This window comes from Ceratotherium simum, chromosome 20 (assembly GCF_057802395.1).
Source record: "Ceratotherium simum simum isolate JZ-2026a chromosome 20, ASM5780239v1, whole genome shotgun sequence".
Classification (NCBI taxonomy): domain Eukaryota; kingdom Metazoa; phylum Chordata; class Mammalia; order Perissodactyla; family Rhinocerotidae; genus Ceratotherium; species Ceratotherium simum.
Genome location: NC_141919.1, coordinates 6,848,721 through 6,992,899, shown reverse-complemented (window position 1 = coordinate 6,992,899; position 144,179 = coordinate 6,848,721). Strand labels below are relative to the sequence as shown.

General features: G+C 41.4%; 1 protein-coding gene and 1 pseudogene across 1 annotated transcript; one reads left to right on the top strand and one right to left on the bottom strand.

Annotated features, from left to right (window-relative positions):
* Positions 1–32,891: 32,891 nt before the first annotated feature.
* Positions 32,892–128,045, bottom strand: LOC101398395 (solute carrier family 28 member 3-like). The gene is made up of 18 exons (XM_087444848.1): positions 128,022–128,045; positions 74,314–74,412; positions 71,785–71,867; positions 55,658–55,749; positions 54,053–54,242; positions 52,853–52,997; positions 51,492–51,605; positions 50,373–50,450; positions 48,230–48,310; positions 46,784–46,864; positions 44,715–44,840; positions 42,951–43,081; positions 40,071–40,239; positions 39,477–39,674; positions 35,158–35,239; positions 34,334–34,432; positions 33,982–34,102; positions 32,892–33,102 (listed from the first exon to the last, which is right to left on the bottom strand). The coding sequence occupies exons 1-18, from the start codon at positions 128,043–128,045 to the stop codon at positions 32,982–32,984; spliced, it is 2,034 nt and encodes a 677-aa protein (XP_087300974.1). The 3' UTR covers positions 32,892–32,981.
* A 179-nt stretch (positions 128,046–128,224) lies between these two features.
* On the top strand, positions 128,225–129,388 carry LOC101398643 (A-kinase anchor protein 17A pseudogene; annotated as a pseudogene).
* The last annotated feature ends 14,791 nt before the right edge of the window (positions 129,389–144,179 follow it).

Sequence of the window (144,179 nt, the reverse complement as noted above, 5' to 3'; positions counted from 1 at the left end):
CTGGGGCAGCATGGCATACAGTGAGTTCTAGATACATATTTGTTGAATGATTAAATGAATGAGTGAGTGAATTAATTTCTGGTAATATTCCTATTTTTCCAACATATCCAACTGGATCAACAATTTAAAAAAAAAATTAACGGGCCAGCCCTGGGGGCCTACTGGTTAAGTTTGGCATGCTCTGCTTCAGTGGCCCAGGTTTGGTTCCTGGGTGTGGACCTACACCACTCGTCAGTGTCCATGCTGTGGTGGCGGTCCACATACAAAATAGAGGAAGATTGGTGACAGATGTTAGCTCAGGGTGAAGCTTCCTCAGCAATAAATAAATAAATAAATAAAAATTAACGATGATGGGTTGAGATATCAGAGGAAATGTTCTCCAATCTCATTTTCTTTGTTCAGATATGGCTTTGTTATTTGGACTCCTTTGGATATTGTAATTTGGATTTGAAGGACAGAGATTTCAAGGGTCCTGGTATTTAAAATACACAGACCCTGCAAAAGGAGGTCACTTAGATGCCTTGACCATGCCCTTTCCCCATGGCTGTGGTCCAGGATTGAACTAAGATTTGGTCGTATTTCTAAGAGCCTAAGTAGTATGGCAGCTCACTTAGTTTGGGCTGATAATTTGGATACCCCATTGATTTAAATACCATGAATAAATTTTTGGCTACTTGCCCTGAATCTCAGAATTTAAATTATTATAATGGGCTGTAGGAGAAGCTGGTTCTAGTAGTGAAAGGGCTGGTATTTCTGTTAGGTGCCAACCTTTCCATGTGATAATATGAGACAAGAGGTAAAGTGTAAGGAACTCCAAAAGATGTTCATATTGGCTTCATTTATACCAAAGACTAATTTACTGTTTCCAGAGCATTTCTTGGCAGCTGATTTTGTTGGAAGAGAAGGTAGACAGATGTGAAGGCATTGGATGTCCGCAGGAGGAAAGGAAGGATGAGAGTCGAAGGCATGAGGGGAAGAGGGTTGCTGGAAAGGATGAAAGAAACTAAGGCTGAGGGACTCTGGACATAAACTTGATGAAGTTTACTTCAACATTTTGCTTATGTAGCTGTTGTGCAATTGGTGGAATTTAGCTTTGGGTCCAGTTTGGTGGAGGATAAATCTGGAAGAGAATTTAGAGCGACATAGCTCTAAATTAGAGCTTCACCAACATAGCTGGAGATCTGCATTCCCAAAAGGATTCAGATCTGAATCTTAATAAAATGACAATTAATCATGAGGGGAAATTTCTACAATCTGATGAGAGTGGCTTATGTGTGTAGACGTGACTCCCTACCCAGAGGATTTACAGCCTTTCATTAAAGCCTGTTGATATGGAACTACATCAATTCAGTCATCCATCTTCTTTAGCACTGTCTCATGTGTGACAGCTGTGCTAATACGTGAACTAGGGACATCGTGCTCTTAACAGGAGAGAACGCTGCTAATCAGAGCTTCTCAACAATACCCAGTCCAGGAAGCCTCCTCTGCCCACTACAGCTGAAAGTGATGTTTCTTCTCTGACCTGTGGTAGGATTCTTGCCATTCATTTGGTCTTTAATATTTTCTTGTTTTATAACACGTGAGGATACAACCCTCTGTCAGACTGTAAATACTTGAAGGCAAAATCATGGTATCATTTATTGCATTTTCCATGCAATTATTTATAGAACTTGTACATGGAAAGGGCACAATAAATTTTGGTGAAGATAATGGATTTGACACATACTTTCAAATAGAAAATACAGAAAAAATGCCAAAGCATTTTATGTGTGGATTGGTCCAAGGAGCTGTAGGATGCCTGGAACATTTTAGACATTTATTTAGCATTCAACCTACTCCTTAATTTTGTACTATGTACGAAGATTGAGTGTGCTTTAAATGTGAAAGGGATTTTAGACACTGTCTTGTCTGTGCTAGCTTTTACAAACAAGGAGAGACTTAAAGAGGCAAAGTGACTGATTTGAAATAGATATACTTAGTTTAAACAAGAAATACAGAGAAAGGGGCCGGCCAGGTGGCACAGCAGGTAAGTTCACGCGCTCCGCTTCAGCAGCCCAGGGTTTGCAGGTTTGGGTTCTGGATGTGGATCAATGCACCGTTTATCAAGCCATGCAGTGGTGGCAGCCCATATAAAGTAGAGGAAATTGGCACAGATATTAGCCCAGGGCCAATCTTCCTCAGCAAACAGACGAGGATTGGCAACAGATGTTAGCTCAATGCTAATGTTCCTCACAAAAAAGAAAGAAAGAAAGAAATACAAAGAAATAATTTTAATTTATACAAAGAAATGTATCTCCCATTTCCTACAAATGCATGGTAGTATCAATTTGTTCATTTTTCTAGGTTTTATTACAAGTAAGTATAAAGATAAATAATTCTCCTCCACCAGAAAGACCATATAAGTATGATGACCATGGTAACCGACAGCCTCAGGATCAGCGAGACAACAGGGGATGTTAGGGACTGTGGACAAATGGAGAGCAGCCTCTTCTGGTCTCCAGGCAAGCATTTGGGGAAATTAGGCCCAGTGTTACTGGATCTTCCAAGTTTTCCAGAGAAACAAAAAACCCAGGGTTTTATTTGAAAATTTCCAATTTGTAAATTTGGTTCAAATGTTAAAAGTATTGTGTAGTTCAAATAAAATATGAATCTGTCCCACGTGAGGTCAAAGTGGGGGACAGGTCTATGAAGGGATGCTGGAGGGGAGTCAGGGGTCAAACCACAGAGGCCTTTGAGGTCACGGAATATAATCCAACGACAGAAGACACTGTTAGAGTTCTTAACATGGGACAGAAATGGTCATACTTGTGTTTTGAGATGATTACTTTGTCCCCACAGGGCTCTGACAACTTCTAACCGGCATAGCTCAGGGCTGAGGAGACCCTGCCACAGCCTCTATCAAGATATTTCTCTCAAAGACTGAATGTGTCTGCCTTAATTTCCTAGCTTTTCACTTTCGCCTCAACCAGTCTTAGCTTTACTGTCTGCCTCGTGTCTGCATCATGTTTGCATGCCCTTTCTTTCTCCTTCTCTGGAAAGACATCTCTTAGCTTCTCTCTCACCTCCTCAGGGGCAGCCAGTCTGTGTCCACAATAATGTGAACTTGTGTCCTGACAACAGGCAGAAACTTCAAGGTTGTACACACTCTCTAATGAACAGCTGTCTGATCTCAACTCCTCATCCCCAGAGAGGAAGCTTCTGAGTCAACCAAATAATGTTCATTGGGAGAACAGGTTTGAAACAAGGAAGAATGAGTGAGCGCCCAGACTCTCTCACCTCCTCCACAGGAGGTGCAGTTGGAGGGCTCATTTCCTTGGCATTCATGGCAGGTGTAGTGGCATGGATGGCATTGGTTCTTAAATTCAAATCGGCCTGAGCAACAGTTCAAAATGCAGTGTCCATCTTCAAAAATCCTAGAGGAAAAGCAGACTTTTCAAGTTTGTAAGGGTGTCTTTCTGGAATGGTGTACAGTTTTAGAACATGTGGTGTTTGTGTTTGATGCTCAGGCTTGGTTTCATTGTTCCAGAAACAAGGGGGATCCCTGGGACTGATGATCCTGGAACGTGTATTATATAAGTCATGTCCCCATCCTTGGTCCAAGGTTTGGACCCAACAGCAGGCATGCCAGAACTGGCTGGGGCTGCAATCCTGATTCTGGTTCCAAACAAGCTAACTGGTGCCTGCAGGGATTAAACCCATATTGTAGGCTGCAGCCACACCCAGCCAACAGTGAAGGTCTTCGACCTTTCAAGACACTAAATGTACTTTTGAATCCAGGGGACTTGTAGAAAATATCCTTCCTTTAGTTCTCAGCATGCCTGCAATTTGCAGGGGAAGTGTCAACTCCAATGGCTCTTCAGGGCAAAAAGAGGCACTGTCCTGTTGTTTAGATGCTACATATAAGCCTGGCCTGTGCATATGACAAGTAATCAATGAACTCAGATTTTCAGTGCCATTTTTGTAAGTGTTCCCTGATGTATAAGGTACCACAGTCTCTATTTTCTGACAATGTTTGCAGTCACCTACAAGGGCACTGCAGATAAGTTAGCATGTGGGCTTCTAAAACCTTTGGTTTTATACACATACAATATATATCATAATGTCATTGTTAATATTTTCATAGATTTGCTTCTTTATTTCCCTTGCAAAGTAATCCCAAGAGCAAATTCGATTAAGTAAATTGTATCCAAGAATTTTTCTCAGAAAAATACAATTTACCAAGTGCAAGAGTCAGATAGGTAACGTGAATAGATGAAGTGAGCTGAGGGGCTGCACCCCCAGAGTTCGTAATTCAGTAGGTCTTTTAGGGAGACAGCTGGGAATTTGTATTTTTGACAAGTTCCTGGGTAATGATCCTGCTGCCAGTCTAGAGAACACGCTTGCAGAACCACTGCTCCACCTTCTGGTCACTGACAGTCTCGATTACTACGGAATTCGTTAAATGATTCCTAAGTAATACAGGGGGTGCCAAATTGGTGTCTCATAGAGCTTTCTTAGAGTAATAGTTATTGTATCAGTTGTGCGGTTAACTGAGCACATAGCACACATACGGCCCTAAGGGCATAATGTTAGCATCTGGGCCTGGGAGAGCTGAGGGCCTGCAAACAAAGGTAGAGTTTCCTTCTCTCTCTACCACCTCTCTCCAGTCAGGCTGGACATCACACAGAAGGCCAGGTGTAGGCTTTGAGCAACTTGGTCCTGGGTGGCACTGGCTTATCCTAATCTTACTGTTTCCATAGCTAGAGCCAGTCCTAAACTGCGGAGAGGCAGGTATGGAGGAAACTGGGGTGTGGACATGGCCTCCTGAATAGTGTGTTGCTTGCAGTCTTCCATCTCCTTCTCACCTTGAAAGTCTGTGTCATTTGCATCTGCTTGGAAACAGAGTGGGATTAAAGCCAGCAACATGAGGCAGAAGGTCACCCAGTTCTTGGATTCTCAGCCTGTCAGGTTCTGGTCACCATATCCAGCACGGCTAGAGTGAACAATCCTTTTGGCCCACTGCAGAGCATGGAGTTCCAGCCTTAAACAGATAATCATCTGGTTGTCCATGTCAAACCAGATCCCTGCACCATGGCGTATAATGAGAAGACTGTGCATCTAGCCCGGACTTCTAGTTGATGCCACTAATGCCAACTGGGAATATCCTGGCCCCACTCTAGCTTTGATCTGAGCTAGAAGACTTTTCAAGGAATAACTTGGATGTGGCTAATTAAAAAAATAAAACCAAAACAAAAACCCACCTTAAGAAAAACTGCGTAAGAGCTTTCTGAGGTTTTTAAACAAGGAAGCTACTCTGTGCTCTGGTGAAAAGGAGAATGGGGCATGTTTATTTGTGAGGGTTCATTTTCTTGCTACATTCAGTTGAAAAGGGGATGTAAAGTATGTCATCATTTTGTCCTTTAGCGAATGAGATGACAGATTGGTTTAGGGGGAGATGATTTCTCCTGAGAGAGGCGATCTACTACTCTCAAGGCTGGGAACCATTTAAAACCATCCAGAAACTTGGGGGTTGGGAGAGTGAAGCAGATGGTGTAATACCACCATGTTCATGTAGGGAAGGGACTGCCTTTCTTACTTAAGTGCTTAGTTTTAAGAAAGTACAAACACATAATTGTGCTTTAAACCACCTCCCTCCGCTGCTACCCTAAGGAAAGCAGAGGTGACATACCATGTTTTCATAAGAACATGATTCTTTCTAAAGACTGAAAAATAGAGATAAGAGTCCTGCTTTAGTGGAGGCACTGAATTACGTCATCCTCTGCACCTCCCATCCCCCTCAAGAAAAACTGCTAAGGAGCTTGTAGAAAAGTACCATTTCAAGTGGCACAGATTTCCACCGACACCAACAAATCTTCCCTAGTGGAGGAGAAGAGATACTTTGCTCTGGGCTCCATGGACTGATGGAAATTTTCTTTAAAGCCAATTCAAGCCATCTCTGGAACCACCAGTCATCCAATATGTGGATTTCTGAGTCACTCAGGCAAGCTAATCTCTACAGGGGAAGCACTTCTCTCCCCAAGTCACCCATGCTCTTGACCTTTTCATAAGCAGTGAGCCATCCTGGGTCCCATGGGGCTCATGAAAAGGAAGGCGGTGGCTAAGCCCAGTGCTAAAGAGCTGGGCAGAGGTGATGTTCCCAACATTGGCAGTGAATATTCCAGAAACCCCAGGGTGTGTGTGTGTGTGTGTGTGTGTGTGTGTGTGTGTGTTGTAAACTGGAACAGAAGAGAAGGCAAGTCAGTGTTAGCTGGTCCTCTGTGCTGATGGTTGGTTTGGCCTGCCTAAAGCCATCCCAAGGGCAGTTGATGTAATTTCTTAGTGCTTTAATGTTGTAACAGAATGAAATCTGCCAAAACATCTTTTTTTCCTGAATTACTTGAAACAGATCACATAAAACATTTGAAGATGGGTTAGAACAGACATAACTTTTAAATGCTTTTAATTAGCTCATTGACTCTAATTCCTTCAGGACTAGGTTGGGGAATTAGCTTGGGCACTGAGGACCATGGCATTGCAGAGCTATCCGTGTTCAATAGCCATGGAAAAGGGGCTACTTGCTTCCTCCAAGTTCAGTTGTCTTTAATTAGCTGAACCCAAGGGTTGATGGAAATGTAAAAAGATAGCTGAAAGATGAAGAGAGGGCTTTTTAAATTTTGATTTCCTGTAAAACAACTTCAGGGTTAAATTATAATTTTTTAAGTTTTAAATGGAAAAATTTAAATATACATAAAATAAATGTATATATAAGACATAGCAGTACCCCCACCCCCATATTCATCACTCAGCTTCAACAATTATCAACACATGGCCAATCTTATTTCATCCATACCCCCACTGATTTCCTTGACTCCCGTATTGTTTTGAGGCAAACTTGTAAGTTAATGTTAACATTCCTCTCACAGTAAAAACCCCTTTAGGGATAATCTTTATTCTACTGGTTGGAGATATTCAAAAGCTTAAGAGTAGGAAGAAACTCGGAGAGACCAACTATCCTGGTTATTCTGGCTGTCTCCCCTTACCCTCTACCCCGCCCCAGATCCATTTCTGCCATTCTCTGTCCTGATGGGTCCTGGAAGTGTGTCCACTAGGGACTGCCTCCCCGAGCTCACTTCCCTCACTTGTAAGTGGTGTTTCCCATTGGACTCTAGTTAGTTTCAGACAAGGAGAAACACAGCAGGGGATCTGAAGGTGGGAAGAGAGAGACTGGGTATGTACTCCTCCCGGAGCCACAACTCTGCTTCCTACTTCCGTGGTTCTGGAGGGCTGAGTCCCCTACAGCTCCAGTTTCTGTCAGGTGCCCCCTCTTCCGGTGTTGGGGCTCTTGCTCCAGGCCTAGGGTGTTAAAGCTGCCCCACTGTTGCTTGTCGCTGAGTGCCTCACCATCCCTTGACTCTGACCTCCTGAGTCACCTGTAAGAATTCCTGGACCTTGCACCTAACTCAGACTTGACATAAAGCAGGTGCTTAAGACTGTCTTGAATGGACCTGATTCCACTCAAGAAAATACTTAAGGAAAAGACTTTGTTGCCCTTTCAAGAACAAATAAGTCAACATCACCATCTTTCAAAGTAGTTCCTTTCTCCTCATCTTCTCAACCCCATTCCAGGAAAATGCAGATAAGAAAAGAAGTCAGTAGTTCTTTTGATACATAGCCATGATACAATGCCCTTTCTTGGACATATTTGCAATTAATCGACATCAAGGAAGAGAAATGGGGGAAAAATGGGAGATGAGAAGAAGTTGTCTAAAAGCCATGCAAAGAACTCCCTTTTAACTCAGAGCACACGGAGCACCACTGCAGTCTGATGTGGCCAAGTGGTCCCAGGAGTCCTGTCATGTCTTCTCTCTATGTGGTAGGGAAGGTGGGAAGACTTACTGGAGCTGCCCTAGGACTTTCACTGGAACTGGACTGTCTACACCTATAATGTTTACTTGATGCCAAATTCTGGCTGTGTGTTTGTGTGTGTGGCATGTGTGTGCATGTGCAGCCTCTGGGATATGTGGTCTTTATTTTCTCTTCCTCTCACATCCTGGGCCAATTTGCCTTATCCAGGTTAATTGCACATCTCTGTTATTATTCTGGAAATCAGGCCATCCTGGCAGTCTCAGACAGAGCCACCTCAGCTCTGAGTTATTGCTCAGGGGCACCGAGGCAAACATCTTCAGAGGCATCTTCCTTCTGAGACTTTCCAGTTGCACTTGCTTATAGGATTGACAAATTCAGGTTTTTCCTGCTGTCTTAAATACTGTGCCGCTGTCATCTTGACAAAGCAAAGAGTACAACATGTACTGTGCCTGGCCAACAAGACCACCAGATCACCTTTGGGTCCCTGTCCCTTGTTCCTGGTGGCACCAGGTGCCTGGTGGCTGCCTGATGATACATGTACCTGAGAGGGCCCCATCTGATGTCCCCTGTGTAGCAGTAATTCAGCAACCATAGCTCAACCAACAACCTCACTGCACAGGGTCCTTGTCACAAAGTCATTGGCCCCAGGATAGAGAGCAACACTAAAGTAGGGAGGTGGGGAGATGGGATCAAGGCTCCTGCTGTTGCCTGGTTGCTGTGACAATACTCAGCCCATGGGATTGCAGCTGAAGCAGTTATTTAGATCAGGTTCCTCTGGGGAGTATCAAATTCGGTTCTTGTTTCTGAGGAACTTTCACACGGAGCCTGCCATTGTCACTTTGACTAATGAGTGTTAAAAGGGAAATCAAAATCCCGGATCATCTCTTGTGAAGAGCTCTTCAGGAAAAGAAATTATCTGGCAACCAGAGCTGACTTTACCAGTTGTTTAGTCCTACCCAAGTCCCTGGGGCCTGCAAGTTTACGCCAAGCTTCATTAATGTCTACTGATTACTTTGGAAGGAGGAGATACCATGATTGCAGTAATCTTAGCTTCCCCTTCCACCTGTGAGCACCAAGCAAAAGTCTTGGCTTGGCTCCTCCCCTCTTACTTACTCTTCCCTGGCTCTTGCTCTCAAACTTGTCCACTCTGTTCTTCCCTGTTTACTTAAGGAATGGCTTGGGGATCAGGATATTGGCTACAAAGGTTTAGAGTTTGGAAAATAATTTGCCAAAGTCTCACCCCAAATGTTACTTTCTGGTTGGATGGATGAAGTCTCATCCCCCTAATCCAGTGGGCAATGGGAGGATCACTGATGGTGGGCAACCAAGTGTTACGTGTCCCCTGATGTGGTGCAGTGTGACTATACCACATCTCCTCTGATTTAGCCGGGAAAGGATTGAAGCTAATCCTGGATCTAATTTCCAGGATTCAAGGGATGTGGGGATGTGAGATCAAGCTGAAAGACAGATAACCTGAGAAAGCAACATGACAAATAAGTTCAGCGGATGAGACTTCAGCTAGACAGCTAGCCTTCTCTCTTCAAGGACTCAATGATGCGCAATAAGAGATGAGTTCTAGATTAAAACTTAGTGACCATAACAATTCAATATAGTGCATAGTCCTGGATTGGATGCTGGTATAGCTAAACTAGCAATAACACATCTTGGGCACAACAGGGGGATTCGAAAAGTATTAGATTAGGAGAAAATTTATTGACATGGAAAGATGACTGATTATGTATATATCAGTATATATACATATGATATATATATCTGCACAGAGGGAAAGTGTGGATGAATATACACATAGTTGATAATTGTGGTAGATTTGGGGGATAAGAATATGAGGTTTTAATTTTCCTTTTTTTCCTTATTGACATTTTCTAATTTTTTTCTAGCTTTATTGAGATATAATTAACACGTAACATTGTGTAAGTTTGAGTTGTACAATGTGATGATTTGATACACTTACAGATTTGCGATATGATCAATTTTTTTAACATTGAAGAGATATTGCTTTTGTAATCACAAAAGATTGCCAAAAAAACCCCCCAAGAAATACCTTTCCTGGCAGCAATGATGAAAAGGGACCTGGGGCCGGGTCAGTCCAGCTGCTCATGGGCTGACACGAAGGACATGCAAACACCTCCCCTCCCTGCCGGCCTGGGACTCATCAGGAAGACCCCAGTGGAGACCATACTCTACAGCCACTCTACAGCTATCCTGCAGTTAGGTACTCATCTCTCTATTTTACAATGTAAGTGCAGTATTTGCATTGTGAAAATTAGTGATGCTCAGGGTAAAAACCAACCAAACAAAAAACAACGTATCCTTCTTTTCTCAAAGCCAATATTGGGTTTTAGGGAGGCATACTTTAACAAGACCTAGCTATAAAGTATAAAGGGACCATGTTGGATGCAAAGCATGATCATCTGGTTTGGATAGTCCATATTCACCACTCATTTCCCACACACTGCTCTCACAAATCATTCCTTCTACAGGGTAAATCCAGAAAGAGACCCGGGGATGACCAGCAAGGCTTTGGAGGGCAAGATCTTGCTGAAATGCCATGGAATCAAAGGCGCAGGCATGAGGATCCCTCGGTGACCATCTCACTAGAGAGTCTGAAAACGTATCCCTGTGGCTCCAGGGTGCCTGCCTTGCTGCCCCCGCAAAGGAATGGTGTACTGGAAACCACTTTGGTTTCCTCCTTCAGATGTAAAGTGCTGATCGTTCACCACTTGGTATTCACAGTTGGCACACATGGCCTGTAAGTTACATATTTACATTTTTGTTCTCTGTGTTTTATGGGTAGATGAGTGCCTTACACAACTGAATTTTATTCATTGTCTGCCTGTATTGTATATTTGGAGATTTGTAGGGACTAGAAAATCCCGCATTGGAAAAATCACACATTGAATTTCTCCCCCAGTACACACACGTACACACAACACACACACACACAACACACACACACAATTTTTAATAGGTTTGAAATAACCTAAAAAATTTAAATTTAAATAACTTCACGGGTGTATTGAAGGAGAAAGCAAGTCATAAAAAGAAAGGTTGAATGGGGTATGTGTTTGTTTGTTTTGTTTATTGCAGTAACATTGGTTTATAACACTGTATAAATTTCGGGTGTACATCATTATACTTCTATTTCTGCATAGATTACATCATGTTCACCACCCAAGTACTAATTACAATCCATCACCACACACATGTGCAGAATTATACCTTTCCCCCTCCTCACTCCCCACTTCCCCTTTGGTAACCACTAATCCAATCTCTGTCTCTATGTGTTTGTGTGTTGTTGTTATTATCTACTACTTAATGAGGGAGATCATATGGTATTTGACCTTCTCCCTCTGACTTATTTCACTTTGCATAATACCCTCAATGTCCATCCATGTTGTCACAAATGGCTGGATTTCATCATTTCTTATGGCTGAGTAGTATTCCCTTGTGTATATATACCACATCGTCCTTATCCATTCGTCCCTTAATGGGCAGTTAGGTTGCTTACAAGTCTTGGCTATTGTGAATAACGCTGCAATGAACACAGGGGTGCATGTATCTTTACGCATTGGTGTTCTCAAGTTCTTTGGATAAATACCCAGCAGTGGAATAGCTGGATCATATGGTAGTTCTATCCTTAACTTTTTGAGGAATCTCCATACTGTTTTCCATAGTGCCTGCACAAGTTTGCACTCCCACCAGCAGTGTATGAGAGTTCTCTTTTCTCCACATCCTCTCCAACACTTGTTGTTTCCTGTCTTGTTAATTATAGCCATTCTGACGGGCGTGAGGTGATATCTCATTGTAGTTTTGATTTGCATTTCCCTGATAGTTAATGATGTTGAACTTCTTTTCATGTGCCTGTTGGCCATCTGTATATCTTCTTTGGAGAAATGTCTGTTCAGGTCTTTTGCCCATTATTTAATTGGGTTGTTAGTTTTTTTGTTGTTGAGATGCATGAGCTCTTTATATATTTTGGAGATTAACCCCTTATCAGACGTGTGGTTTGCAAATATCTTCTCCCAATTGTTAGGTTATCTTTTAGTTTTGTTGATGGTTTCCTTTGCTGTGCAGAAGCTTTTTAGTTTGATGTAGTCCCATTTCTTTATTTTTTCTGTTGTTTCTCTTGCCCGGTCAGACATGGTGCTTGAAAATATGTTGCTAAGACTGATGTCGAAGAGTGTACTGCCTATATTTTCTTCTAGAAGTTTCACAGTTTCAGGTCTTACATTCAAGTCTTTAATCCATTTTGAGTTAATTTTTGTGTATGGTGTAAGGTAAGGGTCTACTTTCCTTTTTTTGCATGTGACTTTCCAGTTTTCCCAACACCATTTGTTGAAGAGACTTTCTTTTCTCCATTGTAGGTTCTTGGCTCCTTTGTTGAAGATTAGCTGTCCATAGATGTGTGGGTTTATTTCTGGGCTTTTGATTCTATTCCATTGATCTGTGTGTCTGTTTTTGTGCCAGTACCATGCTGTTTGGGTTACTACAGCTTTGTAGTATATTTTGAAATCAGGGAGTGTGATACCTCCAGCTTTGTTCTTTTTTCTCAGGATTCCTTTAGCTATTCGGGGTCTTTTGTTGTTCCATATAAATTTTAGGATTCTTTGTTCTATTTCTGTGAAAAATGTTGTTGGAACTTTGATAGGGATTGCATTGAATATATAGATTGCCTTAGGAAGCATGGACATCTTAACTATGTTAATTCTTCCAATCCAAGAGCACGGAATATCTTTCCATTTCTTTGTGTCTTCTTCAATTTCTTTCAGCAATGTTTTATAGTTCTCGGTGTACAGATCTTTCACCACTTTGGCTAAGTTTATTCCTAGGTATTTTATTCTTTTTGCTGCAATTGTAAATGGGATTGTAGTCTTAATTTCTCTTTCTGCTACTTCGTCGTTAGTATATAGAAATGCAACTGATTTTTGTATGTTGATTTTGTATCCTGTAACTTTACCATATTCGTTTATTATTTCTAAAAGTTTTCTGGTGGATTCTTTAGGGTTCTCTCTATATAAAATCATGTCATCTGCAAATAGTGACAGTTTCACTTCTTCCTTTCCAATTTGGATCCCTTTTATTTCTTTCTCTTGCCTGATTGCTCTGGCTAGGACTTCCAGTATTATGTTAAATAGGAGTGGTGCGAGTGGGCATCCTTGTCTGGTTCCTGTTCTTAGAGGGATAGCTTTCAGTTTTTCACCATTGAGGATGATATTAGCTGTGAGTTTGTCATACATGGCTTTTATTATGTTGAGGTACTTTCCTTCTATACTGAATGGGGTATGTGAAAGGGGGGACTATGAATTCTGCCCATTTCTCATGGATGGTGTTGGTGCTAGTTGGAAACAACCTGGGTATGGGTTGAGTATATAACAACTAGCTAGTGTTTCTGAGGATGGGAAAGGGAGCAGTCCTTCTAGTGTACTTCAGCCATACGTTGCTTAATGATGGGGATATGTTCTGAGAAATGTGTCATTAGGTGATTTTGTGTGGTGCGAACATCATAGAGTGTACTTACACAAACCCAGATGGTATAGCCTACTACACACCTGGGCCATATGGTACCAATATTATGTGACCACCATCGTGTATGTGGTCTGTCATTGGCTGAAACGTTGTGCGGCGCATGACTGTAATTGTATGTGCTATATTTTTATACTACTGGCAGTGCAGTAAGTTTGTTTACACTAGCATCACCACAAACACGTGAGTAATGCATTGCACTATGATGTTATGATGGCTATGACGTCACTAGGCGATAGGACTTTTTCAGCTCCATTGTAATCTTATGGGACTACCATTTTATATGAGGCTTGTTGTTGACCTAAATGTCGTTATGCAGTGCACGACTGTGCATTAAACCAGTAGACGGGACAATTTCAAATTATGGACACTATGATTCTCCTGGCCTGTGTTAAAGAACATCATGAAACACATTGTTTCTATTGTAAGAAAGTTGTTGCAGTTGTTGTTAATTACATTACATGATGGCTGTCCTCTTTATGAAGACTCAGGATAAATTAATTTGTTCTTAGCATCAGGAAGAGTGGTGTTTCTCCTGGGCAATTAAACAAATAAGCCTTATGATACTGAGAATAGTGTCCTTAAAGTTTTTATTTTAGCATTAACCACTAGAAAACTTGAAGCTAAATTTGTAACTTATTCATAGCAAATATGTAAGACTTTATGGTATATATTTTTGTGTTAATTTTATTTCTGACTCTTTGTATGTTTCTATCTTTTTTTTCTCATTTACATTAGTAGTATGGATTAGGTTTGGCTATGAGGAGTGAAAAACCCAAAATACCAGTGGGTTAAACAAGATAGAGGCTTCATTTTCTCTCCAGTAAAATTCTTGGGTGGTCCAATTTGGAACGGCAACTTCATGATCATCAAGAACCCAGACTTCTGATGTGTTGCTTTGCCATCCTCAACACACAGCTTCCAGCTCATGGTGCAGGATGGCTGCTCCAGCTCTCACCATCACGTCTGCACCCAGTCGGCAGGAAGGAGAATAGGAGAGAAGAGGGACACAACCAAGCCTCCCTTTTAAAATTACTTCCTAGAAGTTGCGCACACAACTTCCATTTATATCCCATTGACTGTATCTTAGTCACATGACTACACCTAGCTATAAGGATGGCTCAGAAATGTGGATAGCTATGTATTTTAGCTAAAAATGAGGATTCTTAATACTGTAGAGGAAGGGAAGATGGGCCGTTAGGAAACAAGTGGCAGGCCATGGTACACCTATTTGTAATTTCGATTATTTTATGTATCTTTGTGAATTATTTTCAATTCTATCCATACTGGTGGATGGGTGATTATAAGTAAATGAAGGAATAAATAAGTTTATATTCCTTAGAAGGAGGATGGATCTTGTTATTGTTTCTGTTTGACATGAGTCAGAATCTCAGAATGGGCTCTTTGATGCCACAGAGTTCTTCAACAGTTTCCCACCTTGGGATGCTCAGAGGTGGTCCTCTGAGGTGAGCTTGGGCTATCTGAAAGCCTAATCAGCAATATACATTCACCTGAGCAGAGGCTGTAAAAGAAGATAAACTTTCCTTGATTTGAAGTGAATATTTTATCAACGTAATATCTTAACACTGTTTCTCTCTGCCAGTCAGGTTGGGGATTATATACATTTTGGATAAAAAGAGGAAATCAGTATTATTCAATAAATGCAATTTGCTTGGTAGACAAATATCTCTCAAAGAATGTGGCTCGAGGTACCATGAGGATAGAGGGATGTGACAAAAAGATCCAGAATAGTGAGAAGTTTGGGAGCTACTGGCTAGTATTGTCTTGTCATGAGATGTTATAGTTATCTAGCTACACTAGAGCAGTGTTTTTCAAACTTCAGTTTGCCTAGGACATTAGGGACATTGTTAAATGCAGTTACCTGGGCCCCACCCCCAGAGATTCTGATTCAACAGCTTGGGGAACAGCATTTTGACAAATACTGGACTAGAGGATGCTGATTGCCCAAAGATAAACATTTCCAAATGGAGTTAATTAAACTTTCTTTCAAAAAAGAACATGAGCAAGTCATTAAAAAAATACAGAGTTTGCTTTCAATACTTAATTTTCTATTTTCTGAAGGGTCCAGCAGTTCTCCTCCCTGTCACAATCTCTTTCGTGAAGCAGGACTCTCAGACTTATAGCACACAATTGAATTCCTGCCTACATGTTAATCATTTGATGAGGAGCTTTTAGCTCTCTCTGGCCCCTCCAGGCACCCGACATGCCAGGCACCAATGGGCATGGAGAAATCATCCTTAGGTCCCCCCTCACCACGGCAACCAGTGCACACTGGTCCCTGTCTGTCAGTTGCCAGGCTGGTGACTCTACAGGGTCACCCATGTCATAGCAAAAAGAGAAAGCTGCAGTTGACTCTGGCATTCTAGTGTCCTGGAAACAAGGATCCATCCCAGGCCCAAATTTCTTTCTGCCTGTTTTTCTCTGGGTGTGAAGCTCTTTGGACACTGGGAGTTGGGGCCTGAGAGAACAGAGTGAGGGGGGGATTCTGGGACATGAGTGATATTGGTGGCAAATGTGTGTAAATTGGACCTGTCAGCTGGACCAGCAGGAAATAAGAAGTGTGGATCTTAGGGGAGGGGAGTGAATCACTTTCATAAAGACAGCTTGAAATTTAGTCCAGGAGGTGAGTTATGAGTTCTCCACTCTACATGAAATATCAAGACACAGGAAAGTCAATCCTCCTCCGCCTTTGAGTCGTTATGGGGAGCTATGGTAAAATTAGGATTAGAAGCCGGGAAGGATGGTAGCCTTGAATTTTCCCCAACATTTTACTATAAAAAATTTTCAAACATACAACAAACTTGAAAGAAATATACTACTTAGATTCTACTATTAACATTTTATTTTGCCTACCTAATCACATACTGTCCATCTGTATAGCCCCCTGTCTCTCCACCAATACATCTTATTTTCTTTGCATAGCTTTGGTTTTAATATTCTGATTATTATTCCCCTCTTTCTTTCCTTCAAATTCTGGTGTTTATTACCCTCCTTTTATTTGTCCTCAGCCACCCAAAGCCATCATCTTTAATGATTACAACAAAAAACATGATGATGACAACAACAAAAATAGCTACCATTTAGAACATATATTACATGACATGTGAGGTGCTAACCACTATTCTGATGTTACTATCTCATTACTTGTCAGAGTGAGAAGGAGGTATAATTATCCCTCTTTTAATTATTAGGAAACAGAGGCTCAGAGATGAGTGGCTAAACTAGAATTCACATCTGTTCTTATCTGACATTTTGCCTTGGCAGGCCAGTTTCAGGGGAATAACAGCCCCAGAAATTCCCTTTCAAACTGGGTTAGTAAAAATTCTCTAAAATCATCTCAAACATATTATCAAAACAATCAATAATATCACTTTCTGCATGTAAAGAAGTCTTTAGTTCAGAGTATAATGGAAAGGCTAATCTCTCAACCGTCATTACCTGTGAACCCTCTGAGTATCTGCATTTCTTTGCGCAAGAGTGATATAGGCAATATTTTCCTTCTCTTCATCCTAATTGCTGAAATTTATGGGCCATACATTCCACATTCACTTAATTCTTAAGGCTAATTCTCTGGGGTAGGTATTATAATCTCCATTTTAGAGATTGTGGGGAGGCAAAGGATCTTTTTCTCTACCCTCTTAGGTTTGTGACTGGGACCCACGAATTAAACTGATAAGAGACAGATTAACAGGAGAAAAGGCTTATTTTGTATGTATATGGGAGCTTCACACGAAAGAAATGAAAACTCAAAGAAATGATTAGACCCAGGGGCTTATAAACCATGTTAACAAAGATTGATAATTTGTGATGAAACCAGACAAGCAAAGGGGGGTAAACTGTGGGAAGTAAATTGGCAGCAAATTGTGCTTCCAGGATCCCAGAGGCAGTAAATTGTGGGAAGGTAAATATATGGGGGAAACTATAGGAAGAGAATTATTTGGTAAGGTTTGTTACACAGACTCAAGTTGGTGCCTTCTCCACTGATGAGTCATCTGAAGTGATTAAGGGGGAGGGCAGAGAGCTAATTTCTTCCAGCTCAAAACAATCCTTACACCAAAGTGGCATCTTTCGGGGTAGCACATTCTGATCCCCTCAAGATCAAACAATTGATCCTCACTGGAGTAGATAGACAGATAATGGAACAGAACAGAAAGTCCACATACTACCCAATACATGAGGCTTTATTATGTGATAGAAGTGTCATCTCAAATAAATGGGGAAAATAGAAACTATCAGTATTCAATAAGTGATGTTGGGACAACTTTTGCATGGCAAAAAAGCACCACAAAAAGGTAAAAATACAAATGATAATATGGTGGAAATATTTTCAATTCATATCACAGACAGAGGGTTATGCTCCCCTACAGATAAATAGCACCTACAAATGTCTGAGAAAAAGACAACTTACCCAACTGAGAAATGAATGAAGGATAGGAACAGATTATTCCTAGAGGAAGAAATGCACATGGCTCTGAAACATACAAGAAGACCCTCAGCCTCATTAAACAAGAGAAATGTAAATTACAGCAACACTGATTGCATTTTGCAAATGCAATTCCCTTGCATTTGCAAAAATCCAAACGTTTAATAAAATAGTGCACTGTGTTTGGCTAATGAGAATATCAATCAGTCAAATCTCCATGGAGGACAATTTCTCAAGATCTTCTGAAATTGTAAATGTACATGCCCTAAGTTTCAGCAACTCCATTTCTAGAAATTTCTCCTACAAGTATATTCATACACGTTTGAAGTGACATAGGTAGAGGGTATTTACTGTAGCATTTTTTTTGTTTCTTTTGCAAAACATGGGATACAAGATAAATAGAAGGGTAATAATAAATAAATGATAGTAAATCCATATGATATGTATTAAGAATGAAGTCTTTACACAGTGATTTAGAAAGAGCCCTAGAACATATTAGTAAGAGAAACAGAGCTTAGGTACAGAACAGTGTACAGTATGCTGCCATTTGTGAACCATGAGTACAGGGAGTTGACCCCCTCTCCCCGCAAAAGAGAACCCATGGCTGCTCTCCTGGGCAACCTGAGGAGAAAGAATACACAATTCTGGATCCTGCTTTTGCTGGTGAAATTGCTGACCCTTCTTTGATTGGGTTAACAGATCCAGTTCCTGAGGGACCCATGCAGTGCTCCACTGCCCCCCCCCCCCCCCCCCCCCCCGTCATCAGCACGCCCTGTATTCAACTGTACTGGTGGGGACCAGACTTTTTGAAAATGTGTGGACTAGGACTTCTTTCTTCCTGGCCTAGTTCTAAGGATGGTCGGGAGTTAGCATTCAAACTTACTTTTGTTTTATTCATTCCCAGTGAATCTGCTTAGTATGAAAACCCACCAAAGAAATAGAAAAATCATTTTTAGTTGCAACTCTGGAACTAGAAAATTCATCTTTAATCAGATGAAGATAACCCTGTATGTCATTTCCCAAGGGTTTTTACAAAGTAGATGTCAGTGGTTATAGGAAATCCCACACAGCCAAGGCCTGCTGTCATGTTTCACCTACTTCTTGATGGCCGGCAGAATCTAGAATATTGATTATAGGTAGACTGGCTTTGTAGTGGAGAAATGTCCATTCAAAGATTGATCATTTGCTTTGCCCTGTGGCTTAGCATAAGACAGGAAACATTCTGTTGGGAGATAAATCTCCATGTGTCTCTAGAATTTTTGTATATTTTACAAGGAACTAATCATGAATTTGTGTAAAGATTTGGCTGCAAGAACGTTTATGGCAGAGATTTTAATAATCATGAAAAATGGGAAACATCCATAACAGCCAGCCATGGGAGACAGGTTGAATTATGGTACAGTCACACAACGGAACGCTCTGCAGCCACTTCAAAATGATGACATAGAAGAATATTGAACAACATGCAAACAAGTTCATGATATATTAAGGGGGGAAAAGCTGGCCTCAAAATAAATCGCAATAGTTATCTCATTTTAAAAGTATTGTACACACACACACATACACATTGAATGGCTGTACACCACAGATTGTTAGCACTCATTATATTTTTGTGAAAGGATATGGGTAAAGTTTTTATTTTCTTAAGATTACATATATTTTTTTACAACAAATATGATTATTACTTTTGCAGTAAAACATCTTATAAAAGCTGTTATGAAAAGGGGTAGAGACAAAAATCCTCTGAGGGCCTCTCCTGATCCAGTTGCAGTGGGCCAACATAGGGGCCACCCCCAGAACCTGAATCTCTGCCTTGTCCTCCCAGGCCCACACAGGCTCTGGCCAGTTGCTGGGGAAACTCTCTGGATCTCTGCCCTGTTCCTCGCTGTTGATGTCTGGACAGTGTCTGTGCTCTCCACCTGAGCAGAGGCACTTGTGAAAACCTGTAACCTCAATAAAATTCCCCTCAAGCATGTTATTGGTATGAAGGAGGAGAAAGCATTTAAGAAATTCACTTTATCTTCAGGTCATCTAGAAGACGATCCCTTGCCAATTTTAGATGGAATGTTGATTGAATTCTTTCTGGATACTTCAGTAGCTTTTAAGAAAGAATTTTCCTGTGAACACGCTGTGCTGGTTTGAGGACTTCGGAGTCTATTGTTACGAAAACAGCTCAGACTGTGAGAGGAGGACGTTTCCGGAATCTCCAAAACATATTGTTTTCTTCTGTTTGGTTCCACTTGGTTTAAGTAGACACAGCAACCCTCACTGTCTGGATAACCTGTTTTCCACAGCCAGACATTGATGAGCGGATGGTCAAAGAGAGCAAATAATTCTCAACTGTTTGAGATGTCCCTCTCAGACAGGGCAGGGTGAATTTTGATGGGTAAATTCTGATGAGTATTAGGGTCTTTACTATGCACAAGTGCTTTTAAGAATGGCCAACTTTCCCTATAAATGGGATTAAACTTACTATAGCTCCTAAGTAACAAAATTTTCAGCTGATGGATGCTTCTATACCTTGCAAATCTCTTAAGATCAGAGCTCACCATCTACGTGCATCCGGCTTTCCCACAATGCGTTCAAACTACGAAGTGTTTTTTTTTTACATTTCTTGTATTTTTTTATTCATGTTCCTGCTCTATAGCCCTATGAGTTCAAATGCTAATATAACACTTACTTTTGTTGGAGACTTAGAAAAGCCAAGTGATTTTTCTCAAAACGCAATACAGTGATAGTGCCGTTATGCAGCGTCTGGGAGCAGGTTAATCAACGTGCTATTCAACCAAGAGTGACCTCGTGGTGCTCCAGTTTAACTGTTATTCCTTTCTGAGGCTCAGTCATCACTAATTTTCCAGTCTGTGGCCTGAAGTCAATAATCTTGAAAATCCCTGTGAAGAACAACGTACAAGTAAAGAGACTCGGCAAGATGATAAGGGAGAGAAAGGGTGATAAGTAGCAACCTCCCATGAGCAAACCACTCCTTCTTCACCTTCCAATTTATATTTCTGAAGCTCAAAATATTCTGAAACAACTAAACAATATGTGGCAAATAGAAGTTTCTTTCAAAAACAGATATTCTGCAAAACCTGAAAACAATCTAAATGTCCATCAAGAGTAGAATGGATTCATAAATGGTGGCATATTCATACAATGGGCTAATACTCAGCAATAAAAACAGAATGACCTACTGGACAAAACTTAACTGCATTATGATGAATGAGAAAAGTGAGAGACAAAAGAGCATGTGTGATTCCATTTATATCAAGATCCATCTGAACCACTTATCTAAACTAATCTCTAGGAGAAAGAAAATCAATCAGGTTTTGCTGGAGGAGAGGGGGGTGAGACTGACTAGGAAGGGGCACCAGGGGACTTTCTAAAATGATGGGAATGTGCTCCATCTTGATTGGGGTGATAATCACATGGGTGTATACATTTGTCACAAATCATCAAACTGTATACTTCAAATCTGTGCATTTACTTTGCATAAATTATACCTCAAAGAAGAGTGTATTTTAATTTTTTGTTTATTGCAGTAACATTGGTTTATAACATTGTAAAAATTTCAGGTGTACATCATTGTACCTCTATTTCTGCATAGATTACATCATGTTCACCACCAAAATACTAATTACAACCCATCACCACACACATGTACCGAATTATCCCTTTCACCCTCCTCCCTCCCCCCTTCCCCTCTGGTAACCACCAATCCAATCTCTGTCCCTATGTGTTTGTTTATTGTTGTTATTATCTACTACTTACTGAAGGAAATCATACGGTATTTGACCTTCTCCCTCTGACTTATTTCACTTTGCATCATGCCCTCAATGTCCATCCATGTTGTCACAAACGGCTGGATTTCATCGTTTCTTATGGCTGAGTAGTATTCCATTGTGTATATATACCGCAGCTTCTTTATCCATTCGTCCCTTGATGGGCACTTAGGTTGCTTCCAAGTCTTGGCTATCGTGAATAAGGCTGCAATGAACACAGGGGTGCATGTACCTTTGCAAATTGGTGTTTTCAAGTTCTTTGGATAAATACCCAACAGTGGAATAGCTGGATCATATGGTAGTTCTATCGTTGATTTTTGACGAATCTCCATACTGTTTTCCATAGTGGCTGCACCAGTTTGCACTCCCACCAGCAGTGTATGAGAGTTCCCTTCTCTCCACAACCTCTCCAACACATGTTGTTTCCTGTCTTGTTAATTATAGCCATTCTGACGGGCGTGAGGTGATATCTCATTGTAGTTTTGATTTGCATTTCCTGATAGTTAATGATTTTGAACATCTTTTCATGTGTCTGTTGGCCATCTGTATATCTTCTTTGGAGAAATGTCTGTTCAGGTCTTTTGCCCATTTTTAATTGGGTTGGTAGTTTTTGTTGTTGAGATGCATGAGTTCTTTATATATTTTGGAGATTAAGCCCTTATCAGATGTATGGTTTGCAAATATCTTCTCCCAATTGTTAGGTTGTCTTTTCGTTTTGTTGATGGTTTCCTTTGCTGTGCAGAAGCTTTTTAGTTTGATGTAGTCCCATTTGTTTATTTTTTCTATTGTTTCTCTTGCCCGGTCAGATGTGGTGTTTGAAAAGATGTTGCTAAGACTGATGTCGAAGAGCGTACTGCCTATGTTTTCTTCTAGAACTTTCACAGTTTCAGGTCTTACATTCAAGTCTTTAATCCATTTGGAGTTAATTTTTGTGTATGGTGTAAGGTAAGAGTCTACTTTCATTTTTTTGCATATGGCTATCCAGTTTTCCCAACACCATTTGTTGAAGAGACTTTCTTTTCCCCATTGTATGTTCTTGGCTCCTTTGTCAAAGATTAGCTGTCCATAGATGTGTGGGTTTATTTCTGGGCTTTCGATTCTATTCCATTGATCTGTGTGTCTGTTTTTGTGCCAGTACCATGCTGTTTTGGTTACTATAGCTTTGTAGTATATTTTGAAATCAGGAGTGTGATACCTCCAGCTTTGTTCTTTTTCTCAGGATTCCTTTAGCTATTCGGGGTCTTTTGTTGTTCCATATAAATTTTAGGATTCTTTGTTCTATTTCTGTGAAAAATGTTGTTGGAACTTTGATAGGGATTGCATTGAATCTATAGATGGCTTTAGGAAGTATGGACATCTTAACTATGTTAATTCTTCCAATCCAAGAGCACGGAATATCTTTCCATTTCTTTGTGTCTTCTTCAATTTCTTTCAGAAATGTTTTATAGTTTTCGGTGTACAGATCTTTCACCTCTTTGGTTAAGTTTATTCCTAGGTATTTTATTCTTTTTGTTGCAATTGTAAATGGGATGGTATTCTTAATTTCTCTTTCTGCTACTTCGTTGTTAGTGTACAGAAATGCAACTGATTTTTGTATGTTGATTTTGTATCCTGCAACTTTCCCATATTCATTTATTACTTCTAAAAGTTTTCTGGTGGATTCTTTAGGGTTTTCTATATATAAAATCATGTCATCTGCAAATAGTGACAGTTTCACTTCTTCCTTTCCAATTTGGATCCCTTTTATTTCTTTCTCTTGCCTGATTGCTCTGGCTAGGACTTCCAATACTATGTTAAATAGGAGTGGTGAGAGTGGGCATCCTTGTCTGGTTCCTGTTCTTAGAGGGATAGCTTTCAGTTTTTCACCATTGAGGATGATATTAGCTGTGGGTTTCTCATATATGGTCTTTATTATGTTGAGGTACTTTCCTTCTATACCCATTTTATTCAGAGTTTTTATCATAAATGGATGCTGGATCTTGTCAAATGCTTTCTCTGCATCTATTGAGATGATCATGTGATTTTTGTTCTTCATTTTATTAATGTGGTGTATTACGTTGATTGATTTGCGAATATTAAACCATCCCTGCATCCCTGGAATAAATCCCACTTGATCATGGTGTATAATCTTTTAACGTATTGTTGTATGCGATTTGCTAGTATTTTGTTGAGGATTTTTATCGATGTTCATCAGTGATATTGGCCTGTAATTTTCTTTTTGTGTTGTCCTTGTCTGGTTTTGGTATCAGGGTAATGTCAGCTTCGTAGAGTGAGTTAGGAGCTTCCCCCTCCTCAATTTTTTGGAAGAGTTTGAGAAGGATAGGTATTAAGTCTTCTTTGAATGTTTGGTAGAATTCACCAGGAAGCCGTCTGGTCCTGGACTTTTATTTTTGGGGAGGTTTTTGATTACTGTTTCGATCTCCTTACTGGTGATTGGTCTATTCAAATTCTCTACTTCTTCTTGATCCAGTTTTGGAAGATTGTATGATTCTAAGAATTTATCCATTTCTTCCAGATTGTCGAATTGGTTGGCATATAGTTTTTCATAGTATTCTCTTATAATCTTTTGTATTTCTGAGGTGTCTGTTGTAACCTCTCCTCTTTCATTTCTGATTTTACTTATTTGTGCCTTCTCTCTTTTTTCTTGGTGAGTCTAGCTAAAGGTTTGTCTATTTTGTTGATCTTTTCAAAGAACCAGCTCTTGGTTTTATTAATTTTTTCTATTGTGTTTTTGGTCTCTATTTCATTTATTTCTGCTCTGATTTTTATTATTTCCCTTCTTCTACTGATTTTGGGCTTTGTTTGTTCTTCTTTTTCCAGTTCCTTTAGGTGCATTGTTAGATTGTTTATTTGAGATTTTTCTTGTTTGTTGAGATAGGCCTGTATTGCTATAAACTTCCCTCTTAGAACCGCTTTTGCTGTATCCCATAAATTCTGGTATGTCGTATTTTCATTTTCATTTGTCTCCAGGTATTTTTTGATTTCTTCTTTGATTTCTTCATTAACCCAGTCGTTGTTCAGTAGCATTTTGTTTAATCTCCATGTATTTGTGGCTTTTCTGATTTTCTTCCTATAGTTGATTTCTAGTTTCATGCCTTTGTGGTCAGAAAAGATGCTTGGTATTATTTCAATCTTCTTAAATTTATGGAGACTTGTTTTGTGGCCTAATATGTGATCAATCCTGGAGAACGTTCCATGTGCATTTGAAAAGAACGTGTATTCTTCGGTTTTTGGATGGAATGCTCTGTATATATCTACTAGGTCCATCTGTTCTAGAGTGTCGTTTAAGGCCAATGTTTCCTTATTGATCTTCTGTTTGGATGATCTATCCGTTGGTGTAAGTGGAGTGTTAAAGTCCCCTACTATTATTGTGTTACTGTCTATTTCTGTTTTTATGTCTGTTAATAATTGCTTTATATATTTAGGTGCACCTACATTGGGTGCGTAGATATTTACAAGTGTTATATCCTCTTGTTGGATTGTTCCCTTGATCATTATGTAATGCCCTTCTTTGTCTCGTTTACAGTTTTTGTTTTAAAGTCTATTTTGTCTGATATGAGTACTGCTACCCCAGCTTTCTTTTCATTGCCATTTGCGTGGAGTATCTTTTTCCATCCCTTCACTTTCAGTTTGTGAGTGTCTTTAGGTCTGAAGTGTGTCTCTTGTATGCAGCATATATATGGGTCTTGTTTTTATCCAGTCAGCCACCCTATGCCTTTTAATTGGAGCATTTAGTCCATTGACGTTTAAAGTAGCTATTGATAAGTATGTACTTACTGCCATTTTTTAACTTTTTTTTTTTTTTTTTTCCTCAGTGTTTTAGTAGTCCTTCTCTGTTCCTTTCTTCTTCTATACAGGATTGATGGTCACTTTAGTTTGACCTCTGTCTGAAAGCTGTACTCTTTAACTACCCTCCTCCCTCCTTTTATGTTTTTTATATCATATCCAACCTCTTTTTTGTGCATTTGTATCCATTATGTTCTAATCGTGGAAATAGATAATTTTTCCTATTTGTGGTCTTCTCTTTTCCCCTTAAATCAGTCCCTTTAACATTTCTTGTAACACTGGTTTCTTGGTGACAAACTCCTTTAATTTTTGCTTATCTGGGAAAATTTTGATCTCTCCTTCCATTTTGAACGATAACCTTGCTGGGTAGAGTATTCTTGGCTGTAAGTTTTTTCCTTTTAGCACTTTAAATATATCATGCCATTCTCTTCTAGCCTGTAAGGTTTCTGCTGAGAAGTCAGCTGATAGCCTTATGGGGTTTCCTTTGTATGTAACTTGACATTCTCTTGCGGCTTTTAGGATTCTCTCTTTATCTTTAATTCTGGACATTCTGATTATGATGTGTCTTGGTGTGGGCCTCTTTGGGTTTATCTTGTTTGGGGCTCTCTGTGCCTCCTGTACCTGGATGTCTGTTTCCTTCCTTAGGTTAGGGAAGTTTTCATCTATTATTTCTTGAAATAGATTCTCTGCCCCCTTGTCTCGCTCTTCTCCTTCCGGGACACCTATAACACGGATGTTAGTGCGCTTGATGTTGTCCCAGAGGTTCCTTAGACTGTCCTCACTCTTTTTAATTCTTTTCTCTTTTACCTGTTCACCTTGGGTAATTTCTTCTAGTCTTTCTTCCAGCTCACAGATCCGTTCTTCTGTATCCTCTACTCTGCTTTTGAGTCCCTCTAATGAGTTTTTCATTTCCAGTATTGTATTCTTCATTTCTGATTGGTTCTTTTTTATATCTTCCATTTCTTTGTTGACATTCTCACTGAGTCCATCTATTCTTCTCCCCAGATCAGTGAGCATCCTTAACAAAGAGTGTATTTTATAGCTTTTCTTTGTGAGGCAGTCTTCTAAGTGCTGTAGCTGATGTAACTTATTTAATTCTCACAAAAATATGGGAGGGGAGATGTTTATTTGCATTTTACAGATGGGGAAACCAAAGCACAGAGAGTTTACATAAATATCTAAGGTAATGGAGCCAGTGTTTGGGGCGAGGATTTGAACACTAACAGTTCAGCTCCAGAGGTGGACTCGTAGCTGCTGAATTATACTTCCACACCTGCCAGAAGGAGCAACCAGCTTGTTGTTTTTCATTTCCTATTAAGAGCTTCTCCAAATGTGATAGAAGAACAATTGCTCATATAAGCAGAAAGAATCTGGTTATTTAAAATACACCTATTTATGTTGAGTATTGGGATGCTTTTAATGATTCCATTTTGCTTCAGTGTAGACAATACTACTGAATTGCAGGCTGGCTTTGTAGATGATCAGGAAAGCCAGTCTCCTGAACTGTGTTTGCTGATCATCGTATGACACAGTTAGTGTTGTAAGCCAAGCAAAATCATGTGCCTGAGGTTGCCAAGAAATGCAAGGTGAAAGTGGTTGAGGCATTGGGCTTAAAAGAAGATTCATTCACTCCAGTTTGATAGTGGTAACTCATTGTATTGTTTATAATATGTAGAGAAAAAATAATAGTACACCAAAGTGTTAACTGTGGCCAACTATGGGGAATGAGATTGAGGAGGTAGGAAATTTCCAATTTCTCAATTATACATTTGCATATCATTTGCAATTTTTATTATGAGTATGCATTTTAGATGACATTTTTAAAAAGTTTTTAAAAGTGAACCAAGTAACTGTTCCTGCTTATATGAAGGCTGGCCATTTTGCAGTATTCACTCATTCATTCATTGAACAAACATTTGCCGAATGTCTACTGGATGCCAGATTCTAGATATTGGAGATACATAGGAATTAGTAGGCTAGTGGTCTGACAGACATATGGACAAACAACTATGGAATGAGGCAGGCACTCTGCACCTGGAGGGATTTAGAGTAGACCAGGGAATACTGACTTAGCTCTGCTTTTACCCATGGGTTTGGTGGCTCTACATGGCTGGGGGTGAGAGGAGTTGAAGCATTTCTGAATGACCTCGGGTTCTACCATCGTCTTATTTTTTTTTTTTTTAATAATTTTTATTTATTTATTTATTTTCCCCCCCAAGCCCCAGTAGATAGTTGTATGTCATCGCTGCACATCCTTCTAGTTGCTGTATGTGGGACGCGGCCTCAGCATGGCTGGAGAAGCGGTGCATCGGTGTGCGCCCGGGATCCGAACCCGGGCCGCCAGCAGCGGAGCGCGCGCACTTAACCGCTAAGCCATGGGGCCGGCCCCATCCTCTTATTTCTTGAATATTACCAGAAGCATGCCCAGTGAATGGATGATGTAGGGATGATTCTACATGTTAACATTTTTCCCTAACCCTAGTTTCTCATGGTAAAGGGGTTGCTTGTCAGTTGCCAGAGGACCCAATTTCAAGGTTGTCCTTTGAGTGCTTTTCTCTGTTCTTTGGCTACAGGCTGATCTCTGATATCAGTCACTGTCTTCACATTTTGCAAAAGGCATAATGGGTAAGAGGGCTGGCTTGGTGCAGATTCTTTGTTTACTTTCTAGAGTCTCTTGAAATGAAATTGCCAAGTAGCCCACTAATGACCAGGGTTGAAAGCACTCACTCTACATCCAGGGGCAGTCACATTGCCTTTGTAATGTAAAGTATAATTATTATCATATGCTTGTGCTGTCTTTAGAGCCAGAGAAATAATGGGTGAGTGTATACTTTTCTTCTTCCTTTAGTTTAAAACAAAGTAATTAAATTTTTTTTATTAAGTAACAGTTGTAAAAAGTAGCTTTTCTCAGGACCATATGGTTCATTACCACCATATGGTGCCCCTGTACCAGACATTTCTTCCTTAGGTTCTGGGCTCCCGCCTGTTTTAATGTGAAGGATTGTCACCCCTTCCCCTGCTCCAGTACACTCAGGGGAGTTTAATCCTTCCTGGCACACTGTGTCCTTCAACACCTCCCTTATTCGCATACCTGATTTTGGAACCATTCTGTAATTGGAAGTCAGCCTCACTGGGCAAGTGCACGTCTTAAACTCTTCACAGTGGCCTACCAGGCTAATTAAACTACAGAAATATAAAGTAATTAATTGGAAGCATTTGCAAACTGAATGCTTGTTAGTAATCTCTGTACTTAACAGAGACCTTCTCACTCAGGTCTAACTGTGTAGATGTGCTGATTTTACCAATGGAAAAAAAATCAAAGAAAATTCTCCATATCCCATGATTCCAATCTATTCTTGGCTGAGACCCTAAGGCCTCTGCAGGATGAGAGAATTTGTTTACAACCATAGTTTCTGGCTTGGTACAGAATTCTTCAAAATAGACATCACAGCCCTGGCTTGAAACATGGTTAGGGTGCATAGACAGATGGCAACATGCTGTCAGCCCTCAGTGACCTCAGACAACCGAGCAAACACACAGGAAACACATGGACATCCCATCTTTGCCGTCCTAGAAGACTATGGGTGGGGGGATGGAGGATAAACTGTGGGGATCAAACAGCCCTCCACCTTCTCTGTCGGCTAAAGAAGAGTGAAGACATCACCACGCACCAAAAACCTCCATCAAGTGGTTTCGCTGGGAGGAGGGACACTTCTAGCCAGCCCAGAGCCACTCAGCACATTCACAGGGGATTGAGAAGGTTTTGGAGGCAACAAGCCCACAGTGCTCACCAGCTCATTTACCTGGTCCTTGCCCTTACTGTCTTTTCTCAGGAATAGTAACCCCCTCCTCAGTTCAAGGATGGACAATATTAAAAAAAGAAATCAGCGTGGGAATTACGTGTACATGTTGCACTAAGAATATCACACATACAGAGGTGGATGAAGAAAACACATCAGAAAGTTTATACCACAAAGCAGATGAAAATTAAGAGAACATATTTTTCTAAGAAGCAATCTGGCTACATATATTAATACCAAATATATACACATACTTCACCTAGGAAATCATACTATAGAATTTCACTATCCAATATGGTAGCCACTAAAACTTGAAATATGGAACTGTTTCATATATGGAACTGAGGACCTAAAATTTTAATTTAAACATGATACTCATTTCAGTTGGAAATGGAAGTTTCCATTGGAAAACTTTTAAGTGTGTTTGGAACAACCTGGGTATGTAAATTTACTTTTCAACTTGTAAATTTTATGAAATCTGAGTACAGATCAAGTATTGCCAATGAAAACTTAGTGTCTCAAGATATGCTCTAAGTATAAAATATACGTTAGATTTTAAAGACTAAATAAATAAAATGTAAAATATCTCATTGAAATAATATCTCGGATATATTGGGTTAAATATATTGTTAAAATTAACTTTACCAGTTTGTACGTTTTTAATATGGCTACTAGAAAATTTTAAATTACATGCAACTTGCACTGTATTTCATTCAGACAGCACTGCTAAAGAAAATAAAACAGCAGTATGTAAAGTAAACGGGCAAACACTGTTCAAAGTAGCCAAAAAACAAAACAAAAACAAACTGGAAACAAAGTGAATGCTTGTCCATAGAGGAATGTCTCATACATACACATAATACCTCAGGGGCTATTATGAAACCTTTGAAAAGAATCGAGTTTGCTGGCGATCATGAGGGCAAACAACTGATACACTTAAACTGTTCTGTACCCAGAAACCATTCTTTTTTTCACTTTCAGAACAGTATTCAACAAATTACATGAGATATTCAACTCTTTATTATAAAATAGGCTTTATATTAGATGATTTTTCCTAGCTGTAGGCTAATGTAAGTGTTCTGAGCATGTTTAAGGTAGGCTGGCCGGTGATAATGTTTAGTAGGTTAGCTGTATTAAATGCATTTTTCACTTACAATATTTTCAACTTACGATGGGTATATAAGGAAGTAACCCCATTGTAAGTAGAGGAAGATCTATATTGCAAAATTACCATCCCAATCATCAATAGAAGGATACGTTTGTAAAATAAGACTTGAACATGAAAAAGTACAGAAAAAAATTACAGTGATGTTAAAAACCATCAAGTTATTTAACCTGGCTTACTTGTGTGTGGTGGGCCAGGGGCAGGAGAGAGGAAGAGGGAAGCAAGTAGAAAGAAAATAAAATGTCTAACTCTCTCCCATCCCCAGCATGTATAGTACCTCATTTATGTAGAATTGTACACACACACACACACACACACACACACAGAGGAAGAGAAGGATAGAGCTGGAAGTATATATAAGGACCTGTAGGACTTTCCAAAGTGTACTGCCAAATGAAAAGAAGTTGAAGGTGATATGTAAAGAGGCTCATTCTATTTTTGTAGAAACAAAAAATTCCCAACATTCTTATATACGTTTGGAGAAAGGTGCATGTGCTAATTAACAATAATCTCAGTGCTGTGTGGTACTAGAAAGAGAGCTGAGGTGAACAAGGTAGGGAGAAAGATATGTGTGTGTGTGTAATATCACCTTTTTTTACAAATGGATATTACTTTTTAATGACAAAGAAGAAAATAGTAAAAGAAGGGCAGCAATTAAGTTTCCCTTGAAATAAAAACAAAAGAACTCAGAGAAGAGTTACAAACATCCAAGGAATAGTAATGGCAACAGACAGAATTTGAAAATTAGTTGGCCAGAGAGGCACACTAGAAACAGCAAAGAGATTCTCTCAGAAAAAGACTCTTAGGAATAAAACGAAATAGAAAAATGCAAAGAATTAAAAGGAGAAAAAAAAGAGTTAGAAAAATAATAGCAATAGCAGACAAAGGAGAACCAATATATGAATTGGCATCCCTGACACACTATGCCATAGGCTTTTATGAAGGCTGATACCAGAACACTGAGAACAAAGGGAAAAGACATGTGAATATATTTTCCTAAAATAAAGTCTAAATACTGAAAGGACACATTGAGTTCCAAGAAAAATTTGATACAAATGATCAATAATTAGAAATATCCTAGTATATTGTACTTCAGAGATTAAGAGTTCTTTGGGCATTTAGCTCCCTCCTTCACCACTACCATCATCAAAAAAAAAAAAAATCAACTATTCACACATGGATTTAAAAAAATTACTCTTGTGCATGAACAAAAACAAACACATATAAATTACTTAAGTTATTCCAAAACCTTTTTCACATGCTTTCTTTTGTATGAATCACCTCTTAATCCAGTCATTACTGTTTGTGTTTTCTCACAAAATCCGGTCTTTACGCTTTTAAGGGTATTGATGATGAGCGTTTCATTAAAGAGCACCCCACCATAGTGTCTAGAATTTTCTTCTGAGACACATTAAGTCTCAGAACCCATTAAGGTCTTTGTTTGATATCCATTAAGGAAGTTTGATGCTGATGCTCTTCTGGAAGTATCAATGGAAGGTTTTCAGATCTCAACCAGGACTTATTTTATTCTTCAAATGGTCCTTATGTGATTTTTTGACTAAAGAGTTGCACCATTTTCCAGTCTTGTCACCAGGAACATAACCAAATTTGCACACGAATAGGCTTACAGTTATGCCCTATAACAGGCTGACTTCTTGAAGGGAGATATGGATATTATGTACTCATGTGGCATATCATATTATTTCTTCAAAACATTCACTATCCCTCTGACAACATAAATCATCTATGGCCATTGACTCACCCTTGTCACATGACTAGCTTTGGATAACAGAGTGTAGTGGAAGTGAAGGGTGTCACTTGCAAGCAGAAGTTTTAAGAGCCATCGTGTGGTCCCCACCTTTCTTTTCCTTCTCCCATAAGACCAATGTGCCCCACATCAGGACTGGCCCTTTAGCTTGGAAATGAAGACAAATGGAGTATGGCCAAAATTGACCCTCAGTAAACACATAATATGAGTGAAAAATAAACTTGTAAGCCTCCAAGATTTTTGAATTTTTTGTTACTGCAGCATACTTCAGCTTAAGCTGACTGGTAAACTAAGCACAAAGGACTTAAAACCTAGCTTTGGAATGGTCTAGGTGCTCTCCTGAAGGGCTCCTGATTTCTGCAGGACTTCCTCAGGGCAGGGAATGAGTGGGTGATATGTGATTGGTCCTCCTCCATGTGAGATTCAAGTTGAGGTTATTTCAGGTCAGCCAGGGTGAATGCACCTGAGCCATTTTTAAAACAAGTCACTCTGGACTACTTAGAGACTCACACTGAGTACAGCTGAGTCATAGCCCAGTTGTTGTGAGCCATCATTTATACTTGTGTTCTGGTTAAATGTTCTGAAATTCTAAGGTCAGAAAACATTTTTGGAACTGGAGATACCACCTCATTTTGGGACACCATAGTAGTTCTCAGTGGGGAAGGGGGTGAGGAGAGGAGGAAGATGCTCTAGATCTGAAGCGTTCATTCCTGATTTTCTTCTTTCCAGTTAAAGCTGATTCCATGGTGGAAGTATCAATCTGTGGAGAATAGTTTTTCTTTTTCTCACCAAAACAGAAGGTTCAGTGTCTGTACTTAGAGTTCTGTTGGAGAACTGGCTGAACTCAAAATTAATTAGGGATCCAACTGCAGTTCAATGCTGGTGAAATCAACAATTCACAGCAGTTCTTCAAAGAATACAGGCTGTGGTCCTCTCCTGGGATGACCTCCCCGGGACCCTTGGCAACAGTGCTGGTAGAAAGTGGAATCAAACAGTTAGCTGAGCCTTAGAAGATGGAAACAGTAGATGCGCAGAAGATGACACATTAAAAATAGAATAGGACTGGGAGATGATATCCCCCCTCACGTTCAGGTTAGGGTGGGTTAAGGACAGAAGTACCAAAGAATTAGTTTTGACTCTCAAATCCTGTTTGGCCTCAAGGACTCCCCCTATTTCCTCTCGAATAAACAAAGAAGGGGTAGAATTAATCCTCATAAAACACTTGCACGTTAAGAAGGGCAGATGGGGTGGGGATAGTGATTTTGCAGATAGAAACTGTACAGGGTGGGGGTGGCTGGTATGGGTCACTGGCAGCCCCTCATGCAGCACAGCCCCTCACCATCACCACGTTGCCTGCATTGCTTGATGTCCTTGAAAGGGAGGCAGCACCTAGTAACCAGTACTAAAATACTACAGTACTAGTTAAGGGGATGGGCTCTGTGGGCAGAAAGACCCAAATTTTCTTGGGTCTTTCTATCTTGATTGTGCTTGCACTCAGTTCGCTTGGGTCAGTGACACAGCCTCCCCAAGTCCTGGTTTTACACAATGCTTAAAAAAGCAACAGTGCCTAACTTACACAGTGTTTGCAAGGTGTAAGTGAGTGAATTAATTCATACCAAGTGCATAATACACAGTGGGGGCATATGAAATGCTTGAGCGGCACTAGATAGTTATGGTTCCTAGTCTTAGCTGAGAAAAGTCAAAATGAAAGGTGGTTAGAATTGCCATACACGTTCTTATATTTAAATAAAGTAAGAGTTATGAAGTTATAAAAACAAGTGGAAGGGGTCTTTAGGTCTAATTTTTAATTAATAACTGATAGAAAGAAGTTATAATCAAGAACACAATACCTGCTCAATAGACTCTGGCAACAAGACACTACATCAGTTGTGTTTTTAGGTGAGCTGGAGCTGAAGGCATTCTCTAGAATGTGATGGCAGTTGGTGTCTACAGGAGTGCTGGAGAGTATGCCTAGAAGTGGAACAGAGGGCCACTGATTTTATTAACTAACGAAGTCACTGAACTCTCCTTCTGTTCTTAGCTTCTCCACCACGCTCCACACATTTCACTTCACAATATACTTAACCGCGGCTCTGCCTCTCAGCTCTCTGCACAGCACATGCTGGATATGCGGGTTGGAGGCACTGCCCCCCTGAAAGCTGCAGGCACAGGGAGACAGGACACAAAGACCGGAAGCAGTACCTGCGATGCAGGCTGTCATGAAGCTGGCGATGGTCCCTGCAATCAGAGCTCTCACTGCCCCTGAGGCGATGTCATGCTTTCTGGAAGGAGCCATGGGTGCTGGGATACGTGGAAGCAAGTAAGAGAGGTTAATGTGGAGGCTTATTGATTAGATTCCAAATTCCCAGCCTCTGAGAATTGTTCTGGGGCTGGAGTCTCAGATCAGCTGACTTTTCCTTTTCTTAAAACTTAGCTGGGAAATTCAAGATTCAAGAGGTTAGTAATGAGCTCCACATCCAGAGAAGTTCTCTGGTGTGGAAGGAAAAGAAGTTTGTCCACACTGAAAGGCCCAGAGGCTTCCATTCTCTACAGAAGAAACAAGTCCTAAGTTTCATCCAAAGGGCTCACACAGCATGTTGAGGGCTGGGCAAGGCAAATGCATCACAAGGGAGGATCCCAAACATCTGCAACTCATCTGTAACCATCCACTTCTGTGCCCATGACAGACATCACCAACAAATCACAGCATTTTCCCACTTCCACTGGACCTCAGAATCCTTCTCCAGGTGGCCATTATACATATATTGGAACTGGCATGCAAAATGGAACCTATGTGTCACCCCTGGCTGGAGAAGCACCTGTACACTTGGGCAAATTCTTCCTGATGTTAGCTTGGGTCTACATAGGGAAACTATATTGCAGAAAAGGATAAAAAATAGACCCCAAAGGATTTATTGCTATTGCAGGGCCTTCTTTTCCTGACATGAATAATGTCACAGAGCAACGTGGAGATCTGAAGCATGTTTACATCACATCTGTTGTTGAAGAATATTCTTTTCACTTACTGAGTGCGCCGATCACTATTCCTAGGGAAACGATATTGGCAAAGTCACAGAGAGCGTAAGTGGCAATTGTCTCAGAACGAATCTGTAAATAAGCATAAACACACAGATGCATACAAGGTGTGACTCAGCTTAGTAAATCTTATGTCTTAACCAGGCTTCCTATTCTGACTAGGGGATTGATACTGCCAAATAAGTGTACAGTGCATGGTGTCAAACACCTGTTGCTTCCTAGACTCTTTTTTCCATCTCCCCTTGAATTTCGGTGGAGAGAAAGGGGCTGTGTGGATTCAGAGACTCTCTACAAAGGCAGTGGAATTGGTAGTCTTGGCCTCTACAAATGTTACTTTCTGCTGAATGAGAACTTTTACTATTCAATGTGACCTGGCAGCCTGCTATAATGTGCCAGGCACAGGACCAGCTGCTGAAGACACAAAATTGGTCCCAGAAAATAGTCACATTACATTTATTTGACAAAGGACTTATTCAGAAAGTGTAAGGAACTGTTATAACTCAATAATAAGAAGACAAGCACCTAATAAATGAATAAAGGGATTTCACAAAAGACATGAAAATGGCCAATAAGCACACGAGAAGATGTTCGACAGTGCTGGTCACTGGGGAAATGCAAGTTAACACAATGAGATATCACTACACATCCACTAAAAGGGCTAAAAACATGGACAACACTAAGTGTGGGTGAGGACGTGGAGCAACTAGAACTCTTGTACATTGTTGGTGAGAATGTAAACTGACTCAGCCCGTTTGTAAAATACAAACACACTTGACAGTTTCTTATCAAGTTAACATCCCCTGCCTGTAGGACCAGGCAATCCTACTCCTAGGAATTTTCCCAGGAGAAATAAACATATATGCCCCCAAGAGGACTGTACATGAATATTTATAGAAGCTTTATTCCTAATAGTCCCAAGTTGGAAACAACCCACATGTCCTTCAACAGGCAAATGGGTAAACAAATTCTGGATTTCCATAAAATAGAATACTACTACATGCAAGAACATGAATGCTAAGTGAATCCATTTACTAGACTCTAGAACTAGAAATTCTAGAATAAGAAAAAGTAATCTATCATGAAAGAAAGATCATTGGCTGCCTGGGTGGGGGTCAGAGTGGGGGTGGGGGGCTGTTGACTACAACTGGCCATGAGAAAGATTTTCTAGGTGTGATGGAAATGTTCTATATCTTGATTGTTGTCATGCTTACACAGGTGACACATTTGTCAAAACTCACATATACACCAAAAATGGGCCTTTTTTGTATGTAAATTATGCTTCAATAAAAATGATATAATATAAAAGGAATTACATTAGGAAAAAGAAAGCTACAGAAATCACAGGAGCCCTTTCAGTCTGGCCGTGGTGTGCGTTTGCCTTTCTTTGTTCCTCAGCTCTGACCCTCCCATAGGAATGTTAGGTGCCCGCTTGGAAGTGGGAGAATGGACTGTGCTCTCACAGGGCCATGAGAAGATGGAAAGTGAATTCGTCGAAGTGTGAGCGTGGCCCTCTACCTCTATTCTGAACTCAAGAGGTGCTGCTCAGGCCAGACAGTTCTTTCTCAGGTTGAGGGACTGACTACAGGAGGCCTGGAAGATCCACTGCACTTCACTGTTCACCAGAGGCACAGCCAATCTGGCAAAAGCATCCACACAATTGAGGCAGTAATTTTTTTTCCCCCAAATCCTGAAAAACCTATGATTTGCTTCAAAGAACAAACCAGGCCAATGCTACATTCAATACTGGTGGTGCCTTTTCTTTCACTAACTGGACGTTTTAAAGCTCACACTCAAGACTCAAGTGGTCCTGGTAAGTTTTTCTTGATAAGGCCCATCTTCTGAGAGCTTTCATGGTTTCTGAGAGCTCCTTTGTTGATGTTTTCATTCAGCGTGCATGTAGCAGACAGGGAAGAAATATTTCAAGTATTTGAGCAGTCCACTGTTTCTGAAAAAGCTCATCCTCATCCCCTGCTCTGTCTAGTGCTTTTCATTTAGTTCTATTTGCTTCAAAAACAGGCAAGCTTATTAAGAGACCATGGTGGGGAGATGGCATAAAGCACTAGAGACTCCTCTTTCTCCTTTCTGGGCATCTGTGGAGGAGGGCACACAGATGTGGCCACGCAGGGTTTTATAATAAGAGGAAAAGGAGGCTGGGATGATTCCCCTTTGTCTTTGCCCATAAATGTGCAAGATTACGTGATGGAAAGAACTGCACTAGGAAATTAATAAGACATCCTACAGCTCTCCTTGCCCATGAGAAAAGATGCCATATGTACAAGGACAGGCATTGTAGTACCTCCAACAGTAAAATACTGGTAAGAGTGTTCATCAGCGAGGCACTGGTTACAATAAATTATGGTGTGCCCATACAATAGAATACTATGTTACAGACACTGGGGGAAAGGCATTCACGATATCTTATCAAGGGCAAGGAACAAGGCTAAGAACAGTGAGCATAATATGGTACAGGGAGAGGAGGCAAGTCGCAGGGAAATAGGGAGGGTGACTCACTTTTCCCTCTACTCCTTTTTGTACCTTTTGAATTCTGCACCATGAAATGTATTACATGTAAACAAACAAGGAAAAAAACATGCGAACTATTATCTTTTAAGAAAGAAAAACTGGAGTAATCAAGTGCCACATACACCTTCTGACCTCTTACCTTAGATGGAGGTCAGCAGTGGGCATAATTCAATGGGTAACACTGGGTTTTTGCCTCATGGACCCAGATCTTACACTACAGTCATGTGGTACCTTTTCCAGGAGACTGTTGGGACACCCCCACCTATTCCTGGTGGTAAACAGAAATTGCAGGAACTCATCCCGATTTTGTTGATTAGATGAGAAATTGGGAAAAACAAAATGCTTTTCCCATTGAGACTCAACAATAACAGAAGCCATTAAGCTCATATTCCTAAACATCCTCTGAGCTCCTGCGCCTAGTTGGGCTCGCCCCCAACCCGAATTAGCTCCACTGTCCTGTCTCTATCCTCTTAATAACCTGCTCACAAACCTGCTCAGCACTGCCAGAACTGTGAGCTTGCTTTGCTCATTAACAAAACTATTTTCTCCTGGCAACTGGCAGTTGGGGATGAAAGACATCTCACTTAATTTAGCCTATTGTTTCCTTTTGGCAGGGAAGCTGGTTTGTGGTGGCATCCAGACAAGGAGGACGTTTGGCCAAGCCCCCTGCGTGGTCAGCTGAAGAATGAACATTGGAGGAACAGGAGAGCTACAGAGCCACTGTTCATATGAGAGGTGTGGGCCAAATGCCCCTGACAATAACACACAAATCAGCACTTTCCTGGAGTATGATGTTATTCTGTGCAATACGTGGGAGTAAATTTGCATGTTTGGTCTTGGGAGGCTGGGAGAGTGGTGGGCTGTTCAGTTGGGCAGTCTCAATTAGAAGCTTGGGCAGCATGCTTCCCCTCCCCTGTCCTTTTAAAGCCTAATATGTGTCTAAGGCATTAATTCCAAAGGGATTGTTTCAATGAGTAATGGTGGTGGTCAGAAATGTTCAGCATTTCCCTAAGAGTTTCCACGTGTGACAATTCTGTTCTTTAGGAAAATAAAAGTTGGAGACTCAGCTGCAAACATGGCCTAAGTAATAGCCTCACCTGAGTTCCCTTATCCCATCCAAGGCCAAGTCCAAGCAGACATGAGCATCTCCTTGCAGGCTATTGACCTGAAGTCCTGACATAGTTATGGGGTGCTTGTCTCAAAGGTTCAGACCAGAGACCCTGAGCTCCTTCTCTTCCCTCATCTACTCGGGGCGCAGCGATTGTGTCTCACTACCTCTTTGGGATGTCCAGGCACTATGTTGCATTTAGGCAGTTTCCCAGAGTTCATAGAATTCCTTAAGCTGAAAGGAAGAGCCCTTCATGATCATTGGACTATGAGTCCCATGAGGGCAGAGGCCTCGTCACTTGTTCAATGCTGTGGCCTCAGTACCTAGGTACATTGCACGCAGAAGGCATTCATAAATGTTTGTTGATGGATTGATTCCAGCTCATATGACTCTGGGTTTGGATCCATGGCACTCAGCAGTAAATGATCACAGTGGTAAGGATTAGCACTGTGGTAAGGATCCACACACACACACAAACACAAAATGATTAATTCAACATCACTGAAAATTATGAGGCGCTATGATCATTATGAGCTACGTGAGCTCTGGGATTTGGTGTCTGTTTTATTCTTTGACATATCCCAGGTGCCTGGTCTGACACACAGAGGCACCAGTAACTATTTGATGAGTGTACATCTGTGATAAAGAAGTACACTGAAAATCAAAATGTTTACTCACCGATATATACTGCTGCACACCATTCACAAATTTGGGTCCAGCCTCTTCCCTTAAATACACCATTTTTGAGAGGCGCTCATAGGCCACAATTTCAGTGAAGAATATCTTATAACCTATGAGTTTGGCAACCATGAAGCTGTCTTGCCAGTCCACTCCCATCATGAAGGAAAAGGGCATGAAGATGTAGGAGCATATTATCTACAAAAACCAAAAATAGACACTTTATTAGAGTAGTGATTTGCTCCCATTCTTCTCCCTCAACCTCATGACAAGATTGTTCCCACCCCCTCTGTGTCTCCTGTAGGCACAGAAATCCCTTCACATGCCCTTGTCCATCTTTATCCATTAGGAGTCAAGGTTAGAATCGGGTCATTTGAAGTAACCTGGATTCTCAGGATGGAGAGAATGATTGTTGGGGGAAGAAGGGTGACAGGAGACAGAGAAAGAAGGTGGGAAGATGGGGGTACATGATGGTCTCGTGCATTGTGTAAGGGTGCACTAGAGGAAGTTAGGGAAGGCAATTCACAAACCCATTTTATTTTTAAACAAAGATAGGCAGAAACAAAATGGAGGAGAAACATAATAGAATTATACCTCGAAACTCAGTTGTGGGTAATCAAACATGTTTCCAAACCAGGACAGGGCTGCATCCGCAAAAGACAACAGGGCCAGGAAGGCAATCAGATTCACAGCGATGTGTGCTACCAGGGAGATGGAAGAGGATGCTCCCTGTGATGCGGCTTCTAGGAGATTCCTCGAATCACTTTATCAAAAAATAGCAATAGCAGAATTACCAAGGAATTGTCAGCGGATGGACCTCACAGGTGAAGAAATGGTATAAACAGAGCTCATTCGTATAGAGAGGTCCATGCCTTGGTCAAAATACTCACCTGAATTCCATGAAATCATGACAGGGTTTATAATTGCTGAGTGTAGGTGAAGGGCATACGGGTGTCTGTTATACTACTCATTTAATTTGGGGGCATTTGTAATTAAAAATTGGTAAAAGATACACTATAGGTTTCAAAAATTATATGTAATGGTGGCTATCAGAGAATATTTATAAAATATTCATGGTATAAGAATTGATAATTCAAGGAAGGCCTGAATATCCATCACCTAAGAAATGGAATATAACCCTCACCTTAGAGTCCCCTGCCTCATGCCCTTCCTTAATCTCATCCTCTTCTCTCTCATCTCAGAGGTACCTGGCCCCCTAAGTTGCTTATCATTCCCTTTCTTTTTAATTTCCCCATATGTCTGCATCCCTAAATAATATGTTATGTAGGTTTACACATTTGCTAACTTTATAACTGGAATCACACATATTCCATATATACAGTCTTTAACAACTTGCTTTTTCATTCATGGTTATGACTTTACCTCCATACAAACAAGGGATGAATCTCAGAAACATGTTGGTTGATGGATTCTGTTATTTAATGAAATACTTCTAAACATCCTAAATCCCTTAGTCCTTTCAACCTTTTTTTCTCTCTTTCGCACAGGGCAAAAGAAAATGAACCAAAGAGGGGTTAAGGATACCTATATCACAGCTTCTTTCCCTATTATATAAGACAATTCCAGAAATGGTCATCCTACAGTTTGGAAAAGTGTTAAATCAAGGCTAAATGAACACTACACTATATTGAAAATAAAATATCTACATTGAAGTCAAGGAAATGTAATGACTTCAAGTATTTAGAAAGGTTTTCATCCAAAGCAATTTTGAGAAAGAAGAACAAAGCTGGAGGCATCACACTCCCTGATTTCAAACTGTACTACAAATCTGTAGTGATCAAAACAATATGGTACTGGCACAAAAACAGACACAGAGATCAATGGAACAGAATAGAGAGCCCAGAAATAAACCCCTGCTTGTATGGTCAATTAATCTATGACAAAGGAGGCAAGAATATACAATGGGGAAAAGACAATCTCTTCAACAAATGGTGCTGGGAGAACTAGACAGCTACATGCAAAAGAATGAAATGAAGACACTTACATCATATACAAAAATAAATTTAAAATGGATTAAAGACATGAATGTGAGACCTGAAACCATAAAACTCCTAGAAGAAAACATAGGCAGTCAGCTCTTAGACATTGGTCTTAGCAATATTTTTATGGATCTGTCTCCTCAGGCAAAGGCAACAAAAGCAAAAATAAACAAATGGAATTACATCAAACTAAAAAGCTTTTGCGCAGAGAAGGAAATCATCAACAAAACGAAAAGGCAACCTACTGAATGGGAGAAGATATTTGCAAATGATATATACAATAAGGGGTTAACATCCCAAATATATAAAGAACTCATACAACTTAATAGAATACAAACAAAAAATCCAGTTTAAAAATGGGCAGAGGACATGAATAGACATTTTTCCAAAAAAGACATACAGATGTTGAACAGACACGTGAAAAGACGCTCAACATCACTAATGTCAGGGAAATGCAAATCAAAACTACAATGAGTTATCACCTCACACCTGTCAGAATGGCTATTATCAAAAAGACAAGAAGTAAGTGTTTGTGAGGATGTGAAGAAAAGGGAACTCTCGTACACTGTTGCTGGGAATGTAAATTGGTGCAGACTATGGAAAATAATATGGAGATTCCTCAAAAAATTAAAAATAGAACTGCCATACAATCCAGCAATTCTACTTCTGGGTGTTCATTCAAAGAAAATGAAACCACTAATTCAAAAAGATATTTGCACCCCTGTGATCATTGTAGAATTAGTTACAATAGCCAAGATATGGAAGCAACCTAAGTGCCCATTGATAGATGAATGGATAAAGAAGATGTGGTATATATATACAATGAAATATTATTCTGCCATTCCAAATATTTCAAAATGGAAATCATGCCATTTGTGACAATGTGGAAGGACCTAGAGGATATTATGCTAAGTGAAATAAGTCAGACAAAGACAAATACTGTACAATTTCATTTATATGTGGGATCTAAAAAATGAATAAACATAACAAAACAGAAACAAACTCATAGATATGGAGAGCAAAGTGGTAGTCACTAGAGGGGAGGCGGTTGAGTGAAATAGGTGAAGGGGATTAAATGGTGCAAACTTCCAGTTTTAAAATAAATAAGTCATGGGGATGCAGTGTACAGCATAAGGAATATAGCCAATAATATGGTAATAACTTTATGGTGAGAAATGTTTACTAGACTTGCCATGGTCATCATTTCATAATGTATATAAATGTTGAATCACTATGTTGTACACCTGAAACTAATACTGTACGTCAACCGTACTTCAATGAAAAAAAGAGGTTTTCAAGGGTTGGACAAGATTTATTTGGGTGAAGTCTAATAGTGGGAAATGAAATTCACTTTAATACCATAATCCACTGTGCTCTCTTTGTCAGTTTTTTGCTGTATTTTGAATTTGGACCCCATCCCCGCCCCCTGCCCCAGCTTGTATAGTCATTAACTAGGTGAATGTATCTCACTCACCCAATTTCCATTTTCATGGCATTCTCCATGGTCATTTCAGACGTTTCTGTCTCAGGCCAAAAGAGTTTAGCCACAGCCAATGACGCGGGCGCTGACATGACTGAAGCAGTTAGCAAGTGGATGGGCGAAATCTGCGATTTTAGGAGAAAGAAGGCCAACTTAGGTTTAGCTTTTCTGTTGTGTTCAGAATGAACGGCCCAAAAGCCTTACGTGGGAAGAAAAGGGCAGGTATTGTGTCTATGCCAGAAAGCAATTTTCTTTGGACGCTTGGAAGAGCTCGGTCACCCAAGTTGGCATTACGGTGAGAGTCAGAGGGAGGAGGGGGGAATCTGTGTGAATTGACCACATCCTTGGGGAGAAGCACAAAACCAAAGTCTGATCATTGCAGAAGAGAATCAATCCTGTGCTGTAGGAACCTTCAAAGAAGATTCCTCCACCTCTCTGTTGTCCTTTTGAATGTTCAAATAGTCCCTAGAGCCCATATTTCATTCATCATCAATGTAGATAGGGGACGTCTGGGGTGCAGGCATGGACACACTCCTCTCTGTTTTCCTTTTGCTCTTCTGAAAGTTTTTGCCTTTACATAATACTCCTTTATCCAGAGTCCCTTTAATCTGTAAGCCATTTCCATTTCCTCACTGAAGGTCTACTGAAACTCTTTCCCCTTCCCTCCCCACACCCTTATTTCTGGATTCTCTTCCCTATCTTTTCAGAATTCCAGAATCAGCACCCTCCCCACTCCCATCCCCCCAGCACATTTTCACAGGTAGCATTCCCACGGTGGTGGCAGAGTGGATCATCCGGGATCCAGTCACACTGCTATTCCTGAGGCCTCCTTTACCCTTTTCTCTTCCCTCTTCCTGCTGATGGGCTTCTGAGGCCCAGATGAAGTCCTGGAGTGAAACTCACCTATCCTGTGAGAACGCCCAGTCCCCTGGGTCACACAGTTGCTGTGCTATTCCATTTCTCCCCTGGGGGTTGCATCTATGTGTGGCTTGTCAACTCTGTGCTGGGGGCACATGCACCAGTTAGCACAAGGCTCTCCATCCCTATACTATAGACCACCAGCTCTCAGACTGGGCTATACATTGGAATCTCAGGAGTTTTAAAAATATATTGATGTCTGGGTCTCTTCCCAAGAGATTCTGGTTTAATTACTCTGGGGTTTGGGCCTGGGTATTTGGGATTTTAAAAGCTCCCAGCTGGTTCTAATGTGCAGTAAGGTTTGAGAACCACTGCTCTAGGCCAGGGGTCAGAAAACTTTTTCTGTAAAGGGCCAATGAATACACATTTTTGGCTTTTGGGGCCACAACTACTCAACTCTCCAGCATGAAGTCTGCCAGAGAGAAACGAATAGGAGTAGCTGGTTTCCAGTATAATTTCAGTTACAAGAAAAGGGGAGTGATCTAAAATTGGCCCATGGGCCACACTTTGCTGACCTCTGGTTTAGACTGCCTTTACTAGTGTAACAGGTTTTTTTACATATTTATATTTTCAGCCAAGTAACCTCATAATATTATTTCATTCAGCTACGGTTGGATATGATTCACATTTAGGTGGCAGGGATATAAAAGTGAAGCCCTAAGCTTCTATGGGACACTCCATTCAAATGCCAACGAACTGTGACCAATGATACAGCAAAAGGGACACTCTTTGGGCCTCCTTATCCAATGGAGTAGATCTGGAGAAGCAATGGTAAAGAAATGACAATAGCAAAGAAAGAAGAGGTTGTATTTTCCTTAATTGATCCCCAAACATTCTCACCCCGTAAGAAATGCATAGGCCGAAGACATTTCCAGCGATGGTAGAGAACCCAGCGGTCATGATAGCATGGAGTTCAGACCTGGTAGCATCTTGTAAATACGGTTGGACCAGCAGTGGAGCCACTGTCTGGAAACAAAGAGTGATCAGATTAAGGGTTCCCTTTTAAATCCTAGGAGGGCATGCCAATCTACTCAAAATTCCATTCTCCAAAGCAGTATTTCTAAGAGTGGACCTCAGACCAGCTCCATCAGCATCACCTGGAGCTCCTTAGACATGCAAATTCTCAGACTTACAGAATCAGAAACTCTGGGGGTGGGGCCAGCAATCCTGTTTGAACAAGCCTTCCATGTGGTTCTGATGCATGCTCCAGTTTGAGAACCTACACCCTAGATGTCTGGGTCATTTGAACTCTAGGTCAGTGTGCATACAGAATCATGTGTCAAGTCTGCAGAGTTTGCAAAGACAATTCACATAAGGCCCCCACTTAGCCTAGGACTGGACTCTGACGGCGGCTGGGGACACTTTTCTAAGGTTGGAACACCATTGGCCAAGTAACTCTGCCCAGTGGCCTGGGCTTGAGATCTGGCCGTTCCCAAGCCTCTGTGACTTCCCTTCTTCCAGCTTCATCTCAACAGACCTTTAACCTCTTTGCTGACACCACAGGGAAACAGAGACACAAGCATAAAAAAAATACCAGCAATAACAAGGACAGGTGCCCAGAGGCCTTTTCCTAATTGAGAATCAGAGACCTCTTCTTCCCCTTGGGTGGAAAGGAATCAGATAGAGTGTAGTTGTAAAGGCTTGAGTGCCATCAAGGTGGGCAGGCAGCCTGCAGTGTGCAGCTCTTCATAAATAATAGCTGTACATTTAGCATATTAAGTTTCAAATTGAGCATGTGTGCAATTTTACAATTTTCCCCTCATTATTTCTAATTGTTCTGTAAGATTGAATGTGTTGAGCTCAATTTATGGACTGAACAGAAATTCAGTGCATGAGCCCTCTTACCCCACAGGTAGGAGTAATCAACTCAAGATGGTGCCCTAATTAGTCCTGAGAGATTTTATGACTATAATTATAATAATTTCAACTCCTAGGGAAGGAAGCATGGGCCCTGCTGTAAAGACTATGCTCCAGGTTAGCAAGCTGGGCTGACCAATAAGAAGGCTCAGCCTGCTTGGAGCAGTTGTAAGCCTGGGATTTGGGGTCTTGTGCTCTTCTAGGTGACTATTTTTGATTCAAATCCAATTTCCTTGGGCAGCCATGCTAGCAAGCATTCACACGTGGTTTCCTTGGTATGTGATTCCATTCTGCCTGAAGCTGCATATCCAGAGTGATGAGGATGATTATTACTATTTCTTACTTATCTACCCCTTAGGAATGCCACTATTTTGAGAGACACCCCTTTTGCATCATATTTCTGTGCTTAAATGGACCTCAGGCAAAAGAACATTTAACCATGTGAAGGATCAGGAGTGAAAATGCTTTTGCTCATCAGTGTTGTTCTTCAGGCACAGCGAAGACAGACTGTTGACCAGTTCAGACAAGTTAAGAACAAACTCAAATATTTATACAGCTGCAGGGCTCTTGGTGGAAAGCCTTTCCTGGTCTCTTTCATTGCCACAGCATTAAACTACAGAATGTGAGGCTGCCTGTTACATGTTGGCAGGCTCGAGACAAGTGGTGAACTCCATTTGAGTGAACAAGCAGCAGGCCTCTGAAGGGTGGGCCAGAGACCTCAGCAATTCAATAAATTCAGAAAAGATTTGTTGAGAGTCTATGCATAAGATGCTTTGACAAAATGATTCAATCTTTCTTCCTCTCCATAAAATTTCAAGAACCCAAATGCCACATCAGTGCACTGAGACTCTTGGAAGGGATCTCTCTCTCTCACTCTTTTTCTCTCTCTCTGGAATCTGGACTTTGTCAAGATTGAGGGGTCCTTATTTTGACAGTCTTCCCTCTACACTAAAAGCAATACAACCATCATATTTTTTTATTCCACTTCCTGCAAAGAGTGTCCATTTCAGCAGGTGTTCTGTTCTGTTTTGTTTTTTGATATTACAGCTTACCTGTCCAACAAATATGTTGCCAGCAGCAACTACAGATTCAATAGGAGATGATCCAATAGTAACCAGCATGACCCATCCGACCTAAAAGGGACAAGGGACAAAGTCAGTGAAGAGCTATTTGTGTACACAAAAGTTCAAAGTAGGGATAAAAATCTTTGGAGGAAAGTGCTGAGGCCTTTAACAATTGTTGGCAGGCCAGCAATGGTGCTAACTGTGAGTATATCTTACTTAGTCTGTAGAGGAGGCCAATCAAATCCTCCTATTTGAGTGGTAAGTCTGAGTCACTGTATGTACTTTCAACATTATATAAGTGAATTTCTATTGAAATGTTGTGTATAAGTTATAATGATTGCTAACAGTCACGCAGCTAAGGGGCCAGCCTGGTGGCGCAAGTGGTTAAGCGCACACGCTCCGCTGCCACGGCCCGGTGTTCGCGGCTTCGGAACCCCAGGGGCGCACCCTGACACACTGCTTGGCAAGCCACGCTGTGGCGGCATCCCATATAAAGTGGAGGAAGATGGGCTCGATGTTAGCCCAGGGCCAGTCTTCCTCAGCAAAAGACGAGGAGGATTGGCAGATGTTAGCACAGGGCTGATCTTCCACACACACACACACACACACACAAAAAACCACCCAGCCTTTTCTACTTAACACGGTTTACCATCCCGCTTCCACAGTGGCCCTTCCACCCAGAGACTGTGGTGTCTACCGCAGGATGAGGACTTCCTGTAGCATTGTTTCTCCTTAGACATGAGCACAGTAATTCTGAATGTTTAAATCAAGAATCAGAAAATTACAGGCCTTGGTGCTCTTGCTGAAATTCTGCCAGTATTCTGGTTCTCTCTTTCTCTCTCCATTTTATTTATTTACAGGGCTCAAAGGGCTGGGGCTGTGCCCAAACCCTGTGTGCTCTGCCTTGCTCTCAAGTGCATTCAAACTAGCTTACAAATTTCATAGTCTTCTGATCTAAACTATGAGTGTAGACTGACAGTTGCTGGGGCAGGAGCGAAAAGCAGCTTCCCCTTCTTGCTTTGACTCTCTAGCAGCTCTAGACCAGAGTGCCCCCTTTTGTAACCTTCTGAGGATAAGCAGTGACTCTGTGGAAGGCACCAGGTGGGTTGCCAAGGTGAAGGAACAGTGCTGTTTTCTCCGGCAGGTCTCGGACCTGTTGGAGTCAATTCTTTGGCTAAAGAAGTATTGCTAAGGTTTCATGAAGATATCCAGTGGGTTGCAAGTCCAAGCCCTGTTAGAAGTCCCTGAGATAAAATTCCCTGTCGGGACACATGTAGGATTTTTGGGTTTGAATCCAATAACTTGGGGGAGGTGGATCTTGGTACAAAGAGAAAGGTACTTCGGAAAACCCTGAATAAAAGCTATTTAAAATAGGACTTTGTCCCTGAAATAATCAGCTCTACACCTGTCACCCAACCCAGCCCAGTCTCGTACCTTTCTAATGATCCACTGCATGAGTCCGAGGTAGAAGAGCATGGACATGACAGCGCTGAAGAAAACCAGCATTGGCAGGTACTGGAGGGGGGGATGAAAACAATTATGGGCTAACGTCAGCCTCAGGAGTATTGGCAGGTTTCACATGTCTCCTCCTTTCCACCTCCTTTTCCCTCTGAAACGTCATAACAACACTGGAAGCTCCTCTGGAGCTACACCACACTTTCATCAGGCAGCTTCCCCCTCTGCAGTCTCTTGTTCTAATTTGCTCTGGATAAGCTTGAATATGTTTCATAGGAAACTTGACATTTTTTTCCCTCTGCTATAATGAGCTTTTCCGCCTTTAGTGTCTCCGAGAAGGAATAAAGTTTTGGGGGAATTTGTAATAATTAGGCTCAACAAACTGAAGGCCACTGCAGATGTTCTTGCTGTTCTGATGTTAAACAGACAAGAGCTTCACCACTTACTAGCACAGTGACCTGGGTCAGGATTAAGTGCGAGCAACCTCAGATCCTTATTCCAGCGGCTCCACAGATCAGATAGAGCGTGGTCGGTCCTTACACACACTGCCTCCCACAGAGTAAGCCTTCACTCCTAGGTTTTAGAATGACCATTATTTTACTTATAGACTTTTGAATCACTAAGAAGAGATTAAACTTTGGAAGCTAGTTTACTTCTCTGTTGACAAAGGTTGTCTTTTCCTGGATCCTAGTTTCCTGATGCTCTTTGGTGCCTTCACTGCAGCCCGTGTGTCCACAGGGAGCAGTTTCCACCCTGCAGAGACCACACAGAGCTGCGGTCTCCCTCCCCACCCCTGCCCCACACACCCCTTCCCCTCTGTTCCCCAGAGAAATGGCAAGGGACAAGCTGCCACCAGAGGCACAGAATGACCGAGGACGATTTGTACAGGATCCAATTCAGAAAAATCTATGAATAATATATATTAAAAGACATTTCATGCCATTATTCACAGCTCACTCACTTACATGCTTTTATTGGCTTTAATGGGCAGGCAGAGCCTTCCTGAAAGCTTCAGGGAGTTAAAGGCTCATCTCTGGATTGTTCCCACAGGGATTCTGTTTTGGCAGAAAGGATGGAGGCTACTGCCCTGGAGGGAGTGGTGGCGGGGGGATCTAAAGACACAGGTGCCTTCTGAGCAGCAAGTTATGCACTTTGTAACTTTACTTTTTCCCATTCTGGATTCAATTCATGATATGAGCATATTTCCTTCTCAATTTGTAAACACTTGACCTTTCAGAGATGGCTTAGTTATCTCAGCACCAAAGCCTCAAATCAGCAGTTTAAAAAATTTTCAGCCTAAATGTCGGCCTAACTTAAAATGGGATAATTTGGAGGTAAATTTGGAGTCTCTTAAGTGAGACGGCCACTTAGAAGTATAGGAACAGTAACACATCCCAAAAAGGAAAGCCGAAGAAAAAGCCAAACATCTTTCAGACTCATCGACAGGTATCTGTAGTGACTTCCCAGAGGAGAGTGACATTCCTGGAGCATATGGGAGCCCTAGGAGGGAACTGATTAGTCCTTGGCATGGGGCCAGGTCGCCTTTCACTGTAAAATAACATCCCTCTTCAGTTGGGAGAAAGCCCAGCCTCCAGGCCTGCCTAGGCAAAGGCTGTGCTGAAGGAAAGATGGGAATGGTTTAGCATGAGGATGGTTCTGGAAGAACAGAGGTTGATGTAGGTGACCAGTTGTCCTGGTTGGCCTGGGACTGAAGGTTTCCTGAGGACAGAGCTGTCACTGATTCTGGACCTGGAAGCCATTAGTGGCATATGCCTATTCATCACCAGGTACCTACTGTTCTTTTCCCTGAAATCTCAGATACTTTTGCCCCATATGGATTTTCATAAATATCTCAGACAATGCTACAGCCTCCAAAAGTATTCGAATATTTCTGACTCCTCTAGATGTTTCCCTTAATGCTACAGTAACACAGTAAAATGTTTGCAATGCACTGACTTGAGATAAAACTGCACATGAGAAAGGACAGTGATGTGCTGTGCGCCTGGGGCGAGCCCAGCAGTACACGCCTGGGTTCCGGTAGTCAGCTTCTATCTGAGCATCCACAAAGACTGAGCAGTTCCTGAACAGGAAGTGGCTCCGTAGAAAAGGGGTCTGGCTTTACCTTAAATGCAAACAAGTGGTCTGTGTATTTCTCCCCAAAGACGAAGGCAGCCCCAGCATCCGTGTACTCCAAGAAGGTCTGAGTGAAAGAAAGGGCAAGAGCAGGTCGTCACAACCACTGAGGCCGCGCTACAGTCCCCAGGTCCCACCAGGCTCAGCAGGGGGTGAGGACCCAGCAAACTGGGTGCATAGACTTGGGGAGTTAATTTTCTTAGCTTTTCTCCCCCCGGTGGATGGCAGGGAAGTGTATGTTTGAGCTATAACTGCACACAGATTTCCTGGCGTTTCTAACAGTCAATGACTCTAGGGTGCTAAAGGATAAGCTGAGTGTGGTAATTTGCTCCAGAAGCCATCGATGGCACATGGGTGGCACTGGTTACCACGAGATGCAAAGAAAGCCTGTTTCTCTGTTTGTGGAACCATCTTAGAAGTGTCACACCCCTTGGGCAGGATGAAGGGGACCACTGGGAGAGGGGAGTGATGTAGTGGATGGTGTGGGTGAGGGGCAGCAATAATATTACTAAACTGGACAGATTAACATTTTCAACATAAAATTATTTGTGTACATCATGATATAAAAATTAAAATTAGAGTCAACTCTTGTAGACAAATAAACCTGTTTCTGACCTGTCTTGAGGATTATATTCAAACGTTAAAAGCACTATAGGGGGCCACCCTTGGTGGCCTAGTGGTTAAGTTTGGTGCACTCTGCTTTGGCGGCCTGGATTTGGTTCCCGGGCATGGACCTATGTCACTCATCTGTCAGTGGCCATGATGTGGTGGCAGCTCACATACAAAAAGAGGAAGATTGGCAGCAGATGTTAGCTCAGGGTGAATTGTCCTCAGTGAAAAAACATTTTTTTAAAAAGTAAAAGCACTATAAAGGTAAGATATTCTTGGGGACAGCCCAGTGGCATAGTGGTTTAGTTCACACACTCCACCTCGGCAACCTGGGATTGGTGGGTCCAGATCCTCAGTGTGGAAGTACACACCACTCATCAAGCCATGCTGGGGTGGCATCCCATATACAAGATGGAGGAAGATTGGCACAGATGTTACCTCAGGGCCAATCTTCCTCACTGAAAAAAAAAAAAAAGACATTCTTTTGAACTCAACTTACCTGAATTTGTTTGCCCAACCACTGAAAAGCCATAAATCCAGGGTCTGTCTTTAGTACTAAGAGCCCAAGAAGAAACTGTAACCCAATTCCCCAAAAGATGGGCCTCCAGTTAACCTATGCAGAAAGATGAAGAGATATATACCTTGTTAGAAAATGAATGCTGAACTCAGCATAAATGCCCAGAGGATCACTATTTCCTTGGAAGCTTCTCCCATGTGGCCTGTGACCCACCTTCTTTGGGAGGCCAAAGCAGTCATGAGCAGAGAGTCCCTTGATCAAACCATACCCAAAATCTCAGGGTTCTATTCCACTTTCTAAACCTGAGTGTGAAGCCTTCAGTCTCAGGGGATTATGTAACCATTATGTCATGATAACACAACTTAGACCCAAAGAGTAGTCTCAGCAGGGCCATTAGGGAGGAAGGATCTAGCCTTGCTAGTCATGCTGTAAATATGCGATACATATAACTATTTCCCCTATCTGGAAGATGGAGAGGCAGAACATGACTTGTCTGTGTGTCCTAGGTTTGTTGATCTGAGAATTTGTAAGTGAGTTAAGTGAAGGAAATTCCACCCTGTGGAGGGGTTCTCGTTTCACTGTAAAAGGAACCAGTTACTCTAATGCAGACCCAGGGAGTGCAGAATAACGGACAATCATCTGCTTTCATTTTTGGTGCAGAGAAGAGGGTCCTGCAAAGAACTATGGGATTGGAGGCATAGAAAACAGCAGAGATGTTCACAGGGCAAAGAATTTGGGTCACATTTGGTGACTTTGGTCTCTGACTAATGCTTTTTTTGGAGGTGGTCAACCTTTCAGCCAGTCAACTCTTCAAGGGTTTGCCATTATGAGTCATATGTGGACAATCGATGTCTCAGAATTCTTGCCCATGTAATGGGTTACTGACTGACAGAACAAGGAGGAGAATAGAACTCAATGTGAACAAAACTGTTTAAGGACAAATTTTTGGAGTAAAAAAGCCTGAATTGCACATAGAAATTTGATAAACTGCGGAATGCAATGGTAGAATATTAGATTATTTACTGGTCTGGGGAAATCTGGATCAAAACAGGTCTGTTTTCTTTGAATGTGTGTTTGATGGGGAGAGGTAGGACACGAGTAGAAGCTGGACTTGACAGGAGAGACCATCTCACTGATTGTGTAACTGGAAAATTACTGAGAATGAACAATGAGACAGGAACAGTTCTATGAAAGTTCAGGAAGAAGGGCACCTTAGCCACTTAAAATATCATAGCAAGGTAAGAAAAATATTGAATAAGAGTTAAATTCTCTTACACTGATTATCTTGAGCAATTCGCACATGACAAAAAAGAGGGAAAAAAACAAAAAAGATTAATTCATACCTTGGTTGGGTGCTTGGAAAATAGAAACAGCAGGGTGACGTACATCAGGAGCCCACCGAAGGACACCAGCTGCCGTTGGCCCAGTTTGGCGGTGTCAAAGATCAGCCAGAGAAGAACTCCCAGGATCAGCGAGCTCCAAATCACCCTACGAGAACCAGACAGGAGGCATTGGCATCATTTGCTGTATTTGTGGCATCGTTTGTAGCATCCAAGTGCTAACTTGAAAATCTTAATCAGGCTTCAACTAATAAACAAAAAATATTGAGTGACACACCCGGGCACCAGGTAGTTATGCTTCTAGAACTTTCAACAGACTCTCTTTTGTTGCGGCTATAAAGGCAAATAGCCAAAAAGTTAAGCAATGTGTCCCCCTCATTCCACAACTCTTGGGCCCTTCAAGGACATTTAAAGGGGTCAGAGAGAAGAAAGGATGTTTGGAGAGGGAAGTCTGGTGATTTCTTTGAGAGATCTATGGGGAGTCCTCACCTCCATTTTGGAAGATGGGTGAGGTGTTACCTTCTTCCGTTTAAGAAAGAACTTGGAATACATTCTTTGCAGCTGGGGGATCTCACCTGAGCCTCAGAGAGCTAAGTTGGACTTTAGAGTGGGTTCTGACTCCCTGGGCAATCTGTGGGCCTGACAAGGCTGCCTCAAGGCTTGGATGGCAGTACCAGAAAGGGTGCTGTGTTGGGACTGCACAACCCTGCTTTATTAGGCCAAGGCTGTGTGAAGTTTCCTGGTAGATCCCTGGTGGGCCACCCGGAGGGAGAGGAAGTCCCACAAAGAGAGGCTGGGAGAAAGCCCTGAGTGGTCCCTGCAGGACATGGGCTCCTATAGGAAAGGGTTGGCTTTAATAATTCACAGACCCCTTCCTCCCAAGGAGGCCAGCTTCATGCCCAGAACAGAAAGCCACCTCCCCAAGTCAGAACCATCCCATCTTTTGGACAACATTTTATGATTTAGTGGCACTTGAAATTAAGGCAGTTTGTAGGGACATTTGAACACATCTCAAGTGATTACCTTATCGAGGCCTTCATTTCCTGTTTGTAAAATGAAGGCATTTTAACAGATTATTCCCTAGGTTGTTTCTAGCTTCAATATACCGTAAATGATGAAGTAATTTCAGAACACATTTTTGGAAGAGTGTTCGAAAAGACTAAGATCCCTCTCAACAGCAGTAAGAGAACCAATTGCATTTACCACTTCAGCCAGAACCAATGGCTGTCCAGAAGCCTTCTGCCTGGAGACAGGAACTCTTCCATTCGATGTTCATATTTGGCCATAGAGTGATCCCAGACCACAAAGAAGATGGCAGCCACAGTGATCACGAAGAGAGGAAGGGCTCTGTGAAAGTTGAGCACACACGCGGCGATCACCATAGCCAGGTAACCTGCCAGGAAGCAAACGCAGATGGGGAACATCAGCACCAGCTGGAGACCAGCCTCCAGCACCAATCTGGCTCAGCCAAGGGGAGGTTCAATCAGGAACCATTGAACACAGGGGTGCTCTTGATGTGGCTATTGGCTCTCCTGATTTTAAGTACTGTATTTTGGGAGTTTTTGTCTTTTTTTCAAAGGAAGTCCCTAACAGTCTCATCATGAATGCTAGGAGGACAGGGTGCTAGGTCTTTTTTTCTTATAGAACCTTCTGAGTTCTTGGATCCTGATGCTTGATCACTGGGTCTCTCACTAGGTATAAACCACTTTTTTCTGATATTCACACTCAGCAGGTGAGTTCTGTTACAGAAACGCCAGGCGTTGAAGCAACTGCAACAAAAAGGTATTGATTCTCCTGGTTTGCAGCTCAGATTTGGCCTAAGCTTGAGTAGGAAAATAGGCCACCAACAATCTCTAAGTTCCACGGAATCTCTACAGAGAAGGGAAAGATGTGGTGGAAATTACCAAGCTGGCTGCTTTGGAAGAGGAGATTCCAGGATAAGAACAACAAGATTTCCTGTTAAAGCTCAGCAAACATGGTCTGCAGGTGAAATCCGGCCTGCCACCTGCTTTTGTAGGCGGCGAGTGCAGCTGTACTTGTATATTTGTATTTGTATTCTACAAATAAAGTCTCATGGGAACACAGCCACACTGTTCGCTTTTGTCCCATAACAGCAGAGATAGGTGGTTTCCCCAATGGCCCGGAAAGCCTAAGACACTATCTGGCCTGGCACACAGCAAGTTGATAGCTGTTCCCTGTTCCTGCTGTGTGAGAACCAGCAGACCCACTGACCCTGGGGTGCAGGGGTCTTGGACTAATGTCTGTGGACTTGGGTGAGAGGCTTCACATTTTAGAGACAGGAGTGCTCTTTAAAATGGGCTGCAGAGCCCTTTGCTTTGGGATGGAGCAAAACTGGAGACCTGCTCCTCTGTGCAAGAAGTATGGTGCTATCTTTAGGCAAGAGGAGTGGGCTACATGACCCTAGGCTCCTCCTTGTGTTGTATTAGCATAAGGTATTAATTGCTCATATTTTTCCCTGAAATTAGGTTTCTACCTTTTGTTTATCACCATGTTTTCCAGTTACCTGGATTTGCATTAACCGACTCCCAAATCCACACCACAATAACAAAGGCCACAGGAGTAGGTGATGTAAAAAGTTAGCTGCTCTAAACTGGACAGGGAACCCATCTGCATAGGCGTCCCACGCTGAGACCACCACTCAGGGGCATCCTGATTGACTTCTCTCCCTCTCTGGATGATTCAGTGAGGCCTAGGGAGGGGGAACACTTATTTTCTTTCCATAGAAAGCTAATATTTGGGGAATGTTGGAAAAGAGGCACTTCGATCCCATCCCCTTTTGTTATTTACCTGCTAATAAGATGCCCCGGATGATGAACCGAAGGGTGGTTTTGTGTTTCCGCCAAAAATCACAAAGTGTACCATACATCCTTCCCAGACACCTATAATAACACAAAAGTCAAAAAGGCAGGCAGAAGTGAACACCAAATCAAGGAATCAAATGAACAAATTCATGAAGTATATGTCCTACAAAACAGAAATGGGAAACTCATTTCATTTTAGACTGAAATCAGCTGTGGCTTATATCCACCTTTGCTGAATGGATGTGATTTGCTGAATGCTGAACGTGCCGGGCCTTGAGGGATTACAGAGATGCAGAAGACATGCTCCTGGAAATGGAGCAGGGGAGATGGGTAACTAACCAACAGCTGAAAATAAATTATAGGATGAGAGTTTTTCTCACTGGACTATGAGGGCCTCCATTAGCTTTTCAGCCACTGTTATTAAATGTTGATTTTAAAAATAATAAAAATCCAATGAACTCTCATCCCTTCTGGTTCCACAAGGTTTGAATAAGTTGGTGGTTCCCTGTCCTCGCTCATCGTACTTGTTAGTGGGAGGCTGACAGACTTCACTGGGTGCTTGTAATCTAAAGTAGGATTTCATGGATTTGAGAGCTATTCACCAGTAAGTTGTAATATAGCTTTCTCAGCCAGTTCTAGAATTGTTGGCATGTCTTTATTTCTGTCCAGAATTTTGTTATGGTGTGGTGGGTATGTTACTGGCCCAAACACGAGTCCCCCTTTTGGTGAGTTAATCAATCTACACCAGAACTAGTTGTCACACAAAGCAGAAATTTTCTTTGTGGCATGCAGCAAAGAAAATGGAGACCATAAGGAATAATTCACAAAGCTATGGCTCCCCGAGCACAGGGAGGTGGGCACCTTTATTTGGGGTGGGGAATGAATATTCAAAGGGGAAGTTTCATCATCACATGTAGAGGTGGGCATGAGCTTTCACATGTGTGATTTGACATCATGCTTTTATATGCATTGAATCATCTAAAAATTGCTGCTTTCCCCCTCCCAGAAGAGGAGAATTTATGATGTTAATGAACACAGGTTAGTTTCGTACAACTCGCTCTGCCTGTTTGCGTAGGTGTCATTCTTGTGGTTGTGGTCTGGGCTGGGCTGGTCTGGTTCAGGGCTGTTGGGTCCAGGGAGGTTGTGACTTAGAGCTTCTTCTGGGCACATAGCTGAAACCGCACAAGTTCAAGTTGTTAGAGAAAAGAACATCTGCACCTTTCAAGAAGATAAGAGAATTAGGTCAAAAAAAAAAGTTAGAGTTTAGACAAGAGAAGTAGGTTAGAGTCCATGGCTGGTGACAGAATCCCTCCTCTAGTTTTATCCTGTTCCTCATTCTACATGGGAATGGGGCAAATGTCCATCTTCTGTAATTACTTCCTGCTGAGCATGGGCAATGTCATAGGGGCTGGTAGAGTCATAGAATATTTTTCCCAATAGTCTAAGGTAAATCTGTGGGTCACCAGCCTTGGCTCTAAGTTGTTCACATACTTGATTAATAGGCTGGTGGCAGGTACAGCTCTCAAGTACAGGGGGTATCTTTATGCCACAGTGTCTAGCTGCTTTGAGAAATAGGAAATCACTCTCTTTAATGGTCCCAACATTTAGGTTAATACACCTAGAGTTATTCCTTGTCTTTCATGAATATACAAGTCAAATGGTTTGCTCAGGTCTGGTAAGGCCAGTGCAGGTGCTTCTGTTAGTAAGTTTTTAAGCTTATTGAAAGCTTGGTCACATAGGTTACCCTATTCAAAGGGGTGTGTTTCTGGCCCCTGTAATTTGTCATGGAGAGGCTTAGCAATCAACCCAAAATTAGGGATCCACATGTAGCAGAAGCCAGCCATCTCAAGAATCCATGTAGGTGCCTACGTGTTCTTGGTGGAGAAGTTGATATATTACCATTTTCCTCTCTTGAGGAAGGCTGTGGTGCCCTTTTGAAATAATAAACCCCAAATACTTTACAGTCGCTTTAAATGTCAGTGTTTTTCCCTTGGACACTTTATATCTCTTACGGGCTAAGACGTTTATGGTCACTGTGTTCTCATCAGAGATTTTCTTAGAAGGACTGACTACTAGGATGTCATCCACATACTGTAACACAGTGCTTTGTTTTAATTTTAATTCCCTGAAATTTTGGGCTGGGATGTCCCCCAAAATTGTAGGGGAGTTTTTAAATTCTTGGGGTAAGACAGTCCAGCAGCACTGTTGATTCTGGTGGGAGTCTGGGTCCTTCCATTCAAAGGCAAAAATCTCTTGGGACTCAGGATCCAATGGCATGTAAAAGAAAGCATCTTTTAAATCTAGCACTGTATAAAACATGCTGTCCCCAGGGAGATTAGCCAGCAGGGTGTAAGGATCAGGTGCTACAGGATTATGTCTTGGACTGTTTCATTGACAGCCCTAAGGTCTTGAACAAATCTGTACTCCCCTTTTCCTGGCTTTTTAACACATAAAATCAGAGTGTTACATAGGGATCTACATGGCCTGATTATTCCTTGTTTTAAAAGTTTGTCAGTCACAGGAAGGATTTTTCTGATGGCTTCAGACTTTAGGGGGTATTGTTTCACCAGAGGCCAGTGGTCTATCTGCTTTAAGTCCACCGTACAGGTCTGGCACTGGCTGCCCGTCCCATTTGTCCATGTGTCCATACCTCCGAGTTGACTCAGCTTAGAAGTTTGGGGGAATTTCTTCTTTTCAGATACCGGTATATTTTGTAACAAGGCCATGAGCTCGACCTCCCGATTTTGGGGAACTTGGATTTCTATTTTATCTTGTTCCCAGTTCATCAAGGCCCCTAGTTTTGATAATATGTCCCGCCTAAGGAGAGGAACAGGGCTTTCTGGCATATACAGAAAAGAATGTCTTAGTCTCTTTGATCCTATTTCACAGGTCAAGGGCTCCAAAAACCTTCTGGTCTCTCCTCTACCTGATACTCCTTTTGTATCACATTTTCTTTTTTGAAAGGTTTCCTTTTTGAGTATTTAATATCAAGAGTGTGGCCCCAGTATCGAGCAAAAATTCAACATGCTCTCCTCCCACTGCTAAGGTTACCCAGGGCTCTTCTGGCGAGATGAGGATCTGGTTGCCTGAAACCAACCTCGGAGCCCCATGGCCCCATCACATCTCATCTGTAGTCATGGGAAGTTGCCATGGCTTGGTCTTGTCTGAGCTCTTCCCTCTCTGGGGTTGATTCAGACAATTCCACTTCCAATGCCCTTCCTGTCTGCAGTATACACACTGATTAGCCTTCAATTTCATTGGTGGCCTTCTGGTCCCATGGTGGCGGCTGGGGTCACTCACCCATCGTGTCATCGTCTTCTCTCTCGGGTTACCTTGAACAGACTGGAGGGCCACCACAAGCAGAGTAGCTTGCTTCTGCATCTTTTGGTCATCTTTCATTTCTTCTGCCATATCTCAGTTGCTTAACACCCTGAAGGCTACCTCCACTAACTGTGCAGAAGTGGTATCAAGCCTTATTGTCAATTTTTGGAGTTTCCTATGGATATCTGGAGCACTTTGAGATATGAAACAGGTATCAAGAACCATTTGTGTTAATCACATTTACCCACATAATATAACCTAAGAAGGTTTATTATTATTTGATAATTTTTTACGTAATTTAATATACCAAATAAGCCTAACTATTTTAATATCTCCCTCTTTATAGAAAGAAAGAACAAGTTGTTTGAGAAGTCTCAAGGCCCCACTGGAAACCTCCCCAAAAGAAAGACTTTACTTAGGATTTGAACCTTGGGGAAATTTATCAAAAAAATATCAAAAGGTTTTAAAACACTTGGTCAAATGACAAATAATGTTTAGTTATCCATTTAACCAAGGTAACAACAGAAAATGTCACAGGCAAACAGAGAGAGTGAAACAGCCTAAACAGAAAACTCGAATAGAGAGACTTCAGCCTCCTTGAGCGTAGGAAATTATTTTAACAAAATCTAGATTCTCTCTCTTGTAAGTAGACTCACTCAAAGGTAAAGAAAAAAAACCTTTGTAATCTCTTTGTCAAGAGTAGACCAAAACTTTAAGATTATCCTTTTAAAAGAGAGAAAGCCAAATTTTTCATTTTTTAAACTTACTTTTGATATAGAAAGTCATTTACTTAATTGAATTTATTTTAATCTATGTGTAAAACTCTTTTCTTGGGCTTTTTACTTTCACAAACCTGCCTTTCACTTGCTTCTTACATATAGAATTTGTTCCATGTCTTCCTTCCCTTTTTTTCTTCTAGTACTGTAGGACAAATTTATCTTTTTTAACAAAACAAATAAAAATATCTCTAGTCTTTATGTCTCCTTTACTGAAAACAGACATTTTACTTCCTTTAAATACAAAGATGTTTCCCTTATTAACTTTTAGTAGCTTTAATCACGTATATTAACAAGAATTTTTAGCCTGTACAGACTTAGATTTTGTTTGTGAGAACTAAAAAGTAAGTAATTACATAGTCTTTTACATTAGTATTCTATAATTTGACAAATTTATAAATACTTTTTATAATTTTTAGGGACACGTTACTTCATAGTATAATCTTTTAGTCAAATATAGGACCTGTTTACTGATAGACCTGAACATCTTTTAGTTTTTTTGCAATAAGCAGTCAAAGTAGATTAACCTTTATCTGATATTTTATCTTAGTTAGAAATTATCTAGATATTTAATGAATTTTTTATCATTTAATTCAATCAAGTAAAACTTCAAAGTTTTAACTTACCAAAGAGATTTTAGAAGTTATTCTAAATACATATATTTATAAAATAGAATTATTGTTAAGAGTTTATCCATAAACTCTTATCTCACTTACATTTAAGCCATTTGTTTTTAACAATCATGTCCGGTTTACTCACAAAAACTTTACGTGAGACCAAAGCAGTTAGCCATTATTTTAAGTTGTTTTAAGTACATATATTAGAACACATGATTACTGTTAAAAAGTTCTCCCAAAAACTTTTACCTTTTTACATCTATTTAGTTTACTTGTTTCCAACAATTATTTAGATTGCCTATAAAAACTTTATGAAATATCGGACAAAATTACCTATTATTTTAAGTTATTATTTTTGTTGACAAATTCTGTAACAGAGATAACACGAGTTTGTTTGACTCATAAAGGCTATATGTTTACATTATATCCTATGTTGGTAACTCTGAGGACCTGTCTATTTTAATTAAATAAAATTAATTAATGCTTTTATTACTGAAGCATAGTTCCCATTTCACTAATTAATCTCAAATATCTTCCAGCTGATGGAAAAAAGAGCTGAATGGGGGGTAGGGGTGAGGGGTGCTGAAGAAAACTGCTTTGGAATTGAAGTCCCCTGGAATATTCAGAACTATGACTCTTTCTTAGAGACTTAATCCATGTTGTATATTCCTGAGCAGTGTAAAAGTTAAACAAAGATCTTTTGTCTTAGGTTTTGGTCAATTCATTGACTTGGATGGAAATGCATGGTAAGGAAAGAAATATACTTTGAGTCATCCAATTAAAGAATAATAGCACAGCACTCTTGAATGTTTGTGAGAGAGAGAGTGGGCCCGACAGCCCACGATGATCTCCAGTGGTTCTCTATATAGAGATTCATTTTATTTGTAGTTTTTCAAGGCCTTGAGAATGTGAAGTTCTTTATTCTATGCTCTTAACCCTTTAAACTGATAGTCAATTTAAATTCTTGGTTGAATGAGGAATTAAAGTGTTGGATTTATTAAGACATGTGTTGGATGAAATAAGTCCATGCCATCTTGGTTTTTTAAAAAAATAAACTCAAATAAAAGTGTTCTTGAGCTTCTCTTCAGCCTGTTTAGAAGTTGGCCTTGCATAGAATACTGAGCTAAGCCAGCCAGTGTTCCATCTTCGTGCTTCCTCTCTGTGTTCTTAGCTAGGCGGCAGCTGTGTGAGGAAATGTGCCCCTGGCTTCCACGGTGACCCAGAGATGGGAGAATGTGAGCCCTGCCAGCAAGCCTGTGAGAACTGCATGGGCCTTGGTTAGGACGAGTGCAGCAGCTGCCGAGGACTGCACCTGCTGCGTGGGATGTGTATGGGTCCCAGGTGGAAGGAAAGTTCTGGAATGGTATGTGCCTCCTAGGAGAGATTGCAGGTGTCTAGCTGCCTCCTCTGCCTCCCTCCCTTCCTCCCTCTTTAAGCCTTGCCTTTAGGATGTCCAAGAGATGAAGGCTGGGCAGTGAAACAAAAGTTTGGAGTAAGAATCAGTTTGGGTCACTCCTGCAGCCTCTTTGACACTCACAGTGGGAGAGGGTAGGAGGCTGTGGTTGGTTGGCATTTGGCCAGGAGGGAAAATCCAAAGGGCAACTTACCATTGGTCTGGCCACTTGAGTTTCTACCTGGGTGGAGTAGACCTTGGAGAAAATAAAGAGAGTCATATAGGGAAATGGCCCAACTTCTATTTTCTCAGAGATTTCAGAATAGCTTCTATCACATTCATGTTCCTCTTTATTACGGTGGAGGAAAACGTTACTGGTAGGATCGGCTTTTCCAGTAAGACAAGGAGGAACTGCTCTGAAGTATTGGAACTTAAGCTAAAACAGCTGCTCTTTCTGCCTGGATTATTAGAACTTGCCATCCTTCAAGCTTGCCTTTTAAAAGTTGCCCTCTCCAGTTGCAGATGGGGAAAGGGGAGGGCTTGAGAGGGGGCAGGAGGGAGGAAAAGTGCGGGAGCCTGGAATCTAACAGCAAAGGCCTGCATGTATTCATTCCTACCTGAGACTGCACGATTGGCCTCTTCACGCTGGAGCCTCGGTCACAGGCTTCCTTGCAAAGTAATTACAAACTTTTGGTGCCCTGTGTCTGAGGTGGTTAAAAACAAAATCCTCTTCCTGCTGGAAATAGCTGACTCACATTCTATGCAGAGACACTCATGAAAACAAGAGATGCTCTCCGTTTAATTTTGAGGCAAGGACTTCTAAAAAAGGTCATTTCAGTGCAGAAGCTATGGAAACTGAAAGGAGGTCTCTCAGGATGAGCCTTTTAAGGGCTGGAGAGAGCAAGAGATCTGGGTCAGGAGAAAAGGCTCGTGCTGGGTCTCAGAGGAAGGATGTCCATGGCTGCTGTCTACTACGATAGTGTTGCACATGCGACTTAAAGGAAAAGCAGCTCAGAGACCATCACAAACGCACCAGCGAAAGGCCACAGAGAACATGGGGCTGATTTCAGAGACACAGCTGGGAAGAAAGTCATTCAATCCAGATTGGAATATCTTCTGTGAATTATAGCTGAACCAAAATGCTGAAAACGAGTTTGTCTGGCATTCAGGCATTTGAGAGGCAGTACACGCCAAGACGAAAATAGTCTGGTGTTGTGTTTCTAGCTCAGAACCTGTGTATTTTATCTGGCATCCAGATGATGAAAAGGTCCAGGGAGGGGCCTGCCCGGTGGCGCAAGCGGTTAAGTGCACGCGCTCCACCGCTGCGGTGGCCCAGGGTTTGCAGGTTCGGATCCCAGCACACACCGACGCACCACTTGGTAAGCCACGCTGCAGCGGCGTCCCATATAAAGTAGAGGAAGATGGGCACAGATGTTAGCTCAGGGCCACTCTTCCTCAAGGACAAAAAAGAGGAGGATTGGCATCAGCTGTTAGCTCAGAGCTAGTCCTCCTCACAAAAAAAAAAAAAAGAACAGGTCCAGGGAGCCAAGAGTCAGAGCAGACTCGATTCCCCAAACGAGTACACGCCCCTTTCAAGTAGACTATGCACTTTGCAAGCAGAAATCAGACTTTGATTGTTCCCCTTTGTCAAATCACCACACCCACCTCTCTACATTTTCTACCATCAGAAAACAACAACAACAAACACACACGTAGACACAGAGAATACACTGGTGGTTACCAGAGTGGAAGGGGACGGGAGAAGGGCAAAAGGGTAAAAGGGCGCATGTGTACGGTGACGCATGGTGAACACGGTGTAGTCCACACAGAAGTAGAAATATAATGATGTTGACCTGAAGTTTATATAATGTTGGCAACCAATGTTACTTCAATAAAAAATTAATTAAGTTAATAAAAATGTAACGTTCTTGAAGCAAGGAAGGATTAGTCCATTTGGGGATTTTGCACTAATAAGGGATTTTAGAAGCAGAATGTTGCTCATGGCCGGACAAAAGCAATCAAGTCAATGATGTGGCTGCACTTTTCCACTTCTATGATTTAGGAAACAAGACATGTAGGCTGTTAACAAAGAGAAAAGAGTGTTTCTTCACAGAGCGAGATAAGGCCATAGCTCAGCTCCCCCAGCATATTTAGACACCACTGAAATGGACAGTGAATGAGACATGCACACCATAAGACCCTGGGAGGATTTGAGCCCATCCCTACATCTTTCTCCTGACTTCTCTTCCTTAAAAAACAAGGTTGAGAGTGTAGCAGGAGAGCAGAGGGTTCCAGAGAACAAGCATTAAATAGCTACACCTTGAAGGTGATGGAAGGCAGACTGTAGTCATCCTGGGTCAACTTAGAGGGAGCCCAGACAAATTAGAGTGTGTATGAGAGAATGCAGCTGCCTAGGTGCTACCAGCAAGGCGTTGCTGTCATTGTTTAGACACAGATTCAGATCCAGGTAGGAAAGGTAAGATGGGAAGTCCATTCTTCACCCAGTGAAGGACAGTACAAAACGATCATTCTTGCATCCAAAGACCATGACCCACCCCACGAGTCTAGTCAGCATGTGTTGGGGAAACACTCCTGAAATAAAATCCAACTAGAGTTCACTGAATTCCTCTTTCCATAAGGTGGCTAATCACGATGAGAGTGGCAATGATGAGAGGGCCATCATTCTGTCAGCTACCAGTGGAGTGGGAATTCCTCCTACCTCTCCAGGGATGGAGACTTCCCTACACCTCAGACCATGCCTGGGAATCCTCCAGCCAAGAATGAGTAGTCACCAAAGACGGCTGGTCAACTCTCTGCTCTTCCCACCACCAAAGTCACTGCATAAAAGTACAGATCATCCCCAGATCCCCTGCCCTAGTCACTCATATATTGTGACGATTACTTAATTCAGTGTCCCTACATGGCAGTAACAAAACCAATATGAAACAGGCTGCTAATGGCTTCAGCAGGGACTCAGGTGTGACACAGAGCCACCACGGGTGGAAACGTTCAGTTGTGGCAGGCCAAGGACCTTGAAAGAAGATAATGGCTGAAACCATTGCTGGGAATGGAAACCGTTTACTCGATTACTGTTCAATCATCTGGATTTTCTCAAGTGGTTTTCCCCCTGGCAGTGCTAGAAGGTCCTAGGAATTTCCCCTGCCCACCTATTTCTGTCACTGATAAAAACCATGTTTGTGGCAGGCTCTAATTACATATTATGTCGATAGTCTAATCTACGAAGCACAGACACGGTGAATTAACATTTTTCTTTGACCACGTCCTAACAATTTATCACTAGCCTGTTTTTGATCTTTATTCCTATGCTCTGAGAAAGACTGGAATCCCAGAGGCCGTCACGAACACTGAAAACCACTCATGTGTGGAAAAAAAATTCTCAGTAGAGGGGAGATATGTTGCCTAATAGTAACTGAACTCTAGAGAACTTTAAAGATGCCATGAAAATCTGAGTTTTAGGAGGACTCTGTAGATGTATACAGTTGCCTCTTAACTTAGAAATGAGGACATCATTTTTACTTAATTAACCAATCAGAACTCGGAGCGCAGGAAACACACGTCTCTGGGTAAGCACGTAATTAAACCTTTGCCCAGTGGGCTGAAGGAGCCATGTGTGTCCATGTGCCTTGATTGTTAAATATCCAGGAATTTTGTAAGTGTATGCTTTAAACCATTGGCAGCTTGAACTCAGCTACAGTGGGAGTATTTATACCACAGGAATTGGCAAATGCTACAAATCAAGTTTTTGTTTTGTTTTATTGTCCAAAGAGCCATTTTACACCACTGCTTTGGCCTCTACCAAACTATTTTAAAATCCAACTTAATTACTAAAACGTCTCTCTAGTGGCTGTGGGCTTTAGAGTTAGGCATATCTGAATTCAAATCCTGGCTCTGTTCTTTATTATCAATTTTTGGAGTTTCCTATGCATATCTGGAGCACTTTGAGATATGAAACAGGTATCAAGAACCATTTATATTGATAACATTTACCCACATAATATAACCTAAGAAGGTTTATTATCATTTATTTGATAATATTTTATGTAATTTAATATACCAAATAAGCTTAACTAGTTTAATATCTCCCTCTTTATAGAAAGAGAGAACAAACTCTTTCAGAAGTCTCAGGGCCCCATTGGAAACCCCTAAAAAGAAAGACTTTACTTAGGATTTGAACTTTGGGGAAATTTGTCAAAAAAAATATCAAAAGTTTTTTAAAACACTTGGTTAAATAGGAAATAATGTTTAGCTATCCATTTAATCAAAGTGAAAACAGAGAATGTCACAGGCACACAGAGAGAGTGAAACAGTCTAAAAAGCAAACACTAATAGAGAGACTTCAGCCTCCTGGAGCATAGGAAATTATTTTAACAAAACATAGATTCTCTGTTTTGTAGGTAGACTCACTCAAAGATAAAGAAAAAAAACCTTTTATAATCTCTTTTTCCAGAGTAGACCAAAACTTTAGATTATCCTTTTATGAGAGAAAAATAAAAAAATTTTATTTTTTTAACTTACTTTTGATATAAAAACTCATTTATTTAATTGAATTTATTTTAATCTTAGTCAACTTGACTATGTACAAAACTCTTTTCTCAGGGGTTTTACTTTCACTAGCTTTCTGTCACTTGTTTCTTACATTTAGAATTTGTCCCATGTCTTCTTTCTCTCTCTTTTTTCTTTTAGTACTGTAGGACAAATGTATCTTTTTTAACAAAACAAATAAAAATATCCCTAGTCTTTATGTCTCCTTTACTGAAAACACACATTTTGCTATCCTTGATTACAAAGATGTTTCCCTTATTAACTTTTAGTAGTTTTAATCACATATATTTATCCCTTCCAGACTTTGATTTTGTTTGTGAAAACTTAAAATATTTACTTCTGTAAAATGTTGACTTTTACATTGGTATTATATAGCTTGGAATATTTATAAATACTTTTTTATAATTTTTAGAAACATGTTACCTCATAGTATAATCTTTTAATAAAATCTTTTTAGTTTTTTTGTAATAAGAAGCCAAAAGTAGATAAATTTATATCTGATGTTTTTGTCTTACTTAGATATTATCTAGATTTTCAATGAATTTTTTATCATTTAATTTAATCAAGTAAAACTTCAAAGTTTTAACTTACCCAAGAGATTTTGGAAGTTACTCTAAATACATATGTTATAAAATATAATTATTAAAAGTTTATCCATAAACTCTCATCTCACTTACATTTAAACCGTTTGTTTTTAACAATAATGTCTAGATTACTCACAAAAACTTTATGTGACACCAAAGCAGTTAGCCATCATTTAAAGTTAAGTACATATATTAGAACACATAATTATTTGTTAAAAAGTTTTCCCAAAAACTTTTACCTTTTTACATCTACCTTTTTATATCTATTTAGTTGAGCTGTTTTCAACAATTATTTAGATTGCCTATAAAAACTTCATGAAATGTCAGACAAAATTAGCTATTACTTTATTTTTGTTAACAAATTCTGTAACAGACACAACATGAGTTTGTTTGACTCATAAAGGCTATAGTTTACATTATATCCTGCATTGGTAACTCTGAGGATATACCTATTTTAATTAAACCAACAAACTTAAACAAGTTTTTATTTACCAAAGATCGTTTTAGATCATGTTAACTTAAAAGACATCTGAGCTAGTTTTTATCACATTTAGAAATAATTTATATAAGTGCTTATTTTAAGTCAATTAAATAGAGCTCTGTTTAGAAATTATACCATCCGGATACACATACATAGACATGTAGACAATTGCAAACAGAGCTCTTTAATATTTTAGCCATGTCTTAGGCACAAAATTTAAAAGAATCATGAATCCAAACTGTGACTTGTGCAGATGGCTAAAGATTTTTGTTAAGATTTTTTTTTTCTTTTTGCTATAAAGATCCTTTTTTATAGCTGGTTTTAAAGTCATTTTATCTTTTAGAAGCTTCTGTATATTAATGAAAGAATGCATTCCATTGTGAGAGGTTTTGAATCCTCTCTTTTAGGGTGGACTTATCTGAAACAAGGTTTCCCAAAAATGGCCAATACGGTTTTAAATATTTTAAAAGTTTACTTATTTTCACTTGCTTAATTTGAGATCTGGAATTTTGGGGAAGCTGAAGGAGGGGAGCTCAGTAAGGGTGGAGAGGGAGCAGCAGATTTGGTTTTCTTTCACTAGCATGTTTGTTTATTTAATTCTTTTTTCTTTTTTTCATTTTTTTTTTGTGTGTGAGGAAGATCAGCTCTGAGCTAACATCTGATGCCAATCCTCCTCTTTTTGCTGAGGAAGATAGGCCCTGAGCTAACATACGTGCCCCTCTTCCTCTACTTTATGTGGGACACCACCACAGCATGGCTTGACAAGCAGTGCGTCGGTGCGCGCCTGGGATCCAAACCGGCAAACCCTGGGCCGCTGCAGCAGAGCGTGTACACTTAACCGCTTGCGCCCACTGGGCCGGCCCCTAATTATTTTTCCTTAAAGAGGCATTACGGGATTGTTGATCAGAGTTACAAGCCTCAAAAATTAAAATAGGCTTCCCGTTGGTTGTTTAATTTTTTATAGTCGGCTTTGTCTCCAATCACATATGCAGATACACCAGTTTGGGTAAACTGAACTTGCCCCATTTTGGCCATTTTAAGACGAGATCTCTTTTAGCAAGTTTAATTAACATTGCCTGAAGGGTGGCTTTATATGTGCTCACAATCCCCACAACATAATTTAAATATAATTAGGCAAACGAGATGTAATCATTTTAGATAAAGCCCATGATTTTTAGCTGGTCCTGTTGGAAAAGGTTAGTGCAAAGACAAAAACCACAAAAAACCCTGACAGATCCAATATCCAGTAAAAGAAAAATGGGACCAAGTGCTCGGTGGACAAGTACCTCGGCACTGTGGTGCACGAGTTCCGTTCCTCACCAAAGACGTCTTCTCAAGTTCCGAGCGGAGTTTCTTCCACCACCAAAAGCAAAGGTGACCTCTGGAAGGTGGATGGTTAAAGAGATGAAATGACTCCAGGAAGATCTAATCTGGGCAAGAAGAGGTCGATGGAACTTCTCTAGCAGAAAGTGAGAGGGAAAGAAGAACAGGGAGGTGTTGAGTTTTCCCCAACGACCGCTGGTAAAGAAACTGAGGAACAGAGAGAGATCTGAGAGGCCTAGAAGCCGGTTTGTGAAGGAAACAGAGAGGGATACCAAGATAATCTGTTGGGCGTCCCCACTTCGTTACAGATGGCTCAACAGTTAAGATCCAGACTGCAGGGACCTAACCCCACCTTTTACCAGTTACAAGATAAGACTCAGACTCTAACTCCAGAGACCAGCTCCGTCTGTCACAGACACAACATAAAACACAAAAGGGCCCTCGAAAGGGCTTCAAGCCCCCAGCAGTGACAAACTCAAATGGGCTTCAAGCCCTCACTGCCCAATGGCTAGTCACCAGGGATTGCTTCCGTTAGCCAGAGCGGAGCATTGGTTCTTCCGGAATGGCCGGGTCAGGCAGTCCTTCCAACCACATGGGGACTCTCACTCCCCTGAGCCAGGCTGCCTCCAGACGGGGATCTGAACCCTGAAGCCAGAGTCCAACAAGCGAATCTTAGGACTTGAACCCAAGGCTAGGGCAGCCTTAAACCCAAGGTTCATGCGGCCTGATTTTGTGAGACAACATAAACAAATAACTCTTATAGTTGTGCCATGGGGTTGGTGCCACTTACCTCCAACGAGAGATTGTCAGAGCAAAATGTGTGGCCGCTGGGTCTCCCAATGGGGAAGCAATGTCAAGCTGGCAACACTGACACCAAGAAGAAAGTTCCTCCCTGTGAGGCTCACCCCTCAACCTCCCATAGCATGAACAGGTTCTCTGTCCATTGGAAACCAGATGGTTGGAAGAATAGAGCTTCAGAGGGACAGAGGTCCTGTCTGGGTTGTAATTTGTACACGTGGTGTGGGGGCAATGTTTGTATCTGATGACTTCTTCCGGGGAGGAGGGTGTCCACCAGAGAGGGAGTGTGGAGAGGCCACAGGGCCGTATCCACAACGATTGTCCTCTGCTTTTCCTGGGATTCTCCTGGTCCCCTCCACACCTGCTCTGAAACCTGGCTTCCCTGCAGGTGCCTCTTTCCTCAATGACACATCTAACAGAGGCCTCTCCTTCTCCCGCTTGAGGCTGGGTGAAAGGAATTTACTTGCACATTTAACCGTTGCCACTTCCAGACCACAGGACAGCATTTCTAAAACAACCACTTCTCGTCCCGTATAGAAGATTCCCAATCTTCAGGATCTCACAGGACCCTGGCCCTAGCTGGGACCACTCCTCCTCTTGGTTATGGCCTCCAGTTCCCTTCCTTCCAACAGTCATGCCCACATGTCCAGTCTCAGCACCCTTCAGGTTTCAGGGCACAGCTCAGTCCTTCACTTCTATGAAGCCCTCTTGCATGTCCTCAGGGAGAGGTGTCCTCTGCACTTTATTCCTCCTGTCTTCTCTGACTGTGTTTTGCTGTGAAGCCTTGACTGACTATGACTTCCTGGAGAATAGATGTCTGCATGCCCTGCAGCACCAGCACCTGGGACACTAAGGCTGCTTGACAGGCATTTGTTGAGTTACTGGATAAATGCAATGGGAGTGTACACTGCTTTTCTGGAACAGTATTTTACAGCTGTGGGTTGGACCCATTAGTGGGCTGTGAAGTCTCACAGGGCATGATAACCATCATTAAAAGGAAGAAAAAGACATCTCAGAGTGACTCACACAGAGTGATGATAGGTATTATTTCATGAAACTTTTGTGGTTATCATGTGTGAATGTGTGTACTGAGAATTAGAAGCAGTGTTCTAGACAATATTGAAGAAATATAAGTGTAGCAAAGACAAAGTTTTTCATGTTCTAGTTTGGGAAAGGCTGATGATGCATTATCCTCAGTTGTGGATATTGTGTTAAAAAGTTGCTGTGGTGAAGGGCAATATTTAATAGGGCATGTCCATCTACTTTAGGGCGGATTTATCAGATTTCTTAATTGCAGGGAATGTGTGTGCTCCACTACAGCAATCTGACACTGCATACCATAAAGTAGCTAGAAATAGACACTTGGTCATTTGGTTTTCTAGGCTCCACAACTGCCAGTCTCCTAGTGATTGTTTCCATCCCATTAACATTGGTGAAACCTGAGTACCTCTGACCACCCAGGAGAATCTCTCAGCCTCCAGGGTCAGAGATTCATAAAGTAAAATGAAAGATGAAACTGAGCTCAGGTTTCTGAGGTGGTAAATATTTTTGATGGTGTTTATGTGATACGAGCTTTCAATCCTAATTCTGTCCAGCTCCAGAGATATATTCTGGTATGTAAAAACAAAGTTCCTCAGAGATTAGGAATTTAAACAGGAATTTAGAATATTGAAAAATACTTTGGCATTATGATAGAGTAACAGACAGTCTTGGACTAAGAATCAGAGCTGAAATTGTAAGTTAGCTTTGTTCCACTCTAGCTAACCAACCTTGGGTAAGTCACTTCTCTGAGCTTCATTTTCCTGAGCCAAAACATAAAGATCATAATTTGCCTCCCCTACCTAATGGGGGATAAGGACCAGGAACACCTTCAGGATACTACAAGGTAAGAGCAAGTTTGTTGGGATTTAAAATGGATTGGGTTTTGAGAAATCAATTGCTTATTGACTGACATTGAGAAGATGAATTAACTACTTTTGTATGGACTGGAGCAGCTATTTGGTAATTCATACCGTTAATTAGACGACTGTCCCAGATATTGGGTTCCAGGACATCAGCAGTTTGAATTTACTGTGTTGATTATCCTAGAGCTCCATTAATTTTTCTGAAAATGGTGTTGGGTGAGTAATGGGGAGGGGCGATTGGTGGTGGTGACTATCTCTGATAAATCATAATAAATGTTGAAAGTTAGATGAGGATAAAACAACCACTTTGTTTAGAAGGTAGGTGTGGTTATTTCTCTGGTTTAAACCTGTACCCTTTTTGATATGTCTCTCGATCATTGTTTTCGTCTTCTTTGTTTTGTGGAGAATCCTGTTCAGTGGTGACCTGCTCTTCATCCTGGAAATCAAACATTGGAACAGAGATGGAATAATGAGAATCCTGGGCATAATGGACCCTGACTTCTTTTGCTCAAGATTTTGGCAAAGAACTTCAAAATGTCCTTTTAAATCATTATGCAAGAGGATGGCTCCTACTATCTACTGCACACACATTTTTTCCTCTTGTCACAAAAAAATCCAGATCACACATCTCTTCCTTTACTTCCAAAGGAGCCGTTGGTATTATTTCCTTTTCTTTAGGAACAGGCTTGTATCTCTGTTTATTGCTCCTGTCTCTACTGTAATCATTCAACCGCTGCTTTGTTTTCAGGCAAGTGCTGAATGAAGTTAACACCAGAGGCTGCATAATTTCCCTTTGTACTCTGCAGGGCCTGGTTTCCAAAGGACTGAGATGAAGGGGAACAATATTTGCCACCCCAAAATGTGTCTCTTCAACATGAGGATTATTTTAGGCTGACTGTTTTTAAGAAACAATAGGCTCAGAAAGTTTATCTTGTTACCTCCCCCTTAACTGCCGAAAAGAATTCAGATTAAAAAACCTGTCTCAGGAAGCGAGCTGTCACCTGAACATGACATGAACTAGGTGGTAGACAGAGAGGAACCTAGAAAAGCCTGTTTGTTGGGCTCCTTTTGTGTTCTTCTGTTTCTGTGTGGCCAAATAAGCACTTCTTTTCCAAATGTCTGCTCCTTTTCACCTACCTGTGAATTGCCTTCCTTCCCTTTGAAGTCCCTGAGGATTTACCTCAGGATAGTTACTCGGTTTTCCTGGGTTTCTCCCATGTATGCATGTTATTAAATTTTGTTGGATTTTCTCCTGTTAATCTATCTCATGCCTATTTAATTCTTAGACCAGATAGAAGAACCTAGAAGGGTAGAGGTAAATTTCTTCCTCTTCTGCAGACACCGAGGCTTGTTATATTCCTAGCAGGCCGAGGCTTAGTCTACAGATGTGAACACTAGCTCAGCATCTTCAAGAGCTGCTAAACTCCCCTTGGGAACTAGAGTCCTTCTATCAGTTGAAATAGAGTGAGTGAGTTGAAATAGGGCTAAAGGGAAATATTTCCCTTACACAGCTAGTCCTTGCTCTAAATAACCAAATGACCTATATACCTGGACCACCTTTCATGGACAATCTTTCTAGGTACTGTTTGAGCTCTTAAATATCCATGACCCATCCTATTCTTGGGATGGCGTAGGGGATTTCCTACCTCTCTCCATTCTGCAATAATGTGTCAAATAGTTCCAGCTATTGTAAGCTATGGCGAGGGAAGGTGGGGGTAAGTATACAGGTATGGAGCAGTTTCGAACATGCTCTAAGAAGTATAATGCCAAACTTCAGCTTTAGTTTTCTGTCATATCCCATGAGGCCTTCGATTCTCTTTAAAAAAAAATCATAGAAATAAGTCATTAGCATATCTCTGAGTCAAATGGATCCTCAAAGATCATCTAGTCCTTGATGCCAAACTCTCTTATACTTCTGACTTAGACTGCCTTCATTTTCTGGGTTGGGCCTCAGGAACTAGGAAGGTGAGGGGATAATTGCAAGAGAGACCAGCTGAGTCCTAGCTGCAGTTGCTAAGGTCGTGGTAGAGACCAGCTTTATTCATTTTTCCCCTAACACTTAGCTTGGCCAATCGTCAAAGTTTGGTAAATTTTTTATTTAAATGATCATAATCATTATTTTCCTATGGTGAAATTGTAAAGTTACCTACTGTCTATGGAATGTCTAACATTACTGTTGTTTTCTTTTTTTCCCCCAACTTTCTCATCTTCAAAACAAAACGAAACAACAGCAACAAAACCTTCTTGACCCCACAGTCGTGGACATCTGCCCTCCCTCCTTCCCTTCACAGCCAAACCACTTGAAAGAGTTGCCTTTACTTTTAGTAACCCACTCCCTCACATCCTGCTCCCTCAAGCCACTGTGATCAGGCTTCCACTGAGACGGCTTCTGCCAAAATCATCCAAGGACCGTTGCCAAATCCAGTAGCTACTCCTCAGTCTTCATATTTCTGTTTACAGTGGTAAAGTTTCTAATTTTGTGTTTGATTTTTTTGTGAAACAATATTAAACAAAAAAAAGACTTCACTTTTTAGAGCATTTTTAGTCTCACAGCAAAATTGAATGGAAAGTAGAGATTTCCCATATGTCCACTGCCCCCCTGCATGCTTAGCCTCCCCGTTATCAATGTCTCCCACTAGAGTGGTACATCTGTTGCAGTTGATGAGCCTATGTGGACACATCATTATCACTCAAAGTCCATAGTTTACATTAAGGTTCACTCTTGGTGTCGTACATTCTATGGGTTTGGGAAATGTATAATAACACATATCCACCATTATAGTATCACGTAGAGTATTTTCACTGCCTAAAAATCCTCTGTGTTCTGTCTATTCATTCCTCCCTCCTCTCCTGGTAACGACTGGTCTTTTTACAGTCTCCACAGATTTGCCTTTTCCCTGCTCTCTGTTCTGCACATCTCTACTCCTCAGTGAGTTGTCTTTCCCTGATGTGTTCTGGTTTTCATGAAAGTTGTCTTCATTCTAAGAAGAAAGTACATATTACAAAAATAAAATTTCGGAACCAAAAAACAAATGTTTTTTCAATGAATGATACCTAGAAGCCTTCTGAAGTATGGGACAGCAAAGACGAGAAGTTTAGATGAGTCGGCTAGTTAAAGAGAGAACCAATGAATCTTGGCTCATAAAGACATAGATGATTTTTGTTCTGTTTTGTTCCAATAGAAAAGATTGGTGTGGGCCAACTGGAGGAAGACAGAAAGGAGGACATTGCCCTCGTCCAGACCATAAGTCTTTCTAATAAGCAGAGCTGAGACTAGGGGGCAGGTTTCCAGTCTCCTTTCCATCACATCACATAGGCTTTCAACTTATAAAATAAAAAAAAAAGATAGTAAACCCTAGGCCGATAATCTTATTCTTAGATGTTGGATTTAGCGATGTTAAAATGTGTTTTGTTTGGTTTAAAGCAGTCTCTGGTAGTAACGAGCGTAAGAAAAATGCCTCCTCTTGTGAGGCTGGTGTTACTTTAAGGAACTGAGTGAGGTGCACTCTTGGAGGGGTGTGCTGACCCCCCAACTGCTTTTTCCAGATGTGACAAACACCTGGCTCGCTTCTCTTTTACCTTTTTTTTAGGGGGAGTGGGAAGTGTCCAATTCCTCTCCCATCTCATCCTAGCTTGCCTTTTTATAAGATACTTTTTATATGGCAACAGACAGATAAATGGTGTCAAGTAGGTCCCTATATCTTTTCAGGAAATGTCCCCTGCTAGCCCTGTTGGCTGTGAACTTGTCTTTGAAAAAAGAACGAGTATATCACTTGATTTTAACTTTAGATCTCTGGCTGGTCCCAAGGATCTAGAAAAAATTGCAGTTCCAATTTGTGTTGCATTTTCCATTTACTGAAACACAACAGTGTATAAACGTGAATAAAATCTAACTTCAAGCACATACATGTGGGGGGGTCAGAATTGTGTCACCCACCCCAAAATGTGTCTCTTTGGCTTGATTATTATTAAGGATAAAAGACTTTGAAAGAAACTTTGACCTTCCTCCTAACTGACTAAAAGAATTTAAGATAGAAGGCCTGTCACCTTCAGGACAGGCCATCACCATAGATAACTCTGGGTGTAATAGACTGGGAGGATCCTTGCTAAGCCCATTCTTATCAAAGTTCTCTCTCTCCGGGTCGCAGTGTCTATAGATGGCCCAACAAACATCTGTTTATCAAACATTTGCTTTTCCATCTCCATGTAAATTGCTTTCCTCCCCTTAGAGGTAGCAAACTACTACCCCAATCATTTTCCTTTGTCTTTAGCTGAAGATGGTATTTAAGGTGGTGGCTTTGGCCATTTTGGCGAGTTACTCAGTTTTCCTGGGTTTCTCTCATGTATACGTGTTAGTAAACTTTGTTTGATTTTCTCCTGCTATTCTGTCTCATGTCAATTTAATTCTTAGAGCAGTGTCAACACAAACAAACCAATATACATTCTATTGATAAGAGAGATATGGTGAGTTTTACTTGAGTATATGAATTTTAGAAGAACGTAATTCAGCCCATAACCGTGGGTGAGACTCCACTTGGAGAAATAATGCCAGAAAGGAATAGCTTTGTATGCCATAATGCAGGATGTATTTTTTAAAGAAAGGCAGAATAATTTTATCCTAAAGTAAAATCGCTGGTTGTTCCAGGATGAGAAAAAGAAAAGTGTAGGAGAAACCAGAAGGGATATAGAAAGTTGTAGAAGATTCTCAGAGAGGGAATTTTGTTTGTCATTGTGAAAATTGGCTAAGGGTTACTGGCTTCATTTATAAGAATTTCTTCTAAATTTTGGTCTCAAATATTATATTGATACAAAACCAGAATTTGGTGTTCTCTCTGTTAAAATGACAAAACTTTTTTGGATTGTTGATCTGTTCTTGATAAGAGGTTGTAAAGAGGTTTTTCTTTACTTTCTGAGTAATCTGCCTAGAAGGCAAAGGTTTTGTGTCTTATCAGAATAATTAACATATAAAGTAACATATACAAATTGGGAAGGGGATTACTCAGGGTATGTCTCCCCAGAAAGTGGTCTTTAAAATGAGGCCTGGAAAGTGAGGGGGACGCAGTCAGGTGAATTATGGGCTACAGTTCCAGGCTGAAAGGGTTGAGGCCAAGGCAGGAATGTGGCTGGGGATGAGGCCCCTGGTCTTTTTCAGGACTCTAGACTGTAACAGAAGGGTAGTGGGACTCTTTCATTGTTGTTTCAATTTACATTTCCCTAGTGACACGTGATGTGGAGCATCTTTTCATACGCTTATCTGGCATCTGTACATAATCTTTCGTAAGGTGTCTGTTCAGGTCTTTTGCCCACTTTTTAAATAGGTTGTTCATTTTCTTATTGATTTTGAGTTCTTTGTACATGTTAGATAATAGTCCTTTATCAGGTATGTCTTTTGCAAATAATTTCTCCAAACCTGTGGCTTGTCTTCTCATTCTCTTGACAGTGTCTTTCACAGAGCAGAAGTTTTAACTTTTAATGAAGTCCAGCTTATCAGTTGTTTCTTTCATGCGTTGTGCTTTTGATGTTTTATCTAAAAATTCATCACCACACCAAGGTTGTCTAGATTTTTCTCCTAAGACAGCTTAGAGGAATTTTATAGTTTTGTATTTTACATTTGGGTCTGCAATCCATTTTGAGTTAATATATTTCACTAGATTTATACCTAAGTATTTTATTTTTGGTGATGCTAATATAAACAGTAATGTGTTTTTAATTTCAAATTCCACTTGTTTTTGCTGGTGTATAGGAAGGTGATTAACTTTCACATATTCACCTTGTATCCTGCAACCTTGCTATAATCGCTTATTAGTTGAAGGAGATGTTGGTGATTCTTTTGAATTTTCCCCAAAGGTAGTGGGTTTTACAGGGGAGGTGAGATGATTGATTAGGTTTGGGTTTTTTAAATGATTGTCGTTGCTGCTGTGTGGAGAATGGTTTGCAGGGGTAGGCCCTGTTGGTATCTATGGTGCCTTCATGCAAACTAGAAAAAGGCTTCTCTTCTGGGGGAATCAATTAGAAAAGATGCACTGCTTTGTCCCAGCCAGGCTAGGCCAAGGGCTTCAGCCCCCTGAGATGTCATTTTGCACATACATGGACACCCTGAGGAGGGGGAGCATGGAGTATGGGCAAATAGTGCAAAGGCTTTTGCAGTCACCCAGGGATGGTGCAGTGATGCTGAGAGGAATCAATAGTGCAGAGAGAGAGAGAGAGGTTGAGTTCATAGTTAAAATCAGTAAGAAAGTGGTGATTATTTAGATATAGTTGATGGAGGGGGAGGTATCAAGGATGATTCAGAAGTTTCTGGCATACATAACTGAGTGGGATAGGATGGTGACACCATTTACGGTGCTAGAGTAACACTGGAGGAGGAGCAGGTTGGCATGAGGTGGGGGACAGAAGATGGTTCCATTTGGACATGTTTTGCTTGTGAGACATTGAAGTGGGGATGTGGAATAGGCGACTGGAAGTCAGGAAAGAGATCTGGGGTGAAAATATGGTTTGGGAGCTGTTGCATATAAATAATCATTGCATATAAAAACAGATCATCCAAAGAGGACTGTAGGATGGGAAGAAATGGGCTGGCCCTGGAGAGGAAGACCATTGTGTTTGGAAGAGGAGGAGAAGCTGGTTCAGGATACTGAGAAGCCAATATGCATGCAGGATAGGGAGGAAATTGGGGTCTGTGGTTGTCTTTTTTTTTTTTTTTTTTCTTTTCCACTTGAGATTGGAGAGACTTGAACATGTTCTAATGCTGCTGGGAAGTTTCTGGTAGAGAGGGAGAGGCTAAAGATGTGGTATTGAGAAATAAATGACAGGGCCAGGTTTCAGAGAAGGCTAAAGAGGATGGATTCCAGAACATAGGTGGGGGGATTGGTCTTTGATGGAAAGAGTGAGAGAGAGGATGGATAAAGATGCCTTAGATTTAGAGACCAGAATTCTCTTTTCTCTGAAGGAGAAGTCAAAACCATCTACTGAGTTTGTTTTGTTTCTGTGTGAAGTCAGATATTTCATCAACGAATATTGATCGAGCATTTTCTAGTGCCAAACATTGTGGTATGCTCCTTGTAAGGTGTTATGAATGATGTTGATTGCAGTTAGGCTTGGCCTCTGTGATATAATGACAAATATATATTTTGTCTTTGTTCCTGGTTCCTAACACAGAGCTTCTAAAACCCTTGGAATTTCCTGAGTGATGGGAGTGTTAGGAATGTCTTTTGTTATTCATAAAGGATCCCCTTTCCCCATCTCAGTTTATGCTAACAAAGCCCCCAGTGATCATGTGGAGACCCCTCGCCCTCCAGATCCCATAAGAACCTGCTCACCTTCCCTTCAGGGAGAAGGTGTTTTAGATCACAAGCTCTGCCTCTTCCATTCATTGATCAACGAATCAAGTTTCTGCTCTGCTATTCTGAACCCGTTCTCGTTCTATTGGTGTGAGCAACCCTGGGCAAAAGGACACACTTGTTGCTCACTGACCCCGTAGGGTTCGGTAACAAAAATTTTGCAAGCTTATCGTTAAAACTTTTTAGTCAAAGTGCTCTCTTTCTTTCTGTCTCTCTCTACACACACACATCCCAATTTGAGAACTTGTTTTCCTTGTAAATGTTAATCTAAAACTGCCTCTTCCCTGTGATATGCTTCTGTAGTTCCTCAAGTGGAAAATAAAATTGCTACGAGAATAAAAATAAGTGCTCAAACTCTGAAAAGTAGTGAATACAGTGTGTGTGTCTTGTTTCTCTTGAAATGTGTACATTAAACTTCCTTTAAAGAAGCCAATTTAAACACTTTAAAAAAACAAAACATGGGGGCCAGCCCTGTGGCTTAGCAGTTAAGTGCGCACGCTCCGCTACTGGCGGCCCTGGTTTGGATCTGGGCACGCACTGATGCACCGCTTGTCCGGCCATGCTGAGGTGGCGTCCCACATACAGCAACTGGAAGGATGTGCAACTATGACATACAACTGTCTACTGGGGCTTTGGGAAGAAAAAGGGAAAAAAAGGAGGAGGATTGGCAATAGATGTTAGCTCAGGGTCGGTCTTCCTCAGCAAAAAGAGGAGGATTGTCATGGATGTTAGCTCAGGGCTGATCTTCCTCACACACACACAAAAAAAAAAACAAAAAAAAACCATGGAACTCCCAGAAATCTTGTGGTCAGCCCTTTGCTCCTGGACAGGTAAATGCTTTAAGTCATTTAAAAATAGGCCGTGTGGTTTCTCATTCTTTCCTCCACTGGCCTCATCAGTGCTGTTGTCCCAGGACCCACCTAAGCCAGTCTGGGTCTCTTTGGTAAACAGAGACTGGTGAGGCTACAGGTCTCTGGGCAGGTGAAGGTGAAGGTTAAAAAGCAAGTCCCAGGTCAGCTCTGCCCTGTCTGGGGCTCTGCCTGCATCTCCCATGGAAGGTTCACATAAGGCACACATGTCAGCATTCCAGCCGGAGGATTCAGCTGACCATTGAGTTGGAGTCAGGTAATCAGTAATTTTCTGGAATCAGCAGTTAGACCCAGGAGTGTGCCTAGGGCACCATCACAGGCTATTTGACTTGCCAGGCTTGTTTGTGCTTTTGATGTAAGTGCAGGACTTGCTTCTAGAATACCCCTAATCCATCCACATGGATGAAGCACCTTGATCTCTCCTTCCTTAACTCTTTTCTCACATCTGTTATTATGCTAATCAGTCATTAAATTCTCTTAGGAAGACCCAGTTTTAACGCTTCTGCTGAACAAAACCTCTGGTTTGCAATGAAAATTCCTGAAGCACCTGTAGCTGCTGCCTCTAGAGTGTGGGGCCCAGGAATGTACTCCTGTTTGGGGCTCTAACCTCCCAGCCCAGGGTTATAGATGAAAACCACACGTTTGTATCTTACTGCCTATGTGGAGGGATTTTAAAGAACATTACAGTCAACCTAACAATGTTGTGTTGATTGCCTTTATCAGAGAACTTGTGAGTTCCCTGAAAATAGGAGATATGGCTGTAAAAATACAGGATTTTAAAAAACATGTACAAATAGAAATGAGTGCCTTCATAGTAAACACCTTGTTTTGATATCTACCAACATTTCTGGCCATTAAGGATTGTCCTCTGTGCTGAATTGACCCATTAGGAAAGGGCCCAGTGTTTGATGGTGGATGTGATTTCGGGACATGGTGAAAGTCAGCCTTACAAAGTAGATTGATCATGCTCAGTAATATCATTTTGTGGGGGGAGTGGGGAGGTAAAAAATAAAGTGGAAATATAAAAAAACATAGACTAGATTTCTTGCTTGACTCATACTGAGGTTTTTTTTTTTTTTTTTTTCCTTCTTTTTTTGGTTATGGAATTAGATCTGTATAGAAAGAAGGAATGAAAAAAAAGGGAGCAATGTTTCATGGAAACTGACCACAAAGGAAAGTCAGATTTCCCTTCTGGGGTTCTGTGGATGGCCCTCCCTAATACCTCCCACCCCCCAAAAAAAGGATTGAGTTGAGCGATGCAGTAGAGTGTGAAAGGACACATTCCCAAGGGTGAAGCTCCAGGCTCTGGTTGGCCTCAGCCTTCACTCATTGTTGACCCTTAGAAGTCACTTGTGCCCCTGGGCCCAGCTTCCTCATGAGTAAGGAGGAGAGAGGGGCTTGGACTAGAGGGAGTTTTTCCTTATGGTCTGGTAATATGCTCCCCTAAAAAGTTTTCTTGGTCATATAAGTTTGAGAAATGCTGAATAGCATGTCTCTGTCTTTAAATATTCACAGTGACCATTACTGTCTTAAAGGCTAAGAAATAAGAAGCCCGTGAGTACAGAGTCTTGTCTAACTTTCTTTATGCCCACATTTCTCCTAATTTATCGGACCACAGAATCCACCCCCACCCCCACGACCTAGTGACTGCTCCCAGAGCTGGTGTTTCCAGCAGGACTAGATGCTCTCCAGAGTTCCTCTCAGCTCGACAGTGGATGAAAAAACTACTTCCCTAAATAGTTTTTAACTCTATTGACCAAGCCTATAATTTCCCCAGAAGGCTCGGCAAATAACCATTGTGTGAATTCCTTGAGATCCGGGAGATGCCTTATTTGTGATTGTATTTTCCCCCCAGAACCTAGGATTCTGTTTTGTATAATAGACACTCAGAGTGGAATTAAATTGAATGTTTTCAGTTATTTGTTAGTAAACCTAAAATACAGTTTCTCATTTTGGGAGTCTGAAAAAGTTACCTTTAGACATGAATTAAAGATTTGAACAAAGTCTAGATGAGAGAAAATACAAACAATAATAATGAATAAATTGTTAATGTTCACTAAGGGCTCATTATGTGTCAAATAAATCACATAACATTTACTCATTCAGTTTACCAGTGAAGACGACGAAGTGTGGAGAGGTGGAGGGCCTACTGAAGCCTGAGCTGCCGAATGGTGGTGAACCGTTTTTGAGCTGGATAGTCTGGCTCCAGAGCTGGAATCATTGCTTCCAAATCTCCTTCGTCTCACATGTAAACACAGTCAAAGGAAAATATTGAGCCACTAGTAATCAAAGAAATACAAAATGAAGCCTCAGTGATGTACCATTTGACTGTGGCAATATTGACAAAAATAATTATACAGTATATAGGTATGTAGGCCATAATTAAGATAATTATATAGTAAATGCAGAGAAACGAGTACTCAGGTTACTGGTGGCAGTGTAAGTATAGTCCATTTGGAAGGCAATCAAGAGCCACAGAAATTTAGAGGTTTTGAGCATCCAACCATGAAGTACAAACTAACTGTGGCAAAAACAATGAAAACTATTTGATGTCTATTAAGTGAAAAAAGCAGAAAAGAAAACAGAATCCCAGCTGCGATTACACCTGAGCACAGATGTGAGCCAGCGGTGTCCCTGGACAGGCATCAGGAGGGAACAGGAGAATGAGGTGTGACAGGGCTGGGACTGTGAATGGCTTTTTGTTCATTTGGAAACTATCTTTACTATAATGCTTTGCAAACATATTTAACTGGAACATAAGTTGAAGGATTGGGGCCGTTTTATCTCAATTTGCAATTAAAAAAGTTCCTGAAGTGGAAATCAAAAATTCAAACATCACAACAGTGTTACAATAAATACCCCCCCAATCAAAAAGCTGATCACTGCAGAGTTTTGGGGGTGCATTTCTCAGATTTTCCCAGTGCACATTTACAGTGTATTGGAGGCTTGTTTTTTCATTGGTTTATTCTGTGCAGACTGAAGTGCAGCTCATCTCTGGATGCTGTTTCATCTCAAAACCCTTTTTGTGTGTCATTATATAGAGAATTCCTTCATTCTAGGCTTGGGCAATGATTTCAAATTCAACAAATATACCTAAATGTAATTTAGATAAAATGAAAATGATAAAGTTTGCCACTCAAGTTTATGAAGCTGTTTAAAGGGGACGTTGAGAACTCAGGTCATGAATGGATCTCTGAGGGTTGAAGAGGCTGCTGTGATGTGTCTTAAGGCTGAAGTCTTCAGGAGGAGAGTTTTCTACACTTATACCTGCAGGAAGGTTTGGAAGGTTCTGGGGATCCTTGGAAGGTGAGGAGGTGGGTGAGGTATAATTCGATGCTGTTGATAACTGGGCCCGGTGCTCTTCTTGGTCAGAGAGTGAGGCTTCTGCTCTCTCTGCCCTCTGGGGGGTCAGCCCCCCGGGTTAAGCTTCCCCTCACCTCCTTCCTGCTGGTCACCTGGAGCAAAGGGCCATCTTCAAAGCAGCTGAAGCCTCGGTTTCCTTAACTGTTAAGTGAGAATTAAAGTAGCTACTTACAGGGTTGTTGTGAGAATTAAAGAGAAAATGTATGTAAAATGTTTCACAAAGTACTTGCTAAGTATTAATGTTAACAATTTCCTTTGTTCTGAGATAACTTCCTTCGTAAAAGCACCATCATTTTAATACCAGCTTTTAAGGAAAGAACAAAAAGAGAAACACCACCGTAGTAATGAACACTTGTTGAAACAGTGCATTAAATGCCCATCGATTTCAAAAAATGTCAATGTGAGAAAAAAATAAGTTCTCAGACCTGTGGAAATATAGTCTGATTAGCACAATCTTGCAGCGGGACTTCCCATCATCCTCCACTCTCCTGACACTCAGCCCAGTCAGTGGTCAGTCCCCTGTCCCTGCCCATCACCCATCTGCTGAGGAACAGCAAAGGGTTTTATCACTCAGGAGCTGGGACCCCTAGCTGAACCCAGAGCTCCTGTGCACAGGTGAGGAGACTGAAGTGCAGAAAGGTCAAGAAAAGTGAGGTCAATTCTGAAGACAGGATGAGAGCCACCCAGTATGAGGACAGTCATTTTGAGTTTCCTTCTAGATATTCTGTAAGACCAACACAGAGTGCTCTGAATTCATGGTATACTTCCCCACTCCCTGACACTGTAATTGGAGCATTTACACGCTGTACTATAGTTTCCCTACCTGGAAGAGAAAAGAGACTATGAGGTGGAAGGCACACTTAACAAAAAGCATCCAGGATTCTGGCCTACATTTTGAGGGGAAGAGAGTGGATTTTGAAATATTTGGAGTTTTTTGTTCTTTTTAATTTTTGGGTGCTTACCAACTGAATGAGCCTGTGCTAGGCCCAGGGAGCAGTGTGAGTAGAGGGGGGTGGGAAAGAGACATAAGACCAGACCCCAGTTATTAGGAGCTCACCACACACGTGCAGGGGTCAGTTCACAGAGACAGGTTCTGTGGAATGAGGTGCTGAAATGAGAGATGATGGTGACAACTCCCGCTCATTGAGTGACTGCTGTGGACCAGTCACCGTGTAGGTGCTTTATGGGTTTTTAATTACCACCAACCAAATGAGGAGGGTATTTTGAGCTGCGTCTTTCAGATGAGGAAACTGAGGTCAGAGAGGTCAGGTGGTTGCTGAAGCCGCACAGGAGGACGTGGCACAGTTAGGATTTATACTCACTTCTGTTTGACTTCACACTTCTGGTTTGCTTGGTGGCTTCCTGTAGTGGATGATGCTGGATTTCACAGAAGGGGTGATCATTGTAGTTGGTGAAAGGGACCATGTGCAAGAGGTTGAGCTGGATTTTAACACGTTGAAGGAAATCTGGCAAAGAGAGCACTTCTCATTCTTGCTAAAGGTTAGACTTAGATTTTGTCACATGGATTAAGAATATTTACTCTGACTATCACTTATAGCAAGCCACAAATCTAGACACAGTGTATGACCTGGAATTTTAGAAATTCCTCTAAAAACAAGAGGGGATCCAGTATTTTGGAATCAGAATTTCTGGGTCCTAGGGAGTGTTTAAGGTCTGGAGTATTTAACATTGGGAGTGTTCTGAAAACCCAGGACCTGTGGGCTGTGTGACAAGTGGGTGGGACAGAAACCAGGGACACTGTTAAGATGTCTCAGATAAAGAATTGTTTTTCACGTGTGGCCTAGCCAACCCCATAACCTCTGTGCCCTAGTTTTCTCATCTTTAAAATTAAGAGTGGACAAAATTATCTATAATGTACCTTTCAAATCTAAAATTTTGTTTCCATATATCTACGGTGCTCTACTCAGTATTATAAACTACCTAGTATTAGATAAAAATAAAGAGAAATAAAAGAAAGAAAAATGTATATTACTCTTCAGTCTGGAATTCTGAAGTGAACAATGAGATCTCTTATATTCATTCTTGGCCTGCAGTGGTAATGACGTTGAAGAGTCCTTTAAAAAACAAACTATCTGTTTGTTGGTGTGTGTGCACAAATAGATATATTTCTGTTCATCTATCAAGGTCAGGTCTGCAGATGAACTCTGCTGCCTTAGGAGACAGGTTTTCTCATTCCAAAGTGCATTGAGCCCTCACTCACAGCTTAAGGAAACCGGAATAACACTGAAGTCCTGAGGCAGCAGCAGGAAACACACCGGTCTTTGAGAGGGAGCCGGACAGATGATCGTTGTTTTTATCTCCAAATTTTCGTGACGCTAAACCTAAAAAGTTCAAAAAGTTGCTTTTTTTTTCCAGACAACCTGAGATCACACCTCCCTATACTCTCTTAAAATTGTCCATCAATTATGAGGTAGACTCTGATAAACTTAAAGGGAAGTTTATTTGGGGTTTTTTAGGACTGCAGACTGGGAAAGCAGAAATTCAAGTAGCACTTGAAATGTGTCTGGACATTGAAGGGAGAAGGGTGAAGGAAGGGCGAAGGGAGACTTGAATAGTTGCAGCTAATAAAGGCAAAGAAAAAAAGAGAGAAGGAATGTCTTTTAACAAATTCCAGGGGCAAGGTAATCATCCGGGTGAGGGGCAGTGGAAACAAGCCATTAAATTTAGGAAAGTTGGGCATGACTCTGACAAGAACAGGGTCACTGTCCCAATGATCTTATCTTCCTGACATGAACAAGGTCTCTGTCCCAGTGACCTTATCTTCCCTGAGAAGACCTGGAGACACATCTCAGGCATTTAATGAGTTAAAGGGCTCCTCCTGAACGAGGAGTTTTTTCCTCTCCTCCTCATGTCCGCCTGGCTCCATTTTAGTGCCTTAACATGAGAGACTCCATCTTTTTCCAATTCCACAGTAAATTACCTTCTATGTCTTTCTTCTCTTAAATTAATTTAAAAAGCCTTTTCTAAGTAACACTCTTTGTCTAATTATACTCACCAACTCTGACGATGTCTAGTGAAGTTGTAAGCCAGCTGAATCTTTTTATAATCACAAAAAAGAGGTTAAAAAAATAATAATCCTCGAGGTTAAAACTGTGTCACTGATGCAGTCAGGGAAAATTCAGTGGCATTAAGTATATTCACAACGTTGTGCAACCATCACCACTATCCATTTCCAGAACGTTTCATCATCCCAAACAGAAACTCTGTGCCTGTTAAACAATAACTTCTCCTTTCTCCCTCCCCGCCAGCCCCTGGCAACCTCTATTATAATTTCTGTCTCTATGAATTTGACTAACTCTAGGTACCTCATATAAGTGGAATCATACAGTATTTGTGTCTTTTGTGACTAGCTTATTTCACTTAACACAGTGTTTTCGAGGTTCATCCATGTTCTAGCGTGTGTCAGAATTTCAGTTTTTTAAGGCTGAATAATATTCCATTGTATATATATACCACATTTGGTTTATCATTCGCTTTTCCTAACTCCTAATCTATAGGAGTATAATCTATAGCTGTGTAAGAAAAACTTCATGGACCTGGTTGAAGAAGTTATCCATGGTCAGACATATTTGGAAATTACTTCAGATTGTGCCCCCCCTTAGAGTTTTGCAATTAACAGTCACTTATTAAAGACTCTTAGAAGTTCTGCAAAAAGGGAACCTGTTTAATTGTGCTTAACTCAGAGTTTCCCAAACATATTTGATCTTGAAATCCTTTTATTTCTGGTAGTGTGCATTAACATCCTTCAATGCTTAGTGTCCATGCCATGCACAGGGGAGGCACAGTCCTAGAAGGAAGGATATAGTACCTGATTCTGCCCCCCAATGATGATGTGATCTCAGGATGAATATGTAACCTCTCTACACCTCATGTTCCTCATATGTGTAATGAGGGTGCACAACAGCACCCACTTCATGGGAGATGTAAAGATTTAAAGGAATATTATATGACTTTGGTGATTACAACTAATAATATTACGACTCTGGGGTCTGGCTGTCTGGGTTCAAATTTTGTCTTTCAACTTACTGGCTATATGACCTTAGAAACCTTACTTAACTTCTGTACCTCAGTTCTTCATCTGTATGATGGGGACAAAAATTGTACCATTCTTACAGTGTTGCTGGAAGAATTCTGTCCAATTCATGTATAATCGTGAATTGTGCTTGGTCCACAGTAGTTACCTAATACATGTTAGCCCTTAATATCATCATCATTGGTGCTCTTGTTATTTCTACAACTATATCATGTGAAAGGAGTTATTTTAGTTTCTTTCTTTATTGGGATATAACTGACATAAAACATCATATTATTTTCAAGTATACAACATTAATGATACAGTATTGATATATATTGTGAAATGATCACCACAGTGAGTCTAGTTAACATCCATCTCCCCACATAGTTACAAATTATTTTTCTTGTGACGAGAACTTTTAAGATCTACTCTCTTAGCAATTTTCAAATATACAATACAGTATTAACTGTAGTCACCATGCTGTACATTACATCAGATTATTTTAGTTTCTAAAAGCAACTCGTCTTACCTCAAAAAACAGCTTAAATCCAGCAAGTTATTAAAATACCATCCCCCCCTCCTGCAAATATTTGATTCTGCTCTGTTGATTTTGATCTTGTCTTCATCTAGACTCTGTGATCCTTGTCTTCTATCATTTACCTTCTTCTCTTTGTGAACAGAGGTGGAGATGCCTTGGCTCTGTTTTTGTCTGGGCATGGGGAAACGGTGGAAGGAGCAAAGACCACTGCTCCTGTGATGGCTACACTAACAGCATCTACACCATCTCCATCAGCAGCACAGCCAAAGGCGGAAAGAAGCCTTGGTGCCTAGAAGAGTGTTTGTCCACACTGGTCACAACCTACAGCAGTGGAGATTCTTATGATAAGAAAACAATACGTGACATTTGCATGCCTGTCATCATTTATGTATCTTTTACTTTGAAATACAAAGGGAGAAGCATAAATTTATATGCACACGTAATATATGGAAATAGAAAGTTGAATTAGCTGATTACTCAACACAAATATTTGTAAATATTACCATTCTGTTACCAATTCATTGAAAAAGCCTGTCCAGGTCATTACTTTCCAGCATTTAATGTGGCCTTACACAAGATTAGCTTCAGTTTTGTTGAAGACAAATGAATGGTCCACGTTCACCTGATGAGTTAGTGGCAGAGAAGGGACTAGAATCTTAATCTGACTCTTAGCCCAATTCGCTTGTGTCCCCATCTGCCTTTGAACCTTACCTCCAGTGTTTTAGTTTTGAAATTGGTCCAACTAATTCAGTGTGAACTAACCCCATACAAAAGGTGCTTTTCTAATCCTGCAGCACAAAGTTTGCCTGAACGAGAGGCACAGAAGTCCTCCGTGATCTCCTGCTTACCCACAAGCCCTGCCGTCCATGCAGACAGCGAAACGATTCAGAGTTCAGGTTGCAGGACCAGTCTGCATGGGTTTTGTTTGCTGTTTAACTATTTACTAGCTGGGTAACTTTGGACACATTACTTAATTTTTCTATCTCAACATCTTTACCTGTAAAATGGGGACATTTAATATCACATAGCTCATGGAGTTATTACAAAGATTATGAGGAAGTAAACAAAAAGTGCTTTCCACACTACTTGACCCACTGGCACTCAGCGACGTCCTGTGGATCCTAAATTTCCTTCACCTTTGCACATTCCTCTTTTCATGGTCATGGTTCTGTAAACAGGATTCGTCTTTCTAAAGTGGAGCCAAGCTGCTGTACCTGACACATTTTAGCATTTAGCCAAGACCCTGCTTTCAGATATTGTAGATTCATACAGGTTTGTGTCACTGCTGATGCTCACATGACTTTTCCATGGTAGTGAAAACACAGGTGACAGGACATTACCTCCTTCGTGTAATTCTTTGTACACATCATTTGATTCCTCTTGATTTCTGGTTAATACATGAGTTTTATTTTTGTTCTCTCAGCTATTTTTACTACCTTTTTAAGTTATATTTGGCAGATTGATTTAAATAAAAACTGCCTACTGTATACATATCCTATCTGCCCCCATCTTACCCTAAGTCCTCTACAATAACTGGGTTAAAAATATGCACATGAGTCTATCTTTAGGTACCTCCATCATCCATCAGTAAACGTAACTCCACAGTACAGAGCGAAATAGAAAGGAGAAAATGCAGAAATGACAAGTTTTGAAGTTTCATGACTTTCTTAATGGAAAAGTGATGCTCCCTGATAGTTTACCTTTATTGTGGAAATGTTATAATCTAGGAATATCCCTTTTGCTTTCAAATATGAAGATCCTGTCTCTCAGAACTCATAGTCAATGTCCACTAGGAGTGAGTGGCATCAGTCAGTTCTGCGTCATGAAAACCCTGATGAAAACTCTCTGGAATAAGAGTTCTCTTCTTGTACCTCTCTAGTCCGAAGGTCATCTTAAGGTAAACTTGCCATTGCTTCAAAGTTAATATGTCCATTTAGTCCTCTTATTTCCTGTGGGGTGATTACTGGGGGGAGGGTATTGTTGAGTTCCATAAATGACTTCCCTAAGAGAAGCTTATAATCCAATGGGCAAAATATCAGAGAAGAAGGAAGGGTTGCCTGGATCCCAGATGGGAGAGCACAGTGTGGACAGAGGGACCTCACAGTCACCACAGTGAGATTTACTCCCTAGACATGATGTCCTGGGCCCTTCATGACTATTTCCTGTAATTGTGTGGTCGCTGCTTTGACCCCCGTGACAGAGTGGTCATTTAGGATTCTCCCATGGACAGACAGATTGCTCCATTCAGTGGTCAGAGATAGCTCTTGAGAGGGAAAATGGATGCCATGACTTCATGTTAATACCCTTTATTCAGGTCGTATATTTTACTTTTCTCCAGTTGCTGCTTCTGATATCAAAACCTTTACTGCCTCACTTTATATATTTAACTCCAACTTGTTTCTACCTTTTGTTTAATCTCTTTCTCTCATTTTCATAGCAGCAATTTATTATTAATTTTTCTCTATCCAGTTCTTAGATTCTCTAATTTTCCCTGAATTCCCAGATTACCATCAAATTACAGTTTAAAGTTACAGTCTCTAGCTTCAGGCAGACTAGTCAGTGGCTAAGCCACCCTCACGGAGTCTTGGTTTCTTCATTTGTAAAATGGAGGTAAAACCGCACCAACCTCACAGATTTTCATGGAGATAACAAGATACTGAGTGTAAGGTACTTACATGGCACCTGGTGCAACTGTTACCAGCCACAAACACAGGTTCATTTACCTGTCACACAAGAGGGGCCAAAAATTAAACACTGGAATGCCAGGCTAGTGGCAAGGAAAGGGCCTTTTATTGTCAAACGGCAGCCAGATGAGGATATAGGAGCTGAAACTCAGATCCACTTCCTTGAACGGAAAAAGGTAGGGGTTTTTATTGTGGGTTTTAGATAGGGGAGGGGGAGCATGTGGCCTTGCTGGTTGGTGCCTTCCCACCAGCCTGTGTTTGGCCTTGTAAGGCTGCTTGCAGGGAAGGGGATGGTGAGCTAAGGGAATCTGCCGGTGAGTGTCCTTGGTAGTCTGCCTCCAAGCTGGATGGTGGATTATGGTGCCAGGAAGCCAAAGAGTTGGGGTTGGGAAGCTTCAGTTTCTTGATATTCTCTGGACATCAGTTTCCCTGTAATAAATTTCACAGACCCATAATTAGTCAAAACTTTAGCATGAGCCCAGTGTGAGGCCAACCAGGCTTTAACAATTTGTAACTTCTATTTGTGTTAGTGAAGCTCAGGGAAACAAAGGGGAAAGAAACTGATATTTACATAAGAATGTAGCTAAGGATGCAGGGAAAGGGGATGGATGCTTTTGGTTTTAACCACATATATGCTGGGATTAATGTAGGGGAACTGATATCGTGGCTGGTGTCACAATGAGCTATTCAGCAGATGGCCGGTACCATTGTTCCCAAGGTCAGTGTATCTTCTGTGTCCTGGGGGGTTAGGCTGGTCATGTTTCCAGCTGTTGTTAACAGAGGTGCTTGTTGCACCTCCATTTTTTCCAATCTATAGAATACTGCAATCTGTTCCACCCACCTTGTAAAGACAGGCACTTTGATGGTAAATATGTTAACAGTTTGAAAATGAGAAAAGCTGGCAACAATATTGGCCTTTTGTGGTCCAGCTGACCCCTTTTCCTTCAAGATGTCAGATGACTAATAATCCTGCATTGCACCTGGGACCTATTCTTCCCCAGGCTTTGAACTAGATGTCTGTGGACGCTTGGAGATGCCCACATCATGTCAGTGGCATCCATGATTCAGTGTTACATAAATATGAAAATCAGAGCAGGTCCCTCTATTCTCATCTGTTCTAAAGCCAGAGCTTGCTCTAAAGTTAAGAAGTGTGCAGACTTGAGAGAGAGGCACAGTTTAGCTGTCCTATGGAGACTCTCTTACATAAGTTTCAAGGTTATGAGGTTTTCTGCATTTTGTTTCTAAATGGTAGGGGAAAAAACATGTTTTTAGAGTCACTTAGGGGAGAAAAGTGGTTAGGAATGTTTAGGCTGGGGGGAAATTTTGTAGGTCAGAGAATGACAGGAGATGTGAGGAAATGATTGACGACAGAGATAGTGGTGGAGAATTATCCTGAGGAAAGATTAGGAGCATTAGATGGATAGTTGACAATGACCAAGAGGAGAGATGGACCTTCCTTAGAGACAGAAGACAAGTGAACAGTCAAGAAGAAGATAGAGAGGAATTTTGACACCAACAAAAAGGGTCTGGGGAAACTCAGTATCTTATCAGCAAGTTAGGTAGGGAAGTCACCTTCTGAGAAAGAATGGGTGGAACTTGGGTCTTGGGAAGGTTTGGCCTAGCTCAAGTGAAGAATGTAAAAGGAAACTAGAAGGATGAATGAAAGGATGACCAAGCAGTCTAGGGCACAACCTGGGGTGAGCCAGACTCATAGTGGGGCATAAGAATGTTGTATTTGGAGGGAATATTTAAAATCTTGGAGATGGGGCAATTCCTAGTGATGATAATATCTAAGATGGCTCTTTGTGGGTGCCAATTGAGGCCAGTATAGTTGAGCAAATCAAGGAAGTATGAGGCCAAGGTATCAGTGCCACCTACTGGCTCATGGAAGCCAACAAGGAGGCAAACAAGAGATACAGAGAATTTGAGATTTTCACGGTAACATCTGAATAACCCTTGCTTGCCCTAGCCGCACATCATCTGTACTTACCAAGGAGACTCTGGGTGTGGATATGGTATAACTCTCAGAACCATCTAAGTAGTGTTTGATTTAGCCAAGTAATGTGTATTTAGTTTAAGATCCTACCCTTGCATTGACTCTAATACATCACAGAGATTAAGGTGGGTGGATATGAGGAGTTGGGAGAACCCAACTGCTGTGTCAGTTCCTATAGGCACAGATGCCAAGGCAAAGTAACAGTCTTTGCCTCTAGGTCTATCAGATTCCAGTGTATGCCCTTTCTCTTCTGTTTCAGACTTTAATCTAGATTGTCCAAGGAAGTCAAAGGCCCCTGGCAGTATTTGGATTATAACCACCTCTTCACAAATCATCTTCTCAAAAATCTTTGAGAACCCGAGAGCAGGGCCTTTTTAATTTTTATATCTCTAAATCTCACCTAGTCCCTGGCACATAGATGTTCAAAAAACATCCATGGAATGAGTGAATGAATGAATAAATTGTGCTCTCCAGGATCCTACATTTCTCTAGAATACACTTTCTTTGGGTATAGAAGTCTCCATGACCCTCCCCCATTCTTCTTCCACTCAGCATATATTTTTGAAAGATACATAGCTATTATCCAACTCTGTAAACACAAGTTATTAGCATTGGCAATGTAGGGAAGATCTACTTCTTCCTTTCAGGTCTGCCCTGGATCCTCTGCTCTTTATCTTGCTGGTGCCTGGAGTGATAATCATACTGTTCAATTGGTCGTGCCTCTTATGGCAAAAGTGGAAGAGATTACAGCAAGGACAATAATTAAGAGGTGGAATGGGGGAGGCTAAATAAATAAAGAAAGGCTGCATAAATATGATGCCTATATTGAATGAGACAGTTCCAACCTGAAATCACTACTCCTACTAGACATAAGTCCTAGCTATTTTCTACCTTGGGACTGCTGATTGCCAAGAATGCAACTAGTCCTTTCTAACACCTTTATGTGAATTACTAAAAGGCGCCCCCTACAGAGGCAGAGGCAGCTAACACCAGAGTGTGTGTCTTGGTGAGATGAACGTGGGCTGGATTTCCACTTGACCGTCTGGGCAGTACCTTGTGCAGGAAAAACTTACACATTTGCATTCTTTGCCTCTGCTGGGTACTCACTCTTTTGAGCCTAGGGCTCCTGGGAGTCATTCCTGAGCTAAGAACCACAGTCTCATTCTAAACGTTACAGATCAGATTCCTGGTCCACACTGTACCTTGGCAATAACTGTAAGGCACAGAAGAACAGAGTCCTTGGGCTGGTCTTGTGGTTTAGTGATTAAGTTCACGTGCTCCACTTAGGTGGCCCGGGGTTCTCAGATTCGGATCCCGGGCTCAGACCAAGGCACCACTTATCAAGCCATGTTGTGGCAGACGTTCCACATATAAAGTAGAGGAAGATGGGCATGGATGTTATCCCAGGGCCAATCTTCCTCAGCAAAAAGACGAGGATTGGCAGCAGATGTTACCTCAGGGCTAGTCTTCCACACCAACAGAAAAAAACAAAGAAAAGCAGAGACCAGGACATGCAGGGTGTGCCACTGTTAGGTATATGCGTTGCCCTATTATGTACTTTTCCCCTTTAGTTAACAACACTGACTCTACATGAAAGGCTTCTTCTGCTATGTAAGGAGAAACTCTGGCTGCCTTCTCATTTTCATTTTTGTGGTTTAGTGCTGGCAAGTGGAAGATGTATGTATATAAGGTTTACCTTACCCAACTTCACTACTTCGGTGAAGCTATGGGAAAAGCCAGAGACTGGAGGACTTCCTCCACTTCTCTCCAGTCAAGTCTATGTTTCCAGGGCTTTCTTGAATGCAACTACAATAAATCAGGCAGTGAATCTCAAAGTTTCAGTAAGACCACTTGATTAAACCGTGGGTAAATAGATGCTACCTCACCACTCTGGCTGGATCTGTTTGACAATGTTCAGATGCTTCCAGAGCTGCGAAAGTTGGGTGTGGGTTGGGGGCAAGTGGAGCTTGCGACTCTGCTGAAATCTGAAACTGTATTTTCTGAGCAGTTTCCAAACCATACAACGGGGCTCTTTGGATCAGACTGAAGAAATGTGTCGATTTGTTTTTAAGACAGTGGGAAGAGAGGATGAGTGTAGTGTGAGTAGAGTGTTGAATTCAATAAGTAGAGAGCCATCAGTGGATTATCACCTTCGACGTTGTTGGTGTCTCTCCATCACCTTTGCCAGGGGAGTAATTTCTTAAAATGTTCGTAAGAAGTTTGTGCAGCTGGACTTGCCTCTGTGGAAAAGCCTCATATGTGTTTTTCCTTGAGAAAGACAAACTTTCCAATTAAATGAAGAATTCTCTGGCTGTCCCTTCATTGTTACTCTTTCAGGGTGAGATGCAGCTCACATCTGTCAAATGTCAGCCACACTCCAACTCCAATGCTTGGCTAGTAACCACCATCCCCCAGAGTGTGGGGACAGGATCTGGGGGAGTCCTGCTTGTTGCTTCACTTGAACCAAGGCTATAGATTGGGTCTCTGTGGGCCAGGAGCCCTCAGCCCTTAACAGGAAAGTCAGTAGGAGCTCAGTAAAGGGGTCCTGTGGGAAGCCCCGTTGGCCTCTCCCTATTTATAAAACCTGTAACACATGTTGACTAGATCCAAAATTGTCATTGCCTCATAACTTTTTGAAGTTCCAACTTCTGAGGCCCTTGGGAGAGGAGCAGTTGTTATTATAAGGTCAGGATTTAGGACTGGCAACTGAAGTCATTCAAGGTCTCTTCTGCTTTGTGTCCATCGTTTTTATATTATTTTATTTTATTTTGAAGTTTTTAAGACTATGCATTTGCTAATTTACTTTTATTATTATTTTTTATTGAAGTAACATTGGTTTATAACATTATATAAACTTCAGGTGTACACCATTTTATTTCAGTTTCTGCGTAGACTACATCATGTTCACCACCCAAAGTCTCATTGCTGTGCATCACCTCCATTGCTTTTAAGCAGCCAGAGAGAGATCTGGCTGCTCTCAGGCTGAGCTCAGGCAGCATTGCCATGTAGAAATGAAGTAAACAACTAGATTTTGTTCCCCAGGAGAATGCATTGATGAGATGGCTGCTGCCAGATCTGTGAAGCCTCATGTGCCAAGTGCTGGGGGCCAACCCAGGAAGACTCCACTGGCTGTCCCGTTACAAGGTGAGAGGCTTCTCAATATCTCCTGGGGTTGAGAGTTCATGGGTTGCAGGATGGAGAGAGGAGGTGCCTACCACCTTAGAGGCACCCCTTGGGCCTGCAAGGAAAAAGAATCAAACTCCATCCCTTGACAAAGAAACCCTCCATGGTCTGACCACAGCCCCCTTCTGAGAATCTTCTCCCCATGACGCCCAGCACCCACTGCAAGAATCAGTTCCCTGGAGACTAGAGGGGCTTTCTCATTGATGAAGATGGTGATGCCTTTGATGCCTGGAATCTCATCCCTTTCTGCACTCTCAGCCCTCAGCCCTCATCTCCATCTATTGATCCAATATCTACTCAGATTTCTAAAGTCAGTTCAAGGGTGAACAGTTCTATGAAGGTATTTTTGACCTCTTCTGGTGGCTTTAACACCCCCTCACAATTTATGTTCCCCTGTGCTCTGTATAAACTTCCAGAGGAGCACCTGTGACATTTTAAGACATTCATTTACAAATCTATTTCTTTGTTAGGCTGTAAGCCCCTTCAAGTACTCATCTTTGTATCTCCATTGCCTATCACAGTGCTAGGAAAATAGTAGGCTCTCAATAAATGTTTGAGTGCTGAATGAATGAGAAAATAGCAAGTATCTGAATGAGATGAGCATCTTTGCTAATATACTGGGAATTTCTAATGAAGAGAGTTGGGAGCCTGTTGTGTTTTTAGTCAACACTCCTCTGATTCTAGCACTTAATATTTGTTGGCTGACAGTGTTTGAATGAACGGCTTCATCACAGCTCTGCTAAATGCGTAGGAAGCAGGGTCTCTCCCCAGACCAGTACAATGGGCTGCTCCAGTGGCAGATGAATCTCTTAGGATGGACGTTCCCTCTGCCTTGCACAAAGTCATTTCATCTAAATCTTTCTCAGGACTGTAATATCCTCAGCAGGAACTGTGGTATATTTGTCTCTTTATTCCCCCACAATGATCAGCATGTAGTAATAATTCAATAAATGTCTTTTATTGAACTTGATAAAGTGTGTAATCAATATCATGGGCTTGGCTCCCCAAATGGCTCCCTTAGAAAGGAAGGGAAGGAAGGAAGGGAAGGAAGGGAGGGAGGAAGCAAGGGAGGGAGGGAGGGAGACACAAAAGAAAAGTCACAAGAATTCTCAATGCTAACAGTGACAACATTGTTTAAGTGTCTCTTTAGATATCTATGCACCTAGACATTAAATTTGCTTTAAAGCAGCTTCAGGGCAAACTACTAGATACAGAAAGAATTCCAAAAACAGGTCTTGTTTCTCCTCTAACTTCTCACCATGTCAACAATCAACTCCCACTGTGTGTTTGGACATCTTTGAACTAAAGGAACTTTTTAGTATTTGTTTAATAAGGCAGCTACCATCATCTGGTGTACATTGCAGAAGTCGTGATTGTCTCAGGCTCACCAGAAGTGAGAAAAAAATTCTACAAGCATAAATGGCCATTTAAAAAAATCTAAGCCCATTGGTACAAGAAGATCAGAGGTACACCTCCTGGGACATTTGGGTAGTTTAACTTGTTTAAGCAGCACATGCTTTAGCTTTTGAAGAAAGAAAAGCACGTGTATGGATCTTGAAGCAGAGTGTCCTCCTAAGGAAATCTTGTTCCCCAAGAACAATATTCTTCTCATCTCCCTAAGTGCTCCATTTCTTTTCTCATTTCTTTCTTTTTTTAAAATTTTTATTTATTTATTTTTTCCCCCCAAAGCCCCAGTAGATAGTTGTATGTCATAGTTGCACAGCCTTCTAGTTGCTGTATGTGGGACGCGGCCTCAGCATGGCCAGAGAAGCGGTGTGTCGGTGCGCGCCCGGGATCCGAACCCGGGCCGCCAGCAGTGGAGCGGGTGCACTTAACCGCTAAGCCACAGGGCCGGCCCTCTTTTCTCATTTCTCTTCCTTGATGTCAATTACTTGAAATTAGTCCAAGAAAGGGAATCATATCAGGACAATGTACTACCTGACTTCTTTTCTTATCTGCATTTTCCTGGAACTGGGTTGAGAAGATGAAGTGAAAGGAACTACTTTGGAAGATGGTGATGTTGACTTATTTTTTCTTGAATGGAAAGCAAAATATTTTCCTTAAGTATTTTCTCGAGTGGGATCAGGTCCATTCAAGACAGTCTTAAGCACCTGTTTTATGTCAAGTCTGAGTTAGGTGCAAGGTCCATAAGTTTTTATAGGTGACTCAGGAGGTCAAAGTCAAGGGATGGTGAGGCACTCAGGGACAAGCAACAGTGGGGCAGCTTTAACACCCTAGGCCTGAAGCAAGAGCCCCAACTGTGGAGGAGGGGACGCCTGACAGAAACTGGAGCTGCAGGGGACACAGCCACTCCAGAACCATGGAAGGAGGAAGCAGAGCTGTGGCTCCGGGAGGAGTAAATACTCCAATCTCTCTCCTCCCACCTTAGATCCCCTGCTGTGTTTCCCCTTGTCTGAAACTAACTAAAGGCCAATGGGAAACACCACTTACAAGTGAAGGAAGTAGGCTTGGGGATACAGTCCATAGTGGGCACACTTCCAGGACCCAGCAGGACAGAGAATGACAGAAATGGATCTGGAGTTGGGTAGAGGGTAAGGGGAGACAGACAGAATAACCAGGACAGTTGGTCTTTCCAAGTTTCTTCCTATTCGTAAGCTTTTGGGTATTTCTAGTCCTGGTAGAATAAAGATTACCCCTAAAGGAGTTTGTACTGGGGAGAGAAATGTTAGCATTAACTTACATGTTTGCCTCAAAACCATATGGGAGGGAAGTAAATCTGTGGGGATATCGATGAAATAAGATTGGCCGTGTGTTGATAATTGTTGAAGCTGAGTGATGAATACGGGGTGAGGGTACTGCTAAGTCCTGTATATATCTCTATTTTATATATATTTATATATTTGCATAATAACATTTAAAAAATAAAAATTTAACCCTGAAGTTGTTTTATAGGAAATCAAAATTTAAAATCTCTCCATCTCCTAGTTTTCCCTTTACATTTCCATAAACCCTTGAGTTTACCTCCTTGAAGACAACTGAACTTGGAGGAAGCAAGTGCCCCCTTTGCCAGGGCTATTTAACATCTATACCTCTGCAATGCCATGGTCCTCAGTGCCCAAGATAATTTCCCAACCCAGCCCTGAAGGAGTTAGAGTCAATGAACTAATTAAAAACATTCAAAAGTTACCTCTGATCTGACCCACCTTCAAATGTTTTATGTGGCCTGTTTCAATGAATTCAGGAAAAAAAGATGTTTTGGCAGATTTCATTCTGTTACAACATTAAAGTAACAAGAAATTACATCAAGTTTCCTTGGGATGGCTTTAGGTAGGCCAAACCAACCATCAGCACAGAGGACCAGCTAACCCTGATTTGCCATCTCTTCTGTTCCAGTTCACATCACACATATACACACACAAACACGCTGAGGCTTCTGGAATATTCAGTGCCAATCTTGAGAACATCACCTCTGCCCAGCTCTTTAGAACTTGGTTTTGCCTCCAACTTCCTTCTCATGAGCCCCATTGGACACAGGATGGTTCACTGCTCATGAGAAGGTCAAGAGCATGGGTGACTTGGGGAGAGAAGTGCTTCCCCTGTAGAGATTAGCTTGCCTGAGTGTCTCAGAAATTCACATATTGGATGACTGATGGTTCCAGAGATGGCTTGAATTGGCTTTAAAGAAAATTTCCATCAGTCCATGGAGCCCAGAGCAAGGTATCTAGTCTCCTCCACTGGGGAAGATTTGTTGGTGTCAGTGAAAATACACGCCACTTGAAATGGTACATTTCTTTAACTTCCTTAGCAATTTTTCTTGAGGGGAATGGGAGGGCAAGTGATGATGTAATTCAGTGCCTTCACTTAAGCATGACTCTTTTCTCTATCTTTTGATTTTTAGAAAGAATCATGTTCTTATGAAAATGTGGTATGTCACCTGTGCTTTCCTTAGGGCAGGGGTAGAGGGAGGTGGTTTAAGGCACAATTACGTGCCTGTACTTTCTTAAAATCAAGCACTCAAGTAAGAAAGGCAGCCCGTTCCCCACATAAACATGGTATTATACCATCTGCTTCCCTCCGCCCCCCCAAGCTTCTGGATGGTTTTAAATGGTTCCCATCCTTCAGAGTACTAGATCACCTCTCTCAAGAGAAATAATTTCCCCCTAAACAAATCTGTCATCTCTTTCTCTAAAGGACAAACTGACGATGTACTTTCCATCCCCTTTTCAACTGAATTTAGTAAGAAAGGAACGCTCACTAATAAACATGCACAATTCTCTTTCAGGAGAGCTTTGAGTTGCTTCCTTGTTTAAAAACATAAGGTCTTACTGAAACTTCTAGAAGAAAACGTAGGAAGTACACTGTTTGACATTGATCTTGGCAACATATTTTCAAGTACCATGTCTGAAGGGGCAAGAGAAACAATAGAAAAAATAAACAAATGGGACTATATCAAACCAAAAATCTTCTGCACAGCAAAGGAAACCATCAGCAAAACGAAAAAACAACCTAACAATTGGGAGAAGATACTTGCAAACCATATATCTGATAAGGGGTTAATCTCCAAAATATATAAAGTACTCATGTATCTCAACAACAAAAAAACTAACAAACCAATTAAAAAATGGGCAAAAGACCTGAACAGACATTTCTCCAAAGAAGATATACAGATGGCAAATAGGCACATGAAAAGATGTTCAACATCATTAACTATCAAGGAAACGCAAATCAAAACTACAATGAGATATCACCTCATGCCTGTCAGAATGGCTATAATTAACAAGACAGAAAACAACAAGTGTTGGAGAGGATGTGGAGAAAAGGGAACTCTCATACACTGCTTGTGGGAGTGCGAACTGGTGCAGCCACTATGGAAAACAGTATGGAGAGTCCTCAAAACATTAAGGATAGAACTACCGTATGACCTAGCTATTCCACTGCTGGGTATTTACACAAAGAACATGAAAACACGAATGTGTAAAGATACATGCACCCCTGTGTTCATTGCTGCGTTATTCACAATAGCCAAGACTTGGAAGAAGCCTAAGTGCCCATCAAGGGACGAATGGATGAAGAAGCTGTAGTATATATACACAATGGAATACTACTCAGCCATAAGAAACGATGAAATCCAGCCATTTGTGACAACACGGATGGACATTGAGGGTATTACGCTAAGTGAAATAAGTCAGAGGGAGGTCAAATACCATACGAACTCACTCGTAAGTAGAAGGAAAAAAACAACAACAACAAACAAACACATCGAGACAGAGATTGGATTGGTGGATACCAGAGGGGAACTGGGGAGGGAGGAGGGCAAAAGGGGTGATTAGGCACATGTGTGTGGTGATGGATTGTAATTAGTATTCGGGTGGTGAACATGATGTAATCTATGCAGAAATAGAAGTATAATGATGTACACCTGACATTTATACGTTATAAACCAGTATGACCGCAATAAAAAAAAATCCTCAGAAAGCTCTTATGCAGTTTTTCTTAAAGGGAGGTATTTGTTTTTTTAATTAGCCACATCCAAATTATTCCTTGAAAAATCTAGCTCAGAGCCAGGGTGGCGCCAGGAAATTCCCACTTGGCATTAGTATTATCAGCTAAAAGTCTGGGTTGGGCACACAGCCTTCTCATTATACACCATGGTGCAGGGATCTGTTTTGACATGGACAACCAGATAGGTGTGTGTCTATTTAGGGCTGGGACTCCACACTTGGCAGTGGACCAAAAGGATTGTTCCCTCCAGTGGTGCTGGGTACTGTGACCAGAACCTGAGGGGCCGAGAATTTAAGAAGGAGGTGACCTTCTGTCTTATGTTGTTGGCTTTAATCCCACTCTGTTTCCAAGCAGATGCAAATGACACAGACTTTCAGGGTGGGAAGGTGATGGAAGACTGCAAGCAACACACTATTCAGGATGCCTTGTCCCGACCCCAATTTCCTTCAAACCTGGGATTGAAATGCCTCCCCAGTTTAGGGCTGGCTCTGGCTATAGAAACAGTAGGATTAGGATAAGCCAGTGCCACCCCAGGACTGAGTTGCTCAAACCCTACACCTGGCCTTCCTTGTGATGCCCAGCCCGAGTGGAGAGAGGTGGTAGAGAGAGAAGGAAGCCCTACCTTTGTCTATAGGCCCTCAGTTCTCCCAGGCCCGGACACCAGCGTTATGCCCTTGGGGGCATATGTGTGCTACAAGCTCAGTTGACTTCACAATTGATAGAGTAACTACTACTTTAATGAAGCTCTATAAGACATCAATTTGGCACCACCTGTTTTACTTAGGAATCATTTATCAAGTTCCATAGTAATCCAGACTGTCAGCGCGCAGAGGGTGGAGCAGAGGTTCTCAAAGTGTGTTCTCTAGACTGGCAGCATGATCATCAACCAGGAACTTGTCAAAAATACAAATTCCCTGCTTCCTTGCCCCAAGACCTACTGAATTAGGAACTCTGGCAATACAGTCCCCAGGCTCACTTCATCTATTCACATTACCTATCTGCCTCTTGCCCTTGATAAACAGTTTGTATTTTTCTGAGAAAAATTCTTGGTTACAATTTACTTCCTCACATTTGCTCTTGGGACTACTTTGAAAGAAAAAAAATGAAGCAGAACTATGAAAATATTAACAATGACGTTATGATATATATTGTATGTGTATAAAACCAAAGGTTTTAGAAGCCCACATACTAACTTATCTGAGATGTCCTTGTAGGTGATTGCAAACATGGTCAGAAAATAGAGACCGTGGTACCCTATACATCAGGAAACACTTGCAAAACTGACACTCAAAATCAGAGTTCATTGATTACTTGCCATATGCACAGGCCAGGTTTATAAGTAGCACCTAAGCTACAGGAGAGTGCTTTGTTCTACCCTTCAAGATCCCTTGGAGTTGACATTTCCCTTGCAAAGTGCAGGCATGCTGATAACTAAAGGAAAAGTATTTTCTCCGAGGCCTCAGGATTCAAAAGCACATTTAGTGTCTTCAAACATCAAAGGCCTCCATCTGACTGTTGGCTGGGTGTGGCTGCAGCTTACAATATGGGTTTGATCCCTGCAGGCACCAGTTAGCTTGTTTGGAACCAGAATCAGGATTGCATTCCCAGCCGGTTCTGGCATGCCTGCTGTTGGGTCCAAACCTTGGGCCAAGGATGTGTACGTGACTAATATTCCACATGTTCTAAGATGATCAGTCCCAGGCATCCCCCTTGTTTCTGGAACAATGAAATCAAGTCTATGCAGCAAAACACAAACACCACATGTTCTAATACTTAAGGCCATTCCAGAAATTCACCCTCACAAACTCGAAAAGTCTGCTTTTCCTCTAGGATTTTTGATGATGGCCACTGTGTTTTGAACTGTCCCTCAGGCCAGTTTGAATTTAAGAAGCAATGCCATCCATGCCACTACATCTGCCATGAATGTCAAGGAAATGAGCCCTCCAACTGCACCTCCTGTGGAGGAGGTGAGGCAATCTGGGCACTCGCTCTTTCTTCCTTGCTTCGAACCTGTTCTCCCACTGGGTGTTATTTGGTTTGACTCAGAAGCTTCATCTCCAGGGACAAGGGTTGCGATTAGACAGCTGTTCATTACAGAATGTGTACAGTCTTGAAGATTCTGCCTGTTGTCAGGACACAAGTTCACATTATTGTGGACACAGACTTGCTGCTCCTGAGGAGGTGAGAGAGAAGCTAAGAGATGTCATTCCAAAGGAGAAAGAAAGGGCATGCAAACATGATGCAGACATGAGGTAGACAGTAAAGCAAAGACTGGTTGAGGTAAAAGTGAAAAGCTAGGAAATTAAGGCAGACACATTCAGTCTTTAAGAGAAATATTTTGATAGAGGCTGTGTCGGGGTCTCCTCAGCCCTGATCTTTGCCAGTTGGAAGTTGTCAGAGCCCTGTAGGAACAAAGCAATCATCTCAAAACACAAGTATGACCATTTCTGTCCCAGTTTAAGAACTCTAACAGTGTCTTCCATCGTTGGATTATATTCCATGATCTCAAAGTTCCTCTGTGGTTTGACCCCTGACTCCCCTGCAGCATACTTTCATAGGCCTGTCCCCCACTTTGATCTTATGTGGGAAAGATTCACATTTTATTTGAACTACACAATACTTTTAAAATTTGAACCAAATTTACAAATTGGGAAATTTCAAATAAAAACATGGGTTTTTGATTCTCTTAAAACTTGAAGATCTGAAACTCGACCTACATTCCCCAAATGGTTGACTGGAGACCAGAGGAGGCAGCTCTCCCTTTCTCCACAGCCCCTACCACCCCCAGTTGTCTCACTGAACCTGAGGCTGTCAGTTACCACCACCATCATGCTTACATGGTTTTTCTGGGGGAGGAGAATTATTTATCTTTATTCTTCCTTGTAATAAAATTTAGAAAAATGAAGAAAAATTTCAGAGTATGTATTTAGAACTCACTATATGCCAGGCTGTCCCCAGCCTCCGGATCCTGAGTTGATGTCATGTGAAGGTGTAGGGGATCCAGTAGCTGCTGGATGGAGGAGAGGGCAGGCTTCTCACTGCTCTCCCTCATATCTTCCTACCTATGTCTGACAAGGCCCTCTGAAAAACAGGATCTTTTCTGAATGAGTCTTGGTGGAAACAGGGTCTTCTAGGGTTTCATAAAGTGCCTGAGAAGAACGCAACTTGGAAGGTTGATCCTTTGTGTTCTCCTGAGATCCCAGGTTCCACCAGATCAGGGTTATAGCTGTAGAATCACCAAATGCACATCACATCCTCCAATCACTCTCCTTCCCCTAGAAGATGATGTTCTAAGTCAAACTTGGAGACAGCAGTCACTTTTTTCCTCCACCTCTGTGGAAGCCCTCTTTATTTTCTCTGTCCCACAGGAACCAGCAGACTTCTGACATGAAATCACAAACAGAGAAGAGGTAGCTTCAGAGCCCATAATACAACGGTGTGATCTTTAAATCATATTTTAACTAGGGCTCTAATTAAATAAGAAACATTAGGTTAGACCATTTGAGAGTGACAAGTTTATGGGTAAAAAACAGCTGACTGTTGGCAATTTCATATGGTTCAATTTAATATTATACTGACTCAGTTTCTGCACTTGAAACATGGGATCACTGCTATCTTTATTCTCAAATTCAGCAGCCTTGCATCCTGAAGGTCAATGTTTCTGGATCTTCATGTGGTAGATCACATGATGAGTGAACACTAGACCCCAGATATTTTGGGTAACACAGATCTGCTGCTCTTCAGAGGTAGAGGCAGATGAGAGACCTGATTCAGAGAAGATTTATACCCTAAACACACTCAGCACAAACAAAAATTCCAGGAGGGGACGGGGGTAGGAGACCGCTAGGTGTGTCTATATTAATCTTGTTTATATATAGATGTATGTAACTTATCATAATCTTTTTCATTAATTGTGATAGTTTGTAATTGATTAGAGTTTTCCATTCCTTCCAGGAGCAAATTCCCACAGTCTCATATTGAGGGCACTGCTGATTCTTTCCTTATAGAGTCCAGTGTTGACAGCAGCTCAGGAACTCTCAGGAATGCATGTAAAGGAGTCAGAGAGGTGTGCTTGGTTTAGTGCTTCAACAGGCTGTCATCACAGGAATAGGCAGCTGTGCCAAAATTCAGACCTTAGACAGTTAACTCAAACGTGTGATTTTCATAACAGAATTCAAAATCATTCTGAAAGATTGCATTGTCATAAAAACGTGTCTATCAGTGAGCATTTGTTTATTCTCATGGGATCTCTGTAGACCCCAAGACTCTGAGCTTCCACAGATACCAAAAGGAGCCCTGGGGAAAGTTAACCACAATCTGACTTGAGTTATCCACAAGGCGTGGTTGGTGCTTTTGCAGTGACATCCAAGATAGTAGTCCCTGTTCATTCAAATATATGAAATATTGGAATATGATTCCCTACAAGCAAAACTTTCAACTACAAGTATATAGATAATGTACTTTTCATTAAATCCATTCTTACACTCCTGGTCCCCGAGGAGCCAAAGCACTTGGTTACATCTTTTTAAATAAAATATCTTGGGTTATATTAGCTTCATGGTTAATTTGGTACATTTTCCTTCTTTTTGTTCCCCCTCCATCTGTTCAGATAAGCATGGCCAGGAGCACTGCCTGTACCAGGAGGAGTGCTGGGAGAGCCGCACAGTGGGCCACCACCCTGTCAAGGGGCACCCCTCCCTGCCCTGCCCAGACAACTGTGAGCTCTGCCACAGTGCACACGTCTGCATTTGATGCATGGGCGGCTACTTCACAGTGCCCACCAACCACACCTGCCAGAAGTGAGAGTGTGGACGAGGCGAGGCTGCTCTGGGGCCACTGCCCTGTACCAGGAGCTGACATGAGGAGCTGTACAGCTGATGTCCCAGACACTGGAATTGTCTTCCTGGCTTTAACATCAGCATCTGGGATGACTGCGTGACTCTATATGTCAAGTGGGGCCAGTGATAGCTACCCCTCTCTTCCCCCACACAACTTTTCCCTGAGTTCCCTGAGACACAGTTCAAGAACACAGGAATGCAGCTAATCACACAGAAAGTCATCTGGAGTGCAGGGTTTTTGGGCAGGGTATAGTGGAGAGAAAATTAGATTAGAATCCGAAAGTCCTGGTCAACAGTTTTCTCCTTCCCAATTACTAGTTATGAGACCCTGGGCAAAATTCATCTAATTTCTCCATTCCTTGATTTCTTCATTTGTGAAACGGAGACCATAGCACCAACATGGTTGCTGTGAGAAGCCAGTGAGACTCAGCCTACCTAAAACCACGTGGAAATATTAAAATGTTCTGTGAATCATATGTGTCATTGTTATTGCCCAATTCCTTATCTTACATGAGAAGAGGGAGATGGAAAAACAGCACTTAGAGTTTTTGTGCTCTTCAATGTAAAAAGGCTGCAGACTTTTTCTGCTCTGTAAAGAATTATGCCTGTTCTGGTGCTGAAGAGAGCTCTAAGATGTTTCTAGAATAATTAAAACAGTCCTTCCTTTTTCTTCTTAATATTTACTAATGTAGTATAGGATCTAAAACTTTGAAAAAAATGTTTAGGAGGACAGATAAAAAGAGACAGAGCTTCATCCTTTATACACCCAAGTCCATATTCCCAGAAGCAGAACTTATTTATTTGAAAAATAAAATCTACCAGCTTGACTTTAAAACTAGTTGCATGGTTTATAGTTCAACTTTGTTGTATTTGTACCCAATCAAGCTGATCCAATCTACAAAATCAATAAAAGAAGATAAAAATGTTTGCTGACACATACGTCCTCAAGGGTGGTTTTGGGTTTCATAATTGCTCTATGATTTGCTTGAAAATAAGTGACACACACATATTTTCACAGCAGTTCTTGTGTCTCCACTCAGTTAAGATGGATTGCATTTTGCACTCCTCTCACTGCGTAGGTGAAGTCCAAGACCCAGACCATGAAGAGCACGTGCCTGGTGAAGGAGGCTGTCTGGGCTGCAGCGTGGGCATGTCGTCTTCCTTTATTACTTAAAGAGTTGAAGTAGTTGTGTCCTTTTCCACACATCCTCATGCTGTCATTGCTTCGGGAGGGACTCTTGTCATTGTGTCACCATCAGTGTCACCATCAACATCCATTAAGTAGGCTCACTGCCAAGCAAACAGGGTCACAGTGACAGATGCTCCCTTTGGAGGCAATGGGTAGGTCACTTGTCTTCATGAAACTCAAGTTTAGGAAAGGATGGTGGCATCGTTTCCTCTGGTTGTTAGCTAGTTGGCAAGGGATACCTACAGCAACTGTGTCTCGGGGTGCCTGGGACTCAGCCTCTCCTTAGCTTCTCAAGGTGGCAAATTTGAAGATGACCAATGGTGGGAGAGATATGAACTCAAGGAAAAAAATGCCTAATGATTCTAACGCACTCAGTATGTGAAACACAAAAGCTTGTCAGGAGTTTGGGGATCTTCCTTTGCAAAAATGACTCAATTGCTTGGGGCCTAAGACAATCCTTTGAGAAGAAAGAAATGTGGTGACAGTAATTTGAGATCGCCATCATACAATGAAAAGCACTGGTCAGTCTGCCATGTAACTCTCTAATTCAAATCATTGGCTCCTCCTTTCTCCCCCTCTTGCACATGTGATTCTCCTGTGGAGGGGGTGGTAGGGACAGTCAGTACCACACAGCACCGTTGGATTGGATGTCAAATGAAAAATAGGGAGGCCATCAAGTGCCAAGAATGTATCATAATGTAAATTTAGGCAAGATATTTAAAATAATTAACACTGGGTCTACGGATTTTTGAAAGGAAACCCAACCTAAATTAAAGATGGATGAAATAATTTCTCTTCATAGTTTCCTTGAAGCCCTGTGATTGGTTAACTCATGCTTCTAAAACTTTAATGTGCACACAATTCTAGAGCGGGATTTGTTAAAATGCAGATTCTGATTCACGGGTCTAGGGCAAGGCCCGAGAATTTTCATTTCTAGCAAGCTGCCAGCGAAGCCAATGCTTCATGAAGCACTCATGAAGTTTCCAGTGCCAGGATTGTGCCAGGATTAAGTAGATCTTTTTTTTTTTAAGCTTTTTATTTTATTTTATTTTTTTATTGATGTCTTAGTTTAAAACTGTGAAATTTTCGTTGTACATTATTGTGTGTCAGTCACCATATAAATGCCTCCCTTCACCCCTTGCGCCCACTCCCCAACCCCCTTGCCCCTGGTAACCACTATAGAGTTCTCTCTGTCTGTGTCTTGGTTTATATTCCACATTTGGGTGAAATCATGCAGTGTTTGTCTTTCTCTGTCTGGCTTATTTCACTTAACATAATACCCTCCCTGTCCATCCATGTTGCTGCAAATGGGATGATTTTGTCCTTTTTATGGCTGAGTAGTATTCAATTGTGTATATATACTTCATATTCTTTATCCAATCATCAGTCGAGGGACATTTGGGTTTCTTTCACATTTTGGCTATAGTGAATAATGCTGCAATGAATATAGGGGTGCATAAGCCTCTTTGGATTGTTGATTTCAGGTTCATTGGATAGATTCCCAGTAGTGGGATAGCTGGATCATAGGGTATTTCTATTTTTAATCTTTTGAGGAATCTCCATATTGTTTTCCATAGAGGCTGCACCAGTTTGCATTCTTACCAGCAGTGAATGAGGGTTCCCATTTCTCCACAACCTCTCCAACATTTGTTGTTTTTTGTCTTGGTGATTATAGCCATTCTAACAGGTGTAAGGTGATATCTTAGTGTAGTTTTGATCTGCATTTCCCTGATGATTAGTGATGTTGAACATCTTTTCATATGCCATTTGGCCTTCTGTATATCTTCCTTGGAGAGGTGTCTGGTCATATCCTCTGCACATTTTTTGATCGGGTTCTTTGTTTTTTTGTTGTTCAGTTGCGAGTTCTTTATATATTACAGAGATTAACTCCTTGTCAGATATATGATTTGCAAATATTTTCTCCCAGCTGGTGGGTTGTCTTTTCATTTTGGTCCTGGTTTCATTTGCCTTGTAGAAGCTCTTTAATCTGATGAAGTCCCACTTGTTTACTTTTTCTTTTGTTTCCCTTGTCCGAGTAGACATGGTATCCAAAAAGATTCCTTTATGACCAACGTCAAATAGTGTATTGGTTATGTTTTCTTCTAGGAGTTTTATAGATTCAGGTCTCACATTCAAGTCTTTGATCTATTTTGAGTTAATTTTTGTGAATGGTGAAAACAGTTGGTCTACTTTCATTCTTTAGCATATGGCTGTCCAGTTTTCCCAGAACCATTTATTGAAGAGACTTTCCTTTCTCCATTGTATATTCTTAGCTCCTTTCTCAAAGATTAGCTGTCCGTAGATGTGTGGTTTTATTTCTGGGTTTTCAATTGTGTTCCACTGATTTGTGGGTCTGCCTTTGTGCCAGTACCATGCTGTTTTGATTGCTATCACTTTGTCGTATGTTTTGAAGTCAAGGATTGTGATGCTTGCAGCTTTGTTCTTTTTCTCAGGATTGCTTTAGCTATTCAGGGTCTTTTGTTGCCTCATATGAATTTTAGTATTCTTTGTTCTACTTCCAAGAAGAATGTCATTGGGATTCTCATTTGTATTGCATTGAATCTGTAGATTGCTTTAGGTAATATAGATATTTTAACTATGTTTATTCTTCCAATCCATGTGCATGGGATATCTTTCCATTTCTGTAGGTCATCATCCATTTCTTTCAATAATGACTTATACTTTTCATTTTATAGGTCTTTCACCTCCTTGATAAGATTCGTTCCTAGATGTTTTATTCTTTTTGTTGTGATTGCAGATGGAATTATCTTTTTGAGTTCTATTTCTGTTAGTTCATTATTAGCATACAGAAATGCAACTGATTTTTGTAAGTTGATTTTGTACCCTGAGACTTTGCTGTAGTTGTTGATTATTTCTAATAGTTTTCCAATGGATTCTTTAGGGTTTTCTATATATAAAAACATGTCTTCTAAAAATAGTGAGATTTTAACTTCTTTGTTGCCTATTTGGATCCCTTTTATTCCTTTTTCTTGCCTAATTGCTCTGGCCCAAATCTCCAGTACTATGTTGAATAAGAGTGGTGAGAGTGGGCACCCTTTTCTTGTTCCTCTTCTCAGAGGAATGGCTTTTAGACTTTCCCCATTGAGTATGATGTTGGCTGTGGGTTTGTCACATGTGGCCTTTATTGTGTTGAGGTATTTTCCTTCTATACCCATTTTGTTGAGAGTTTTTATCATAAATGGATGTTGGATCTGTCAAATGTCTTTTATGCATCTATTGAGATGATCATGTGGTTTTTATTCCTCGTTTTCTTAATGTGGCATATCATGTTGACTGATTTGCAGATGTTGAACCCTCCCTGCGTCCCTGGTATAAATCCCACTTGGTCATGGTGTATGGTCTTTTTAACATATTGCTGTATTTGGTTTGCCAATATTTTGCTACAGATTTTTGCATCGATGTTCATCAGTGATATTGGCCTGTAGTTTTCCTTCTTTGTATTGTCCTTGTCTGGCTTTGGTATCAGGGTGATGTTGGCTTCATAGAATGTGTTAGGAAGTGTTCCATCTTCCTCTATTTTCTGGAATAGTTTGAGAAGGATGGGTATTAAGTCTTCTTTGAAAGTTTGGTAAAATTCTCCAGAGAAGCCATCTGGTCTTGGACTTTTATTTTTTGGGAGGTTTTTGATTACTGTCTCAACCTCTTTACTTGTGATTGATCTATTCAGATTCTCCCTTTCTTCCTGGTTCAGTTTTGGGAGGTTATATGAGTCTAAGAATTTATCTGTTTCCTCTAGACTGTCCTTTGTTGGTATATAGTTTTCATAGTATTCTCTTATAATCCTTTGTATTTCTGCGGTATCCATTGTAATTTCTCCTCTTTTTGTTCTAATTTATTTATTTGAGCCTTTTCTCTTCTTTTCTTAGTGAGTCTGGCTAAGGGTTTGTCAGTTTTGTTTATCTTCTCAAAGAACCAACTCTGTTTCATTGATCCTTTCTACTGTTTTTTTGGTTTCAATTTCGTTTATTTCTGCTCTAATTTTTATTATTCCTCTCCTTCTACTGACTTTGGGCTTTGTTTGTTCTTCTTTTTCTAATTCTGTTAGGTGTAGTTTAAGATTGCTTATTTGGGAATTTTCTTGTTTGTTAAGGTGGGCCTGTATTGCTATGAGTTTCCCTCTCAGGACCGCTTTTGCTGCATCCCATATGAGTTGGTACAGTGTATTTTCATTTTCATTTGTCGCCAGATATTTTTTGATTTCTCCTTTAATTTCATCGACAATCCATTGGTTGTTTAGTAGCCTGTTGTTTAGTCTCCACATCTTTGTCACTTTTCCAGTTATTTTCTTGTAGTTGATTTCTAGTTTCATAGCGTTGTGGTCAGAAAAGATACTTGTTATGATTTCAATCTTCATAAATTTATAGAGGCTTGCCTTTTTTCCCAACATATGGTCTATCTTCAAGAATGTTCCATGTGAGCTTGAGTAGAATGTGTGCTGGTTGTTTTTAGGTGGAGTGTTCTGTATATGTCTATTAAGTCCATTTCATCTAGTTTTTCAGTTAAGTCCACTATTTCCTTATTAACTTTCTGTCTGGATGATCTATCCATTGATGTAAGTGGGGTATTAAGATCCCCTACTATTATTATGTTGTTGTTAATAGCTCCTTTTAGGTGTGTTAATAGTTGCTTTATGTAGTTTGGTGCTCCTATGTTTGATGCATATATAATTATGTGTTACGTCTTCTTGGTGGAGTGTCCCTTTTATCACCCCTTTGTCTCCAATTACCTGTTTTATCTTGAAGTCTACTTCGTCTGATATGAGTATGGAAACAGCTACTTTCTTTTTTTTGCCATTAGCTTGGAGTACTGTCTTCCATCCTTTTACTCTGAGCCTGTGTTTGTCTTTAGAGCTGAAATGTGTTTCATGGAGGCAGCATATTGTTGGGTCTTGCTTTTTAATCCATCCTGCCACTCTGTGTCTTTTGATTGGAGAGTTCAATCCATTTACATTTAGAGTGATTACTGATATATGAGGGTTTAACGTTGCTATTTTATCGCTTATTTTCTGGTTCTCTGGATTTCCTTGGTTTCTTGTCCTATGTGTTTTGGGCTACCAATTCAGTTTGGTAGTTCTGTATGAGGACTGTTAGTTTTTACTTTACTTATCATACGTGATTCTGTTCTGATTATTTGTTTAGTGGTTACCTTGAGGTTTGTACAAAAAATCTCGTGGATGAGATAGTCCATTATCTGATGACTTTTTATTTCCTTAGACTAAGTCGATTTGATCCCTGTCCTCTTTCCCTTCTAAGTTATTATTGTTGCAACTTATTCCATCTTATTTTGTGAGTGTGTGTTTAAAGCGATGAGGTTATATTTATTTTTGGTGTTTTCCTTTCTTTGATCTTTGATTCTGGTATTTAAGTGTTTGCTCACCTATTCTGATAGAGAACTTAAGCAGACTTTTTATTGACCTTACCTAATGGATTTCCTTAATTCTTAAATATTATACATAAATTATAATTTATCTGAGGGTTGTCACCTTCTCTCTCTGCCTTAAATGGAAAAGATGTATTTTTTACAATATCTGTAACCACAAAATAGAGTTTTTGGGAATTTTAATATGATTCCCTCATTACCTTCCTCTATGAATTGAGGCATGTATTACTGCAAAATAAAATAATGAAGTTGTACTGAAGAAGAGGGTAACCTTTAGAATCAGAGATTTAAGGATAAAATGCTAATTTTCTGGGAAGCAAAAATAGTCCTAAATATATGTAATAAGATGAGCAAATTCCAGTGTCTCTTGTGAAGTGACGGGAGGTGGTCTTTCTTTCAGGGAGCAAAAACAAGTGGTTTGACTCTCTTGATGTCCCTTTTTGCCCATTTTATACCATATTTTCCATTAGGTTTCACATTCCAGCTAATTTTTGTGGTCTCCTTTTGCACATTTGCTATTGCAGGTTGTGTGTCCATGCGAGCATTTTTGTGCATCATGGAGATGTGTGTGTGTGTCTGTGTGTGTGTGTCTGTAAAATCTTAAACCTGAGATTTTGGCTCTCAGGTTTAAAAGGAGGTATGAATATATTTAGACACATTTAGGATCAGTGAGGATCTTGGCTTGGAAGTGGGAACAGTGACAACCGTGATCACTAGGGATCTGCATTGTGCCCACCCTTCTCTCAGCTGACCCAGCTAAAGATGAGACCAAGGTAGAGAGAGGTGCAGAGTTCAGTGGGATCATAGGAGAGAGTGACTAGAACATTCTAAATGCTGCTAATTTCTAATTTTAAATTCTAAAATTTCTCTTAATTTATAAAATATCTGTATGTTGGACCTTCAGTATTTTTGGATTGCCTTGGCTGAACTCAATTGTCACCTTATTTCTGAAGCCTTTGTTGATCCCTCCAGTAGAATTACTTCTCTTTTCTTATTTACCCTTGTTTATAGGACAATGATCATACTTTTTACAGTTGATTTGTGTAATGTTTGCTGTGTACCCAACTTTCTGCATAGACACTAAACTATTTGAGAACAAGCTCTATGACATACACCCTGCTCCCACAAGAGCTAGAAGCATACCTAGGATATGATAAATGCACAATAAATGTATAAATATTTATTGAATTGAATTTAGGAGTTGCCCAAATTCAGAGCAGAGATGCATGGCTCAGGATACACAGGGATTTCCATATGATGTTTTATTTTTTATTTTTATTTTTTTGTGAGGAAGATCAGCCCTGAGATAACATCCAAGCCAATCCTCCTCTTTTTTTCTGAGGACCGGCCCTGAGCTAACATCTATGGCCAGTCCTCCTCCTTTTTCTCCCCAAAGCCCCAGTAGATAGTTGTATGTCATAGTTGCACATCCTTCTAGTTGCTGTATGTGGGATGCCACCTCAGCATGGCCAGACAAGTGGTGTGTCAGTGCAGGTCTGGGATCCGAACCTGGGCTGCCAGTAGCAGAGCACGCGCACTTAACCACTAAGTCACAGGGCAGGCCCCTATGATGTTTTCTTTAATCACACTTTGTTTATAGACCAAGAAGAAGAAAAAAGAAATCCTATGATACAGAAATAGATGATTTTTCATGGAATGTTAGAACTATAAGTGAGATTAAAGGGGACATGGTTTATTAAATGTCATAATTTTGACAAAATATGAATACAAATTTTAAAAGATACAAATAATTTACCATAGATTTTCCTGAGATTCTTCTTTGGGAAGGGACATCATCCTTTGGAGAGAACTCAGCTTCATCCCATTTTTGTAATGTAGATTCATCTTTGAACCAGAGCTACACAATCTCTCAAGAAGTTAGAGAGAAAAGAAATCAGTCATTTTGAGATATTTTCTCTACACCATGTAATAATTAGTTGTTGGAAATAGTGGAATTTTTTTCTGAGTTTTTTATTGTTTTCCAGATATTTAATACAACTATAGATTAAGATGTTTTCCACTCAATAAGGAAGAACTCAAATTCCAGATTGACACTGATCTCATCTAGTTCCTGGGTTGAGCTGTTTGTTTTTCTGAAGAAAGATTACTGGAAAAGGAATAGAAAGGTAACACATGACCAAAAAGTGACTGTTGTATTGTGAGTAAAATATTGAGTTTGATATTGTATGATGAAGCAAGGGTGTTTCTGTTATTATGGGGTTAGACTTCTCTTCTTTTTTTTTTATTGAGTTACAATTGACATATAACCTACAATCAGGTACATAATGGGTAATACAATCTAGGTTTGTGTATGTACTGTATGGGAGGAAGAAATTTTCCTGTTCCCTTCTAGGTTCTTCTGGCTGGTCTAAGAATTAAATTGACATGAGACTGATTAACAGGAGAAAAATAAACAAAAGTTTAATAACATGTATACATATAAGAAACCCAGAAAGAACCAAGTAACTCACCAAAATGGCTGAAGCCCTCACTTTAAAAACCATCTGCAGGGGCTGGCGCCTGTCTTGACATGTGTGCAGCCATGTTTGGCCGTTCCATTAACCTACAGCCACCAGCACACAAAGAAATATACAGCTGCTTTCTGTGTGGTGGAAACTGGCCTTTTTCCCAGAAAATGGCCTTTCTCCCAAGGGCATAGTTGCAATTTGTAAGAATTTCAAGGTCCTTTGGGCATCACAGCCTGGGGCAGACTGGCCATCTGTGCTGGGCTGGGATGATAACCAGGGAAAACAATGCACGAACACAACTGCCGATCTGGGACAATAGCCAGGAGTCTCAGTGCACATATGCCACTGATAATCGTTTGTGCATGGGAACACTGAATGCTTGCTCTGTAAACTCTGTAACTGCTTATATAAACTGCTGGAAACTGAGGCCTGGTGAGAGTCTCACCTGTGGAAGGGACGCCTTGCCCAGGACGTGTGATTCCCAGCTAGCCATGTCAATTGAAGGGACTCTCCCGGCAATGGGGCGTGGATGTTGTGAGTAACCGATCTGATGTGTTCTCTTTTCAGTCAACCCGGTGTTTCTCTTTCTCATCATTCTGTCTCTTTTCTTTGTGTCATTTCCCTTTAGTCGATCTGGTGTTTCCTTTTCTGATCGATCTGATGATTTTCCCTCTTATTATATGACTTATTGAATCTGCTGCTCTCTCAGCCAATCTGGTGTTTCCCTTTCTGATCAAGCTGGTGTTTTTCCCTCCTATTGTTTGACCTATTCGGATCTGTTTGTGGGCTATCACCTTCACTCTCTTCTACATAATAAAATATACCTTCAATCCATTGTTTGGAGTAAAAAGTTTCTTTTATGTCTCCGTTGGAATCCCCAAACCTCTCACAACAGCCCCATGGCTTACCGGTTAAGTGCGCGTGCTCCGCTACTGGTGGCCTGGGTTTGGATCCGGGCATGTACCAAGGCACTGCTTGTCCAGCCATGGTGAGGTGGCGCCCCACATACAGCAACTAGAAGGATGTGTAACTATGACATACAACTATCTATTGGGGCTTTGGGGAGAAAAAGGGGGAAAAAAAGCAGGAGGATTGGCAATAGATGTTAGCTCAGGGCCGGTCTTCCTCAGCAAAAAGAGGAGGATTGGCATGGATGTTAGCTCAGGGCTGATCTTCCTCACACACACACACTCACACACAAACCATCTGCAGCTAAAGGCAAAAGAAGTGTTGGGAGTGGGAAGAATCAGGAACTTCAAAGGGAAAGAAGGCAATTCACACATAAAGTGTGCTCAAATTCACCAAATATGAACAGATGTGAGGTCTAGTAGAAGGAAAAATGGTCTTCCTTTAAGCACTGGCTGTCACTGTCTCGGGTGTCTGTAAGATATAGGTGAAGCTCCAGAACCATACAGCTTTGGCATTACATATATTTGTCTGGCAGAGAGACTTCAACATAAAGTACTTTGAATTTAACAATTTAATACAGGAGGCCATTTCTTTTTAAAAGAAATATTTGTCTTCTTAACTAAACATAACAGTGAAATGAAGTATTAACAGAAGAGTTTTGTAAATGCAGGAAGAAGACAGGAGGACAAATTGCTGGGCTGATCTGTGTGGAGAAGGCTGCTTTTAGCAAAGTGGCTCTCTGCAAAACACCTTCTCTTGTTGCCTTCTGGCTGCCTCTCAACAAGCCTCTGAGAGTCACGTATTTTTACATTAGCGGTAGTCTTCAATACTTTTTTTTCTATTTTGCTTGAATCCATTCCTTTCGTTTCAGCATCTCATCCAACATCCACTGAATCCCTTATTAGAAGAATCTGAAAAAGGTTCTTCGTGATGCATCTTTTCCAATTCTGTACTACAATGGCTGCTTTTCAGTGTCCAGAAACTAATCTGTAGAGACCTTGGTCAGGCCGAGCATAGAAAATTCCCCAGAGGTGAATTGATATCATGTGGCCCCAAACTCCTAACCTCTAACCACAGGGTTGTCCTTCTGGCTTGCCCGTCCCCATCCTAAACCTGCAGGGTGTGGCTGGCCCCAGCCTGAGTCATGTCCTTAGCACAGACTATCAGGCGTGGTAGCAGGGCCCATGATGGATAACAAAGACCTTCCTAACTCTTGGGAAATTCCAAGAGTTTAGAAGTTAACTAGGGAGAAAGGTCACATCTCTCTTCAGGTGAGGCCAAATGTCTCACCACACACATAGAAACAATGAATCCACCAAATTCTCATTGAGGTAGAAGATGTGATATGTTTGAGAATGTACTAAATTTCCTTAATTTCTAATTATTCAAATTCAATCAAACTCTTGGTGAACAAGTAGTACGTTTCTATCCAAGTCTTGTCAAATTCATTTTTAAGAGATTGACTTGGCTGGACAAAGTAGCAGGGTCTTTGTTCTTCAATTGTTCTCCGTCATGGTCCCAAAAGCTAAGGATGCTAATGTGTGAGGAAGCCTGGTGTTAGCTTTCATTGGGATGCTATTTAGTTCCCTCTCTTCTACCTAAACTTCTTCTTCTTCAATTTTTCTTTCTTAAAACCACATTAGAAATGTGACTTTTATTCACCCCTGTCCTATTTCTTCCTGACCCATTCAATACATTTTTGCTTACTGAATAAATACAATAAATTAAAGACTAAAAGAATTATTAAATGGATGTGAATGAGTTAATTATTTAAAACATCAAGTAAGGATGCTATATAGGAGGACTCCCTTATTGGCTTTAGGTTTCAAAGAGGACACTAATTGATTGAGTTATGTGCTGCAATTTTTCACCCCTCCCCGCATCCATGCCTCTGCCTGTAACTTTGCATCAGCTCTCAGGAGAGGAAGAATCGACTTCCCTGACCCTCAGCTTTGGCCTGGGTTATTTGATTTGCTTTTGCCAATGGGATGTTAGCAGAAGAGAATCTGATTAAAATGTGTAGGCCTTGTTGAAGTTGCCCTCTCGTGCTTCTGTCATGGCTAAGAGAAGAACATACCCCGGTATCCCCAGTGCCAGGGAGGATATAGGGGTGTGAAGAAGACCAGGACACGATGTGCATCTTGCAGGAGGCTTCCTTCCCCCAGAGCACATGCGTGAGTTCTTCCTGTACAATGACATGTGCCTCTTTGAGTGCAGGCTCAGCCTAGATCTGTCTACCCAGAGACACATGAGTGACAACGAGTGTTGGGGTGTTTTGTTACACAGCACTACTATGGCAATAGCTGACTAATAGAAGGATAATTATAGAAAACAACTGGAACAGGTACCTATGACATCAGAAGTCCATCTTCTCTAAACTGGTTTGTGACTGTCCTGCTTCTGCAAGTTCCAGCTCTTCCCTTCAGCTTTTCCCTCCAAAGAAAAACTGCCTATCCATCTTTCATCTCCCAATTATATTTGAGAGGGTTGGGGTTTTTCATATTTATGTTGTATCTACACTACTGAGTGATTTCTATCATGTGACAGGTTAATCACTCAGAGGTACAATATAATTACAGTCCTCAGATTCCACCTGGAAGAAAGTCAATCACACAAACACCTACTAGAATAACAGGTGCTCCACATACGTTTAATGCTGTGTGCAAATGACACATGTATGTGTTTGAGGGAAGCCATTGGAGGTTGACACAGAACATCCACAATCAAAAGTGTTTCCATTTTGTAGGGCATTAAACCTCTTGAGTCTTTTGAAAATAATTTTTCTAATTTATTAAATTGAAAAAAATTTTAATTAAATATGTATTAAATTGAATTAAAAACATTTTCTACTTTAACCAAAAAGAAAAAATGAAAATCAGGAGACAAAATAGGGAAATCAGAAGATGACTAAACTAGATATGAATTAACATGAGTTGTTTTCAAATAGAGCAAATTCACAAGGATGACACGTCTCCCTTACTTTTTATTTCTCCAGACCTGATCTCTTTCCACACTTCCTCAGGAGATCTGATGGGTTCATTTGGGTCCACAGTAGCAGCAGGACATCCGTCTACAGCCCTGACTCCTTGTCTCCAGGTGGGATCATTTCCCTGGTTGGAAGCTTCTCCAGTTGCTCACTCTCCTCCCCAGAGGGGCTTCTGTGCAGAAGACAGCACATGTGAATGCTGTAGCTCTCCTTGCAGAACATATGAAGGAAATGCCACCAACTGCCACTCCTGTGAAGGGGGCCTCGTCCTGGACCAGGGAACGTGACAGGAAACCTGTTCCGAGAGGCACATGGTCATGGAGGGGGTGTGCAAGCCTTGCCCAGACATGTGTCAGGATGGCACACATGAGAAAACATGCAAAGGTATGTGGAGCATTCCAGGGGGGAACGTGGCTCTACTGAGACACCACAGCTGGGGACCAGCTCTCTGAGAGTGGGATGTCCAAGCAGAACTGGGGGAACCAGTCTCCCTACTTTTCCTGAAACGTTGTCTCTGTGCACATCACTCAGGAAATTGAGGGTGAGAGAAAGTGTTTCCATTATGGCCTCTGCAAGTTAAGACAAGAGCACCTTTTGCACGATTTCTCCCACACACGTGTCCTGAGCACTCAGGGGGTGCCAAGCACTATCCCAAGTGCTATGGGAAACTAAAGACTCTGAGAACAGTGCTCTGGCTACGAAACTTGTCTTTGGATTTATCTTGCAAGAAAGGCTGTGTAATTTCATCCACAGGATAAGACCGACTCACTTAACTGGTGCTGTCCTATCCAAAGGATTCTGTAGGTGTAACCTAAAGTGTTTTCCCGAATTCTCCCCAAAACAAGAGAATGAACACACATAAAATGCGTTTTTAATACTAATTAACCATGTATATTTCATTGGTCTACTCTACCGGTGAATGAAAAATCAACTAACCCAAGAATTCCTAAACTACTTTCCGTATTAAATAGAGCCTAAGGTGCTCAATACAACTTTAAAATCTGTTCCTACTTTCCAGAATTTCAGAACAACTCCTCCAGCATCTCAGCCATCACTCATTGGCCACAACACTATAATTTTTTGCAACCCCAAGGGGAAGATCATTTCAGGGTGTAAACCCAGCACCATCCAATTGGGCCACCGTATGTGGTCTCCTCTCCCAAGGCAGGGCTTGTGAGACATGGAGGATGTGCCCCGGCAGGGTGGGGATGGGCAAATGCATGTGCAACTCGGGGCAAATGAGGCAAAGGTGTGCAGAGCGGAGAGCCCACTGCAGAAGGAATGAATTCCTTTCTCCTGTCCCCCTGGGGGTCACTTGCTGCTTCCCCCTCCCCCAGAGTGCATGCCTGGGTCCTTCCTATACAGGGATATGTGCCATCAGTCCTGTCCCTGCCACTTCTACGAAGATGCACACCAGTGTGTCCCTGCCGTGAAGACTGTCTGAAGGGCAGTGGCTCCTCAGTGGATGGCTGCGACCTCTGTGCTGAGGCGTCCTTAGAGAAGGGTCCAGCAGGAACTTACTATGAAAAAGAGACTAAGGAATGTAAAGGTAGAGACTCTGGGTGCACAGCCGAGCGCCGCATCTCAGGGAGCCTAAAGGGATTATGGGTATTTGCCCAGACAAAGCAGGTTCTGGGGTTTGCACAGTTCCATCCCAGAGCTGTCATCCCACTCCTTTCCCGCCTGCTCAAGGAAGCATATTGTGACTCTAATTTAATATTTGTTTTTAAAACGAATCATTTGTTTGCTTTGATCATGTGACTTTTATCAGTAATGAATAATACAGACCCCCATCACAAAAGTGGCTCATCAAAAAGGGTTTTCATGTGAAGATTTACAACAAAAATGATGAGCCTTCATAAGTCACCCAAAATGGAAGATTTTTCTTAAAATTTTAAGCCATTACAGGTTTACAGCAGCCTGAGGAAAGCTGTTCCACAGAGGATTTTCTCGGTGCCTCTTGTCTCCCTTCACCGTTTGCCTCCCTGAATCTCCCCTCCGTCCCCTCATCACCTTCAGCTCCCCCTGCCCTGGGTCCCTATTCCACCCCACTTGGCGCTTCAATCCCTACACACTCAAAAGGATCTGCTCTTATTTATGCCCCTTATGTTCTAACTGGGCATGAATTCTTTGCCTCTTACTAGTTATCAGGGAACAGAAAAATTAAATAACTGGCCCATTACTAGAGGAATTCTCAAGCAAGTGAGAGAAGCATCCAGGGGGAAGGGACTTTTCTACCCCCTCCCAGTTTTATTGAGATATAATTGATATGTAACGTTATGTAAGTTCAAGGTGTACAATGTGATGATTTGATATATGTGTATGTTGTGTAGTGATGACCAGTTTGGTCAGTGAACACATCCATCACATCCCATAGTTATGTTTTTTTTTTTTTTGTAAGAACATTTAAGATCTACTTTCTTAGCAACTTTCACGTGTACCTTACTGTACTGTTAACTACAGTCACAGGATTCACTCCAGCTAGGCAGCCAGTGGGAATTTAACCCTCCATGTGGCCTCCAAGCAAACACAAGATGGATATCCAGAGGCAGGCCCCCTAACTACAGTGAGAGCTTAGGGTGAACTCCCCTGGCAAGAGAAACCTTGGGCCACCCACATCCTAGAAGATACTCAGGGAAATGTTTTGGTAGGACATGAAGATGTAGTGTCCCCTTTCTGCTCTAGCCTTATGGTCTGTATATACATTTTTGTGTGTTTATGTAAAGCACTCTTTAGTGCCAATGTCCCACCTGACTACTTGTGAAAGAACATGGACTTGAAGACGAGTGGCTGCGATCCTGCCGCAGAAGGGGCGGGAGTGAGCCTGGGAGGCAGGCTGTGAGCTGGGGGTCAGTTTCCACGAGAAGTTCAGAGACTCAGCCAAAGGTCTGCAGGGCCATCTTGCCTTCACTGGGGCAGGAATTGAGCATCAACTTCTGGCCTTTCTCTGATGTTTAATAATAGAAGAAGCTTGCCATAGAGAGAGAACTTGACAGTTCTCAGTATGTTTACTTAATTTACTTGATTTAATTTTCTCATTGAGAAAGTCCCTGGTTCTCATCCTTGGTTGCCCATTAGAATTGCCTGGGGAGCTTCAAAAAATTCAGATGCCTGGGCTCACCTCAGACCCACTGTTGGAAAGTGACTTGACTTTGATAATTTTTAAAAGCTATTCAATATTGTTAAGCTTCCTTCCCCACGATTCTTATTGATGCTTTTCATCTTAATAACAATTTATAACAACATTAGTAAAGAAAGTTTATGCTGCTTCTGAGGCCAAAGTATTTCCACTCACAATGTATCTTTACATTATGATTTGATTCTATAACAATCCTATGCGATGGACATTATTCTCTCCATTTTACAGATGAGGAAACTGAGGCTCAGACAGGTTGAGTGACTTGCCCAAAGCTACAGTGTATAGCTACTAATACACTGTGGAGCCAAGACTAAAAATCAGATCTTCTGATTTCAATCCTGTGTATTCTGTCTGTGAAAAATTGTGGATTTTCACTTTTGCCTGTCGCTTTCTCTTTTGAGTCTTATGTGCTCTTTATCAACAATTCAGTTCATATTGATGTTTTCTTTTGTTCTCCTTTCATCAGCCTGTCTCTCAAGTACCTCAGAGTCTTCCTGACTGACTCAGAGCATCATTGTTCCTCACCTGACTGCAGACGGTGAAACAAGGCTTGACTCGCCACAAGCTGGGCCACTGAGGGACAAGTGTCCTCACTTAGATCAGCGACAGTGGCTAGGTGGACGCAGGCTCAGCATTACCTAGCCCTGGTTTTAGTTTTCAGCAACTTAGTGGAACTGAAATAAACTTTAAAAAAACCTTCCGGGGACAACAGTTTTATACCAGAGAAACCAAGGGTGAGCCTTCTGGTTTCAAGGATAGTTTCAGTGTGCCGATGAGCAGAGATCTAACATGGGTCAGGTGACTGCTAGAAGTTCGTCCTTGACAGTGATTCTTTTTCTCTCTTCTGTCTTACTTGAAAAATTTTTGTTTACCTTCAGGTAATGCATTGCTTTGTTATAGTGGTATTTAACAGATAAGTTCAAATCACATCGCCCCACTTCACTAGCTGTTTGAACTAGCAAGTCATCTAAATTTCTAAGCCTCAGTTTTTACATATGTAAAATAGTGATAATAATGTATAAATCATAAGGTTTGTTATGAAGATTAATCATACAATTCGTAATTATCAGTAATATACATTAATTATTTATAATGTGTTGGGAAATGTTTTAACAGCTTTCTCAGTAATAGCTCGTTTAATTTTAGCTACGAACATGAGCCCCATATTACAGACCTGAGACACAGAGATGTTGTGTGACTTGCCCAAGGTCACACAGCTCATCAGTGGTATGGCTGGGCTCTGACTCCATGCGGTCTTGTTCCAGGGGGCCAGCTCCTAGCTGCCATTCTCTACTGTCTCATTTTTAGGTTCAAGGTGAAATAATGTGTATGAAGTCCCTAATGGACTATGAGGTATATAGTAGAAAACTAATGAAAGGTGATTATTGTTATATTCAGCCTCCAAAGTTCTTTCCAAAAGAGGTTACATCTATTATTATGTAACCATCAACATCACTTACGTCACCTCCTATTTCCTATCACCTCCTATGATTTTTAAATTGAGAAATTAGAAGAACCACTCAGAGGTACATTTAAAATGTCTTCTATTCCCTGATCCCGTTCAACACAACTTAAAGCTTGTGTAACAGTGGAGAAGCACATAAGTATACGGAAGGCAGAGGCAGTGAACAATCCCTGTGGAGCCACTACGTGAGGTAAGAACTAGATCCTTTCATGTGTGTTATCTCACTCAATCCTCACAGATAGCAGGGGAAGGGACTGTAATGCCCAGTTTACAAATAAGATAATTGAGAATTATTAGATTTATTAGTATAACTAGTAGTGAATATAACGAGTAAAGTTATTGAGTGAAGAGTCTGAAGTCACCAGTCTTGTAAATGAACTCTGACTATGTTTTTTCCATCACACTCAATTTAGGAGCAAAGCTTAGTGTTCAGTCTTTGCTTCTCTCCTTGGTTTCAGACATTACGCAGAAGACTCCACCAGACGGTGTGAGAGGTGCAACAGGAGCCGCAAGGCCTGCCGGGGCCCCCTGCCCACAGGCTGCCTGTCTTAGGATCCACTTTTCTTCCTGCTCCACTCCAAGGAAGAGTGTCATCACCGCTGCCCAGAGCATTACTGTGCAGAGCAAGGCACACAGACCTGTGAGAGACGCCATCTGACATGCAATCAACACAAACTAGAGGGTGTGTAAACATGAAGACTTTTCCCTCCTGCTGAGCCCCTCTCTCCTTTTCACCACCTTTGGAGGTTCCTCTTACTTCCCAACCTCACAGCCAGTCCTCTCCAGCACCCTCTGTTCTCGCTCAGCTTCTGCATCTGCCCTCTGACCTGGGCTGCTCCTGCACACACCGCTGCCTCTTCAGGTCCTCCCGTCCTTCACGGCCCGGATACAGCATCATCTCCTCCAGGAAGTGTTTTCACCTACTCTGTCTTCCTTCTCTATCTGTTGAACTTGGAATCTGCCTAGAGAAACTTCTTTTCATTACTTCAAGTACTTACGACTCAAACTCTCGCAAGCTTCATTCTTATTTTCCAGATACTTACTTGTCTGTTGCAGAGACCCTTCAAATCAACGTACTCCAGAGTAAAAACAATCTGAGTTTCCTCTGATAGTCACTCTTTCTGTTCATGGACCCACCATCCAATCAATTGTCCAAGTTTGATAGCTTGAAGTTATTGTCGACTCTTCTTTTTCCCTTGCCTCCTGCCCAACCCACCTACCTCAACAAAGGAAAAGTCAAGGTCTGTTGATTCTCCCACCTTATCATTTCTCTACTCAGGTATCTTTCTCCACACTCACTATCCTCATTTGCCACTCTCAGCATCTCTTAGCAGACTTTCTGAAGTAGCCAGCCCATCACCCCCAAGTCATCCTACACAATAATGCCAGAGTGATCTTTGTAAAATTCAAACCTGCTCATTTTCCTCCATAGCTTGCCATAGAAACTTGATCACGGTGACTCCTCAACATTTAAGAACTATTTTTTCTTGATTAAAACTTATTAGACTAATATCAATAGCCAGTAGGGTACATTTCTGTTATCCTTTTCAAAATTATCTGGGCTATTCTTAGCCCTTCTTCTACTTAAATTTTATAATCAGGCATATTTCATTAACAAAAATCCTTTGGCTATTGATTGACAATGCTTTGAATTTATGTGGGGGAAACATATATCTTTATGATCCTGAGTCATCACATTTATGAACATGGTATATCTCCCCAATATGTGCATTTACTTAATGTTCTTCAATAAACTTTCAATTAATGTTTTCCATTTTAAAAAGTGATTCAATTCTTTCCCCAGTCAGTACCTTTACCTTATGTCTCAACTCTCCTTCCATGTGTTCTAGAACCTAGAACCACCTAGAACCACTCAGCAGCCACCAAATATGTCATGTTCTTTCATGCCTCCATCACTTTTGCCCATGCCTTTCTTCTCCTGGAGAACAAAGCTTTAGGGAACTCTCAACTTAAAGACCCAGCTTGAATATCATCTCCTCTGTGAAGCTTTTCTTAGTCCTCCCAGAAATATTCTTCCTTCTTCTTGATCCTGTAATAACTATTTTATCATAGCTCTTTTTACATTACATTTTAATTAAATGTGTCCATCTCTGTTCCTAATTGTGAGACTCTCAGGGCGAGGGTTCTACCACATTCATTTATATCCTCTTTCCTAGTCTAGAGTGTAACATACATTAAGTGCTCATTGTTTGCTGAATGAATGAATGAATAGAAAACAAATATATTCTAATGTCTTTTTGCAATTTGGAAAATTTTCAGCTATTAGATTTTCAAATATTGCTTCTCTACCCTTCCCTCCAATCTCCATCTCTGGAATTCCTTATTAAATGTAATTCAGAATTTCTTGATCTATGATATTGATATTGATCTCTGTTTCCTACCTACTTTTTTATATTTTTATCTCTTTGACACTCTATGGTTTATACTAGGTTAATTCTTCAGTACTCTACTGCGTTTCCCTAATTTGTTCTCTGACTGTGTTTAGCCTAAAGTTCACCTATTATTTTAGTTTATTTAATGACTTATTTTTAATATTTCTAATTGTTTCTTTTTCATATCCATATATTTTTGTTTCATATCTTCTTGTTTGTGTTTCATAATTTATTTTTTTATGGGTGTTGTCTTTATTATTTCTTGAGCATCTTAAACCTGCTGATTTTTTAAAATTCTCAAACTTTTTGATAAAATTAATATTATATGAAGTAAATTCATTTCTAATTCTTCATTGTGTTTGTCATCTTTATTAGCATTCATTTTATGTATACACTTTGGAATTTTGGTCTTAAGCTCATTTTGAATGGGATACTTCGTGTTCCAGTGTTCCTGGAGGTGAAACTGATGACAACACAGATCCCATCAGCAATCCAAACCACAGCTCAGGGGAGTTCCTGTTCCAGAGACGATGTCAATGAGGGCAGAGAGTCACTGTTTCAAACTCTAAGACTGGATTTTGGCCCAGGTCTCACATGAAACACTTTTAGTTCCTATCAGGGTAGAAAAGTTGAACTCACAGCCACCACTGCCTACATCTAGGCCCAGAGCAAAGCAGGTGGGTGGCTTGAATCTGAATACTAGTTTGCATTGATATTTCCTTTCTGGTCCAAAGAGATTTCATCTTATTTTTGAGCCCACCTATCTCTCTTTTTGGTTCTCTCTATTTATTATGCCATTTCAGTGTGTTTGGAGTAAAGGGTTTGTGTCAGAACATGAACTTACATGTGATTTTTTTTTATGTATATGTGTTACTACTAATGGATAATCAGATTCTTAGAAGAGCATTATGCCCTAAATTATTGCCCAGCCTCTTTCTGCTAATCCAAATGCCTGGGGGAGTGTGTGTATTTTAGAGTGGTTTTTTTTTTTTTTTTTGGCGTGTTGCTTGGTGCTTAAGACTTTTGGATGAAAAAAGCAAAGGCCATCCTGTTAGAGCCTGCTTCTAATTTTGCTTCTTTTTCCTTCCATAATGATTCATCTTGGAGTAGTAAGTTGACTACATAGTAATTCAGGGAGTGGGGATGATAAGATGAAAAATCAACTCCTTCCCCACTCTGGGAGAAGACCATCAGCCCCCTTGCTGTCTAGCTGAACTTCCTGAGCACTATCTTTATGATATTTTAAAATAACTTCTTCTTAAGTGCTCCTGAAGTACATATGAATATAGACATCTCCAGATTGAAGGTGGCTTCCATTATCACTGATGTCTTGATGCCCTCAGATTTACTTCTCTTTCCCCGATGGGTTTGCTGAGCTATAGTTCTGTATATCCAATTGCCTGTTAATATCTCTAATTGGATGCCCAGCAGACACCTCAAACTTGAAATGTAAATGCAATATTTTCCAGCCCACCTCACTCCATCCCTAGACCACTTTTCCTATGATTCCTATCTTGATGAATGGCCTCATTACCTACCCATTTGCCTGAGACGGTAACTAACCTGGCCATTACCCTTTGCTCCTCCTCTCTCATTCCCCACAGTCAATTTGTCCTCAAGTCTTATCAAATCTACCCCTTATATATCTCCTAATTCCATCTCCCCTCTCTTGGTTTTCTAGTACCACTGCCTTAGTTCAGACTCTCATCTTCTCTTCTTGAATTATTCACCAGTTCTCTAATTGGTCTTCTAGCCTCCAGTATTAGCCAGTCTATAACCAACCAGTCCTCCATTATGCTTTCAGATTCATCTTTCTATATGACAAACATCATAATGATGCTTCTTTGCTTAAACATGACTCTCAATTGATTTTAGAATAGTATCTTAATGGAGTAGCTTTGCATATGAGGCTCTTCATCATGGGACTCTTTTCCTATTCAGCCTCATCTCTCATCACCTCCTCTGCCAGCCTCTAATCCAGGCATAATTAGTTACTGTAAATCTGAACCAACCTTGCCCTTTCTCCTTCTGGAATACGTTCTCCAGCCTGCTTTGCCTGGCTACCTCTTTCTGATCCATCAGAGTCAGCATTTCCTCTACAAAGCCTTCCCTAACCCCTCCATTCTGTGTTCCCTTAGTACTCTGCATACGTTCACCTATTAATTCAACAAATATTTATCCAGCAGTATGGCCCAGACAATGTCGATACAACTGTGAACAAGACAGTCAAGGTCCCTGCAGCCCAGAGGGCATGTGTGTAACTGGTTACCTATTCTTTGTTTCTCTCTAGACTAAGGTCCTCAAAAGTACAAGTTAATGTGTTTTACTCACCTTTCTATCTCCAGCACTTAGCATTGTCACAGGGGCAGGGGCAGTGGTGTGGGTCCCTTCAAGGGAGCCTGCAACTGACAGTGGTGATACTAGGTAGGGAGGCTGCACCTGCAGGGGTCCTCAGGAGAAGGCAGCGAGCTCAGGCTAGAGGAGAGGTGGTCTGGGCCACAGGTGGAGTCCCGCACCAGCCCATTGCCCTGGCTATGTCAGCAGGTGCCATAGTCCACGTAGCTTCTGAGACAGTGGAGCTCTGTCTTTTGTACAGCATCTACCTCAAGCCCATCATAAAGATGACTCCCAGCCTGGCCCTCCCACAGCTGAAGCAGCCCAGGAAGTCCATCTCCAACTAGGAGGTGATGGAAAGGCTGAAGGGCATGATGCACAGTCACCAGTTCTCCACCCTCTGGATCTAAGAGCACCATGGACTTCATCCACTTTGAGGCTGAGGTGGAGAACAAGAGTCTGGTCAAGTCTTTCCTGGCTTGCCTTGGCAGCAAGACCATCAAGCTCAGAAGCTTCTCTGAAGTACTCAAGGTGCACACCACCCAGTTCAAAATTTATTTCCCCACTTTCCACTACTGGGACTCCTTCTTCCATGGGCGAAGGATATGAATGAATGCTGCCTGAAGAGAGGCCAGACACGATTCATCTGGAGGGGCTGCCCTGCAAATGGTTCCCCTGAAGAAGTTGGGTTTGGAGAAGCCCAGTGAGGAGGTTCTAGTCAAGGTATTTGAGAAGTTGAGAGAGATATGGAACATGGACATCCCCATGCTGGATCCCTACCAGGAGAAGATGACCAGCCAGAATTTCCACAGCTTCAGTTTGGGGGACACTTGAACTTCAAGTCTCTGTCCAGTACCGCGGGTATGTGGGCTTCATCCAAGCCACACATGCCTTGGGCAGGATGAAGTTCATGTACAAAGGCGAGGACAGCAAGGCCTTGACCTGCAACATCAAGCTTTTTTTGATTCAGGCACACACCTGAGTGACACCTCAGTGAAGAAAGGGCAGGAAAGAGAAGAGCAAAAGCGCCAAGAGAAAGAGGCAGAGGAGAGATAGAGAGCAGAGGATAAGCAACAGAAAGAGCTAGAAGAATTGGAGAGACAAAGAAAAAGAGACATTTCATAAGAGGGAGCAAAAACAGAGGGATCATGAATTCTGTTGGAATTGGAAAAAGCTACAACAAAAAAATACAACTGGAAGAGAGGAAGCTGCTGCTGCCTCAGAGGAACCTGGGGTCCATCAGGCTAATTTCAGAGCTGCTGGGCAGAGCCGTGGCACCCTCTGGGCATGGCGGGGCTGGCCTTGATCTTCAGCACTGGAGCTGCCTCTTCCTGCGCTGGGCTGCAATCTGCACATTTCACTGAAAATTGGGGCCAGTGTCTCTGCCCCCGCTGTCCTCCATTGGATGCAACCATAACCAAAAGAAGTAAATCTTAATACCCAGAAAAAATATACACTGAAAAGAGAAAACTTGGAGAGACTGTGCGATAACAATGTTTTATTGTTTTAGAGTGACTCTCGGTAACATAAACATGAAATTACTCTTAGCTGGAAAGTGCTGAGACTAGTGGACAATCTAAACTGACCTGCGAGTGGTGATGTGCTATTCACACCAGTCCTAGAATTTCTTTTATGTATCTCACAGCATGGTGCCTCAGCACTATCCAGTAGAAATGTAATGCAAGCCATACAGGTAATTTTAAATTTTTTAGTAGTCACATGCAAAAAAATAAAAATAAACAGGTAAAATGAATTTCAATAATATATTTAACTAATATGTCCAAAATATTATCATTTGAACATATAGTCAATATAAAAATTATTGAGATGTTATACCTTATTTTTCTTGTACTAAGTTTTTGAAATCCGATGTTTATTTTACATTCACAGCACAACTCAAGTTGGACCAGCCACATTTCAATTGCTCAGTAGCCACATGTGGCTAGTGGCTACTGTATTGGACAGCACATTTCTAATTTAGAACAATGCTTTCAGATGGTAATATAGCAAGATGTCATTGTCCTCAGATGGAACCTTAGGCAGAATTCTATTATGTAAATTGACCAGGCAGAGCTGCTCAGATTGAAGCAGAGGAAGGATCTTAGAGCCCCATCTGATGCCCGCCCCCTTTGCCCCTCCCACCACTTCTAGGCAGTCCTTGCAGACTCTAGCATACAGTGGTTCCCATTCTTCGCCCATCTGCTATTGACTCTCATCTTTGAAAGAACTAGCCTTCAAAACAAACTGCATTTAAGTAATCATTAATTGTTGTCTCTTTTTTTCATTCCAGAGGCACATATATTTGCTGCTCAAAACTTCTAATCAGGATAAGATAACAAATGAGAGTATACACTGAATAGTGAGTGGGGTGGGAGAGTGGTGGAGAGTTTGCATTGTCATTGGTGACACCATGGTAAATATTCACTTTCTATTAGGTTTTTTGAAAAACTGAAAATATTTCTGATACCACCATTATTAGATGTTTGGGGCCTTTATTCCAACTAGGATTGCCAGATAAAATATTGTAGTTTAATTTGATAAGTAGGAAAACCCTAGTCCCAACCCCCTAGTTCAGTGTAGTGGGCTAGTGGAGGGAGGGAGGGCATTTGGTTTCTAATCAAGATCAGGTAACCATCATTGGGTAAGTTAATGTCGCATACCCTCAATGAAAACAGGACAACACCAGCTTTTTAAGATTTTTGTGGGGATTGGAGAAATTATTAGTGATGTTGTAAGCACAGTTTGAAAAACTATAAATTTCTTTAATTGGGTCTGAGATTTCCTGGGGGAATTAAGGATCACGGTTTTGAGCATTCCCAGTCTCAAAAGTTCATCAATACATCCAGACAATGGAATAATATTCAGTGCTAAAGAGAAATGAACTATCAAGCCATGAAAAGACACGGAGAAAAGTTAAATGCATATTACTAAGTTAAAGAAGCCAATCTATAAAGGGTACACACTGTATGATTCCAACTATATGACATTCTAGAAAAGGCAAAAAATTGTCTATGGAGACAAAAAAAAAATCAGTTATTGCCAGGAGTGGGGGCTGGGGACAGATGAACAGGCAGAGCACAGAGGATTTTTAGGGCAGTGAAAATATTCTGTATGATACTATAAGGATGGATATATGTCATTATACATTTGTCCCAACCCGTAGAATGTGCAACACCAAGAGTGAACCCTAAGGTAAACTGTGGACTTTGGGTGATTATGATGTGTCAATGTACATTCATCCTTGGTAAAAAATGTACAATTCTGGTGAGTGATGTTGATAATGGGGGGGGGGGCTATACACTTGTGGGGGCAGGGGGTATATGAGAAATCTCTGTACTTCCCTCAATTTTGTTGTAAACCTAAACCTGCTCTAAAAAACTTGTCTTGGTTTTCTCTTGGGTTATAAACTAGGTGAAAAGAAAGAATGAATTCCTTCCTTTTAAAATATTAGATGTCATATTAAGAAACGAGGGTGCATGAACAATACAAGACTAATTTAGCAAGTATTATTAATTAAACAAATTAACTACACCGGTTAAGCAAGTGCTTAGTGTTTGACTGCAGTAGCTGACAGGCGAGAACTGAAGTACACCCACTGAGAATAGAACCTGGACCACAGATGTGAAAGTGCTGAACTTTGACCACTAGAGCACCAAGACAGGTGTTAGGTTCTAGGGGATTTGAATGGTTATAGCTTTCTGACTAATTTTTACATATTTGGATCCCTCAAACTAGACCTAATAGAAAATCTGGGCTGGCTTAAGAACTAACGTTGTTTTACCAAATATCTAAAAACAAGTAAATAAAGAACCTGCCTGCGAGGAAGGGATGTCATTGCGAGAAGCATCCAGTCAGGTCAGGCTCCATGTCCCCTCTTCAGAAACCTCCACCTGTCCAGGGATGATGGCATCCCAGACAGGCCTGGAGAAGGCACACTCGGCTCCAGAGAACGTGGGGGGTTTCCCGGGGGAGGCAGACCCCATGCTGGCAGGATCTGGGTGGCTCTTGGCTTGGCTTTGAGGAGGCTCTGACCTCGGGGACCCCAGGAAAAGGACTGGCCAACACACTCATGCATGGAGGGGCCTGCAGGGCCGGTGTCCAGGCAGAGTGACTCTGGGGATGGGGCCTCCCAGTCCTGAACTGTCCCTGCATGGTGGCCATCTGGTGCCAACACCTGCATGAGCAGCGGGAAGTCCCAGGAGCTAGAAAGTCTCTCTGGGGCGGCCATTGGGGTCTCGCCCTTTGCCCTTTGGCGCCATCTCCTCAGGTGATGGGTGGCATATGCCCCTGGTGCCCCTTCTCTGTGATGTGTCCCAAGGGGACATACCCAGGCTGAACAGGGCAGGGTGTGCTTGGCCTCCAGAGGAGTCAGAAGCTAATGAGACTCTCTCCAGTTTCAAACTCCATTCTCAGATTGTTTGGTGCACAACCAGCCCTAAATGAGCAATTTCCTTTCTAAATTTCATCCCCTTCCTCGCCACTGTCCCCCATATGGCCCTGCCCACTGGTTACCCCCATCTGCTATGTGGCCCCTCCTGCCATGGCCCATCCCGCTCCTCCTGAGCCTGCCCTCCTCCTTGGTCTCAGGCTGTTCCACAAGAATTTCTGCCTTTATCAGCTGGCTTTGACATCGCACCCAAGAGAGAGTATCCAGTCCAGCAGGCCACGTGCTACCCTCTGGGGATCCTCCCCTTGGTGAGTTAGAGGGACTCTCCAAAGAAGCCTGTGCTGTCTTCACAGAATTCTATGATGGTGGGACACTCCAGAGCCATAAAGACCCTGAAGGAAGTAAAACTTGTATTAAAAATTAAAAAGTTACTACCTTAGAGACAGGCACCTCCACGCCCTAAGGATTCCTGGTATAGGGGGGAATGTTTATCGATCTTGACTGACTCTATTCATGAAAGACCCACCCTAAACTGTTCGGGGAAGAATTGAGAACAAGAGAGTGCTCCAGAGGGATAAGTTTGGGAGGGTCGGGGTGGAGGGGGTCCAGATGGGGACGCGTGTGTGTAACCTGATAATCGCTTCGCGCCATAGCAATTCGCGCCATAAAATGTAACTGTTTAAATGTTTTAAATTAGCCAATCATGTAAGACCGCGCCAACCTTTTCCCGCTTTGTGCTTCCAAACCCTATATAAGAATTTGCCCTTTAAGGTCCGGGGTCGACTCCTCTGTCTCCTGCGAGAGATACGTGTCGACCCGGAGCTCCGCTTAATAAACCTCTTGCGTTTGTATCAAGCTCGGTCTTCTGTGTCTGTGGGTCTGCGCCTTCCCGAGACTGGAGTTGGGGTTTCCTTTTTGGGATCCTACAACCCCTCCTCTAGGGTGCAATTTTACTCTCCTGCATTCACCACCTGAGCAGGTAGTCAAGCTATGAAGTCAGTACCATTCAGTCACCTCTCACTTCCTTGCCCAAAGGAGATTGAGGTGAATCTCCAAGAGGAGCCCAGAGAAGGGATGGCAAAGGGAAAGAGGATCATGTAGAGACCAAAGGATACAATGATGGGAGCAGGGGCCCCCAACCAGTGGGGATATACCACTGACTTCTAGTCCCCTGTAGAACAACAGAGTCTTCATGTCCCTGGAGTGTAGTTCTGGACCTCTGGACCTCCATCCCAAGCACTCAGAAGACAGCTGGAGTGAGAAGGCCCAGATGTCTCTGATGAGCTCCTCCTGGGAAAGCCGCGTCATCACCACCTCCTACAGCCCTGCTGGAGAAGTCCTGCCTCCTGGGAAGCCTGATCCAGATGCAACAGCACTCTCTGATGAACCTCATGCTGCTCCCTGCTGCCGGAGAGGTCAACAAAGGAGGTGCTGGGTGAAGACCGTCTGCCCAGCTCTCCAGCTCACTGATGTCTGGGAAGGAGATGCAGGATGAAAGGCCTTCAGATGTCCCGTCAAGGAGCTCTTCTCCACGGTATCTCCTGGCAGTAGGACCTGGAAACAGAGAATTGGCATGCCGCTTGTGCTGCCGCTGCCACTAATACTGCCACAGCCACTGCTGTGGGGCTGAGGTGAGCCGCCCCCACGTCATAAGCTTCCTTGCATAGCTATTGCTAAAAACAGGCAGCTTGGCAAAGAACACTGAGTGTCAATGGAACAAACAGAGTATAAAATGGGGACTGTGGCAGACTGCAGTGCCACTTGGCCTGCCCCTTCCTTCTCCCCACCTGCCTCGGAGACTGCAGACTCCCTGCTCCTGGACACTCAGTCTTCACAGGTCCCTGCTCCTCCCATTGACTTGGTTGACTTGTCTGCCAGACCCCCAATCCTGTCTGTCCCTCCACCTTCCCCAACGCCAAATACTGATCAGGGAAGAAGATACACAGTCCCAAACTCTCTTCCTTCTGCTGTTTCTGCTGATTCTGTTCCTCATTTTAGACCCAGTCCCTTTTTGGGAATTCTGCTTAATGAGAATGGAGGCCCTTTTCATTCAGTCAGGGCTACAGCATCTCCTATTTCTGGCCTCCTCACACTTCCTAGCACCTCCACCTTCTCCTTCCAGCTGCCTCCTGCCAATAAGCATCCCCAACACCCATGTGTGTAGATTCTCCTCCTTCTTTTCTTTTATTCACCCTTCTTCCAGTCCCTCCCATCACTACTCCTGTTTTCACAGGTCAGTCCATCCCTTCTATGGCAGTCCCTTCCACCATCACAGCCACAGCATCATCAGGTTTGACCTCCCAGCCTACTTTAGAGCCTGGTGTCATAGAAATGGAAATCATTCACCCCTCCCAGGCAGTCATTTTCACATCTCCCATAGGCTCTGCAAACGTCAAGCTTACCTTTGACACCGATGCTATGGATCTCACACCTCCTTCCCAGGCTGTCATCTTCCAGTCTCCCCGTCTCCAGGGAGAACCACTTCCCATTTTATATGGCACTTCCAGGTTCTCAGAACACGCCACCCAGTGGCAGTGCTGCCTGGGCCACCGTCTTCACCTGTTTACCTGCACAGTCAGCCAGCAGATGGACCACAATTTCCAACCTTCTCTTTGACCCAGGAATGTCACCTCAGCCCATGTTTGGGGCCTGTGATGGGCAGCAGCCTAACAACTCTTCTCTGGTGGGAAAACTGACAGCCCCAGCACAAGCTGTGGGTCTAACATCTCCTGCAGCCTGGGCACCCAGAAGCAGCATGATGCAGCAAGGTTTTGCAGGTTTGACATTGCCAGGTTTTGCATCTGTAGCCACTGTCAACACCTTAAATCTGAGAACCTGGGGCCACCTGTCCAGAATACATGAAGGGATAAAACCATTCCTGTGATTGGAGATTGGAGGACCTGGTATTCCCTTTTTCCATCACTACAGCTGGGGCCCACGTGGCCAAAACACAGGTGGTGTAGTCGGAGAGAACAACATCTCACCGGTGATGGGAGGCCCCTGTGTCACCACCTGCCATCAGAACACTTGGAGCCCACCTATCGAGAGCACAGGTGGTGCAATGGGGGACAGCACCATTCCTGCTGTGACAGGATATGCTTATGGGCCCCCGTTCCTGCAGAACAGCTGTGGCCCCCCACTGGGAAAAGCGCAGGTGGGGCGATGGGTTAGATAACAAAATGTTTACAGAGAGAAACCTCTAGTCTCAGTAAAAACGCCTGTCTTCACACTCCTGACCCAAGCTCTGGGCCAGTTTTCCCTAGTCTGGGAACTGGCAGGATGCCCACTGCTGGTTACAGGGGCTTCCTCTCCCCCTACCCATTTGCCTCAATGGGCTCTTATCTTTCCCAGACTATGTGTATGTATATAAACTTGCTCTTGTTAATCTGCCTCTTCTCGTGTGTCTTTACTCAGCTGCAGAGGAAGAATTGACATATATGGGTGGGGATGTGCTGAGCCAGACTTAACTATGCAAATGTCCTGTGTCCCGGTGACTGGGACGTGGAAGCAGCCACACTCGATGATGGCACGTGCTGACCCCTGACTTGTGGGTGTTGAGTGTGAGGGGCGACACTCCAGGACGAAGGAAGGTCCAGAGGAGGGAGAGACGGGGTGTCTCACCCGTGCCTCTTCCCTCTGTGCTGCTCTGTCCTCTCCCACCACCCTGGCCTCACTGGAGGCTGCATAATCCCTGATGTGGGACAGGAAACCGCACGTTATGATTTCAGTTTTTAAAATGTTTAAATGTCTTTTTGTGCATCTTTGTATTTAATTTAGACTTAGGTCAGTCGTCCTCACACATTCCCACTTCACCCAGAGAGGATGGATTTCGCATCTGGATTCTTGCATCTGGAGAAACAAAGGAAGAAAGAGCTCATGCCTGCTCTGTAACTATTGAAAATATAAGTTTACTTAGAATTTATCATGCTGCTGAAAAATATCAGAAAAGATTCTCTTTAGTAACTGGCATGGCCCTAATCTAAACCACTAAAATATCGAATTACACGAGTTACAGCTGCCCCCGGTTCTGTCTGACCTTACAGTCCTGCTGGGTCTCCACTAGATGTAATAAAGGCAAAATTCCTGACTCTGTGGAGCCTCCATCCTAGTTGGAGGGGAGAAAAGAAACAACAAATGTATGTAATTACCTGGTAGGTCAGTCAGTAACAAATGCTATGGAGGATAAAACAGCACATGGAGGATGGAGACTGTGGGCAGAGAGAGGCAAGGCTTTCGAGTTAAACAGGGGACAGGACAAGCCTCACTGGGAAGGTGGGACTTGAACAGTCTAGAGGGAGGTGACTGAGTCAGATGTCTGAGGGAAAAGCATTCCAGATCAGGGAAACAATCACTGCAAAGGCCCAGAGGAAGGATGCCTCGTGTCCTCAAGGAGCAGTCAGTAAACTAATGTGGCTGGTATAGAGTCACAAGTGGGAGGGAGGAGAGGAGAGGACACAGAAGATGTGGGTTCAATTCCCTACACCACCATTTGTTGGTTGTGTGATCACAGTCAACTCAACCTTCAAGTGTCTCAGTGAACTCAATGCTTTATCTAAGGCCTGTTTACTTTGCAAGTATTTTGGCAGGATAAAATAAAATAATGCAGGGAAGTGACTTATAAGCCGTTGTTTTTGTTCTATACATAAGGATACTTAGATAGAAGGACAGTCAGAGAGATGAGATATAGATAGAGCGAGTGAGTTATGGACCGAATTTTTGTGTCCCCCTTCCCAAAATGCATATGTTGAAGCCCTAATGCCCTAATGTCTGAAGGTACTTGGAAGTGAGGCCTTTGAGAGGTGATTAAGTTTAGAACAGGTCATGAGGTGGAGCTGCCATGATGGGATTAGTGCTTTTATAAGAAGAGGAAGAGAGCCAGCCCTGATGGCCTAGTGGTTAAAGTTCAGAAACCTCCACTTTGGCTGCCTGGGTTCAGTTCCCGGGTACAGAACCACACTACTCTGTCAGTGGCCATGCTGTGGTGGTAGCTCACACAGAAGAACTATAAGAACTTACAACTAGAATATACAACTATGTACTGGGACTTTGGGGAGAACAAAAAGAGAGGAAGGTTGGCAACAGATGTTAGCTCAGGGCAAATCTTGAAAAAAAAGAAGAGGTACCACAGCTTTCTCTCTCCACCATGTGAGGACACAATAAGCAGGCGGCCATCTGCAAGCTAGAAAATGGGACCTCACCAGGAACCTGCCTTGATCTTGGACTTCCAGCCTCCAGAACTGTGAGAAATAAATATCTGTTGTTTAAGCCACCCAATCTATGATATTTTGTTAGAGAAGCTTGAACAGACTAACACAGGTAGGTAGAGAGATAGATAGATAGACAGATAGATACGTAGACACAAATACATAGATACATAGATGATGGATGGAGACAGAGCATATACATATGTATAAATCCTTATTGAGTTCATGAAGCAATAGTGCTTTCATTGCCTTCACTAGGCAATTCAAATAGGAGATCTCCATGTTAAAGGGAGCATAAAAGCGCTTTCTTTTATGAACTAAACACATGGAAAACTATGATAACTGAGCCTAACAATGCGCAGCCCTGAAAGAACACAGAGTGCCATCACGGAGAGGCTGCCAGACTCCTCCAGGCACCTGCCACCTGATCATTTCCTCTAAGTTGTGTATCACAGTCCAGAGATCAAAGCATCTGCTCCCTGGCTCGGAGAATCTCTGCCCTCTGTAGTCAGAACTCCCTCTCGGAAGCAGGGCTGGAATCCAGTTTGCTTCTAATAGTCCCACATCCTCTTGCTGCCATGCCTGTGTGGGAGATCAAGATTTGGCCACCCTGAAATCTATCTCTTTACCTTGGTTGTTTTCTCTAGGGACATTTGACCTCCCCCACTAACTGCCTAAAGAATTTGACATGGTGGCTCCTTCCTGGAACAGATCTATCATGATGGCTATAAAGATAATGTAGGATAAATGTTACAATAGGAAAGGCACCAACAAGCCCCTCTTATCAGAAGTTCTGTCTCTCTGGCCACATTCTCTGGATGACCCTGTGAGGAGTTGCCATGATTGGTAAATGCCAATCATTTACATTTATAAGGGAAATCTCCATTTGTAAAGGTATCTCCCTCTCTGTTTTGAGAAGAGGGGGGGATGGCCTCATTTCTAGAGGCTTATCAATGTGGAAGTTGAGGCCTTAAATCTGCATAATAACATTACTCTTGTTTACTGTGCTTTAGTGGTAATCTCCTGTAACTGACACCCCCCCACCCCCAAAATCCTCCTTTGTCATTGGCTGAACATGGTATTTGAGAGGAGAATTTCTGCTATTGTGTTGAAAAACGCAGTGTCCCTGCTTTCTCCCATGTATACATGTTATTAAACTTGGTATTATTTTCTCCTGCTAACCTGTCTTGTTGATTATTTGGCCAGCCATAAGAACCTTAAGGGAAAGGGCAGGGGGAGATTTACCCTCTTCCCCCTACACCTGCAATATTATCAGGGACAAATTTTGAAAATTCATACTTCTTGACTTTTTTTTTTTTAAAAAGGGTCTTCAAGCTAAAAATAATAATCCCAATAAGGCAAACGTTTAACAAATGTGTGAGAGATGTAAAGATGATTGTGAATTTCATGTTTTGATGCACTGATTCAGCTGAAGCTATTTCTAAATACACAGAAATATTCTTTTATTTTTTATGAAAATAATACATGAACATGATAGCAACTCAAATAATACTGAAATTCAACCCTTCTCACCCCAGTTCTCCTCTCCAGAGACAGTTTTTCACTACTTTGATGTCACCCCCATAATCCTAAACATGATTCCTGGCCCCTCCTCATCTCCCACATTCCCATTTATACTCCAATAGGACTGCATTGCTTCTAAGTTCTCCAGGATAACATCCTCTTATCCCATGTCCTTGGGCACACATCGTTTACTCTCCTTGGAATATTCTTCCCCCACATTGACCAATTGGAAAATGTCTGACCACCCTTTAAAATCATGTTCCCTTATAACTTCTCCTGGGAGGTCTTCCCTGACCTTCTTGGAGAAGGTTAATCACTTCCTCACCTCTCTGCCTCCTGGATGCTCTGTGCATATGGTTTTATACATGACATTGTGATGGAATTGTTTGATTATGTATCTATATCCAGTAAAATACTGGGTACTCCTTGAGGCAGCTACCATTTCATTTCCAGAACCTAGCACAACGCCCAGTACGATCAAGAAAAATTGGTGGAATTGAATTTTAGGAAGACAGGACTCACATATATGAGACAATTAGACAATGATGGAGACCATATGTTGTATTGTGCATTCCATTCCTTTTTGGTCCTGAGTGTAAATGGTAAGTGGAAAGGGGGGAATAGAGTTGGTGTCAGTTAAGTATGAGAAGTATGAGATAACTGCAAATTAGAGCATGTAGGGGATGGTTTCATGGGAAAAGGATTTGTGCATGGACTTGATTTGAAAAAGAAAATAGGATGTAAAGGATATTCCTTGAGGAAGTCACTGGAGTTAATAAGTTGTTGACCTGACTTTTTTGATAAAAATAGTAATAATATTAATTCACTAAGTATGTATTAAGAGTTTACCATGTGCCAGGCACTGTTTTAGATACTGGTGACACAACAGCAAGAGGAATCAATCAGATCTTGGGCCTTAAGGGACTTGCCATCTAGTTGGAGAGAAAAAAGAAATAATGACAACACAACTACCATATTTGATGACTTCTGTGTGCCAGGCACAGTCTGAGGCACTTTTCTCGTATGATCTCATTTAATCCATATAGCACAAATGCTATAGAGTAGGTAACATGATCCCTCCTTACAGGTGAGGAAATGGAGGCTCAGTGTGCTGTCAGTCAGTGTCTGTGAGTGGTCCAAATGGGATTTGAATCTAGGACTCTCTAGTCCGTATTCTTTCTGCCTTACTGCTCTGCATCTAACCAAAGAAGGAGCCTAGTCTCTGTCAGTAATCCATGGATCTCATTTTGGGGTGTTTTAGCTGTATGGAATTTGCCATAATGATAAATCACCAGGAGACACCAGTGAAGCAGATACAGGCTCCTGTAGTTCAGGTGCATAATCTCGCCTGGAGCCAGAGTGCTGAGGGTCAATGAAGAAAGAAATAATTTCAGGTAATTGTGAACATTAACTATATATAACTATAAGTCAACTCATTAAAAAGTATTCATGAGAGATTCTACCATATAAACGAAAGAAATATCAAGAATTAAGAATTTCCAAATATGGATTCAGAAGTGGCATCAAATGAGGATAAAAGACTGGTATTGAGAAAAACTGAAGATAAAGATTTTAGGTGCTTAATACATAAATATGACATTGGAATAGACCTTTCAAGATCTGTTCAGAGTTAAGGAGGTTTACTTTACAGTTCTGTTACTGAACACAAACACAGGTTAGTTTACCTGATAAGCAACAAAAGCCAATCATTGAAACATCAGGCTTGTAATAAGGAAAGAGGTTTATTATCGAAAGTCAGCCAGGTGAGGAGATGGGAGTTAAATTCAAATCCAGCACCTCCTCCAAAGGAAAAAGGCAGGGGTTTTTATTTGAAGTTTTAGCTACGGGAGGGGGACCATGTGCTGGGGTTTTAGGGAGGGGGGTGGGAGAGCATGTGGTCTTGCTGATTGGTGCCTTCTCATCAGCCTACATTTGGCCCTGTAAGATTGAACCTCTTTTTTCCTTGACTGTCTTGACTTTTCCGGTTAGTTTTCATCCTCAGCCTGCATTTGGCCTTGTGAGGCTGAATCTCCTTTCTTCTCGACTGTCTGGACCTTGAATTCCCGGGAAAAACAACTCAGACAGAAAGATCTGGTTAGTTTTAGCTGAGTATGCACAGCTGCAGTTAGCATAGCTTATCTCAAATTTTTTTCTCTCTTTTAATTCATTCATTCTCAGTTTCAATCCCCACTGTTATAATTACATAGACGATCACACGTACTAGCAAAATTGACAGCCCAAATTTTAGTATCCCCTCCATAATGGATTTTAAGCCTCAGGGAATACAGCAGAAGATGTCTGTAAACTAATCAAGGTTAGTGCCTGAAACCTCAGGTGAAATCTGATGTAGCCAAGTAGGCTGCTGTCTAATAGTCCAACAAGTAAGGTAAGAACCTGAGAGTCATTCATTTCTTATCTTTGGAGACTGTCTTCTGAACAGCAACTTGCAGTCTGTCAGGCGTCCATTTGTCCATTAAGAGAAGTCAGTGTCTAGAGTATGAAGCCAGCCAAGGTTTGGGTGATCCTGGTTGTGATGTTCTATAGCATAGTTTCTATTCCTTGTGGCATTTCTCATATGGTAACATCCAGTGGGGATGAACTTGATCTTATGGGTGCTTGTGCTTCCTCAATTTTAATAGGATCCAGTCTCCATGACAAATATAGTGCAGAGAAATATCTGACAGTGTCTAGCTCCTTAATTCGAGTTTCCTCTGGGTCTTTTGGATCATCTCTAGAAAAAAGGAATGGTCTCCCAAAGTTAGGCCTATACTGTGTTAGCAAGTAACCAGGTATTTAATAAGAAGCATTTCTAGAGAAACAAAAAGAAAATAAAGGTTATTGGTTAGAGCAAATTATAAACCAATTGATGAGCTCAGGGGATGGCCAGTCAGGAAGATTTCTAAATGTCAGGGTCAAAACATTTTTGACAGTTTGAAATATCTCTGATGATGTCATCAGGTGTTCAGGTAAACCTTTTCAGTGGCTTATATGGCAACAGGTGTAAAGATTGTCTAAACATGGGTTATCATGGTGATCTCTCTTAAATTGTCCACCTTCAGTTCACAGGGCTTCAGAAAAAAAGATGGTTTCAGTCCAAATGAAAAGGATGGAAAAAATTGAAAACATTAGTTTAAAGATCTGTACCAGATACCTGAGAAAACTATAATAATTCTGGATCCAGTCAAGTTTACAGATAGAAAACTAAAACTTTAAAGACAATTAACAAAACTAGAATTTAATATTCACAAATGTGTATTATAGTTTCTATTGAAACATAATTTTTCTCTCTAAAATCACTCTCACTTTTACAAAAGATAGTCAAATTAGACTCATTAGTTTTCAAGATGTGTAGTTTTAATAAACTTGGTGCAATTATTTACACAAGTACAACAAGAATAGCAATTGATCATATGGGCTCTTTTAAATCTGCTTTGCTGGAAATTTATAAAGAATCTCAGATTGAACTGTAAAGGCCTCTTGAGGCCAGGAAAGCCAAGCCAAGGATTTGTCATCAGACTCTGCCTGTAATACCTACAGATTTGGGTGAATTCCTCTCTTCTCGAGGTCCCCAAAATATCCTGAGTTTCTTGCACCTTCCATGGAAGTGACATTCTTTACTCATCTGGTAAGGTTGCTGGGAACCCTATAAGCAAGGTACCAGGCCAATATTTCAAGTGGCTTTATTTGTCCCATAAAGTTAATCCTTGTTCCTTAAAGCCGTTTGGTCATTAATGAGTCTATGCATGCTTCTCTCAAATATGACATTCCAGTTAAAGCCTTGATAATATAACCAATGTTTACAATTGTGTCCTGCTATAAGAAGAACATATTCTTATTGAATTTATGCAAATAACTATATAGCCATGAAAGTAAGAATCCTCACTCACCAAGAGTTTCCAAATTCTGGAGGGATCAGGTAGGGAGAAAAAGATCAATATTTTAGTTCTGCTTACGAATTGCTATAAGTCATAGTTCCTTAAGAGAAAAGAGAAGATTTCTTTAAATCTGGAAAAACAAAACATTGAAAAAATCAGCAATGTTTCAAATGATGTCATAAAAATTATAATCATCCACATAAATTCATTTAGTCACATGTAATCAATTTTTGAGCTTGATCTTCTGTTAACAGTTTTATGAGGCCATCAATTTCTCTGTTAGAGTTCTGTAATTTCTTACCCAGTTCAGTTTCATATTCTGAAGGTTTATCAGAAACTGCATTCTACAGCAAGCATCAGAGTCCTTGCCATGAATCTCTCTGTATATGAAACACATCTGTAAAAACATCAGAGTAAAACAACAGCTGTCTATAAATGACAAAACACTCAAAACTGGAAATTGACAGACTCACTTGGCAATTTATGTGACATACAACACTCCGAGATAATAAATAAAATTTTGACTGACAACTAAGACAGATCAGAATTTTAGGACTGTTATTTAATTTTTAAAATATTTATATTAATAACACTTACCCACACAATATTACCTAGGAGGGTTTACCATGACTTATTTGACATTGCTTCCCATGTAAATTCACCTACTAAATAAGCTTAATTAGTTTATTTCCCTCTTTATAGAAAGAGAACACAAATTCTTTGAGAAGTCCCAAGGCCCATTGGAAATTCTCAAAGTTCCCTTTAAATGAAAAGAAAGACTTTTGAATTTGGAGGAAGTTTGTCAAAAATATCAAAAGGTTTTAAAACACTTGGCCAAAAGGAAACAAATCTTAGTTACGTTCAATCAAGGTGACAACAGAAGATGTCAAAGGCAAAGAGAGTGTTAAACAGTTTTTTTTTTTTAAAACCCTAATAGACTTCAGCATTTTTGAACATAGGAAACTATTTTAATAAAACATAGATTTTCTGTCTTTTAAGTAGACTTACTCAAATGTAAAGAAAAACTTTTATAATCTCTTTATTAAGAGCAGACCAAAAGTTTAAGAAAATTATCCTTTTAGGAGAGAGAAGGCCAAATTCTAATTTTGTACTAGCTTATTTTTGATATTCAAACTTATTTGTTTAATTAAATTCATTTCAATCC

Bases quoted from the DNA above. Each gene is read 5' to 3' on its own strand.
- LOC101398395 (XM_087444848.1), bottom strand. From the start codon at position 128,045: ATGCTAAGTGCTGGAGATAGAAAG. The intron at 48,311-50,372 runs GTAAAGCCAGAC...CCCCCCCTCCAG, and splicing joins ACCACTTGTTTGCATTTAAG to TACCTGCCAATGCTGGTTTT. The intron at 33,103-33,981 runs GTATTGTGTTCT...ACTTTCTACCAG, and splicing joins TGCCAGAGTCTATTGAGCAG to CACTGTTGCCAAGGGTCCCG.